At 32.7% G+C, this 117,748-nt stretch overlaps 3 protein-coding genes across 3 annotated transcripts; 2 read left to right on the top strand and 1 right to left on the bottom strand.

Annotated features, from left to right (window-relative positions):
* The first annotated feature begins 25,690 nt into the window (after positions 1-25,690).
* On the top strand, positions 25,691-76,985 carry LOC124369875 (WASH complex subunit 2-like). The gene is made up of 13 exons (XM_046828011.1): positions 25,691-25,806; positions 33,527-33,628; positions 35,377-35,565; positions 39,637-39,785; positions 42,611-42,761; positions 44,576-44,668; positions 58,654-58,723; positions 60,015-60,083; positions 65,787-65,832; positions 66,516-66,613; positions 70,710-70,801; positions 71,848-71,963; positions 76,257-76,985. The coding sequence occupies exons 1-13, from the start codon at positions 25,804-25,806 to the stop codon at positions 76,837-76,839; spliced, it is 1,761 nt and encodes a 586-aa protein (XP_046683967.1). The 5' UTR covers positions 25,691-25,803; the 3' UTR covers positions 76,840-76,985.
* Positions 76,986-77,297: 312 nt separating this feature from the next.
* LOC124369632 (WASH complex subunit 2-like) lies at positions 77,298-95,963 on the top strand. The gene is made up of 6 exons (XM_046827683.1): positions 77,298-77,321; positions 77,936-78,032; positions 80,146-80,399; positions 84,517-84,747; positions 84,807-85,971; positions 89,354-95,963. The coding sequence occupies exons 1-6, from the start codon at positions 77,298-77,300 to the stop codon at positions 89,446-89,448; spliced, it is 1,866 nt and encodes a 621-aa protein (XP_046683639.1). The 3' UTR covers positions 89,449-95,963.
* LOC124369877 lies at positions 95,958-102,609 on the bottom strand. Its single transcript, XM_046828012.1, has 4 exons — positions 102,327-102,609; positions 101,881-102,039; positions 97,725-97,892; positions 95,958-96,206 (listed from the first exon to the last, which is right to left on the bottom strand). Exons 1-4 carry the CDS (start codon positions 102,438-102,440, stop codon positions 96,045-96,047), a joined length of 603 nt encoding a protein of 200 aa, XP_046683968.1. The 5' UTR covers positions 102,441-102,609; the 3' UTR covers positions 95,958-96,044.
* Positions 102,610-117,748: the final 15,139 nt, after the last annotated feature.

Genomic DNA, 117,748 nt, shown 5'->3' with positions numbered 1-117,748 from the left:
GAAACACTTGTTTAAACTTAAATTTTATAAAATATTAACTACACAGTTATAACAACTTGGATTGTAGATATTAATATTCCAGAGTATTAATATTTAAATTATCTATGAGACATCCAAGACGATATAAAATATTTTTTGATTAGTAAGCTCCTAGTGAATATTCAGTACAATTTATTACTAAATTGGTTAACTAATTAATATTATCTGGTTTGTCTAAAATAAAAATCAAAGTTCTAAATAAAAACAATGGATTTATTTTAAACTGGCAAATTAATAAGTTCAACGTTTCAGAATTTTCATCACTCTATTTTCCACAAAGAATAATAATTGATAAACCGTTTAGTAAATTTACAAGTTCCCTTGGCAAGAAATAAAAATACTAATTAAATATATCAAACTAAAAATCAGAGCTCTCTTCTAAAATAAAATAATAAAGTTTTAAAATAAAAATCAAATACCATTTGGAAATAACTAAAATAAAAAAGTTCACTTCTAAGTACACCCACAATTCAAAAAATACAAATTTAAACTTCTCTTTACACTAGTTGAACCTTAACTTTCAAGCCTCTGAAATTCAGATTACAACTCTCTCAAACAATTATTAATGTTCAATTAATTTCCAATTAATAATTCACAATAAAACAGTTCCAGTTAAATATTAATAAATTACTAAATTTCCAACTTTTAATTAAAGTTATTAACAAAGTTCAATTTTAATTCACTTTTCTTGCAAGCATGAACCAAATATAACTTGTATGATTCTATTATGCTCTATTGTTTCCTCGAGAATAAGTTATTCAGATTGCTCTGTAGTTTCTATGAATTTAATTTTTTCCTATAAAAAAAGACAACAAAATTAATTTAATATCAGATCAGGAAGACTATTTCAATAAAACATACAATAAATTTGGTGCTTACCTCAAATCCCTCGCGGAAAAAATTTAGAGACACGGCGCACTGTAATTAACTTAACTCACGAAAATGACCAAAAGAAAGGGCGAAAATTATGAGCGGGCGCTTAAATACTTCCCTTTCCAATCAACTTTGCAGGACATCCGCGGTGTTCTGTCATTGGTCCAGCTGTATTAAACAAGGAGAACTATAGTCGCAACAAGACAAGTTCTAATCAATTTAAGGCAGTCAACCTGCCTTCCTAGCAATTTAAAACTACCAGTACTAACTTGCCAAAGGATTACATGTTCGTTTTTACCCTGACTTTTCACAGTCTAATCTAAAATTAAATCCCAATATTTCGATCCCAAAATTTTCATTTAATTCAAGTTTCAATTAAAAAACAAATCAATGTAGCTTTCAAAACGCTACAACAGTGCTTGATGAGTAGTATTATGGAGATTGGAAAGGCAAAGTTACTATCTAATTTTTATTACAGATTTCTCCTGTGATCACATATCTAATGTATAGGAAATACTATTTACACGTTATCGTAAATACTACATTAATGAGCAAAGCTGTGAATATTTGCACATACAGTACTAGCTACTGGTTAGTTCCTTTTACTTAGGATATGATATTTTTACTGTGATTTCAGGAAAAACAGGGGAATGGATACAAATATGCCTCAACGACTCAATCTTTTCTAGACTTCTCGCAAAGCTTATTATAAACGATTATTTAGAAATTCTAAATGAACATAGTGAAACAATTGTATATTATATCCCTTATACCGGAAGAAGAACACAAGCGACAAAATTAGTCTTTTGTATGCATATATTTTCTTGTTCGGGGTAAAAAACCCAAAATCAAATATACTACCAGATATATTGTAGACCGGAAATAGACACTTTTCATGTAAGTTATCTTCCGAAACCTACATGTGTACATATTTTCTTGATCGGTGCAACAACGCAAACTCAACTGTAAAACCGTAAATAAATTAGACAAGAAGTGAATTTTAACGGATGGAATAGATTCATTTAACCACAGTAACTTTTAAGTCTTACGTAGATATATTTATTTTCTTCGTCATTTAATAAAATCCAACCAAACCCAAACCCAATTAGGGCATTTGACGTTTTTTTTGACAAAAGTATTGCTTAAAAACCAACACACACACACACACACACACACACACACACACACACACACACACAGTGGCCGGAAGTATATGTTATTGACCAAAGCAGGTTTCTGACACCTTTACTTGTGTGCATTTCCTTGATTGGGATATTAGGAAAGGGACTTAACTGTGGCATCAGAAATGTAATTTAATTAAAGCAAAAATATATACTTCGACACGCGCAAACCCTGAAATACACCCGTAAAAATTTAATTAACTTTTAAATCTCTTAACCACGAGCATTAAAATAATAATTACCAAATATATGACTACATTTGAGTGAAAAATGTGTCGTAAGATTCCATCATATTGCATTATAAACGATTTCACTAAGAAGGGCGCTCTTAGATCTCGAAAATTGTGTGCAAAGCCGCGGGTAAGTGATATTAACAAATATAATAATAATTATTAAGTACTTCTGGATTATTTACATGCTGATTTAGCTGCGGCTCTGGCTGTAATGTTAATAGGGATTCGCAGCATTGTGCTCGCGTGGTTCGTTAGCTACTTGAGTGAAAAGCGGCAGGTTATTCTCATTTACAGGGAGTGTACTGATCAGTACATTATTGTGGAATCCTAGGCAGCATTTATGAAAAGTGTGTCTCATAATATTTGTATTAATATTAATAACATTACAAATATTCAAATAAATAGGACATTTTCTATTTAAAAAATAGGCAATTGTTTTTTTAGACGAAATCTGTTTAAATGACAAGTCAGGCTACTACGTTTTAATAATTTATAAAAAATAGTTGGATCAATTCCCTCTTTACATATTTTATAAACATCAGGTTTGCTTATCTATCTAAACATTAACACGAAGTGCGCTTTTAATAACTTGAACTTGAAAAAGTTCAACTTAATTAGTATATTAGCGTATTATATATTACGTATTATTGATTACATTACAATGGTCGCATCATATAACTTGTTTTGAAATAAGCAAAAACTACTCATTTAGAAGATTAGGATAAGTTTATAACAGAAATATGAAAAAGTATATATTTTACTTATAGCGCCTCCTTCATTTGGTCTTGATGATTTATCTATTGACCAGGACTATTCAGACCAGTCTTCAAACCTCTTTTTATATAGCATCATTTTAAAGGCATTTTTAAATACTACAGATCATACAAAATTTACACAACTATGAAACCTTTGTTAAAGTTAACACAGGCCTACCTTGTCTCTGCTATTATATTCCATAATGGTAGTAACGACACCACGCAACAAAGCCATTACAAAGTGGCAGATTTATCAACAGGAGTACAACTGACAAATCCTGAAAAAATATCGAAACCTGTATCTTCGGCCAGTAAGGAGGATATTGTGTTTAAGTTGTAAGCGTAAATACATGTGCATTGATTATTTTTAAACGATTCCTTAATAAATATTTAAAATTCAATGGTTCCATATTACTAAAGTATTTTTAATTCCATAATAATACTTAAAAAATTTTCAAATTGAATCACAGTTCACAGTAACTTACAATAAACTACTTTTATTTTGGATATGATAGATGGTGGTTAGCACTATAAGGTCAGACATTAGTGCACAGCAAATAAATAAATTTGTTTGTAAAAGGCTGGCCTCTGTATTCACTGTTCTTAAATCCGTGCATATATTTATGTTTTAATTGTCATATTTATAAAAAAAACACGTGGACAAAAAACAAAATAATACCGTAATTAATATACCACCATGCAATACTATAATTATTGCATATGTTATATATGTAAGCATTTCAATAATTATATTCAATGTTACACAATGCAATGTTGCGAATTGACTATACTTGCGATAGAATACTATAACATTATATCATGGTTGTGATAAAAACGTATATTTAAAATTAAATAATAACATTTTGCACATCTATTTTGTATATTACAAATGAAACCTCTTGCTGTGTACAGATAGGCATGGTGAGAATCAATATCGTCTTGTAATAATTTTAATTTATGTTCACTACAGGTAATGTTTTGTATAGAAAATCGTATTACAAAATTATACCATGTTTTGTAACTAGTTCAAAGAAAGTAATTTTATGTAGAAACGTTTAAACTAAAAAAAGTTGTATTAGATTACGTGTAACAACATAAGTAACATTGAGTTTTGACATTTACTGTTAAGTGTAAATATCTTATTATATTTTTCGTTATTTGTAAAGTACGGAATGTTTATGTTAAATTTCAAACGTGTTACTATTTGGTAAATAAAATAATGAATTAAATTCTACATCTGTTGTTTTCAGATGGATGATATACATCATTTCGATTTCACAATTAGTACGAAATGATAGACTTTATCTATTGTGTCATAATTATGTATCATTCACAATTTAATCGCGAGTGATAAGTATAAAATATAAAATACTAATTTATCCATACCAGGTAAACTTTATAATACGTTTTAAAATTTTAAAATTAATTACCTCAGATAACAGGATACGGATGATCAAGTAGCACTCCGTGTATTAAATTTTGCACTAATGCAAACAACGTTCACAGATCACAGTCAATCCAAGAATGGCCTCAAACAGCCCTTTGGTTTCGTTTTTATATTTATTTGACATATTAGAGATTTAGAAGGAAGATGGTCCTAGACTACTGTAAGGTTTTCAGCAAAGTGTGAGGTCCAACTTTCTCCGGGGTTCAAAGGGAGCCGCCTGTGTGCCGCCCTTGTGCCAGCAATTTTGAATAGAATTTCTGATTCTATTGGGCAATCCTAATATTCGCTTTGCCTAGTAGAAGCAAGGACATCGCTACCTACCTTACAAAAGCAAGGAATGCAAAAAAAGAGCTACGCAATTTCCTCTCAATGTCTTCCAGGATGTTACTTAAAGTACAAGTTTAAAAAAGATATATACTGTGATTTTAATAAAAGAACGCAATTCAAATAATTAACAAATACAACTTGTACATTAAAATTTAGGATATTGACCATCTGTGTACAAGGTTTCATTGCGGGCACTTGTTTGGTTTAGTCTCAGGAGTGACTTTTATTCGAGAACGCCCGTCTAACGGTGCATTTAATTTAGACGATAGGACCTCTGACGGCCGACACCCCCTTTTTGACGTTTGTATATTAAAATTCAGCTTACAGAGCATATGTGTACAAAGTTTCATTGCGGGCACTTGTTTGGTTTAGTCTCAGAAGTGACTTTTATTCGAGAACGCCCGTCTAACCGTGCATTTAATTTAGACGATAGGATCTCTGACGGCTGACACTACAATTTTGACGTTTGTATATTAAAATTCAGCTTACAGAGCATCTGTGTACAAAGTTTCATTGTGGGCACGTGTTTGGTTTAGTCTCAGGAGTGGCTTTTAGTAGAGGACGCCCATTTAACGATACATTTTCTACGGTTGAGTTATTATATTTGGGATTTTTACTATACATTTAACGGGAAATCTTTGTGGAAAATAATAAATACGAAAAACTGTGTAGATGTTGTGAAAGATCGCTTTTTATAATTAGTTTTATACAATATATCTCAGTTTTTGGATTTTTGTGAGCGCCTTCAGATTGAAAACTACAACATTGATGCATGGAATACAAATGGAGGATAACTTCACGGTCTGGACGATAAAGTGACTATAACTTCACGGTGGTCTTTTTTTTATATCTCCGCCCACAGATCCAGCAAAGATGAAGAAGAAGATAATATTCCTTCCTTTGATGGCGTCTCTTTGATTGCTTGGTATCAACCAAAATTTTCAATTCGTTAATTTTCATTTATAGCGTGTAAATTATCTGAGACGTAACCATTAAATTAATTTTCTCGTCGTTTTTACATTTCAGTGATTAGGTAAGTACTTATCTACCTTTGAAAATATCCTAAAGATAAGATGGTCGGAATTGTCTCGGTAGTCTCCCTTTGAAAGAGAAGGCGGGAACAATGGTCGATAAAAGTTTGCTGGACTGTGCTTTTGAAGTAATATACCATTACAGCTCCAGTTTATTTATAAGATTTTGAAGTTAACTGCCGGAGCGGTAAAATACGAGTTTCATGTTATTAAACTATTGCTATCTTCTATCGTCCTTAATTAAACTATATACGTTTCCAATGGGTAATGACAAATAACTAGTTATTTGTCCCTCGCCATTACCGTTTTATAAGGAACATGAATAGAAAAAACACAAATATTGTAGATTCACCTAACAATAACTTCCTACTATCTTGTAAGAAAAGTAGTTTAGCTTGAATGTTCTAAAATTCATTATTTGTCATTTTAAAACCATAAAATGTGATATTGGTTTATTCAGGACAATAGCAATAGGTTAATAACATGAATATAGTTTCTGGTGTGGATAAAAATAATGCAGGCTACAAAAATTGAATCAAACTTTAATAAATAGTAAAATAAATTTAATAAATCACACTCTGAAAATACACGACCTATTAACACCTTCAGTGCGGCTTTATACTAGGTAATCTTGACTAGTGTCAAGAGACTTCGCACTAGTGCGTCTGCCTCAGTCAACGTGTTAAAAATGAATAAATTAGTTACCTAATAATTTAACTGCTCATGTAATCTGGAATCAAAAACGTACAAATATTGTCTGACTAATTAACTGTATTAGGATTAAAGCTCCGCGATTGAGTAATAAAAACCATTGAAGAGACTGAACAGAATGGTAGATGGTGCATAACTAAACTCTTCAAAACCACTGAACACTCAGATAAGCTATTGGGAGCAGATAACGCTGAAAATCATAGATAACAAGAAGCACAGTCCATAAATATAACCATAAATTTACATTTGAAATGAAATGAAAAATGACTTTATTAGAGGCGAAGTTAGGACTATAAAGTCCTCTCTACCACTTAACCTCATCACATTTTTTAACATTTCAGTTATAAAAAAAATGTGGTTTTTTTATTTCCTCCTCCTAAAACCATAGTCTATATATTTTTGTTCAGGAGTATGAGCAAAATACATTAATAATGTTGAAATTTTTAATGGCTGTTGGGGCCGTTAACTCCACTGATACCGACAAAGTTATTATCTAACATTTACTATAAATTTTAAGACTGTTATAAAACCCATCTTAGTTATCCTTTACAAAAGTAGGCTTCTCTAATTTGTGATATATATTTTCTTGATTGGGAAACTAGGCAAACTTAACTATGGAACAAACAAATACCAAGACCTGATTAAATTACAATGCCTATAAATATATACTTTATAATATATATCTTCATGATTGGGGCACAACGGCAAACTCAACATTGGTGTCGGAAATATAATTAACTCAAACCAGAAGTGCTCATACAGATGCAAAACCTACAAAATTGTGTGCGAATTTGTGAGTAACTACTAGAACAATTATAATAACCTAAAATACTAAAACATGAGCTATATATAATATGGCAAACATCTAAGTTCTGCATTTCACACCACGTTGAAACAATGTTTACACAATTAAATTCTTGAAATGTTTCGGCCTTGCTATGGAGAACCATCTTCAGTCAACAGATCTTAAACAGCAATAAAATTGTGACTGAGTATAGCTTTATATGGTGAGACCGAAAAATTTAATGAATTTAATTGTGTAAGCATTATTTCGATGCGTTGTAAATTGGCAAAGTTAGATGTTGGTTATGACACTGGCCATGCAAGGCGAATAACTAATTGGCCAAATGAACACTGAATAAAATTATGTTAACTCGTTGACTGCAGCTCCATGTTATTATGGCTGACACTTGTCACTAGTATATAACTACAGTGAAGATGTTAAAACCTTTACTTTAAATTAAAACTATTAGTAATGATAACGAGGTTTGTGAACTTGGAAGGAAGCTGATAAGGTTCTTTGAGTCAACAACCTGTTTAGGTTATGTTTTGTTGTATTAAATAAATCAGTCTAATTAGGCTACTGATTGTTGACCCAATGACCCTCTTATTTAAAAACTAAACTAATGTTTGGGATGTTGTACAACGTTAAGTGGAGTAATCAAACCAGACCTCGAAAAGTGAAAAGTTTGGCAGTAGTCAGCAGTCATCTTGACACATCTCTTTCAAAAGCAACCATTTTTTAGTTTTTGTTGAATCAAACGATGCAATTAGTCAAAATTAGTTGTTTGGTGCGGGTGTTGATGATTTAATAAAATAGTATTATGTTTGCTTTCTTCTATTATGGACTCGTAATTTGCTGTGTAAAATAATATTGATCAATATATACATTTTAGTTTAATGTGATGTAAACTATAGTTTGTTTTTTAAGTCGTGGTATATATATATATATATATATATATATATATATATATATATATATCTATCTGTATATACAGACAACATATACAAACATTTGTGTATAAAAATGTTTTTCCATAATTAATCAAGGACTTAAGCTCTACAATGACCAGTGACGTACTAATTTACTTGTTACTGTAATTCCAACAGATTTTAGAATAAGTAAGTTAATTATGACATTCTTGATAACTTGTGAAATGTTGATCAATTTTCCAATTTCATATTTTGTAGTACTTTGTAGTATTTTATAATACTTTACTTATATTTTTATAACCATACAAAAAAAAAACTTCTACAAAATGATAGCCAATTCCTAATGGTATTTCTGCATGTACTGATAATGTCAAAACTACATGCATTTATCAGAAAGTTATAGTTGGTTTGCTTCTAAGTAAAATAGTGTATGATTGTTAATATAATCATTGAACCAAATTTAGAGTGTAAAAAAGTCTTCTCAAGTGCGTTTTTTTAATGGTGTGTTTGTTTTGACTTTTCTTGCAACGAAACACTATTTGGTTTCCACCTTTAATTCTAGTCATCTTCTCACTACAAACAGGATACTTTGAATTTATAGGAGCAAGGTCATTATCTTGTAACCTTTGAAACATTGTTTAATGTTTAAAAATACATTTTGACACAAAAAGCGCATGTTCAATGCCCTTGTTTTCGCCGATGTCATTACTCACGACGCAAATGATTTTATTTTTTTGAATTAACTTAATTAAAAAAATATAATTTTGTAAAATTAAAAAGGCTTGCAATTATTAATTATGAATAACTACAGATAAAATGTTTTTATATTCATTAATTTGGATATTTTTAATCAATAGTTAACTCAATTGCTGTAGTGGCCGCTTATTATACTGCTGCCTATCTTAAAATTATAATGTGTTATAAAAAATTAAAATTAAAAATATGTTTAATTTGTTATATTTACTACTTTTAACACTTTTTTAGTTACAAACACAACTCATGTTTTAATCACAATTTATTCAGGTTCTCCAATTATTAATAATTCATCAATCACATTGCCTCATTGTTCTCTTTGTTTTTTATACAGGGTGTACATAAAGTCCTGGCACAGGTATAATATTTTCTGAACGATAACAGATAAATCAACAAGATTTGGTAGCATCTCTTGATACGAACGCGGCTTGAGATTCCTGGATTCAAGTTTATAACTGCATCGGTTCCAGTGCTGCGGTAACGAAGGTGAACTCAACATTCACATAGAATCAACTTTTTCTACAAGCAGGCTTCGTGTGGGATGCTTCAAGAGATAAGCATCCTTCAGATCTCTCAATCAGTGGAGCTCAAGGTATCACCAATTTGTTTTTCAAAATAGTAAATCGTATTGAAGTGTTATTTTATTGTTAAATACATACATTAGTTTAAAAACTAATTTTTTAAACTATTCTTTTCAGTCTCAGTCTTTATCTTCTCTCAGAGGAAAGCCAAAAACAACATCTGATGATTCGAATTAGTTGTTAGTCTGCAAATAATGCACTGCACATCTGATGCGGAGAAACCACTAATGTCTAACTTTCACTGGCAACCGAACCGCCAAACCAAAAAATAAAATAAAAAAAAACAAAGTGTTTGCATAGAAACAAATATATTTTAAAACTTTTGTATTTTTTGAAATTGATTGGACATTTTTTACTATTATTTTATCACTAGATTTTTAAATTTTAAAAAACAGAATTTTCCCCTGCATTTAAACTTTGGGTATTAGGTATTAATAAGTAAAATAACTTTTATTTGTTGTTATTATTATTATATTATATTATATTGTTATTATTATAACACTGTAGGGTTTTAACACATTATGTGCAATACACAATTTAGTAAACCTCTGTACGACGGCAAAACTCAACCTACCACTTAGGGATGTTCTTACTGCCACTTCTAGGGCTGAATTTTAAAAATTCACAACTTTATTTATGGACATAGAAAAATATTAAAAGTTTCCTGAAATGCTTTTAACATTTCCTAAAATATTCCAAAATGATACTGGAGGGTAGAAGTTATTTTTTAAAGTTTTTCCTACATAAAGTTAGTTCGAGCAGTGCCTCATTATAAAAAGATTATTAGAGATTAACTGATCATTTTGGAAAAAAGTTTTAATTTATTTTGCTTGTATACAGAGTGGTACAAAAAGCCAAATTTGTATGGTTTCATAGGTTTTGTTCTTTTACCTCAATAAAATTCTTAGCAGATCCAAATTTTTATCCTAGGTTACCAAAGGAGTACTCTCTACTACTAAGGCGTATTAACTAGCATCTCTTGATACGATCGTGGCTCGAGATTCTTGGATTCAAGTTTATAACTGCATCGGTTCCAGTGCTGCGGTAAGGAAGTTGAACTCAACATTCACATTGAATCAACTTTTTCTACAAGCAGGCATCGTGTGGGATGCTTCAAGAGATAAGCATCCTTCAGATCTCTCAATCAGTGGAGCTCAAGGTATCACCGATTTGTTTTTCAAAATAGTAAATCGTATTGAAGTGTTATTTTATTGTTAAATACATACATTAGTTTAAAAACTATTTTTTTAAACTATTTTTATTAGTCTCAGCCTTTATCTTCTCTCAGAGGAAAGCCGAAAACAACATCTGATGTTTCAAATTAGTTGTTAGTCTGCAAGTAATGCACTGCACATCTGATGCGGAGCAACCACTAATGTCTAACTTTCACTGGCAACCGAACCGCCAAGCCAATGTCTGGCCATCTGGGTGATGTAGTGTGGTGGGGGAAGTTAGAAATTAGTCACAAGGACATGTTTATACGTGAATCGAATGAATATTAGAGTTTCATGTTGTGAGTACAATATTAATGTGCACAATTTATGATTGTAAGATTATTAGTCTACATTTTATGTTTACTTTTTAGTTTCCAAACTGGTAAGTTATTATATTTACTGTAATGTATTGAAGAAAAGGCAGTCCTATTGAGAATTATTTTACTCTAATGATTTTAATAATAAAATTGCCAAGTGCGATTAATACACATGCAAGCAGCCAAACATGAACTTCTACCACCCTTGCTTCATGTCATCCAGCTGTCGTTGGCCCAGGGTGTGTTTCCACAAAAACTAAAAACCGCCAGAGTTTTTCCTCTTCTCAAAAAAGGCAGTAAACATGAAATAGGGAATTACAGGCCCATCTCATTAATCCCCACTATCTCTAAGATCCTCGAGAGGATTGTTCTATCTAGAATCCTTGAACACCTAAATATCAACAATCTTCTCACTGATAGACAACATGGTTTTGTAAAGGGTAGGTCCACTCTCACAGCCTTGGTGGATTTGTTTGAATTTATTGTAGATGGCATAGAAAATGGAGATAGTGTTGTGGGCATTTTTGTTGACATGAGCAAGGCCTTTGATTGTTTGAGCCATGATATGATTGTGACAAAATTACACCATCTTGGTATCCGAGATACGGCACTGTGTTGGTTTCGATCTTATCTTTCTAACAGAAACCAAGTGGTTGAAATAGCTCAATCCATCAAAGGCATCAGATCCACATCCAGATCAGACTCTCGGCCCATGGTGAGGGGGGTTCCTCAGGGCTCGGTCTTGGGCCCACTCTTGTTTGTGCTGTCCACCAATGACCTGCCTGCAGTGACGGAGCCTTATTGTAGGGCCATCATGTACGCGGACGACACCGTCCTACTCACTTCTCAGAAGTCTGTTGAAAGCCTCGAAATAAACGCGTACATTGGCCTGAATTTGGCGGTGGACTACTGTGCAAGGCATGATCTTGTGTTCAATGCTTCCAAGACCAAGCAGGTTACCTTTGGCACCAAGAGGGATGAAGTCTCAAACCTTCCCGACATCGATGCTGTCACTTCAATTAAACATCTTGGATTACACTTGGATGGAGATCTTAAGTGGAATGAGCACATAGATGTTCTCTGTCAAAGGCTATCCACAGCTGTCTTCGCCATTAAAAGAACATTATCTGTCAGCACAGAGGAGGCAGCTTTAACAGCCTACCATGCCCTTTTTGAGAGCCTCATGTACTATGGAGTTTCGGTATGGGGTGGAACCTCTGCACATAACTTACAACGAGTTCTAATTTTACAGAAGAGAGCCATCCGAACCATAAAAGGAATGAAAATACAAGATAGTTGCCGGCCAGTCTTTAAACATCTGAAGTTGTTAACCGTTGTAAATATATATATCTTCCAGTCTACAACACTAGCTTGTCTCCTGGGAATAAATAAGCGACATCAGGATGTTCACACACACTGCACCAGACATGGAACTGACTTCAACCTGCCGGTCCATCGCTTGAAGCTCTTTGAATCAAAACCTTCTTACGCAGGTGCAAAATTCTACAATGCCTTACCCACATCCTTGAAGGTCTTGGAGCTGAAAGTTTTTAGGAGGAAATTAAAATCTTGGCTGGCAGATAGACCCTTCTACAGTGTCAATGAATTTTTAACCTGGAGAGAGTGACCATGGCAATTGGCAAGCAAATAGACTCTTTTCTATTTATAATGTAGCCTACATGACGCCTGTTTCTATCTTGATGATAGTAAATAAAGATTTCTGTTTCTGTTTCTGTTTCTGTTTCTGTTTCATGTCATACGTATGGCCAGACATGTCATATCGCAGTGCAGTTTTAAACTTAAGAGCTCACATTTTGAAAAATATCCTACAAATGATTTAAATTCAATTTCCAACAAAACAGTTGTACCAAAAAGTCTGCCTATTCAATCTGCAGACATTGGAAAACAGAATGTCGATCGTGGTGTTGCTTTGCAGTCAACAACTAAAAATATCTGCCTGATGCTGATAATACCAGTAAATATGGCTGGATTGACTCATCAATCAAATCATTTGTACAAAAGAAGATGAATGGAGGTAAACGGGATCCTGATCCCCTCCCTGCGGTGAATAAAACTGATCAAGAAATGGAACAACCGCTAATCACTAGTTAATGGGACACCGATCCGTAAGGGGTTTCTCCACCAATGCGAATTGTGTAACGTTTTTGTTTGTAGACATTAATGCTATTTTACTGGTTCCCATCGCTATCTGTGTTAAGTTAACATTAAATTTTAAAGAGAAATAACTCGTAATAGTAATTTAATTTTAGAATTAATAGAACGAGAGTGAGCATGAGAGGATTTTGATGTTGAGAAATATTAAGATGTGAGTGAACAGAGAATGGCGTGATAAGTTAATATATTTTATACTTTTATTTGCTTTAATCATTTTATTAAATACATTAAGGCATTGAGGCATAAATCATAGTGTAATAGCAAGGATATTTATTTTACTATCCAATAAACTCTATTTTCAATAGCACATAGCAAAAAATTAAACAATTACAGCTGTCAACATGTGAATATTTTTACATGTGTTGCAGAGTGTTAATATTTTCATGTTTCTGTTTTTTAATACAAATGTATCTATATGTCATTTACATTAATAATAAACCACAAAATAATATCTTTTCACTGATGATCATAAGAACTACTCCGTATATGTTGACAAGAGAATTCGACTGAGGTGGTGGATCCCTCTCCTTCGATCACTACGAATCAGTTGTGATGGAAATAGCATAGGTGGTCTTGCCATTAAATATGTAGTTTTTGTTATAATACGAAACATAATCAAAGATTTGTACTGATAATTTTTTATTTGTCTTTTCAGGGCATTGCGGAGTGTCCCAACCCTACACGATCTGCTTCTGCTTTAAATCAAACTTATAATCTATTGAAAGGACTGGTTAATTTTATTTAATCAAATTCTATATTTAATAATAATTACAATTAAATCCTTTAAAGTATACAGATGACTGGTTTTCATTGAATGACTATCCTTTCAAATACCCCAAATTCAAATGTATATGATTACAATTATATGTGGTGTGTCAAACAATAAATGATATTCCAAAAATTATATTGATACATAATTAATTTTTAAAACATATATGATCACAAAGTTATTACATTTAAAAGTTTTTATTTAACATGTGTGGGTTTGGACCAACACAACGGCCGCCAGCTCTGAACTAATGTGCATGATGATGAACGAAGTGGATGGTTAAGCATTGTGACCAATGAAATTATTTATTAAGTCGATGAGAAAATAAAAAAAGCCCGCCAATTCATAATTACACAAAATTGGTATGCAGTAGTTACGTTACCATAAAACTTTGTTAACAGAAACCGATAAAAATCTGCGTACGGCTGCTTCGTTGACATTTCTGGGCACTTACGAAAAAGGATGACTCGCTGCTAGATTGAATCATTGCAGTTGAGAGTAGGGTAAAACGTGTGAATGGAGGAAGGGTACACAAATTCTCCCAAAAAAAACAAGGAAATGCATGCAGACGTTGTCGGCATGGAAGGTTATAGCAACTGTTTTGTGGAACAGGAAAGGAGTTTTTCTTTTTAATTTCTATAACGACTTGGATTGTGGATATTAATATTCCAGAGTATTAATATTTAAATTATCAATGAGACATCCAAGATGATATAAAATATTTTTTGATTAGTAAGCTCCTAGTGAATATTCAGTACAATTTATTACTAAATTGGTTAACTATTAAATATTATCTGGTTTGTCTAAAATAAAAATCACAGTCCTAAATAAAATAATGGATTTATTTTAAACTGGCAAATTAATAAGTTCAACGTTTCAGAATTTTCATCACTCTATTTTCCACAAAGAATTGACAAACCTTTTAGTAAAGTTAAAAGTTCCTTTGGCAAGAAATAAAAATTATTAATCAAATATATCAAACTAAAAATCAGAGCTCTCTTCTAAAAAATAGTAATAAGGTTTTAAAATAAAAATCAAATACCACTTGGAAATAACTAAAATAAAAATGTTCACTTCTAAGTTCACTCAAAATTCAAAATAAAAATTTAAACTTCTCTTTACACTAGTTGAACCTTAACTTTCAATTCTCTGCAATTCAGATTACAACTCTCTCAAACAATTAATGTTCAATTAATTTCCAATTAATAATTCACAATTAAACAGTTCCAATTAAATATTAATAAATTACTAAATTTCCAACTTTCAATTAAAGTTATTAAAAAAGTTCAATGGTCATTGGTCCAGCTGTATCAAACCAGGAGAACAATACTCGCAACAAGACAAGTTCTAATCAATTCAAGGCAGTCAACCTGCCTTCCTAACAATTTAAAACTACCAGTACTAACTTGCCAAAGGATTACATGTTCGTTTTTACCCTGACTTTTCACAATCTAATCTAAAATTAAATCCCAGTATTTCGATCCCAAAATTTTCATTTAATCTAAGTTTTAATTTAAAAAAATAAATCAATGTAGCTTTAAAAACGCTACAATTTCTTAGAATGTGACACAGCTATAAATTCTGTGAGGTATTGTGAAACCTTGCAAAAGTTAAGAAGAGCAATACAAAAGTGCAGAGGAAAGTTTAGGTAGAAAATTTTGTTTTTGCATGACAACACCCGAACACAAGGCAAATCGGACTCGATAAGTCCTAGATCCTTTTAAGTGGGAGGTGTTTCCACATCTGCCTTACATTCCAGATGTTGTACCCAGCAACTACCACCTGTTTCCAGCAATCAAGACCTGGCTCGCTTGATGACAACGTGGAACAGAAATTAAGTGAAATTCTTTAGTAGTCTAAGAGAACATGTTACAATGTTATAAAGCTCATTGAATAGATAAGAAACCTAAATACTAATACAATTTAATTTAATCTTACAATAAAATCATACTTAGTTTTCAAAATAATTGTAAGTATGGCACATCATGGAGTCAATATGTACATTGTTTATAAGTTCCTGGTGAATCTAGTTTAAAATTATCAAATTTATATATTTCATTTTCCAGAAGAAATCTCTAATGTCTCTTTTAAGGAATTCAATGATGAAATCTGCTTCTACGCTATAGGTAGGCTAATTTATTGAAAAAATATTGGCTATTATAAGAAAATGATTTTTTTTAAGTGGGTAGTTTTGTTAGGACAGGAATAGCATTAATGTTCTGTGTAAAATATGTTGTGAAATGAGAGGTTTGGTTTGCACACTTTTGTAAATTTGAATCAGAATTTCCATAATATATACGCCCCTCACTGTCAAAATTCAAAGATCTTTAAAACGGTTCCTGCATGATTGGTTTAAGTCTAAATTGCTTAATATCCAAATTGTTTTTTTTTCTGGGCTTTGAAAACTTTTCATAAACTGTGACTTGCCCCAGCAAACAATACCATACCTCATTAAAGACTGAAAATAAACAGTCTGCCATTCTTAGATCAGTCAAACAACCGGGTTTTGCAAATATAGTTCATAGTGTCATCTTAGCTTAAGTTAATGAGTCAAGTTGGCTCGAGATAATGTTAGTTACATTCAAATTAAAATACCTTTATTCATCCTTGAATATGAAAAATCCAGATTGAATAGTATCAGTGTACTGTATTATGCTAGCACAATAAAACAAACTTATTCTAAATTCACACAGTTTAACAAATATTATTTAGTCAATAGATAAAATTATATAAAGCCTAAACCATCGCTGAATTTTTCTCTACTTCTAAAACAACTCCAAGTGAATAAAAAGTATGTTCAGTAAGGTATTTTTTAAGATTTTGTTTTAATAGATGTTTTTTTCTCTGTTTCTAATTTCAGGGGGTATGAAAAAGTTTTTAGCCCATGTAGGTTGTTTTCTTTTTATATAATTCCAAATCATGGTTCTCAAGGACTGATGTATTCCTGGTATAATAATCATGAGTTGCGGGATTTGGCTTTGTATTATATGTAGTGTACATTACTGTTTAAAATATATACTGGTCCTAAAATGTTAATATTTTTAGCTCAGAAAAGAGGTGTTTTATGGTTTCTTTCCATTTAAATTTAATATTATCCTAATTGCTTTTTTGTATTTTTGGGAATCATATCAAGATTTGTTTGAAGTTGCACCATACACACTAATTCCATAACTAATATAGGAAAGTATCATAGTTGCATATTTTTGACATTTGTTTGAGGTCATATAGTCCAGATGATATTTTGTTAATGACAGATTGTACATGTTGATTTCAACTTAACATTTTATCAATTAATAAGCCCAGAAGGTTCGATTAACGACTTCTGATAAATTTGTATTACCAATCTTAATGTCAAAATTTAAAATTGCATTTTGATTGATATGTTTTAAATTGTATGGATTTAGTTTTACTGTGATTAAGTAAAAGATTATTTTCACTTAGAAAAGAATCAATTGCATTTAGAGCATTATGACAGATTTTTCAACTATTTAAGGATCTTTTCACTAAACAACAAGGTTTGTGTCATCAGCATATAAATAAAAGTTGTTTTCAATAATTATGTTTGGTAGTTCTGTTATATAGCAAATAAATAGCAAAGGTCCTGATATTGAGCCTCGGGGAACACCGTATTTGATAATTTTTTGTTCAGTTTCATAGCCAACATGGCTGACTGTTGACAGTCTGGTGTAGTGGTTCTCAGTTTCAGTGCATTTTAAGTGTGTATCTTCTCAACACATATTTACATGCTTATTCTATATTTTACTTGGAACTACCGTAAGTCCACTTTAATATAACACTTATCAAATCCATCACTTTTAAGAAAACATCAAGTACCCATCAAAACATATAATTTCATCAAACTATTATTATTAACACTTTGACTTAAGATAAAGACCCACCAAATAAGATAAAAGACCTCAAGTAATATTTATAAATCTATCTAATGTCACATATTCAGTTAGGTTCAACCATCTATACTAATTGTGAAATGTCATAAAACTGCCAACACTCAACATGTCATTGCTACTCATTTACTGCAGTATATCATTTAGTGATGGGAGAATCAAATACAGTGAATTCTTATTCGAATACTTTTGCTCAGCTGTCTTACTTCTTTCCCGCAATCTATTGTTCCTTGGTTATTTCACTTGTTTGTCACGAATTCACCTCTGTATTCGAATACTTTTGCTTTTTGTGCCTCGTATAAACAAGTGATACCCATGATATACGAACTTCAGAAGAAATATCTTTGTTTACCTGCTACTTCAGTTCCGTCTGAAAGACTATTTTCCATAGCAGGTCTTGTCACTAATGAACCGTAGAAATAGACTGAAGCCAGAAAACCTCAATAATACTTGTATTTTGTTTGTACACAACAATATGAAATAAACATTCATATTTGTCTTTATTGCTTACAACTGTAACTCTTAAATAATATGTATTCTTTAATTTAATAATTATACATGTTTTCAAGTATTAAAATTTGTAATTATTTTTTCAAATTATGAATCTCCCCAAATTATTCTTTTCAAAGTCTCCATATATGTATTCATTTTAAACCTCATATGAATACGAATACAGCTCTTGAATATTTTATTTGAATACTATTTGTCAGAATAAACGAATACTCCAGGTTTGAATTCAATTCTTCCAGAGAAATTGTATTCATTTCAAAAGTATTCGAATTCATTTTGATGTATTCGAAATATGTGAATACTCTGGTTGTATTCGAATACTATTCGATTCTCCCATCACTAATATCGTTGCCAAGACAATCTCACAGGTGCTGCACCACATGTCCTAAGTCCGCTGACCCAACCCGGATTCGTGTCAGCAGTGCTGACCCACCACAACATATTTAAGTACTGTTCCACAATACTTTGTTGTCAAGTCATAGCTCTGTTGACAAGATATGAATATTCATACACTTTATTGACAAGGAGTTAGACTAATCCCCATAATCTAGCAAAATTGTATCTACATTACAATCAGGACTTTACATTGACAATAGAAAACAGACAAACCCATCTCAAAACACCGAATATGTCATTTGGCTAGAATGTCAAAATATCTGTTTAGAACCTGTACCATAGGAGTGAAACACAAAGGGGTCAGCACTGGGACTGCAAGCAGTGGTTCCATACTGATTGTGTTAACCTATCCAATAAAGACTTCAAAGCTTTGGCCAAAGTGAATTAACTCAACTCGAAATGAAGCACATATTGCTTTCAGTCATCTCAAAATAATCAACGTATCAGTTTACAAGGGAACCCTGAACCTATTTTGGTAGGGAAGACATCAATCCCAAAAATTAACCCCTTAAGTGAATCACTCTAGAATTCCTCACTGAATGCGATACTAAGAGTAATGAAGAAAATATGACAGTGGGCGCTAAAATAGGATCAGCATTACTCCAAGTAAATGAGATTATTAAAAAAAAAAACACAAAAAAAACTGAGTAACTACAAAGCTGTGAAAACAATCATGTATAAAAAATGGAGAGCCTTCAAGTAAAAGTATATGAGCTGGAAACTCAGTTAACCAGAGAGAAACCCTTTACTGAAGCTCAGGTAATTTTTTAAGATCATGACAAAAAGTTGACTGTGTTAATTGACGACTATGAACGTAAAATTCAAGACTTGCAGGCTGAAATTATCACACTGAAGAGGCACATACTTGAAAAAATTATATACTGTTAAATAATGCAGTAACTCAAACTGTTGACCCTGATTGTCAAACAGTTACTACCTCTCCCTCTGTCCTTCTAGAAATTGGATGTTTAAAAAACAGTCACAACGTTTTGGAAGAGGAATTTAAAAGCTAGGAAAAATAAATAATCCTAATAGTTACAACTACTACAACCTCATGTATGTGAAATTTCCCCACATGAATGTAAAAGTTATCTAAACACTGAAATAACAACATATAAGAATTTCAGAGTCTCTCTTCAAGTTCATAAATCTAAAGCCTCAAATTCCCAGGCAAAAATTAAAAACCACAACATGTCTTATTTAGAAACACTTGTAATGTCTAATAATACCATCAATGGAAACATACCACTAAAGGCTTCCTTAGACACATGGAAACAATAGACCTTCAGTAAAAAAAAACCTCCAATTTACGCAAGATCGCAAGCTAATGATGATAACCTAGAAGAGTTTTACACTACAAACATTGACTATTATATTTCACTCATGTCAAACAGACATGTGAATGCTTACTGTATTAAGTATAGCTCATTCATACTGCATTGACAACCTCCTATAAATCAGCAATCTTCATCTGAACTAGGACAGCGGAGTATGCCACAAGTGGGAGATGAACACTACGAATTGTTTTAGACAAAGCCGGCCCAAAAGACTGCAAGATAGACATCTATATCGGACCCCCATTCAATAAACAACATTTAAAAATATTACATCAAAATGTTGACAGGCTCAACAACAAAATTGACAGAGTAATTCAACGAATCGAGCCTGATATTTTAATTCTCACTGAGCATGGTCTGGACAAAGGCCAGCTCCATAATACTAACTTGACTGACTACACTTTGATTGGTGATTTCTGTGGGAAATTTCATAAAAAAGGGAGAGGGGGTATTTACTGCAAAAACTCACTAATAGCTCTAATTGATCCAACTAAAATTGAAGTGAAAAGTGTACAGATGGTTTGTGAAATCGTCCCTTATACGAGTTAATCTTCAAGATCAGTGCTTGTACATTGCAAACATTTATAGACACCAGGGAACTGAGAAGAATACCTTGAAATTACGTTACAATCTATATAAGTGGTACCAACATGGAAATGCCCAATAATTTCTATATAGGACATGGAACATAGATTCTCTAAGTGTCAATCGGGACAATTTGCTGTTAGAGGATATATTGAGAAGCTATAACATGTTTAGATTTATTCTTCCATTCACTCGCATAACACCCTTTTCACAATCATGAATAGACTGCCTGTGTACTAATGTAGAAGATAGAAATATGACAGTAAATGTTTTAAACTAGGGGTTATCTGACCATACAGCTCAGCTTTGTACGCTACACCACCAGCAAGTAAAAACAATAGCTCAAATGACTGAAAAACGACATTTCTCTGAACAACAACAACAACGTTAATGCCAAACACGAATGACATTAAAATAAAACTACAATAAGAGTCTTGGGAAGATCTGACTACTACTATAAATGTAGACACAGCTTACAACTATTTTAGTAACAATTTTGGAATGGTACTAAATTCCGCATGTTCACTAAAAAAGATTCAGAGTGAAGGAAAAGAGAAGTAATACAATAAAAGATGCAGAAGCCGACAGATTGCGTAAGGTTTTTTGGCAAGCACAGTTTATGTATAACGCAAAAGGCATGTTAACTCATAAGTAAGACACTGCCTCTAAAAAGAAAGCCTATAATTTGCGGCTTAAAGAGTTAAGACGTAAAGGAATATCTGACAAAATTCTTTATTCAGAAATAAGTCAAAGGCCTTATGGACAGTAGTAAATAAGTAAAAACAAAAATTCACATAACCTGACAGAATTAGTGGATCCAGGGTTAGGGAACCCTACTCAAATTGCTGACTATCTAAATACTGTGTTTGTCGAAACTGCTGACAAGGCTCTTGAAGCTAATCCAAAACCACCCCTCCTTGCACCTGTTCAGAATTATCTTCCGCCATTGACACTATCCTACTTCATCAGACGAAGTAAAAAACGATTTTTTTTCTTTAAAATCAAAATTTTCTTATGGAATCGATCTAGCACCTTCAAAGCTACTGAAACTCTGTGTTAATGAACTCACATAATCCCTAACTCTCCTGATCAACCGATCATTTTTAGAAGGAAAGTTCCCGACACAACTGAAATTTGCCAAAGTTATTCCCCTCTTTAAGCAGGATAGTGCTTCAATTGACTGATCAACTATTTATACTCACTCGAGTAATTTCGTACTAATTCAAACTGTGCTCTATGAGAGCCACAATTTCCGGGTTCAGTACAGTCAGAGCAATTTCTAATAAATAAATTCTTAAAGGAAGCTACTGCAAATTTCGATGAAAGATAATAATTTTGTTGTCACTTTTACATTTAATTTTACAATAATTTCTTAAAGAGAGTTCAATCTCTATGATGGAGGATTTAACTGGTGAGGGTTTAAGCTCAAAAAATGATCTTGGTTAATGGGAGGTTACAAACAACAACGGAGGGGATTGCAAAACTGTCTTTTTAGACTGGTTTTCACCCAAAACACTTTCACCAGATTGCTTTTTAAATGTATCACTATAAGGTGGCGCTCACGGGGCAACTCGAAATGAAGGAGTCTGTGGTCTGCCTCTACAATAGTGTATAGCAGATTCTACTTGCTGGGCATATTGTGAGTTTGGGGCTTGACCAGCTGCGTCATAGTGAAAAGTTTGACACAATTTAGAAGTCGTTGCCTTGATTTTGCAGGTTTTGTGACAGTAAATTGGAGTTGCTAACGGTTCCAGTTAAATTATTTAAGGATTCTTCATATGATACTCCAATCCGTAAATTGTTCCAGTGTTTACCATATGTTATAATGTTGATTGCAGCCCCGTTTCCTGTTGAAATGTACTAAGATTCACAATGATCAAGGTTTATTTTGTCTCAAACACACCCCATTGGGGAGCAAATCAAATGTTTGAAACCCTTCCCTTTGAATTATATTGAAATCTGATGAAATACAGTAATAATACTTCTTGATAGGTTTAGTACAATATCTTGGTTTTATGACCAAATTATACACCCCAGCCTCACACTATATCCAGGGGAAATGAGGTGTGAGGACACACATTCTCTGGCTGATGGTTTCCCAAACTTTCTTTCAATGACAACAACCACTCCAGCTGACATTCTTTATCTCCAAAATCTGCAGATATGCAATGAGAGAAGGCAACTGTCAAGTCATTATGAAATATTGAAATAATTTTCCCCACATATTCATCACTAATTAAAAATTGATTGTCATGACTAAAAACCGAACCTTTGGACACTGCACGAGGTCTTCTGTCTGCAGGAGAACTGTTGAGACTAGCAATTATTTTGGTGTTCTTTATGAGTTTAATTGTTTGACAAATTTCTTCTGATAAGATATTTTTTCTTAACCAGTTAATATGAATTCCAACTTTGCTTAAACATCGTTCTTCTATTACTGTCATATTAAGGAAAGATACATTTTTCATAGTTCTTGACAGTTTATAGATGTAAAAGTTTATATTCTTAATTCCTTAGTTTATTTTGTGTGTAGTTTTGTTTATGTTATAAATAGAGTAATTATACTGTATCATAACAACAAGGAACGGTCATTATTGTCACGTTTGGTTTCTCAGTAAGTTCTAACGAAGTCAACAATCTCTTTCTTTGTCTATTCCCATGTCATATTTATCACTAAAAATTACAATTAAATCGTTCTCGCTAAGGTCAGCTGTAGTATACTGGACATCGTGGATTTCATGGTGTAGTGGGACACCTGGCCTCACCATGCCCGACACACTGTACGCTCCTCCCAACTGTTGTGAAAGTATCTCCATTATCCGTCGACCATGGCTGTCAGCCAGAAGAAGTACCCTTTTTCTTAGTAGTTCGAACCTCCCTTGTAGAAATAAGAAATCTATTGGCTACTTCTTGATTATTATTAGATGACTTCTTTGATCTTTTTGACGTTTTATTAGATTGAAGGACAGGGGCTTTGTTGGATGATACAGCCAGAACAGGGCTCGAGACTGCTGAATGACGTTCATTCCTTTCTTCCTTTAAGATATCATATTTATTATGAGTCTGAATACCGAACTCAATTAGACGTGTCGGTTTTACCACTTTTTACGGAGCTGAAAATACAAGATTTTTATCTGGTTGAATAATCTGTTTAGTAGGGGCGCTAGGTACAGATGATATTTCAGAATTCACTGTCAAGGGGGAGGAGACACTGTTAATACAAGCAATTATCAATATGTTAATTCCTTCACGCAAGAAACTGTTACTTTCTTCTTTGTGAGAGCGCTCTTTAACATTAAATCATAACTGTCATTTTCTTGTGATAGTCTTTATTTTAAATTATCCTTATCTAGTTCAGATTCTAACATAGATTATTCTAGTACACATATTTTATTGTATGAATCATTTAGCTTTTCTAGATATTTGGTGGTCAATGGGAGTAAGTTATAAATAGTAGCAGTGTCATAGTTTTCAATAATTTCTTTAAAAGCATGCATAAGATGAACTACTAAAGGGTTTAACGTCAATATGTATATCATCTACGGTATTTAATGCTTCTAGGTCCTTAGAAATTTTATTATTCAAAATTTCACGTGTAAGAACCATGGCAAACTATAATTAGCGACACAAGACTTGAGGAAAGAATAATAACTGGTTGGTCACAGAGAGTACAATAAATCAGAAAAGAAAAATAAATATCAATGACAATAAAATATACACGAATTATATTAAAATTCTAAATCTTCAGTATAGCCTTGGAAGTATCATCGACAGATGTCAAGCAAACAATATGACTACCAATGTACCTAAGTGTTTCTTGTGACCTTCCACTTAACGCGAAACTCAGCATCATACAAATATTATCTCAAAGGAAAAGGAGCTTGAAAGAATTGGGGTTATGAAGGGTTTATGGATGGTTTTGAGTCTGGTTTTGGCTTTATACATCCCTTTGATTTCATGTGTAAGAAGCCAACAAATTTCTGGGATCCATCACTAGAACCGCAAGCGGAATGAAGAATCTGGCAGACCTTAAAGCATTGTATTATACCCTATTTGGGCAGTCGTTGGAGTACGGCAATCAGGTTTGGCCCCCATACACTGCCTGTGCTGTGGACAGAATTGAGGCAATGCAAATAAGATTTATCAGGCTTCTAGGTGTTCGACTAGGATTTAAATATCTCGAAGTGTTTATCCACGACTTGGAACTGTAGCTTCGATTGGTTCTTATGAGCTAAAGAAGAAGCTTAGCGAATGCCCTGTTTCTCTACAAATTAGTCAATGGCATATTCACCTGCCCAGAATTATTGGCTGAGGTGGATATCAGAGTTTCGCAACGTACAAGATCTAGTGACCTCTTCAGCCGACGCTGTTTTTCTACATCCTATGACTTCAATAGTCCCTTGGCAAAGATTCTTCGCTCTGGTAACAACCTGGCTAAGGAGGCAGACTTATCTGATAACATCATGAGCATCCGGCGTCTTGCTACTATCGTAGACTGGGCCTGCTGAACCATACTACCAAGATGAAGGAGTACTTTAGTAGAATTTTAAATTCCTAATTATGAAAATCCTGTTGACAATTAATTAATTTAATGTACATAGTTGGTAGTATATATTATTGTTCAATTTATTACTATATTTATAAACATTCTGTTTGTGAATTAAGTATTGGAATTTCCGTTAATATTAGAAATAAATAAATAATAATTCTGATAACCGCGACATAAAACAAAATCAAATTATAATATTCAGTGTATTGCGAAAGTCCTAAGTGTCCGTCACGGCTATATGAAAATTCCAAAGCCCAAGAGATAAAAGAAATCTCAATTTAAGGCCTAAGTTAGTGTTAGTAGTGTAGTGTTGAGTGTTGATTGTTGTATCTTGAACAATTAGTAGACATAATATCAAAGAAAATTTCAGTTGAATGTATTCGTTTAAGTTATCATCTAGATATGGTAAGATTCCCCATGTATTTTACTTAAGACATTTAATAAGTTTATTCTCTCTAGTTTGATATTGTTTCTTAATTCCTCTGTAGTCATTAACCTATAATAACAAAACTAGCCTAATTTCGTAGAAAAATAATTATGCTTGTAAATATTTACTTATTAGAATTAACGTGTATTTGTATTTATCTAATAACCTAGGTACTTTTATACTGAATTCGTCCTGAAATATAAAATGTATGTTTATCAAATTAGATGAAATAATCAAGCTAAATTATGTAATAGGCCATTTCATGAAATTAGGGTTAGAATAATTGGGGTTTTTATACTTTTCAGTACATTGGCTCTAAGATTTTCAAATTTTACTTTTGTTCAGGTTCTGGTAGTAGGACAATGTTGTCAAGAAAATGAATATTTTATTAGCCATCAGATTGTTACAAGAACAATATTGACATCCTCTTGTTGATGTTTTAACATCTCAAGTGTTGCCAATAAACATAGAATACTTCTACTACTCTTTAAATGTCAAATGAACTGCTTTAAATCGTTATTTTAACATCATTAACCTCATTCCATTCATTCTCCTGAACAACACTACATAGGATTAAGAAAGTGAGGATAACAAATATTACACTTATTTAATATTAAAAGTGGAACTTTTCTTTTGCTGAGGAATATTAAATTGTTCAATGTGTGTACTGTATGTATTGGGGTCCGAGTTGTTGCTGCAGGTAACCATTGCATCAGCTGTTGCCCTTGTGATGTTTTTATACACATAAAGTAACAATACTGGTAAATGCAGGGGGTTTTGTGCAAAAATAATGATGTTTATTTATTACTCAGATGTATTGAGAGTAATTAATATTGGAGTTGATTCAAATGCTCCCAGATATCAATGTGGAGTGGTAAAGGTGCTGCTTTACACCGGTGGTGACAATTGGAAAATATCTGTAGAGATAGTACCATAATCATAATTCTAGTGGGCTTGACAAAGAATGTTTCCGGTTGCGGGCTGCGATAAAATAAACTGGCGATAGTGTAAAAATATTGTTAACTAAACTAACCCAACCATAACTTTCTACAATCTTAGAACGTTAGTTCTGATGTTATGGGAAAAAATATCTTTAGATAAATTTGAAAATAGCACAAACCTGATCTTACCATTTTACTAATTTTGTATAGGCCTACAGATACAAACTACTTACAAACTGTATGGTATTTTAAAACTCTTAATATTTTGATTGGGCCTAAACCTACTGTCACATTTAAAAGTAAGAATTTTCTTGATTGAAAAACTACACACAAGGAAACGCTTATATGTTGATTCTTAAAAACGCTATGTTTTAATTGAATGGATAATGTTTACTGTAGCCACGTTTAGGGATGTAAAAAACCTAGGTATTTACGAATCAGGGTAAATACCCAATGTTAGTAAATACTGGGTATTTTGAATTTTAATTACATCTCAGGATGAGTTTAACCTTAAAAATGTATGGAAACTCATTTTTCATTGTTCTTACAACACTATAAAATTATTAATATTAACTTAATGGAAATTATAATTCATTTGGAGAGCACATAGGTTTAAAAAATTAGGAAATGGAAAAAATAGGTCTATCATGTCTAAGCTAAAAAGATAGGAAACAATGCTTTGGAAGTTAAGTAAATAATGCATTTTGATTATTTAGAGATTATATTAATTAACTTCAAGTGCTCTGTAATAAAAAAATTTAACTATTTCAATATATTTAATTGCTACAGTTATTAGGTCTATTCTTACTATAAAGTAGCAATCATCCTCTCCTCTCTTATTTTTAGCTGCTATTTTTAGCTGCTATTAAGTAAAGTGAAGCTTCTGGTAAAGTATTAAAAAGTTTTCATTATAAATGAAAGCCAACTATAGCTAGGTACTACTTGATGAAGAGTTAGCATAGCCTACCACTTGAGGGGTAGGAAAATTTATATTTCTATCTTGTTTGTCCACACGATTTCATAAAAACAAATATACCTACAGGAATTTGCACAAAGCATTCATTTCTCTGAATGCAACATCAAGATTCCTCAGGAGACTTCACTTCTGGCTGGTTTGTACCTTCCAGTTGAGCCTACACCGGATATATTTAAATCTAGGCATTCTGTGGGTGTCCAGGAGTGGCACATCATTAACCTCAAATTTTAAGATATTGGTGTGCAAGAGAAGATCAATAGGCCTAGTCTGCTGAGGGGAGTAATTGTTGGAAGGTGGTGGGATTTCCTAAGTGTTAAATGCAGTTCATAGCTTGGACATAAGGGTGTGCCCTGTCTAATTTGACTGGAGAGGCTGGTACAGAACTAGTCTCTCTTTCTTCCAAAGTAAAATTACTGAAATATATATTGCCTGGAATCCTTCCTCATGGATCTCGACAGGAGGTGACCCTTACCTCCAATCTTACCCATCCGTAAAATCCTGTCACTCTGGAAATAAGCACAAAGGTCCTTTTAGGACTGGTTATGTACTATGAGAGGTTTCTCAGTTTTTTGTCCTAATAGAATAAAAAAAGAAAGCATCAATTTGTTGTAAGTTGGTGCATGTCACTCCATAGGGTTTTGGTTGACTAAAGCGAACGTTTTATATCGATCTTATGGCTAAATAAACTAAGCTATAACATTTTAACACGTGATTTAGTAACAAATATTATGAGGTTAATTTGTTGGATTAGTCGGTAAGACTATCGGTTCTATTGGGTCATTTCTATACTCAGTTGTGTCGGTTTATTTATTAATATTTCGTGTCAAAGGCGTCTTTCCATCATTATAACACACATACAATTAAAAGATAAATATTTGTTTGAAAGTATAAACACAATGCACAGAATGAAAACATAAGACATGTGCGCAGATATGTACATGGCAAAAACAAAGGATTAGAGTCCTGACATTTTAAATTTGTCTTTGGTAATTCTAAGCAATATATGGGTCAACCTCGATTTTTCTCATATTACAATATAATGTTCCAATAGTCAATTAGAAAAGGAAATGACTAGAATTTCTTGCCGGAAAGCAGTTATAGGGAGCAGGCAACTCATATTACATTATAATGTTCCAATAGTCAATTAGAAAAGGAAATGACTAGAATTTCTTGCTGGAAAGCAGTTATAGGGAGCAGGCAACCGCGAGAATTACCTATTAGTGATCAGGGGCACTGACGTGATCTGGGCTTCAAATTTGGAACTACTCGAGTTAATTTTTTTTCTAAAAGAGCAAGCAGCGCGAAGCGCTGCGCAGCGGGCAAGCATCGTGCGTGATCTTCGTCTATACTGAATTGATTCAGGCCAAAGGAATGACACAGATTACTTTACCAGATTTTTACGGAGATTTTGTATTGGGCGGATTATATTGGTTTACTTTGCTTTCCAGCATGTAATTATGTGTTTAAAATTGTTTTACATACATTACCTACATTATATTGTAATATGTAATAACAATTTATCAAAAATTTTTAATAAAAAAAAGGATCACGCACGATGCCTGCACGCTGCGCAGCGCTTCGCGCTGCTTGCTCTTTTAGAAAAAAAATTAACTCGAGTAGTTCCAAATTTGAAGCCCAGATCACGTCAGTGCCCCTGATCACTAATAGGTAACTCTAAGCAATATACGACCGTCTGGCAGTTGCGTGCTCCCTATAACTGCTTTCCGGCAAGAAATTCTAGTCATTTCCTTCTCTAATTGACTATTGGAACAATATATTGTAATATGAGAAAAATCGAGGTTGACCCATATATTGCTTAGAATTACCTTGTCTTTTAGTCTGTTTTCCACTAGATATCTGAAAAACAAATTGAGCTATGGACTAGTGTACTCATACCTCGTAACAAATTAAGTTCTAGTTAAATTTTTATGTTATTTTGCTATGTACAAGTACAATACCATTGTAATGAAATGTTACCAATCCTTATAACCGTGTAAGAAATTAGAGTACAGTTAAATATAATTTTTATTGTATTGTATAAGTATTGACTTCAGCATGTGTTACAACAATAAAAAGGTTTTCCCAACATTTTATCATTGATAAAAGAAACATAAAATCAAACTAGAGAAATAAGAAAGACAATAGCAGTGCAAAATATTATAAATACCCAAAAAACCCTGATGTCCTTTTTTTAATATCGAAGGATAAATATTGTTGCTAATTTAAATATAAGACACCATATGATTGTGTTTTAATCCTTGTTTTGATCAACACAATTGTTTTATAAAGCTCAAAACTAACAATACCATCATTTTGGATATTGAAATTACCATTGGGTAAATACCCGATTTGTATTTACCTGCTCGTTGGGTATTTCTCAGACGCACATCACTAGTTATGTTACATAAAACGATCTAAAACCTCTTTTAAACAATTTCTTAAAATAATGTTCATTTCCAGAAAGAAATTTTAGGCACTGACAAACCATACGTTGTACTGAAATTATTAACTTGTTTTAATTCAGGTTATATCTCAGTTAGTCTATCGATCTGGGAGACTGGGGAATCAGGGTTTCTGGGAGAAGGAGGATAACAAACTTAGGAGAGGTAGGAATGGGTAACATGGTGATCAACAACATGTATACAAAAAAAGACAGGGAATTTTGGTGGGGGAATTGTGTTGGAGGGTAATTCAAAAGTTTTTTTGTACTTTTCCTGTTTTTTATAATTTTGGTAACAGTTTTTACCTCTATAGTGAAGTTTATTTATTGTTTTTCTCTGTTATTTCGATCTTTTTTGCCATTGCGCAACTTCTTTGTGCATCTTGGAGTTGATTTATTTTTTTACATTTTCTGATTGGTTAAAGTGAGTTATGTTTTGTGCATATTGGAATGACTGAACATTATAGTAGATTGCTATTATTGTGTCAGAATGGACAGAAAATACTTTTTGTTGTTTTCTTCTAATTTATAATGGTATTTTATTTATATTTATAAAGTTCTTTGTGTATCTACTTCAAGTATGGCAGGAATTTTAGATTTTACTGGATGATACTATCTCAAGAGATGTTTTTTGTTCGTCACCCTTGTGCTCCTCTGGGCTGGTGGCCGAAGGCATCAATGTCAGCCCGTTCAACTACTAGTTTCTTTTACACAATTTTCGAGCTACCCGAAATGCACTTGTTTTTTTGTTCTTTTTATAATTTACTTTTTAGGAATGTTCGTTTTGAAAAAAATTGCAAATAATATGAAGTGGCTAAAGTAAATGTTTACTCTCATTATATTTGCTATAGTTGACTGGTGTATCGTTATAAATACACAGTAAGATAATACACAAGACGCTGGTTGATGCAGCACTGACCGAGTACCACAGAATGCTCAGTTAAGCTACTGGCTGTAGATAACACTGAGGAACACAGATAACCTGAAGCACTGCACACAAATACGAGTAGAACAACAAAACGTTAATCCCACTTTCAATATTAATAAACATCCTTATTTGTGATCAGCGCCCCGTAAAACCACATAAATTTATACTATATACCTTTATTTAAGTTACAACTAGTTTGATGTGAATAAAAAGGTGTTAGTAACTGCCCCCTAGTTGTAGCTTATATTTCTTTGGACGAACTAGATACTACTTAACTTTGAAGTTGATGAAAAGTTGTTGCTAGTTGTTAAGTACAGTTTTATCTTATAATGTTTATAAGCCTTTAGTTGAGCACACTTATCTTTTCTTGGACTTGTTAGTTTGTATCAAATTGTCTATTTATAGACAAGTACATTTGTAAATTTGAAGGAGTGGATAAGAATAATCTACTTACAATTATTTGTGTAATAATTTGTCTTTAATGGTCGGCAATCTAATTGAAAGCCAATACTAAGAGCCTTTATAAGCCCGATAAACGTAAGGAAGTCTTTCAGTGACATAAGGAAGAACTAGGCTTAGAATTTCTTTATGTTATATACAAAAAAAATGCTTTTTTTATATTACATTGATGGTATGTGTGCTTGTGCATATGTGTGTGCGTGCGCGCGCACACATGTGTTTGTGTGTGAGTAAATAAAGAAATTACTGTTTAATATAGCCTAAACTCATATGTTTTTGAGATTCATGTACAATTTTTTTAAGCAATATAAAGTATTAAATATTTTTTTAGATATTACACTGAATGCTGTTTTTTTAATTTGAAGCTAGAATGAAATAAATTAGAACCAACGTAAATATAAATAGTTCAATGTGTGAATGATTTTTATTCATACTGTTCTTTTTAGTTAATATAATGTTAAAGTAATTGTTGTTTCTGATTTTTGGACTATGATCTAAAAAACTGTAATAAATTATTTTAAATGCTGAAATTTCAGTGTTGTCCAAAAATGAAAAAAATTGAAAATGAAAACAATAATGTTTAAGTTTACTTAAGAAAAAAAACTAAACCTGCAATGACGTTTATGTTTGGTGTTCTTGGAAAATGATCTTTTATAATTATATAACACTTTATAAACCAGAAAAATTACCTTATTCTTAGAGTGTGTTACAATTTCAAGGAAATAATGCAAGAATCAGAGAAAAACTTCTAAGAGAGTAATGTATGATAGGTACTTTGTTATTGTGTGTTGAATTTTAAAATGCAGAAATCGAAATTTATTGAGACTTTTCTAATTTTCTTATGACACTTTTATTAAACATCTTTGTGATCAAAGCAATATATTAGATACTAAAAACCGAGTAAAACTTGAAAAAACAACAAAACTACTCATTATTTTATTAAATCTGCTGGAGCTAAGAAAAACATTCTTTTACTGACTAGGGTGAGAATATTATTATTTTTAACTTCTAAGAAGATGTTTTGTACCCTAAAAGCAGACTGGAAAACTATTTAATACATTGTAGTATAATGAAAATGAAGGGCACAAAGGGAAAAAATAATCATTTATAGTGGCAAGCAATAAATTATTTTAGTTCTGGCTCGTTCTATCAGTACATTTGATATTTGATAAAAGCAACAGTTAGTTGTATATCAACCTTAAGATGTTATTTCCACGTGAATTCTACTCTAGTAGCAATAACTACCTAGTAGATTCTACTTTTGTTCCAAACGGGTTAAGTTACTGCTACTTAGAATTAGCTCTTGATTCACTTCACAAATAGTTGTTGCTAAATCTAGGCAGTAGATACTACTTTTTATTCACTTTGCCCTTTGTGTTAGTTAAATTTTTCTGTCATTCACGACCATTCCTTGGGAGCACATTTTTATATGAAGAAAGTTTCTTAGTTGGTTCAATTCAGGGCACTTTTGTAAGTTTCTTGAGTGATGACAAATCCATTTCACAAGCAAATGTGACCATGCGGAAAATTGTTGAGAAAGGTTAATAAGAACAACTCATGCTGTAGACTCACTGACTTGTGACATTTATACACTGAGAATTTGCCACCAGGGTACTTGTAGTTACAAAGCATCCTTCTAGCATGTCTAGTGATATGTGCGTGAAGGTATTCAAAAGTATTAATTGAAGAACGAACCTAAGTAGAAGAACGAGAATTACTTCTAAATGTTCAATACCCTACTTTTCTACTCTTCCTCCTCCAGCATCCATCACCTCTCTTCTCTCCCTTTTTTCATGGATTATCATAAACATTTATAACAATAAAGCAGTTCTCAGATGTAGCATCAAGAGTAAAATACTGCAGAGTGAGTAAAAGATCTGTTATGTGATGAGTATTCTTTTGACACAATGTTTATTCATATCTATATTGTGGGATATATATTTCTGTGATGTAGGGGGAGCAAGCATGGGACACGGGAAAGATGCGAGAATGTAGGAATGAATGGAGTTTGGCAGCTGACACCCAGCTTCTGACTTACATGCAACAGTTCTCTCAGGTATGTTACTTCAAAACCTACAGTAGTTGTTATATATCTCAATATTATCGGTAGAATGTATTATAAAAATATTTTTTGATTGGGGTGGTAGTTGAATTTTCAATGTTTACTTCAAAAAAAATTGATAGTTCATTACAAAGTAAGCATACACAACAAAGCTAAGGCATAAGATTACAAATTAGTTCATCATAATTAATATATTATATTTGTGTCTTGTAACTTAATCAGTCTCCCTTTTTTTAACTTGTTGTTAGTTCTATCAATATAACATAAAATAGTTTGAGAGCCTTGTTGTGGACATCATGATACCCCTCTTTTAGCAAATTCTTAACGATGAGCAGCATGGACGTTTGGTTGGCAGATCTACTGATACTAACCTTCTGTCTCTCCAGTGTTTTGTTGGAATTATGATACAGTGGTTTGGGAGTTAACTCTCTGACCGAAAGCTGTTTCTCGGATTTGGTTTCCAGGTATCCTCTTCCTTTATTGCGACTTCTGGTGTACCTCAGGGGTCCCACCTTGGACCCCTCCTCTTCTTAATATTTGTCAGTGACATCAAGGAGGTCATCACAGTCCCCTTTCACTGCCTTTGTCTGCTTGAGAGGATTTGATTTGATATCATCAATAGAACAAGACAACTGCGCTTGTTTGAGCCAGTGGTGAGGCCAAAGCCCAACTGGGTTTTTAGTGACCACAGGAGTCAGATCAAGTATATCCTAGTACTAAGTTGTATACACACACACACACACACACACACACACACACACACACACACACACACGCACACACACACACACACACACACACACACACACACTCACGCACGCACACACGTGCGCGTGCACACACACACACACACACACACACACACACACACACACACACACACACACACATATGAGTACTGAATCCAACAATAATTGCCAAATTAAGTTGTGTTGGAGGAGTAAATGAGGTAAAGTAAGTAACATATCAAAGGTTAAAACGTTTTATTTTCTGTAACAATTTTGCTGATATTGTTATATGTTATTAAAGCATTTTTGGGGATACAACGAGCATTAAACTTTTCTTCTCCACGGATTTAAACCATTTAATGCCTAGCCCACCACATAGCTTCAGACCTATAGATTAAAATGATACTGTTTCTTTTTGTAATTATGCAGTGCCTCAGGTGTTACACACTGTGAAGACTCTAGACTCGGAATTGTGGCTACTGGAGGCTACACACTTGATGAGAACATTGATGTAGGGTTTGCTGTAACCAAATGTTACGGCAGTTGCTGAGTGAGACACATTCCGCACTGAATACTCTGAACTCGGAATTGTGGCTACTGGAGGCTACACACTTGATGAGAAAACTAATGCCGGGTTTGCTGTAAACCAAATGTTACAGAAGTTGCTGAGTGAGACACATTCCGCACTGAATACTCTGAACTCGGAATTGTGGCTACTGGAGGCTACACACTTGATGAGAACACTGATGTAGGGTTTGCTGTAACCAAATGTTACAGCAGTTGCTGAGTGAGACACATTCTGCACTGAATACTCTGGACTCGGAATTGTGGCTACTAGAGGCTACACACTTGATGAGAACACTGATGTAGGGTTTGCTGTAACCAAATGTTACAGCAGTTGCTGAGTGAGACACATTCCGCACTGAATACTCTGAACTCGGAATTGTGGCTACTGGAGGCTGCACACTTGATGAGAAAACTAATGCAGGGTTTGCTGTAAACCAAATGTTACAGAAGTTGCTGAGTGAGACACATTCCACACTGAAGGCTCTGGACTCGTTGGAGTCAGAAGTGGCCACAACGTGTGTGGAAGTGAGCAACATTGGCAGCCGGTTCTGGGCGTTGTCAGACACCCAGTTTGTCGAGAATAGAGTATACGATGATGATGACGTCATTTCACCAACTAGTCCAATTTCTGCACAGGTAATTATTAATATAATGTGTAAAAAATAATAATAAATCTGTCATGACAGGAGTTTAACAATAAATTGTAGATAAAAATCACTTGGTGCCCTTAAAAAGCTTGCTTTTTAGTGGTATTTCCCATGAAACATAGAACACCAATTCTTCCTCTCTTTTGATCGTTATCATAACATTCATCGAAACACCATTGGGAGTTATTGTATTGCTGTATGATATCTGTTGTAAAAAAATAATCAATAAAAATACCACTAATCACAAATATAAGCAAAAAAACAATGATTAAAGTATCAACTGCAAACATCTTAATATTTGAAATATTGTGTCAGTTAATATACCGATCTTTAACGTAAGCTGTCTTAAATTGATTACAGGTCGAGTATTGTTAAAATATAATAAACATATTACCTCATTTTAATGTTTAGGCTTACATGTTTGTTATTTTAACAAAATTATATAGTTTGTGCAACTTTGTGAGAAAGATTCCTAGACTGAACTGATCCGAGAGAAGCATAGCTGCAGTTACATCAGAGGTCACTGCATGACATTTAGGCTGCAGGAAAGCAGCTATGGCTTTCTTCGTTCTGCAGTCCACCCTGAAAGATAGGGCAAGAAAATGTTGCCAACAAAACATTACTGCTGAATTTGCTGCAGAAAAGTGATTGGGTTGTTTTCAAACAGTTTTTTCTGAGGCTCAAGAAAGAGAAATTGTTTAACATGTTCTCTTTTTTGAAGAAAGATTATTTGGCTCAACCATACATGATCTCCACAAATTTTACTTTGAGTTAGCAGTAACAAACGGTATACCAAATAATTGTAACAAAGAGAAATAAATAGCAGGAAAGCTTTCTCATAAAACATGTTAAGTTTTCTATAAAGAATCCTGAGTAGACATATCTTGCACATGCTAAAGGATTCAATAGAGTTGCAGTAGGGAAGTTCTATAACTTACTGCTGTCCATTTATGAAAAGCATAACATTTCACGTAGCGATATCCTCAACATAGATGAGACAGGAATATTGACTTTTTCAAACAAACCATCAAAAGTCCTTCTTAAGCAAAATGGTAAAAACAGGTTGGATGTTTCTCTTTGGCAGAACGAGGAGTTTTAGTGACATTTGAGATGTGTATGTAAATTTGACGTAGTAATTTTGGGCCATTTTTAAATCAGGCCCAATGGAAAAAGGCTGAATTTTTATGTTAGGTATATAAAATTTGATCAGAGGGATTGCCATTATTTTTATTTTCAAATACACAAATTAATGAGATACTGAGAACTTCATAAAAGTCAGCTATCAACAATTTAAAAACGAGATACAAATATAGTCATAGTCATAGATCTTTATTCAAAGCTGTAATATTATAAATACAGTCAGAATAGTGTCACAAATACAGATAGACTAATATCATCACAGATACAGGTTAACCTATCTAAAATCTTATGTTAACTTAACATAAATATTGTTAATTTAAACAACTAAAATCAACTCAATTTTTATTTTTGTTTAATGGCCCAAGCCCTCAAAAAATTCTTCAAAAGAATAAAATGATCGTGATATGAGATAATTTTTTAATTTATTTCTAAACGGATTGATTCCTTCAATTTTTTTTATGTCAATAGGAATGTATTGAATAAATCGTGTACCGGCGTATTCAGTTTTCTTTTTAAACAGCTCTAATTTATGATTTTCAAAAATTATACCACTCCTAGTATTATATTTATGAGTGGTATAGTTAGGCATATTTTTAAATTTTGTGTAAGTTATTGTATCATATATGTATTGACTGTAAACAGTTAAAATTCTTAATTGTGCAAATAAATGTTTAACGGTTGCTTGCCATGGTAAATTTAGAATTAACCGTATTGATTTTTTTGTAGTATAAAGAATTTTTTCAAGGTTTTTATTTGAAGTAGCTCCATATACACTGATCCCGTAGCTTATATGGGAATGTATTAAAGAAAAATAAATTTGTTTTAAAGTATCCTGGTTACAAAGGTATAGACACATTTATAACCCATTGAACCAGAATCAAATGGCTTAAGCTCATTTATAATTAATATTAAACTTTTCAAAAATGTATAAATCAGTAACAATCAACATTTAAAGTATTCTTTAAAATTCTGGTCATTAATTTATTTAAAAATGCATGTTCAATAACTATATTACAAACAAGCTGTACTGAGCTTTGAAATCTTCAAACAGTTAAGTTTAAATAGATTAAATGTTTTGATTTATTATTAAAATGTTATCTTTATGCATATCAATGTAGCGAAAACACAAGTATTCTTGAAGAAATGGGTTTTAACAACTCACAACTTAACTATGGAAGTTCACGAAAGACTGATATAATTTTAACAACATCATATTAGTATTAAAACATTAAAAAACAGCAATAGGGTCCCATGTGTTCCATAGGTGCACTTAGGACGGTGTTTTCGTATGATTTCATTACTAATCGCAAGAACTCATACAAAACTGCTATATTACTTGTCATCACATTTCGTAAACATTAGATACATAGGCTTGAAATATGGATAGAAAATTTAAAATATTTGTGTACAATGATGAATGTAATGGTGTTTGATAATGATAATATTCTTAATTGAACCTACGATATTATGGGCCTGATTTAGTGGGGAGATTTTTGGTAAAAAATGGTGACTTATTCTAATACTATCACAGATTTTAGCGATGTTTGGACATAAGATGACAACTACTAAATGTTCTTGCCAATATTACGCTGCAGACAAAGCCGCAACGACATAGCAGTATTTTAATAAAACAAATATGTGTGAACAAATACTAGCATTCCAGTTTTATCTGACTTTCCCCCAAGCAAATGTTGGAGAAGAATAGCAATGAAAATGGGAATTTGAATATCTTGAAAACAAATTGAGGTAAAAATATGGTATAAATGTAAAGAATACTTATTTTTAACTATATAAAATTTCTGTAAAAGTAGTAATTTAAAAGTCTGTTTCCCCCTAAGCATTTCTAGTCAAGTTTTAGTGAAAAATTGTTATGTGTAATTGTCCACACTTTTTATGTTTATGGTGCCGTCCTTTTAGCGGCTGGTTAAATTTAATATCTCTTTATAAAAGATTTAGGTTTTTTTAGAATAAGCTTTAAATGGTGTATAATTAACCCAGCTTAATGTTTGAAACCTTTTAGAATTGAACTTCTAATCAAAACTTATTTTTAGATACCTCTGTATTTTAAAGTAGCAAAATGTTTTACACTGCATTCCTCATGTTTTGAGTTACGGTTTAAGTTTATTCAAACTCACAACCCACCTTATTCTCAACTATTTTGTTGCTACCTGATTTGAGACAGCTTATCTCAACACAATCTCTACCTCAAAGCCTATATAAGACAAGTATGATTGATTTCCTTCAGCATTGTTTGTGTGCTGTATTGAAGTAATCACAATCAAGTCTTATTAAGTATAGTGAAATTTACATACGATTTGTGTTATATTTGAGTTTGTAGGGGTTTAGCAGTGCGATCTGTAATAAAATCTTAACTGAGAGTGTAAGTTACACGGTAAGCTATAGTTATATATTTGTACTGTATCATTTTTAACTAAGTGTAGTTAACTTTGCTATATGATATGTTTGGTTTATTTTACTGGTCACATAAAAAATAACAATACACTCGATTTTTAAACAATGAGATACAGTAGAGCTTCCTCCGTTCATTCTGTAATTTTCTTTATTCAGGAGAATTTTCAGGATTATTACTTATAGTCATGGTTGAATAAGAGTTAAGAATTATAAGTATGTGTGCATACATGTACGCATTGCATGTGTGCTTGTGTGTTTATAAGCGCAATATAATATTTTACATGAATAATAGGTTAATGAATTTATTCAGATCAAGTTCTCCAATACAACCTCAATCTTGATACAGTACTATTGGTTGCATCACATCAAAGAAGCATTTAAACACAGATTTCATAAGAAACAGTGATTTTTAAAATCAAATGATTGTTGCCGATATTGTAGGATTCTCAATAAAGAAGGTTTTGCAATAATAGACATGAGCAAAGTATGAATTAAATATTTTTTTCAGGGTATTGCTAAAGAAGACACTGAGAACCTTGTGATCCAAAGGTTAAATGAAGCTATAAACAACGGGATTCAAGTACTGGATTCCAAGTTTGAGGTGGTCCAAGTAGTCTCCAGTGACTCGGATGACGACGAGGACAGTTCACCGCACAGGTATTGTTATTTCCGATTTCAACGTAACTTTTAATACTGTAAATACGAGGGTCTTCCAGAAAGTAAAGAACGTTTTGTTATAAGTCAATAAAAACAAAAGATAAAAGCATGAAAATTTATTTATAAATACTTATAAACTTACCCTATTTTTTCTACAAAATCGCCGGAACTGTCAAGGCACTTGTTGTAGCGTGGCACCAGTTTTTCTATATCGACGTTATACTGTTCTGCCGCCAAGGAATGAAGCCACGTTTTTACTCCTTCTTTGAGGTCTTCGTCACCCAAAAAGTTTTTTCCGCCTAAAAAGACTTTCAACTTTGGAAACAAGTGATAGTCACTCGGAGCCAGATCTGGACTATACGGAGGGTGTCCGAAGATTTGCCATTTGAAAGAATTGAGTTCTGCTTTGGTTCGTGCACTGCAACGAGGCCGAGCATTGTCGTGGATCAGCACCACTTTCGACGACAGCATTCCGCGTCGTTTGTTCTGAATAGCGCGGCGAAGCCGATGCAAGGTCTCGATGTAGGCCTCTGAGTTGATTGTTTCGCCTCTCGGCATGAACTCCACATGGATTAGGCCTTTTCGGTCCCAAAAAACTGTTGCCATCAATTTCCTGGTGTTCAAATTTGGTTTTTCTTTCCTGTTTTTTGTTGGTGAATTCGAGTGATGCCATTCCATTGACTGGAGCTTTGTTTCCGGGGTTCGATAGGAAACCCAAGTTTCGTCACCCGTTACGATGCGGTCAAGAAACGCATCACCTTCTTCGTCATACTGAGTCAAAAACTCAAGAGCTGCTCCCATCCGTTTAGTCTTGTGGACATCAGTAAGAATCTTAGGCACCCAACGAGCACACATTTTCTGATAACCAAGACGTTCAGTCACTATTTCGTGCAAAAGCGACCTTGAAATTTGTGGAAAAAATTCCACTAGACCACTCAAAGTGAAACGACGGTTTTGTTGAATTTTTCCATCAACTTTCGCTGCCAACTCGTCAGTAACGAGTGACGGCCTTCCACTTCGTTCCTCGTCGTGCACATTAGTTCGACCTTCCTTAAATTGAATGCACCATTTTCTCACTGATGACTCGTTCATCGCATTGTCACCGTAAACTGCCTTAATTTGCCTATAAATTTCAATAGGTCGAACATTCTGTGCATTCAGAAACCGTATCACACTACGCAGTTCACACTTGGCGGGATTTTCAATTAACGCCGCCATTTTAAACTTTCACAGGAGACGCAAACGTGACCTCACGGTACCGCTACTCAGCTCACACTGAGGCAGAAGGTGTGGCTAACGAACAAGCTATCTACCGCGGTGGTGGGGGAACTGCGCCGCCCGTGATGCGCAATCGTTCTTTACTTTCTGGAAGACCCTCGTATCATATTTAACTTTAAAACATTATATGTGTCTTGTTTGTTCATTCATAGATATATGAATGACTATCTTGTAAGTTTTCTGGTTCATGCCATGTCAGATCATCACACACAATTAAAGTCTTGAGACACTTTGGCCTTGCTCTGAAAAGATATCATCGTCAATCAAGAGATGTTAACTGAAACTGGAGTTAGTTCTTCTTCACAGCCAGGCCAAAATGATCAACCTTTGAATTGTGTTAGTAATGTTTGGTGTAAACCAGAAAACTTAAGAGACACAACACACTCACAACAATCAATGTTCAAGAACTTATAGACATGTATGTTTAGCTAAATTGTAAATTCTGATTTTATTTTTTAACCAGACTTTTATCATCATCATTTTGACAATGATAAGGATTTGTATAAGGCGTGTCTAAAACTTAAGTATTTTTATGAAATTGATTGCAAAAATAATTAAATGAAAATGGCTTCATTACAGAGGCGGAGTTAGGGCTATCAATCCTTCTTTACTACTCAACGTCATATTATATACATTAATATCACAAGAGTTAAATGCAAACTAGATAAATTATTAAAATATCATACTTATAACAGATATAATCAAATTGCTAAACTTATTTAAAATTAAATAATAATATTGAAATAAACTTAAAGTGGAATTCTATTTATTGAAATAAATCAAAGAAAAACTTAACAATGCAAGAGCGAAAGAAACAAAACCTCATTTAATCTTTATAATCCACTGCCTGATCACATGTATGATACAAATACCACTGCTCGTCACCCCCACAGGATCCTCATCCGCAAATCCCTGACCCTCGCCCCAAAGCGACCATCACTCTTAATGCCTCTAATATCATCAAAGAGGCGTTCCAAAGATGACAAACCAGAGTGGTAAATAATCTGTTAAAAATTGTTGATCGGTGAATTGGAATTGATAGTAATGAATCTCTCACTAAGAATGTAGGTCGTTCACTAATATCAGAGATATAATTTAAATGTTCAGACAGAAAAACAAGAGATTTTGTTTTGAAATTTAATATTCAGTAGGAAGAGTATGGAATTTACATAGTTCTTGAAGTTTTGTAAGTGATAACTGCTGAAAAAATACTCATAAAATCTGAGATTAAAGATAGACATAATACAGCAGTTATGAGCAGATTCCAGTCTGTCCTATTGCTCAACAGTCAAGGCACTAATACAGACTTCACAGTAGATAAAGTGTGTTAACGTAAGTCTTAACCAGCATCTTCCTCAGCACTTCTACCTGCTGTGATGTCATGTCCTCCCGCACCGTGATGCTTGTACCCTGCAGCTTCTTCTTATTGTTATAAATCATTCGATGGTCGTGGTAGCTAACAAGGGTAACGATGATGAGATGATGCCTCTTCGTGCCGTCAGACCCTAGACCTAGACAATACTAAACACAAAGTGGTGCTTTTTCAGTGGTGTGTTGCTGAAGCCTGTGAACAGGTACAAAGATCGGCCTCTGCCCCATCTGATTGGCTCCGCGGAGTTCCACTCGGACCACACTCTGGGACTGAGGGACTTACCCAGTGACGAGGAAACCGATGAATTCATGAGTGCCAGTGATAAGGTTCGTTCTTACTCCTCCTATGTTACAATTTTATTTACCCATTATACCTAGAGTAGACAGAGTCAAATGTAAATTCACAATGTCTATGGTACATGGTTCCTGTCTATTGTTTCGATTACTTCGATCAATATCTTTCCGTAAATATCAGTGGTATAAGGACCAATTACAAGAGAGAATTCTAACTGTTTGTATTTCATATAGAATGATGCTTCAATGTTCAATGTTTTGCTTCATAATAAAAACAATCTGTATCAATTATATGACATATTTTCCATGAAAATTATTGGAGCGCTGTTTTATCAAAGTTTTGGAATTAAAATTTCTGTAAATAAAACTAAACAGATTGTCGTGATAGATGACACAAAAATTGCAATAAGTGAACAGTATTACTGATAAGCGAATTCATAGTTAGAAGAATATTTTATGTATGATGTACCATGCGTATAAATGGAATCCATGATTGTATATACAACTTTTAACAGTATTCCCAACAATAATGCAAAAAACAATTCATTCTTATATGAAACCGTCTTGTCTGTATGTCTATTCCATGTCAGTGAGCTGTCCAATTTTTGTCCCAAAAATTTTACTTCCTCAACTGTTGATGCAGAAAGCCTAGATTGATTTGCTTGAATTACTATTATTTCCATAATGGTTAATTTTATGTTCCTTAGGTATACTTTGTTTTGTTTTGGATTAAAAATTAAGTGATTTTCTTGGAAAACCTTAAATACATACTATTCAAACTTGCAAGTGACATTTCAATTGAGTCCTTAAATAAATATTTGACTTGTATCAGTGACAGAATCAGCTTACAAATACAAACTTCGAATTCTGGGATATCTTTCAGCCAATGAAAGGATAACAGAAGTCCCAAACATGTATTCAATTATTTTGAGTGGTAAACACTACAAAGAGCTGGTTTAGTTCAATTCTGTATTTTTATATGTTATCAGAGATTATCAACAAATTTAGCACTCTAGTATGGAGTCCTTACAATGATGTCATTATATAACAAGATTTGATTATTAATAGTTATTTCACGTAGGTAACTGTAAAAGTTTTGTTTTTGTTTTCTAGTAGGTGCTTTTGAAACTCAACTTTTAATGTTTATTGATCAAAATAATGGTTTACCGCCAGACCTTTAACATTCAAGCCATTGTTATAAATAAGGAAATTTTAAAGTTTAAATAATCTCTTTCACTGTTTCTCACTGAGATCACTGAGCCCAAATTTACTCATTAGATGAGGCAGAATGTAGCACAGAAGATAAACAATATATTGACTGTGTAGATCTGTTGTTTCCTTGTAGGTTATATACGAGTAATTTGGTACTATATCAGTAATTGTCATAAATAACGACTCATAAATTATCTTTTTACTTGATAATCTGTATATATTTGAATTTCTATCCCTCATTTAAAATGGCAATGTCCCGTTATAACATGGCTTGATTTAAAATGAGTCAGCGAGAACTTTTATTAATTTGGCAGATTCTCCAGTAATTGGTACTTTGGACTGTTGAGACAGCTAACTGTAATGTATTTTCCATGTTCATTTTCGTCATTTAATTAATATTTTATATTTGAGCTTCTATACTTTTATCCTATTAATAATTTATCTTCTTTTTTTATAACATAATTGAGTTTTGTATTAATTTTTCTTTTAGTAATTTGCTGTTAAATTTTGATTTGATTATGCATGTAATCATTAAATACGTTTTTATTTGTTTCTAATAATAAAAGTAAGAAAACTGTTAAGATTACTTATTCACAAATAAAGATTTATTCTATTCTAATAATTTATTTTTCTAGGCTTATGATGAGAGTGAAGACTCTGACATAGAAAGCGACCAGACTAAAGCCCAAGATATCCTGGCACATAAAGAAAATACCAATTACAGACCAGTAAGTTATTTCATTCATAAAAGTGTATTTGAGTTTTCTATCTAAATTAAATATGTAGCACAATGTATATACGAGGGGGTACCCAAAAAAAACCGGAATTATTTTATAAAAATTATATATTATCAAATTTTTTACAATACGACCTTATCTCCTTCAAAACAATCTCCATTACAACTAATACACTTGTCCCAACGGTATTTCCATTGATCAAAACATTTTTTGTAGTCATCTTTAGAAATGGCTGCAAGCTCGAGCTTCGTTTTTTTCTTAACCTCTTCAACGCTGTCAAATCGTTGACCTTTCAAGCCTCTTTTCATGTGTGGAAATAAAAAAAAGTCGCATGGAGCGAGGTCAGGCGAGTAAGGTGCGTGGGGCAGCGGAACCATGCCGTTTTTGGCTAAAAACTGCCTAACTGAGATGGCTGTGTGTGCCGGTGCGTTGTCGTGGTGGAAGAACCAGTCTCCAGTCTGCCACAAATCGGGTCTTTTCTGGCGAACACTGTTGCGCAATCTTCTTAAAATCTCCAAATAAAATGTTTGGTTGACAGTCTGACCTGGAGGAACAAACTCAGAATGAACAATGCCTTTAGCATCAAAAAAGCAAATCAACATGGTTTTGATGTTTGATTTGACTTGCCGACATTTTTTTGGAGGTGAAGATGGCGACTTCCATTGGCTTGACTGTTGCTTTGTTTCTGGGTCATAACCATAGCACCATGACTCATCACCAGTAATTACCTTTTCCAGAAAATCGGGATCATTTTCGAGATGTTCTTTCAGAAGGCGGCAAGTTTCAACTCGATGTGCCTTTTGATGGTCAGTCAGAAGTCGAGGAACAAATTTGGCAGCAACCCTTTTCAGTCCTAAATCTCCTGTTAAAATTCGCTGAACCGAGCTCCAAGTTAACCCACTACTCTCTGATAGTTCCTCAATTGTCTGTCGACGGTTGGTGAGCACAAGTTCACGAATTTTCTCAACATTTTCGTCCGTTCGAGAGGTTGATGGACGTCCAGAACGAGGTTTGTCTTCAATCGACATGTCGCCATTTTTAAATCGAGCGAACCACTCGTAGACCTGAGTTTTCCCCATAGCATCATCTTTGTAAGCTGTATTCAACATTAAAATAGTTTCTGCAGCATTTTTACCAAGTAAAAAACAAAATTTCACAGCTGCACGTTGTTCACTTAAACTTGCCATGACAAAAAACGAAACAAGAACAAAACAGGGTTAGCGAAAACAGTCACTACGAACGAACAGAATGCACTAGGACAACGGAACTGGGGTCACTGAGCTCGCAATGGGTTGCGCGACACACGCCTAGCGTCAGGAATGTGTACTACACGCTGCCGGCTGCCAGCAATACAATTTCGGTTTTTTTTGGGTACCCCCTCGTATAGGATAAATAAGGGAGTTTTCTGTTAAATATTTCTCTGTCATTTATTGTTTATTTTTATATGTGCATGGAAACAATGTGTTTCCTTAACTCTTCATTGCATTTTGCCTGTTACGTGACTGACACGTATGAACTATTTTCGGATTTTATTCAACGTCATTTGAATACCAGACTATCTTAAATGATATAAATGTAATGCTTATTAGTTGAGCTATCAAAATCAGTAGTCATATATGAAATCTAGATACCAATTGATATCATAACAAAAGTCGTTATGTAAAGTGCTGAGCTAATATATTGATATAAGTGCTAATATATTGATATCATTTTAGTGATTGTTCTATATAATATTATGTTTTATAAATCAATTTTACTCTAGCGTTTTTTATCTTTAAGGTAAAAATACTAAATTTTTTTATTTGTATTTTAACAGCATATTACTATTTTGTTGCTATATCAGGTAAGATTGCAAAATTTAAAAAATACATAAAATCTACGCAGTTAGGGGCTATAGGTGCACCACAAGATTTTTTGTAGGGTTAATAAATTATATCTAATTTTTTCTCATAACTGATTTTGATATTGAAATGGATGATATTATTATTTTATTGTAAAAAAAAAAAAAAAAAAAAAAAAAAAAAAAAAAATAACAGTGTATTGTGTTAGGTCCTCTGGGTGGGCTCGCTAAGCTAGTCTCCGTGGGTATATTTTCTTTTCAAAAAGAATTTTAAATTTCAGATTTTGTAAAAATTATTGTAAGTATAAACACAACTGTATAGAAGTTCAGTTCTGAGCATAGGAGACAAAAGTTATCTCTTAACCCTCTAAGTGGCGGTATATACATTGTTGCAATGGAATGGCCAATTTTTCAGAGTCAAGCAGGTATCTTATAATCTTAAAAACTAAAATGCAAATTCTAATATGAGCAATGCTTGTTATATATCAATGTTTTCGCAATACAGAATACACATAGTATAGTTATTTTTTACTTACCTTAACCTTTTTTTATGATATCCACACAAATGTTCAAAAAAAACGTTTTTTTCTCCACCAAACTTTTCATTTTTACGTTCTGTAACTTTAAAAATGTCATTCCTAGGAGATTATGTTAAATGCAACCTTTATTCACAATTTAATTCTAAACAAAAAACCTTCAATAATATTTTTTCTATTTACAACACTGTAAAAGTTATATGGGAAAAACTGAATCTAGAAAAACACTTTTTCTAGTCAGAATCGCTAGAAGTTGCTTGCCTTTTCCTCCCTATCCCTCAGTACAAAAAACAGACCGCGAGAAAACTTAGGATTATTGGTACTTTGGGATTATACCGACCACACCAGTATGAAGAACACAAAAATATAAATTTATAGAAACAAACATGGTAGAACGAAAAAACAACTCTTTAATTACAAAATTAAAAACTTACAAGCATTTCCAGGTATTGTAATCGGTATTGTTGTCTCTGTTATCTTATCTTTCTCTAGAATGATTACGGCAGCCGCGCGCATCACTTGATTTGCACGGTACATAATTGCCTTTCCATTACAATTCAATTTATATTTTGATGCCCCTCTAGAATTTGATATTTTACTGATAGGTACTATCTCGAGGGATGTTTTTCTTTCATTGACATCAGCGCGGGGCAGCACCATTTTGGGTGGCGGAATGTGATCAAGAATAAAAACAAGTTTTTAGTGTTTTTTCAAGAGTTTAGTTTTAGTTTGGTAATGTTTGTTTTTGTTGAATTTTAGTGTTTGGAGAAATGTAGAGGTAAAACACGGAAGTACAACAAAGCGACGCGACTCTGCAATCATTATCTACTAGACCGCTCGACTTTGACCTCTGTCTGAGGATGGGGAGGGGTTTGCGATAAGACAATTCCTGTTTTATATTGACGAAATATTATTTTAGCTAAATCTAGTAATCAGTAGAAGCAATGTCAAATAACGATTCATGTCTGGGTGTGGTCGATATAATCCCAAAGTACCGGATTATTTCAGTTAGTACCATTGATTATTTCATCGTGATGTTGATGATACTATATGAAATGTATTGAAATTTAGTGATTAACGCAACTGTGCAAACTAGGCGTAAAAATAATTATCGGTTGCCTAGCAATAAGCGGCAATGTGAAGCGACTTCTAAGATGTCGCTTGAGCATGTCACGGAGACAAAAGTTAGACGTCTCTTAGAGGGTTAACAGAGTTGCATAGTGAGGTTATGTTAATAAAAATATACGCATGTGTTTTAGTTTGCGTTAGTCTCAATAAAAAAGCGTTCTTACACCATTGTAATTGATTCATATCACAGTCTTTAACCGATTGAAACTTTGCGTTCTTACCGACTATAGATAAAACGTGCTGTATCATCTTAATTCTTACTCTTCAGAGTAATCTAATCTTCTGAACATGCACTTCCTATAGTCATTAAATATCTTCGACCTTGAACTAACAAATTTTACAGACTTTATTCCAACGTAAATTAACCTCCACATGCATGATCCTTACAATGCATTATAAAATTATTAAAATTTCTCCATCCTGTATAGCTGCCATCATACATATCTTACATATCTTCTGAACCACTAATCATATTGATGAATTATAGCAACCACCAATGAGTGTGTGTTGGTTCTGGTGGCGTAGGCATAGCAAAGGAGTCTACTTGTTTCTAATTTTTTGTTTGTTTGTTGGCATCTCTGCTGCAGAAATTGCCATTATTTAATGTATTATGCTAAAGGAAAATATTAGCTTGTTAGTAAAGTTTTGTTTAAAAAATGTCTTAAAAATAAAAGTTTCTTATTATGAAATCACTTTTTTATACAGTTACTTTATACAGATGATTTATTCACGATGGTATGCAGAAACTGTGGGAGTTCATTTTACATGTAAAAATAATTAAAATAGTTTATATAAACATGGGTCCGGAAATGCTTTGTTAGCGAGTTATGACTAGAGTAGATTGATTTTAGCAGTACATTCAGGTGCTGCTGACATACTGTACGAGTTGATTTAATTTGATTTAAAAACCCAGAATGATATTTGGCAGGAAATTTTTATTTCACAAGTTGGCAATACAATAAGCAGCTATTCAACAATGATATCATTTGAAGAATACAACATTACCCTTCTCACAGAATTCCAAATGCTAGAAAAATTAGTGCTTACTTACGTTATGGGAAACAGGATCACTTTCTAGTACAAAGTTCAGCATGTCTTCGTGAATCACTCTGTATAAAACTCCCATGATAGTCTTGCATGCAGTGTCTCACCTACGTACTTAAAAAACTGAACATTTTAGTACATTGGTAATTTAATCAAATTAAAAATCTCTTCATTCATTGAATATACATTTTACGTAAATATCGAAGAGCATCATAAAATTTACTTAGACCAATATATTTATAACCTATAGGAGGTTACTGAAATAAAACACCCTAAGCCTATTAATAGTCAATGTAATTACAATTTCCCCAATAATTGCAGCTTTAGCCATATCTCAGATTAATTAATAAAAATACAGATCAAGATAACGATATTATAAATAATTAAAAAGTAACAATTGTAAAACTATGGAATTAAAACAATAACAATAATAATGCATTCAGTAATCAACAATAAGTCTGTAATAAACAGTTTAAATAAAATACACAAAACAATTAAAATAAATAAACAAAGACAAAAACACAAATTTATATGTTTCAGTTGTATAAAAATCGTTGGGATTTTTGTTTAGGGAATTTAGTTTGAGAACAACCTTCTTCAAAAAATACTAATTCCATAGGAAAAGCAAGTCCTAAAAAATATAAATGTATGTGTTTGGTTATGCATATGTTTATTTGAATTTTGTTAATAGAACTATATTACATCTCCTTACATTTTTTATATCTTTTGAAATATCAAACAGCGTATTTGTGGTATTAATAGAAGAGAGCGGTGTTATCCAAAAAGGCACTGGGTTTTCGTGTTAACACTGTCCTAGTAAATCATTAATGAATATTAAGAAAATACTTACTGACTATGCAGATCCCTGAGGAACACCGGTTAGCATTGTCATTGCTGTGTTGAGATGATCTTGAATACGAATTTTCTGTTCTCTGCCCATTAAAAATGTTTTAAACCAGTTTAAACACTCACACCCTATACCAGCCTCTTCCAATTTCGTAAGTAGAATTTCATGGTTTACCAAACGAATGCCTTTCTAAATTTAATAAATTTATTTAATACTAAAGATAATTAATATTACTTTTTTCAATTTACAATTACAATTTAATTGGATTTATAAAGAATACGCATGCCTTTTGATTAAACCCACTCTTACAAAAACTAATTTTTTTGCAGTAGAGAGGTGTAACGACCCGTACTCAATATTGACTTATGGTTCAAATAATATTGATCATAAAACTAAACTTAGATATATATTTATATCACTTATACGAAAATTATGCTTTATCTAAAAAAAAATATTTAACCATCCTTGTAAAAATTGTAAAACTTGACTAAAGACATAATAATAATAATTAAACGTAAAGCAGTATTGAAAGTAAGTGAGTAGGACAGCAGCAAGACTGCTGACAATGCAGAGTCAGCACCTGCGTTTGCTGGAAAGCAGTTAAGATCAGGCCTCAGACTCGGTAACATGTGATTCTCTGTCACTCTGTTATAATAATTTTCTAAATTCCTTAAACAATGTAGTTCAATATCGTATTTTAAATCAGAAGTGTTCTCCTATTTAAATTATTCAGAATTGTAACAGTTTTATAAACCAATCAGTAGAATTAACAGTGGTTTTTAAAGTTTAAACTTTTGTGTCAAAATGTATTTCTTTTCCGGAATCATCCGGTGATGGCAGCGGTATCTACCATATTTTAAATATTCACCTTCAGACGCAATATCCTCCTGGAAATATTCCTTGGCTGAAACTATTATTGATTATATAAGTGAAAACTGGAATTGAGATCTGCAATAGATTTAACAAGGGTCACACTAAAACTTCAAAACCGATGTTTGTTAAAGATGTCATAGTCAAAACATCAGTTCCATTGTAGGAGTTATGACAAAAATTATATGATTAATTGTTGATCGGTCTGTACATGACACCCATGGTTTATCTGTGCTGAAAGCACTTCTGTAAAGTAACAATCAACTTCCACTGCAATCACTAACTTCACTATTGATTGCACCGTCATCCACAGTTATCTTATCAACAGATTGCTTCCCTACCTCACAAATCAATTGATTTATAATTTTCCATTGTTAGTGCACATCCTCGTTTCATTTTACAAGTGTATTTGAATCACATTGGTTTTTAATGAAATAAATTTAAAAAATTTAGTTTCAAAACAAAGTTTAAAGTGCTGAAAATTGTATCATACGGGATGTTTTTGTTATATTGTACAGTTTTATTCTTTTATTTAGATTTTGAATAATCTATAATCCACAGGCTGGGTTTTTTTAAGAATCTATATTCTAATTTACAGGTATGTTTTAATACAACTATTTACTATGCTCTTCACAGATGACTAACAAGCATTCTATAGGATATTTAAAATTTTAGAAAATGTACACATTTTTTATTAGGAGTAGTTTATTCATTTTCTAGCCTGAATTTACTGTCATACTTTTTTAGCCAAAAGAGAATGGTCAGCAATTGTGCAATAGAATTCTTATAGTCTAGAAGAAATTTTTGAAAGTAATGTTAATTTTAAATAAAAATAGATTATTACTTTAAAAACTTAATACATAAAATTATATCAAGCAGAAGTTGTAAAAGTTGTGATTTAAGACATTTAAATAAGAATTTTAAAAAAGAATTTAAAATAAATTCATAAAAAGTATTAATTTTTAAGGGTTTTTGTTAAACATTTTATAAATGTCATTTCTTTTATAAATTTTGTTTGTGTACTGACTTGGTATGCCAACTGTAACCATAACTTTGTCAACAATTAAAACTCTTTACGCCAATAAAATATTTCTCTTAAGAAAATATAGCACTTTTCAAATAATTTAAATTTTTGTGTTTAAAAAGTGGTGGTCCTTAAATTTAATATTGTTTAAGGTGTTTTTCTTTACTTTATTAATGTGGTTGATTTCCATTAAAGCTCTATTCTGCCGTCCTAATGGTACAATATTGAGGTACTAAAAAAGTGCTAATGTCAATGACAGGATTTGAACCTGTGTTTTTTGTAATTCAGATCCTAAGTCAGACGTCTTAGACTATACTGCTATCAGCTCTCCAAGATCGCTTACTGATCAATGAATAAAAACCATAATTATTTATTAGATTGAAATATTTTTGTAAAATTGTGTTATTTTAAGTTAATCCGATTTTATAACTTTTTTAATGGAATTTGAATTTTAAATTGGAATAATATAATTTAATCCTTAAATATAAATAGTTTCTTTATAGTTTTATAATTTGTATGCAAAACAAAGTTAAAAAAAGAATTTAAATTTAATATTCAAACGTAATATATTTGATGGACACATATTTAGATCATTATGTGTAATATTCATCTCATTTCATATGAATAACATCTCACACTCTTTAACCCTTTTAGTGCTATAGCTTGCTATAGCATCTACGTCTTAGACGCAGCGTATTTTTTATATATATATTGGTTCAGTTTATGCAAGTTACTGGCTACAAACAATGACAGTTCATCCAAAAGCCATAGAGTAACGATATTTGTATATTTAATTGACGACGACCAGCTGTTTTACGTCATTAAAGTGAAATAAAAAGGTCAGTTGGGATGTTTACGTTGCGAGCGAACTGACGCTGTGCTTTGTTTACTCTGTTTTATCTTATTTTATCCATTAAATTGTGTTATAATTGTGAAATACTACTTCATTAGTATTCCAAATCATTGCATTACTTCATTTTTCATTTGTGTTTTCCGTGTGTATTATATATTACTAAGTTACAAACTATATCTAATAAGAACATTGCAGGTTATGATGAGTTTACTTCACCTTTTTTTATAGTTTTATTACTGAATAAAACAATTATTTAGGTAAAAAAAAGTGTTAGCTGTGCTTGAATTTCTTCTTTTATAAATAATAATAAAGTTAGTAAAGAATTTAAGCTAATAATAGTCAGTGTATTACTTTTTCTCTTGAGCTTTTCAAACATTAGGCCTATATGTAGGGCAAAATTTGGCGCGGACAACATATTATATTTTTCATCCACACTTCTTATTTTTTGTGTAATAATAAAATCAAATATATGGAATCTGTTTAGTTTTAGTTGCTCTTTCCGATGGTAGCATCAGAAAAATAATATAAAATTGTTTGCATACTAAAATTGTATGCCAAAGTGAAAATAAATTATAAAAAATTTACATTATGAAGAAAAAAATTTTTATAACAATCCAAATATGTACAAATGTATTTTTTTGTATTTATTTCTGTTTATTGGTTATTTATCTTCAATACAAAAAAAAAAAAAACAAAAAAACAATAAGATATGACCTCAAATAAGGAAATAGTAAGGAATTTACTAAAACTCTGCATTTATGCAATAAACTGCTTAGCACTCTTAGTTATGGCAATGTGCCAGACACCTTAGCACTAAAAGGGTTAATGATTACTGCAATTACCAAAAGTCGCACATTCTGGAATGTTGTATGTGCTGATTTCATCATTTCTAATCCAAACTTTTAACATAACAATAAAATTGATTGTTGTTTAATTTCATAGAACTGTAAAATAAATAAATAAAAATAACTGCCCTGATGATCGGAAAAGTCCCAAAAAAATCTGCTTATATCACATATCAATAAAAACAGTTGTTAACTCTGGCCTATCATGAATGCTATGTACTTTCTAATTGGACCAAACAATAATTGCCGTCAAACTCATTTATTTTCTTAACCTTTAGTACATTTGTGTACATTTTTTAATTTTAAATATGACTTACTTCAAACAAACTGGAGTATTTTAAACTGTTTTAATGATGTAGAACAAGCCTTTGATTATTTTATGGAGTTGTTGACGATTTCTTTTGAGAAAAATTGTAAAGTTAAAGATGTTAAGGTTAAGGATAAGCAAAAGAAGGTAAAATTAAAATGGCTCACACCTGAGCTGAAACAAATCAATGAGTACAAATTAGCCCTCTACGATAGATATAAAATTAGCAAAGGTACAGCCCAGGAACCAGACTACAAAAAAAGATTACATCAAAGCAAAAAGATTGTTTAAAATACGAATAGATCAAGCCAAAACGGTTGGAGAATGAATGTTACATAGAAAACTCTAGTAATAAGTGTAAAGCTGCTGGAGATAATTAAAAAAGAGTCTAAATTCAACAGCCCAGAGTTCAGAGTGTATTATAGATTCTAGTACCTTTAATGATTATTTTGTTAATATTGTGAGTAGTTTAAATCTTAATAAGAGTAAAAGTGTACCTGATAATAAAGCTTTAAACCTAGTTAATAAGTATATTATACATAAAAAATATTGATACAAACCTAACTTTTAATTGGCATGAGATTAAAGCAGAAGAAGTTTTAAACTGTGTCTCTAGATTAAGTAATTCAAGTAGTGTAGATATATATGGATTTCTCGAATAAAACCATAAAAAATGTTATTGAAGGAGTAGTAACACCTCTTACATGGTTATTTAATAAGATGTTGGAGCAAGGGATTTTTCCAAAGGCATTAAAGCTAACTAGAGTGTGTCCCAATATTCAAGAAAGGGGACAAATCAAATCCCTCAAGTTACCGCCCAATCTCCTTAATACCTATACTTGGTAAAAATATTTGAATTAAAACATTAAACAGCAACTTCATTTTTACTTTTGTCCAAAATAATGTATACTGTCAAGAACAATTTGAGGGTTTATTCCAGGGGGAAGTACAATCAAAGCAGTAGAGACTGTAATTGATAATATTCTAATGAGTTTTGAAGAGCGTATGACAACATCTGCTTTGTTAATTGACTTAACTAAAGCCTTTGATTGTATAGATCACAAAATTTTAGTGGATAAGTTTCACAGTTATGGAATTAGAAATAATGAGCTTAATTTACTAAGGTCATATCTGAATGACAGAAAACAGATGGTTTGTACAACGTAATGATAAATCTAGCTTTAAGAATATTACCAGAGGTGTGCCTCAAGGCTCGATCTTAGGTCCTTTTTTATTTGTAATGGGCAGTCAATGATTTCTCATTCAATGTGACATTGTAAGTCAGTGTTATATGCTGACGATACTACTCTGATTAACAGCACAAAACATTTAGATGAATTAATGGATAAAGAAAATCAAACATTAAAAAAATGGCATTAGAATGGTTATGTGAAGCAAACTCACTTGTTGTAAATAGTAATAAGACGGAGAAAATAGTTTTTTTCTTTAAACAATCTATTATTAGAAAGAGAGTACTTCAACTGCTAAGTTATTAGGTATTTGTTTGGACAGTAAGTTTGGGATTGGGCCTATCATATTGATTACCTTTGTAAAAAAACTATCTAGAATAGTTTATCTTCTAAGAAAATTAAGAAATTATGTATCTATTGAAACATTGTTTATTAGTTTATAATGCCCTTTTTTCAATCGCAATTAATATATGGTGTAACTTTATGGGGAAACAGTACTAGTGCACAAAGAGAATTCATATGGCAAAAAAAAAAAGCGATTAGGTCAATAAAAAATGTATCAGACAGAGAAACTTGTGTTCCTCTATTTAGAGAGTATAAAATTATGACACTGCCAAATCTTTATATTTACTGTTGTTTAGTAAGTGTAAAAGAAGTCCTCCCCAGCTTTTACAATTAGGGAACAAGTACATGGGTATAATACGAGGAGGAAGTATTTTTTAGATCTTCCTCAAGTAAGATTAGAAAAAACTAGAGGTAGCCATATTTTTATGAAAATTAAACTGTTTTTAACAAATTACCACCAAATGCATGGATTGTACCTTTTAAAACAATTTTTAAAGAGAGTATTAGAGAACTGGTTCAAGAATAATGTTTATTACTCAGTCTCAGATTTCTTAAGCAGCGGATATTACATGTTTATGCTTTTAAAATTAATATTCGTTTTGTGTCCCATTGATTTGTTAAATTATAAACCGTAATTGTTTGTTTGTATTGTTTTTGTATTTGTTTTATTTATTCGTGATATAGTATGTGTTTTAATTTATTAACTTATCTGCATATACATAAATGAATAATTTTTTAAATTTTGTCTCTCAATGTATTTATTTATTCAGTTATTTTATTATTTATTTAGTTTTAATATTGTTGAGTTTTAAAATTTTTATCCATGTTAAATGTGTTAATAGTTATTTATTATTGTTAATTAATATAGATCTGTTGGTTGTTTGGTTATTATTGTTATTAATTGTATAGATCTATATATTTGCTGGTAGGCTGGATTGAGTAGGTAGAATCTGAGTAGTTTGTTTTTAGTTTTAGTTTAGTGTTTTAGTTTAGAAATATTTTAGTAACTTGACGAAGTCCATTGCACTATTGAATGTGTTTAAAGACCAATAAAGATCTTGAATCTTGAATCTACATTTAAAACCATAAAAAATATTACGTTCAATAGTGTTCCAATTTCCCAGTATCCCACATTAAGTGATGTTAAAAGTATAGACTTTTGCGGCAGCGATAGCTAAAAATCTAAACGTTGGTAATATTTGGATTAGGCTTATGTAATATCTTCAAATAACTTTAAATGATTATTATACCTATCTTACCAATTACGAATATAGTACGTTTCAAGTGGCAGACACCATAAAGCATCCACACAATATGAAACAGAATAACTCAGTTTGCAGTGTTGCACAATGTGTCTAATAAACTGGTCTAGAATCGGGCAAAAGATCTTAGCCATCTGTGTACTTTTTGGAAAAGTATATAATTCATTTTGATTTTTAGCAGTATGTTACAATTTCCCTAGATAGAACACTGTTCTAAAATACAAAATATTATGTTTAGCAAATCATATAAATAATAATAAATTGGTTCTAAGTATAAATATAGTCTGGGTGCCAAAGAGTAAAACACAAGTCGGACTAGATTTGGTATATTAAGTCTCTGAAGACAAGGATAGAGCCAAATATGTGTGTCCATATTCAGGTCACCTTTCATACATAAAGATAACTAACTGATATGCACATTAACACATACAAGGAACGGCTATTGACATTTAGACACTTTTTTTGCAAAATTGAAACTGGTTAAAGTTTACGTTACCTTCTATTTATCCCCTTCAGCGTACTCTCCTCCCCTCTCAGTACACACCGCTTCATTCGTATTTTCCACTGGTTGAAGCAGTGCTGGAAGTCATCTTTTGGGAGCGCCATCAAAACTTGTGCCTCAATCTGTTTGACCTCTTCAACAGTTTGAAAATAAGTTGCCTTTAGTCAAACTTTGATCTCAGGGAACAACCATAAGTCATATGGTGCTAAATCAGGAGAATATAGAATCTGGAGTCTTGGTGCAGAATCCACAAGTTGTTTTTCCTCAGTTTCAAACGTTTTTTTCTAACTCCCTCTCCAAGCTTTGCAAGAACCTCTTGGTAGTACACTTGATTCACTGTCTGACTCTCAGGAACCCATTAAGTCTTCACTGCCATTAACATAGAAGAACATGGTTAACATTGCTTTCATTTTTGACTTGCTTTGTCACGCTTTCTTCAGTTTTGAGGTGTTTTCCAGTGCATGGACTGTCTTTACATTTGTCTACCCTACGCAATAAAGTTTGATCACTTTCAAGGCGCTCTAATATGTCCTCACAAATTTCAGCTTGTTTGTCCTTCTGATCATGTGAGGGATTCTTTCCTTATCGATGTTAACTTGATCAGTAATAGCTCACAAGAGTAAAAGACGATCTTTTCTCATGATTTGGTTAATTCTTTAGATGTTTTCATCAGTAGTTGAAGTGTACGCACAACCGGGATGCTCGTTATCTTCCACCTCTTCTCATCCTTCATAATACTGTTTGTTCTATTAAAATAACACACGTCCACGACATAGAGGAGTCACCGAATACTTCATTCAACATATTCAGATACTCTGTAGCTGATTTTTGAAGTTTAATCAGAAACTCAATTTTAACACTCTGCTCAATCTTTGCACTGATAATTTTTACAGCAAACAATTTGTACTCAATAAATGACAAACGTGACCAGTCCACTGGGCTGAGTGATGTTATTTTGATATCCACAGACTAACCAGTACCTAAGGAGATAATTGATAGCTTAATAAAGGAGATAAAGCTTAATCCTTTGGCTTATGCTGCTGGAATATGACTATCATATGTTTTCCGGTTTGCTCTGTGTCGAAAAATTGCAATACAACTATAACCTAAGATTATTCATCTTTGCTGTAGAAGCCATCTTTTGTCATCCAATTTTAGTGTTTTGAAAGTGACAAATATCAAACACACTTTTGGTTGTGGTTAAACTGATGTGATGTCTTGTAGAAGAATATTTTTATGAGTTGATTACATACTACTATAAGAGTTTCTAGGAGTTAAAGTGCTAAATTAATATTGCTCAATATTAGCTCAAAGGTATCTTTAAGCTAGAATTGAGATTGATAAGAAATTATGATGAAAGGTGACAGTAATGACTTGTTACAGCTGGGCCTGGGATTGCCTCGAGTTCAGTCGCAGTCGACAGTCAGTGCTAGTAATTCCTCTCTTCCCTCAGGTAGTTCTTTCACTACTATGCACTGTGTTATACCTGTACTCAGTGTATACAAGAACAGTTGCATTATAAATAATTCAATAAACTAATTGTGTACGTTTGTATGAATGTTTTAATAATAATTACAGCTAAACTGAAGTCATGATTAATCGATTGACTTCTTGGTATTAATATAGTGCACGACTAGTCGAAACCTGGAGTTATGAGGTCATGTATTGATCTGCATTCTACTTTTTGTAAGTACTGCTATATAGTGTACTAATACACTTTTTCTCTATTTTGGATGCCACTTCAATCATACAAGGGTCATCCGAAAAGTAAGGTCTGATTTATTATAAGAAATAAATAACATTTTTCAAAAAACTTATTTATTTCATTCGTGACATCTTTCATGTTTCAACATAGTTTCCATTTTTGTTTAAACATTTGTCATTACGTTCTACGAGATTTTGAATGCCAATGTTGTAGAAGTCTGCCGCTTAAAGATAACCAAACTTTAACTGCTTCTTCACCTCATCATCAGTGTTGTAGTGTGCAGAAACAATTTTGTGTAATTTCGTTTTACTTACAGTCAGAAATTCTAATGCTAATGATGAAATGGTAAATCGCCGATTTTCACAAATCTTTTCATCAACGAAATTGGCCAAATCTTCCGTGATCTGATCACTGATTGCTGGGCAGATCTCGGTTCATCATGGACATTTTCCCATCCATCTTTGAAAGCTCACTTCCACACTTTGCTGTCACTCATTGCATTAGTGTCACACTTCACTTATCTATGAATATCCGCTGGTGGAACGTTCCTTGCTATCAAAAACCGGATAACTGATCGTATTTTGCAGTCGGTGAGTTGATCAATTGTTTTAAATTAGCACTCTACAATAATTTCACTACAAACAGAATCAGTTTGTAAGGTCTGCTGGGCGTCCGTACGCATACGCATTGCGCTGGTCACTCGCTGCTCAAATAAGTTACTGCGAAACGGACCTTACTTTCCAGATGACCCTCGTATATCAGACTTATATATAACCATGCATTTGGATTTTTTCACAGAAGATGCTGAATTTATCAAGATATGATTACAAATCACTAGTCTATTAAGTAGGTATTAAAAGAACTATTATTGACAAGAGTATTATTATTTACTCTAAACATCTTTCTGATGTGTGTCAGTCACACTTCCTGCTCAAGACTGACCGTGGACTCCTGCTGGGTAAAAATTATTTGAGAGTAGAGTTGTGAGGTGGCTTCGTAATAAAGGAAAATTAATGGAGTTATAAAAATCTGTCTGAAGGTGGTGAGGCTGAGGATGATCAGAAGAGGATGTTTTCGAGATGGCAACCCTCGGATCTCTGGGCTCCAGGTTAGTAAAATGATGCGTGCATTTACATTAACTTAAGAGTGAATAAAGATCAGTTAATAAGGTCTATAATATTTCTGTTGAATATTTATTATTGTAATTATTTGTAAGTGGTTCAGATTTTTGTTTTGTTGTAAAACGTGTATTGTCTCTCTACATCAGGTTTTTTACAATTAAATAAACAGTATTTGTTAAAACAATTACGTAAACTAAAGGATTATATAAATGAAAACATTTGCCATCTTTATTTGTTAAAAAAATAAAAAACACTGAGTTCTGAGGATAGAATAGAATAGATTAGATTCCATATTCTCTTCCTCAGATGTCAAAAAAATCTTAAGACATAAGGTTACACTTACACAAAAAGTTAAAAACTAATCAATATGATAATCTTGTCAGAATTTAACGTGACAACAGAAACATGTATATGATGAAAACACATTTGTATACATGTAAGTCTTGAGTGGTTCGAACAAACCCAAACAATGGAGAGGCCTCCTGAAACAGAGGAATAATCCCAGTTCTCAAAACAGGTGTTCTTATTTTGTAACGTATAACGATAGCAGATGTCCGAAATCTTGTTGTAACACAGGAAGTGTTTAAATAATTTTATATTTACTAAGGAATAGTATACTACTGAGGCATTGTTCGGATTAAAGGAGACAATGTATCCATATATTGATTTAGGGAGGAAGGAAGGTGAGTGATTGATTCGTCCTCTTTGATCGTTTCTGTAAGGAATCTAACAATCTTTTTGATATCGGGGTGCTAATGAAGATTGGTTCTTATAGTGAGTAGAGCGGTACACTTTAAGGCGTTGTGTCAACACATTGCCCATCTTGTGGAATACGAGAGCTGAGAGCTAAGGGTTGTTTTGTACCACTTCATAGTTGAGAGCCTGCAAGCCCTGAGTATTTCATGAAAGAGATTGACAAAGTTCCTCATTGTTTTCAAGGATGAAGTTGAGATGTTTGAAACGTCAGTTAGCTGATTAAGGTGCAGCATAATTAGTCGATGTGGGGTATGTTTGTTATGCATCAAGTTATAGGCAACCATTTAGCTCTTGAGAAAGCGAATGACTTGATTAGGTTCACTCGAGAGAACGCTTAAAAAATATTGGAACTTCGTCACATTATTTAGTGAGGTTTTATTATAAATAATAGCGTTGAAAAATTATAAAAAGAACACCACTCTGCAAGATAGCAAGAAAATTACTGACTTCAAGATTCGGCAATTTAACAGTCGATGATGCATACAGGCATTCTGCTTCTGACGATGTAGTAGATGTGGAGATTGTTAGAGCTTCCAGCGGAATCGGAAATTCAATTATCCCAGTTACCATTGCTTAGAGATCATTAATGGCAGCTTGATACAGATGAACTAAGTAGACAACCGAAGCAGGTTGTTCTGGTTTCTTGGAGGCAATAGCTTTATACAAGGAACCACCAGAGAGTGCAGTTGGCGGCGACCAATAGAATGGACTGGCCTGCGCGACGTTGCCACACAACTGCCGCTGCCGCTGCCCCGGCACGGCTGGCGCATTGTGGCTGATAAACCGCTGCGCTGTCACAACTAACACTGATACTGAACATTTAAAACTTATCAGTATAATTGAAAAACAATATTTAAAATGCGTTGACAGTTTGCTATAATTATATTTAAATTACTTGTATAGTTTATTAGTGTTATTACAAACTAACCATCGGTTAAAACAAACAAAATCGTCCCGTCAGTTAGTCAGAGTAAAGTACTTGCTTATTTCCATACGATACAACAATCGTTTCAGTGATTTAATCGATTTTACTAAACACACACAAAATTAATATACATGTTGCTTATATTGGACACTGCATGACGTGTTGCTTGATTGGAAATAATTAAAAAAATATAACAATACAATCAATTTTAAAATTATCGAACAATTATATTTTTTAAATTATGAAAATAATCAAAATTTTCCACTAAATAACTTTTAGGGCCTACTATTTTAAAGTGAAATACGTTAAAAAGCATGATTGACTTAATAATATTCTTACCTTTGCACTTGTATATTATTTATTCGCTCTCAGGCGGCAATATCGTAGCCAAAAACCTCGGAGTCTTCTTCATTTTCACTTTCTGCCTCACTGCTACTCGTGTTAGAATTGTCTGCTAAGTTTATTAATTATTTGCTCTACAACACTTGTGCGGATACATTCCTTTTCAAAATCAGCTTGCTGCAAGGCTTCTGCGTGCTGAACTCTTGATTGCCAGCCTTCTTTAGTCACTTTGTCCAGAGCACCATGAACAAGTTTCTCAACGTCGGTTATTTTAAATGTCTCATTATTACGTGCTACCTCTCCCCTTCACTTGAGCCCATACCATTTCAATGGGATTGTACTGGCAGTGATAAGGAGGGAGCCTGACAACTGTATGTCCCATTTCATTGGCTAATACGTCGAGTTCATAAGTTTTTTGTTGGGTTTTATATGGGAGAACCCTCATTATAAGTTCTGGTTTCGTTTCTTTCATACAGTATTGTATGTTTTTTCGAGACAGCCAAATTTTGAATCTCTTCCTTTCTCCACGATGAATTTGGAATTTTCTCGGCGAGTACTGAGTGGTATGGAGCATTGTCCATAACGATGATCGAGCCTTCTTCCAAAATGCATAGCAATTTTTTTAAACCATTTTCTAAACGATTCAGCGTTCATTCCATCGTGATAGTCCCGAACTGGATGATGTCTTAGACCGAAAACCCCACTTACATTCTTTCAAAAACCCATCTTGCCGAACCGACATGACAAATTATTAATCTTCTACCTTTGCCGAGAGGAACCTTTAGTCCACCAGACTCAGTCGTATCCTGCCATATGTATTTTCGAGTATGGTTTTCATTAACCCATGTTTCATCGAGGTAATATATGGGCCTACAATCACCAGATTCTCTAAGCTCTTGCATAAATCTCAAAAATTTTAAACGAGCCGCTACAATATCATTTCGTTCCAATAAAAACTTTCTACCATCATTGGTTTTCTTATACAATAGGCACTGACTGACGGTCAGAGACCGGAAGGAGGGAGGGGGGCTGTTTCTTGGAAACAGTATGACTCATCCGTCTGGTATTGCCACCACTGCTGGCTGGTGCGGCTTTTGTTTACAGGTATTTCACCCGTTTCCTCCACATTTTCACTCGTCTAACATCATCTATTATGTACTGTGGTTCAAATTTCATTGGATGTTATAAAAAACCGTTACTTTAGAATTTTATTAAGAAAAGTACATTCATATTATATAAATACTTGTGCTGTATGATTTTTTCAACTATGGCCAGTTTAAATATTTAAATCATCCACGTGTGGAAAACAATTTTACATAACACAGATTCAAGACTATTAATAGCCAGGTAGGAAAAATGCTTTCAAATGGTTATACATTTATGAGAACCGAAGTGCGTAACAAAACCCGTTGCGGCAACAATTCCCACCCGTTATATACTGAATAAGTATATTTATGGAAAAGAACATATATTTCAGATGTATTGATAACTTTCTTACCAAATTGAAAAATCCATTTAGCATAACATGATTATACTATGCAAACATGTAATGGCCTTATTATATATCAGTGATAATGGTATTATCTAACTGTTAAATACGGGAAATTAACGTTTTTTTTTGCGGTATTTTTATGTTTTTTTTAAATTTATATTATCGGCTAAAGATTTTAATCCTACGATCTTCGTATATGAGTAATATAATTCAATAATTTATTCCAATCCATTTAACTAAACATGGAAATAAGCTACAGAGATGTACTTTTTTTTTAAATGACCGTAAAATTACATTTTGTAATACGTACTTAATTAATTCAAGACAGCTCTAACATTTCTTTCGAGCGGTACGATTAAGTATTTTAAGAACGCTGGACTGCTCGCGCGGCTTGTGGTTACAGCGGGGAACAAGTTTGGCAACGTCGCTCAGTTCTCGTTGGCCGCTCCAAGGTCACGGGCAAAATAGGCTCCTCCCTCAACTGCACTCTCTTGTGGTTTTTTGTATAGTGATCATATCTGTCAGCCACTTTCCTCTTTAGTTGAATAGAGAGCTTGGCAGGTGGGCAGGTACCTTACGGCATTGCTTGCCTCCACCAAAGATACGTTACTGTATTCCTTGCTAATTTTTTTAGTTGTTGGTTAGTTCTTTTAACTTTAAAAGTGACACATGACCAGTCTAGTAAGTCACACCTTTTTGGAAAATTTTCACTATACAAACAAAAAGTTATGTAGCACAGTTTGTTTAGCTGTATCCAATAATCCAGATATATGATTTATAATTTCATCAGATTCATTTCTGACAACATTATTGGTACCACACACAATAAATAAGGCATCTTCTTTATTGAGATTTGCCTCCTCAAGATTTCCATTATTTAGTATTTGTCTTGTTTGTTCTCTTGGTCTAACAAAACGTACTGCTTCTTACACCTTTCGGGATTTAATAAGGTGTCAAGCCAGATTTCTGCCATGACTATCAGCACAGATAAACATTTTTACATTCAGTTTAGATTTAGCACAGTTTTCTAAATTAGTTACAATGACTCCATCTTCAGGATTGCTTAGAGTTAAGTGGTTCAAATCAATCATGCAAAAACTGTAGTCCATGTTTCTATTTAATTTTGTAGATTTTAAACTATTAGTTTTCTTCTTCCAGCCTAGCAAATCATTTTTATGTTAGATAACAGTAGCTAAGTTTGTTTTTATCCTAGGCTATCTATTCATTAATAGTGGCTAGCGAGTCATTTACTGTATACGTCAGTTCACAGTGGCCAAGTGTACCAGACTGCTGACATCCTAGGTTATGTAATCACTTGTATGTCCAGTCACCAGTCAATATTGAACTCATATAAAAAAATTAGTTTGCAAAAACTAGTGGTTGCTGAGCAATCTTAGCACAGTACAACAAATATAAATTTCCTGGTCGTGTACCAAAATAATTTTGGAAAAATCCAAAATAACCAAGAGACGCAGTTTTTATGATATATGAAAAAAATATTAAGTACTGTGTAAAAATATACAACATATACATATTATAGTAACATATAAAAATTAGCAAATTTACCAAAAATGCAATGGTTTTTTGATAGGTCCGTATAAAATTTTGCTTTTCATACAAACCTAACAAAAGTTGTATCATAACTATCCCAAATGGATATATTAGGTAAATGCAAATTTATAAGTCGTGATTTAAAAAGTGCAATACATTTTAATTTCAAAAATAAATGTTGTATTTATGTTGGTATTTTTTAGAAAAAAATGGTATAGAAATTCAATAAATTTTCTAAATGTTGTAGAATCTAAGATTTGTATTGCTATACTATATACGTATAATGTTTATTCTAACTGGATTAAAGGGCATTGCAAAGTAATAGTGTTTTTACATAACAAAACACAACACAAGTTTGGTTATTTTAACGTAAATTGTAGTTATTTGAGTTATTACCTGAGGAAGAGATCAGGTTGCAGATTTTGAAATGTAGTGAACCAAACAACTTTTGGCTTTGGCTACCTTCTTACTAACAGTGACTATTGAGTCAGCTTTCTGTCAGATAACTCTGGCCGAGTCTACAAGATAACTTTTAACCTAGGCCACCTATTGATTCATTTTCAGACAATTATTTAGATACAACTCATACTCTTCAAACTTGTAATAAATTGCTTTCATTTTTAGAGGACGACATTCCGAAAGTTGTTGGTGACAACTCCAGCAATTACAGGTAAGGCCATGTACCTCTTTGTATATATCATTAACTACTCAAATTTTTTAAATTAAAGAGATAATTGTATATTTTAAAACACAATATTAACATTGTTATCTTTAACACGATGTGTACTCCGTCAGGTACATCTGGATTTTCACACTGCTGTTGTGCACCCGGTCGGGTACACATCAGGCTTTCGTAAAGCGCATAGTGTGCTTGATGGAGTACACGTTACTATGCATTTCCTTATTGGATTTTTATTGGTTGCCTTTCTTGGTGGTTTGTTAAATATGAGCCCGCACCTAAAGAAATATCTCAGACTATTGTGTAACCGTTGGACGCATGATTGCTTAATTTTTTAGGTAAACGTATATTTAGGTACCCCTTGGGGTATAGGGAGAAACATTTAAAAAACATACTGAAATTTTTTTTCTAAATTGTGAAGTCTATACTTTTCTCATTATACTTAGATGTTTAACATAAAAAAAACCGATTACAGTTTTTTACCATTACTATTGAAAAATTCAACGGTATATAAAACAGTTTAAAATTTAGCCATTTTCATGAACGTGTTGCTAAATTATACTAAGATAGTTTTAGTAAAAATGTTTGCTTTTTTAATTGTAGTGTTGTAAAGAATAAAATAAACTATTTTAAATCAAAATAACGAAAGTGAAATGTAATTTGTATTAATGTAGGCCACCTAGTGCGGACAGCAGTGTGTCTTCGGCCCCAAGTTCTAACATATCTGAGCCAGTGAAGAAGACCAGTGAAGACTTTGGAAAGAGTGGATCTGGTAAGTTGTTAAATCCAACTGCTTGGTAATGATTTAAGTAAGATTTTTTTCTGATGTTATAATTTATTGCTAGTTCATCGTATTCGTTCACAATTAAGGAAGAAAATATTGGATTGATTTAGCACTTTGTATTTCTGTGTATAATTGAATAGTAATAACAAATAGTACTTAGATCTGTTATTTATAAAAGTAAGTCTTAACACTATAATATAAATATTAATGAACCAATAAGTATTGTAATGAAAATGGTATGTCATTCAATGTAGCATTATTAAATTCGTTGGAACTGTAAAAAGAATTTTTGAAACCCGTCTTTTAAGAACTATTTTAAAACTATTTACAGACATTAGCCTTACTCTAGTAGGGTTAATTTGTCACAAACTGATGGTATGTAATATTTGAATTTCTACATATGCTTAATAATCCTACATGGTGCTCTTAAGTAGCATACATCAGCAGGTGAAAAATAAACCTACATGTAACATTAAAATACTAAGACTGATAAAACAAGGTCTACATGATTCATTTCCCCTAATTTACATAATACATCTAATTTTTTTTTATGCCATATAACAATCTGGTGAGCTCCATGTGAGCTTCCCTAAAGAATTATGCTAACAGACAACAATCAACAGAATAATAATGAGCATTCAAAACAAGTTCCCTACTGGTATATTTTTTAGTTTTCTTAGTAAAACAGAACTGTTGCCAATATTTTACACTACTGATTTCTATAATCAATAATGATTTTATTCACTATAACAGTACAGTTTATACAGTTAAGAACCTGTAAACTTAAGTTCAGTAAAATTTGAAACAATCAGTGAAAAATAATCATATAAGGTGAGTAAAAGATTTCTCAGTAAAATATGTTCACAGTTTTTTTCTTTTTAATGCAAAAGTTATATTTCCCTGCTTGATCACGTAACGAAGATATTAAATATTTTAGTATAAAGGTAGTATGGCCCCTGTTCATATATGGAACTTATGTGTTGTTAACTGTCGGTCCTGCTAATTTTTAGTGTGGTAAGACTAGTATTGGTGTATGTGGTCAACCCAATTAAGTACAGTCTAGATGTATTTATATAACTAAAAGCAATTTATTCTGTCTTATTTATTTAAATAAAAATTTATTATTTTCAAGCCACTCACAAGACTATATCAATATGTAGTAAATCTAATACAAAGTTTCATATTAGTCTTATAGTATTCGATTAAGGTTCTTTCTTACACTTAACAATGGTGTTCGAGGTGCTATCAGAAAGTTTCCGGACTAGGTCTGCTAATTTTTGTTTCTTACCTGGGCTATTATTGGCTGTTATCACCGAAATAAGCTTCATTTGTGTTGATACAACGAACCCAGCATTTTTCCACGACTGGAAAAAGTCAAAAAAACAGCTTTTTCGGCAAGAACTTCCTACTTTTTTTTTTTTCATACGTCTAGAACACTGTAAAAAACTGAAACCTTTCATATGCATTTTCATTTTTGGGAGTGAGAAAAGGAAAGGGGCTAAATCTGGCGATTAGGCAGGATGTGGAATGGTAGCCATGTTGTTTTTGGCCAAAAACTGTGTTGTTTTCATGGAAGCATAAGCTGGAGCATTCTCGTGGTGCAACAGCCAGTTTTTGTGTTTCCACAAATCAGGCCTTTTCCTCAAACGCCTCAAAATGTCACAATAAAAATCAAAGTTCACTGCAACACTAGGTGGCACAAACTCACAATGGAAATAGCCTTTAATGTAAAAATCCACGAGCATTGTTTTTGTTCATTTCTCACTCATCTAGCTTTTTCAGTCTTGGTGATTGTGGACTTTTCTACACTGATGACTGCTGTGTTATTTCTGGATCATAACCATAAAACCAACTTTCATCACCAGTTATGATCCTGAGTATGAATGTGGAGTCACTTTCAGATGTTTCTTTGAGTTCACTGCACACATCAACACGTAGCTGCACAAATTTTGCGGCAACTTGATGCATGCCTAGATTTTTATTTAAAATTTCTTGACAGCTTCCATAGCTAATACCGACTACATAAGTCATTTATTGTCTGACAACAGTTTCATGAATGAGGTCAGAATTTTTTCCAACAATTTTATCTATTTTGCTTGTGGAAGGCCGTCCTGAACGATGATCATCTTCAATTGAAGTTCTGCCAGCCTTGAAATGAGCGTACCACTTAAAAACCTGTGTTCTGCTCAGTGAATATTCTTTAAAAGCTTCTTGAAGCATTGCAAAAGTTTCTGTTGATGATTTCTTAAGTTTAAAGCAAAACTTGATGCAAGCCCGTTAGCAAAGCACAACTTGTAGACATAACCTAACCACTCATAACAACGAAACTCGGCACAATGACTCAGCGGCTATTGAGGCAGAGGCTACTGGTGAGTACAGTTTGGGAACTTCCTGGTACCACCTCATATCATTAGTATATAAAACAAATTTAAGAGATAAGAAATTTGGGAGGTTATTAATAAAAACAATTAAAATAACATCACAAGTACAAAGTCTTAGGGAAGTTTGCTTTTTACTTATAGTAGGCTTGAGCGTTGTCAATCAATTTTAACTAATTGAAATCTATCTATCAAATATGACTTAAATAAATAAACTGATTTTGTTTTGCAAAGTAACATGGGATATTTCCTTTCTTAAAAACAGTAATGGTAACGGTAAGTTTAAAACACTTTTGATAGATAACCCAAAAAAACATCCAGTTCATCAAATAAGCTAGAGAACATATGTAAGACTTTGTGTAATTGTTTTAATATACAATTTGATTAACTGTAAATATTTTCTGAAATTCAGAGTTTATTGCAATTGTTCTATATTTATAATATTATTGGCTGGATTTAAATGTAATCTAAATGTTACAAATATTTACAAAGAAGTTGTTAAACTTTTCAGTAGAGAAAAGAAAGGTATGGTTTTGTTTACTACAGCTCCTTTCCCTCCTCGTTTCTGTGTTATTGACCTACCAAGCTGCCTTACACTTATTAGAGATCATTATAAACATATTATTGATTCCCAATGTTGCAAATTCCACTTCATTTCTTTAGATCTTTTTTAACCTTGCATAATTTCCTTTTTACAGTTTGATTTATATTTGGCATAAGAAAGCAAAAATAAATTTTTTACTATACAGGTATAAAGTGACATTTGTACCAAATGTACATTATAGCCTATTTTATGTGTAACAATACGCAAGACTGTTTAAAATAACAATTCATTATAATATAAACAATTGAAATGAATCAGTTATTCATAGTGAAATAGTAATTTTATATGGTAAGGATATGTACAATTAGGAGTGACACAGTAGCTTTATAACTAAGGATTATGAATAGCATGATGTAGCCTCCTTCTTTCTATTGCGAGCTACCCTAGAAGGTAATGTTTTCCTTGTTTTATCAAGGTACAAGTTTAGATAAGTTTGTTTTTAAAGTAGTGTAATATGAAATAAATATTTTTATTCATTAGATAAGATGTAAATTGTGTTTGGTGAGCAAGTTTAAAGTATATTACCTTGTAGCTAATCAGTTTTGAGGCTTTGTGCCAGAGAAAACGGCTAGGGACGATCTTCCCACGATGTCCAAGGAGCCAGAAAAGAACATTCTGTATAGATGTGAGGCCCTATTAAGAAGGGAATTTTAAATAAGTAGGAAACATCATATAGAATCAATTTCATTTGGATATTATAAAGTTTAGGATGGGCTATCTCTCTCTCTCAAGAAATTGTTTAAGTTAATAAATTTTCATTTCTGACAAGTTACATTTCGGTGTCATTCAAATACCTGATCATAGTTTTATGTGTTGAATTAAATCTATTCAAAATTCGAGTTCTCGTACCCGTCTCGAACTAAAGATTATTAATTATTGAATTATGTAACGAGGTAAAAAAATTTTATTAGAGTATGAGAACCTATATCAAGGTGATATATTTATGGAAGGTAAGTGTCCATAAGGGTACATATTTATGTATGTAATTAGAAGTTTTAGTGCACATTTATGTAAAGCTTTCAAAAATTTTATACCTTATAAGCAATTAGTTGATAGAATAAAAAATATATAAAACTTGGTGAATAAGATGAAAATGTTTCAGGTCGACTACCGGTGTGTGTTCAAGAGGACCAGGATCTGTTTGTTGATAGAGGACCCCTTCCTGTTGCGCACCTGGTCGAGCCCAAGAAGTCTGTAAGTCTTGCCATCGTACATCGATAGCTTTGGTTTCGCGTGTTCAGTAAAAACTCAATTTCATATTCAGTTCAAAATTCATGTAGATCTACTGAGCACACGGAAAAAAGTGAATAAATTCCAAAATTTGATCATATTTTATTCACACAGCATTATCAATGCCAATTATACAAGGGGAAAGGTGCTGATAAAGACTAGTAAGTGATGACTCATCAGATAAAAATCATTCCATGATGAGCACTATAAGTGTGTAAATTTATTTTTGCCTCATGATTATAAATTTGTCGATGCCTCGTTAAAATTTCAAAGAAAATTCGTAAGCTAGCATGTAATATAATATTTAATATATATGTTGATGTAAAATCATATAGTAATGGTAGATAATTCAAATATTGAAGGGACACACATGGGTTATGCCAACTTTGACATGGGGCTATCTGTTAGTTGTAATAAATAATTTAATGGTGAACTACAGGGTGTAATAAATAATTTAATGGTGAACTACAGGGTGTATGTGACCAAACAAATGGAAATAGAACCTGTTTCAACTGTACTCCTACATATTTTTACTCCAAGGAAATTATTTACAAGTGTGTTACATATCCCAAAATAACACATTTGGAGGTATGAGAGTCAGTTTAAAAATTTTTTTAATGTAAACATAGGTTGCTTACACATCTAAATCAGTGGTTGGTTACACATGGTTGTACTGACATTTTCAAATAAAATATTATTTTTACTTAGGGAGTTCCAGAAAAAATAATTCCTCAAAAAATCAAAATTAAATATTTGTTACCATACTATGTATAAAGATAAAATAAAATTTAAGCTGTTATTCTCGCCAATAAAATTACAATTCAAAATTACGTGTTCAAGTAATTGGTGTTATTAATTATTTTTGAAATCAATAAAATACATCTTCATAATTGTCCCATACACATCCAGGTAGTTTATCAGCCACATGGTTTACTGTTTGTTAGAGAATGATAGCTTATCAATAAAAATGTATAGATAGAACGTAACACACATGTCGCTGTTGTGTGCAGATACCTGCAGGAGGTGTGAGGATATTTGGAGCAGATATCAATCCATTTCCAGGAAGAAATCAAATTAGGGACGAAGGTGTTGAAAGATCATCATCAAAATCTAATCAACACGACAGGTAACTTTTCTAGCCATAGCCAACAGAACCATAATCATGATAACCGTGTTAGTGGTTTCTCACAAACAATATACCATATTTGATTCTTTGAGTGCCACAGAGCCTACTAAGGGCTCCTAGGGTTTTGAATTCTCTTAAATAAAAAATACTTTAAAACAAAATTAAAATTGTCAATACTTATGAATCAAACACAAAAGAACTTTTTTAAACGTATCCAAAATATGTATAAGTAGAGCACTTGAGATTTTTGGTTGTCACTATACGTATGTTTTATCAGACCTTATTAGATGATCCAAACAAAATTCCTAATCGAGAAAAATTTTAAAGATTTTTCTCCTAAATCCTGAAATGTTCATTGAAAAAGCAAAAGCCAATACATTTCTCCCACATATGCCTCAAACATGATTGCCAATGTCTTCAATACCAAACAGCTTCCGAATTAAATTGAATATCTCACATCCATTCCATGACAAAAAGGAAGCTAGTTTTTAGTCTCCCATATATGCAAAAATATATACTGGTATTTTGTTGCAAAAAATCTTTCAGGTACTCAAAAGGTTCATCACATGTGAACTCCAATTTTACTATGTCTGTACATAAAATTAATTTATATATATAGTTTTTATTTATATATATAAAAAATTTGTATTTATATATATATATATAGTTTATATATATATATATAGATTTTATATATATATAGTTTATATATATATATATATATAATTATTATATTTTTTGAGGACTAGTGTGTGTCCTTTTCTTCACATGTTAAAACATAAGGTTAAGCATGTATGAAAACTAATAAATCAAGGCAATAGACCAATGGCGTTCTTGATAACAGAAAGTTGTATATGAAAAACTAAAACAAATACTTGAGAACTGGCCTCTAAAACAAGTGTGGAGAAGCACACGCAAAATACCTCAACAGAATAGAGGTGCACTATACAACACATGATGCCTCACGCTTCAATGGGTAAGTAAAGACTGGAAATTACATCTCCACACGTTCTGTGTTGTGAAAATGAACGGTGTTACACCTAGACAGACAAAATATCAAATAGTGATGGTTGTGAGAAGGGGCTAAATGGTCAGAAGTTTTAGTTCTTACTTTTTGTATCGGATCCCCGAAGCCATTGAGTGTGTCCAAATTTGATTTGCTTAGATTTCTTTGATTGTTATAATAATTTGTTGTAAAAATTAATTAACTAATTAATTTTTTTAGTAGTTAATAGCCACAGATTGATTTAACCGATTGGCTGAACTGTTGTTTGAAGCCTGTAGACCGGCACTAGCAATTATAAATGGTCAACACTACAGCACTCTATAGAAATCATTTTAGTCTTAGTTAGGAGTGTAGCTATCAAATTCAAGTTTAATTTATTCCAATTTCACACCTCAAGGTTTAATATTAATTTAAAAACAGATATTTGACAATTTTTCTCTTTGATCTTATAAATTTCTTTTAAAATCTTGTGTAAACCATAGCGGATATTTTGGGATATTTTGGTATATTTTGGTATATTTTTTGAGTTTTTGGTACATGCAAATCCAATGCTGTATATAACTTGCAGCGATATGCTGCATATAACTTGCAGCGATATGCTTCAACTGTTAAATTTAAATCGTCTCTCAAAAAAATTTCGTCCCATATGATATTTTTTGTTTATTATAAAGTAAATAAAAATTACGTCTGAAAAAATTGTAATTGTAATAATTATAACTATTAGTTTGACATGAACGTTCTTTCTTTTAAGAGCATCCAAAATCAATTCTGGGTGCTACTTGTCAATGGTAACAAAGGGATATAATTCTTCAAAATCGTTTAAAATCAGAAATATCAGACAAAACCAAATGCAAAGTACAACAGAGAAAATTTTACATATTATTCTTTAAGGATAATATGTACGGTTCACTAAAAACAGTAATTGTTTGCATGTTTAATTGCCCTTTTACAAATCATAATTGGTTTGTTAAAATGTAAATGGAAATCGCCTTCAATCAATATATTTTTCACCTTTAAATTAAAACATATCTGATTGATAAATAAGGTATGATATACATGCAACGTAGAATTTTGAGTATAATAGGTGACACAAAATATGCAGGATAATCCGTTGTAAAATATTAACTTCAACCAAATATTTTCATTATCTGTCTCCATTTTAACTAACTGAACAGCCTTGAATTTGTCTTTAACAGCAATTAAAACCCCTCCTCCCCTCCCTATACCTGTAAGCTGATAATTTCTGTCACTACTAAATATGGTATATTCCTGTGTAAATAGTTGTGAATTATGAACTGTAGAGTTTAACCCTCCATCAGGCACTTAAAATTAGAAACACCATCAGGCGCTCACGGAGGTTTCCTCCAGGTTAGCGAATAATGGATATCATAGTCGTTTAACCTGTTTTTATTTGTTTAAATATTCATACGGATTTAATTACAATGTAATATATTCATTTTTAGAAGTTAAATAAAAATTACTCTCTTATGTAATGAATTTTCCAAATAAGAAATTCAAAATCTCCAAAAATGTTATTGTATAGTAACAACATGATTTATTTTAAGGAATAATGCAATTAATTGTAAAAACGTTTAACCTACTGTAATAATATATGGAAATTAACTTAGTTTTTAACTTCTTACAAAAACAACTTACTTCAATTCTTGAGTTATTAAACAATGTAATGTCAATTATTACTCTGAAATAAAAATTTATTCTTTACTAAAAATTTTTTTTTAATACTACACAAAGTTTTAAAACCTTTCCTTCTGGTTATTATAACGACAATGTTCACTCCATAAACAGTACTGAAATGTTCCCTATCACACGGGTACTGTACTGACAAGTCTCTCGTCTTCATTCTCCATTTCACAAAATTCAAATAAAATATATTGTAAAACTTAAAAAGAAACCATCACAGGTCACACATTTAGGCGCACACGGATTATTACTCCATAAAAACTAAACACAATAAGGCGCTCACAGAGATTTCGTCCAAGCACTACAAACACAACATCGGGCGCTCACGGAGGAATCGTCCAGTCTCGCACGGAAGTAGACCTCATACTGACAGATTTTGACAAAGATAAGAGGGAGGCTATTGTTTCGCTTCCCCGAAAGATGCTCGTGAAGTACACTGCGGGAAACGACTGCCAACATCAGAAAAGTAGTACTATTTTTAATAATAAAAAATACACGGAGGAAAACTCCGTTTAGCGCCCGATGTAGGGTTAACCATGATTCTGTTAATGCTACAATCAAGTACAGTATTAGTGTCATGAACAAACAACATTTAAGTAGACTATCTGCTGTTTGTAGTTGTCAGTTCTTCCAGAGTGTATATTGTCAATAGTCAATGACACTGCAATTTAGCAGTTAATCTTGTAACTAAGTCACATAAAACATACTTAGAGGACCTTTTGTTTCATAAACAAGATATTGACAAACAGAACAGTGTGTTATGTTTAGGCTCATGGGTTAGTGGTTACTATGCTAATTATATGTGTGTTGCTCAATTTTCTCCACTTGCCTACCATGGTGTGTGGATCATGTGTTGTAGCAGCGTCTGAATTAAGTTTGTGCATCTCCTGACTTGTTTGTGCTGAGTCTCAGTTATAATGTTTTTTTTATATAGAATTAATTTTCTGTTAATTAATGTTGTTAATTATGATGTGTTAGTTGTGTTGTTTGATAATATGTTAATTTTATGCATGGTTATTTATGTCTTGGGTTTCGACACCTGAAGTAGAGATCAGACATAAGTTTTTTTATCATATTTATGAACACAATATGTGGTATTCATTATCAGGAAAAAATCTAATTGGTTGATAAATTTATTTTATTCATTTGATTTCATACTGGTTATTAGTTGTGTTTTACATAGAATATACAGTACCACAGTAATACCTGAAACTTTGGATTACTAATTTCCATTTTGAATCAAGTACAGTATTTGAATAGTTGCCAGTATTTGGTTTGTAATTTTGAATATTTACACAGCTTTAGTGAAAACTTTGCAAACATTAATAATAATGTAATAAATAAACTTACCTTCTCGTTGGTATTTAAGAGAGAACTGTTGTATCAAATTTAAGTTTTGCTCCTTCTGATTTGCTTACAAAGGCCCTCTAAAATCTTCACTTTTGAACAGAAATTGTAATGTCAATTTAAATTTATTTAGTAGTTAGTGTTCATAATTTTATATAAAGTATGATTTGTGCTACCTTTATTTAATATTTTCAGTTATTCATACATACATATACAAAATATATATGTTTTTGTTTTAGGTGGGAAAGTGATGATGATAGTGATATTTTTTCAAAAGCCCAAAAACCATCAGTTAAGGTTTCATCATCCAAGGATGCCCCTCCAATTGGTGTATCTAAGAAGAAGAATGTAGACTTATTTGATGATGATGAAAGTGAAGATGATTTATTTTCTAATAAAGTGAAATCAGTTAAACCCACCAGAGATATTAAAAGTAACTCAATGAAAAATGTGAAAACTCCTGTCAGTATGCCAGAAAACTCACAGCCTACACCAGCAATGAGAAAATCTACACCTTTTAGTGATGTTAACAGTCAAGTTGATGAAGAAGATGATTTGTTTTCTGGTAAAGGTCTATTCTCCAGTAACAAGTCTGGACTTTCTCACAATCTCTTTACCGATGACTTATTTTCATCTGATAGTAGTGGTATTTTTTCAAATACTACTTCTTCAATACAAAAACCAAGAAGTGAAGAAAGCTCAGGTAGTTCAAAAAATACTTCAGACTCATTATTCTCCAGCGTTGATTCCTCCAACAGCCTTTTTTCCACATCTGAAAGTAGTGCGAAATCAAACATTATCAAGTCTAAAAAAGTTTGTTGAAAAAGATTTGTTTTCTGATGAAGGAGATTTGTTTGGTAATTTAAATTCAGCTGATGATCTGTTTGGAGCATTTCCAGCACCCAAAAAGAATGAAAATCCATCCAAAGTTAAAGAGCAAAGCACCACTTCAGCTATATCAAAGCCGCTCTCCAAGAATATTTTTGGTGATGATGAAACTGATGATCTATTTGGTTATAGTATTAGCAGTTCATCTTCTGTTGAAAGAAAGGTGGTTGAAAATGATTCATTGTTCATTGACAAACAATCTAATAATCTGATATCTGGTATTGGTTCTACTAAAGCTGTGAAACAAGCTCCTGATAATGATGATGATGATCTGTTTACTTCAAATAAACAACCAGATGGCAAAAACTTTGTACAACACTCAAAAAGTCATGCTGGTTTAAAATCCAGAAAAAATTTGAATAGACAATCTTTATTTGAATCTGATTCAGATGATGACTTATTTTCTTCACCACAAGGTTCGTTAAGTTCTAGAAAATCGTTGCAGCCTTTAACTGCAGAATCTAAGAATGAAAGGGATAAAAAGCAAGGAAGCTCTTTACCTAATAAAGAACAAAGCTCATCCAAAGTATCAAAGACTGATTTTAGTAGTATATTTTCAGATAATTTTAGTGAAGGAAGTAATTATTTAACTAGTCATAAAGTCTCGGCTGTCAATAAGTCAAATGACTTTTTTGAAGAAGACAAAGATATACTCTTCAACTCAGTTGTTGATGTAAAAACTCCAGATTTGTTTAAAAATTCCTCAGCAGAGACTGCTTCCAAAGGTGATCCTCTCACTGGCCCTCAGGAAATCCATAGAAAAGGGATAAATGATGAAATTACTTCAAAAGATGAAGCTGTAAATTCAATATTAATAAAAACATCATCAAAACCAGAACGAATTGCCGAAAATGAAATCATTCCAAATAAAACTGATATATTTGACGATTCCTCATCTCATGAACAAGTCCAAGAATATCATAAACCAGAACCCCCTAAATCACTAAACATAATACCTACAATTTCTGAAAGTTTATCAAATAATACAGCATCAGTAGTTGAAAAATCTCAGAAACCTCCTCTATTAAAGAAACCAACACCAAAGGTTCCTTTTGATGAGTTACAATCTAAAGATATTCCAGGTGGAGATGTTTTAAGTCCTCCAAGCCCAACCAAAGCATTGCCAGGTAAGTAATGAGAAATCATTAGGTTTTACAAAATCTTAAACTGCATTATTTCTCTATAAATAGTCAAAGCTTCAGGAAGTACAAAAGAACCCTCAATAATCCAGGTGTGCGACATTTTGGCTTATCCTGAAACGTTTAAGTTGCTCACAGTCTCTTCCTGTACACTGAGAAAATAGTGCCTTATTATTTCTTTGCATATGAAAGTATGATGGATTACTACACTTTAATTGTCCGTTACACCATATAAGTAAAAGTTTCCTTTAATCATGTTTTTTCTTTTTACTCCTTAAAACATGTCTGCCTTGCCTGCTCCAACAGCAGTAGCCAAATGAATCTATCAATAGATATCTAGACTTACTATATTCAATCAAATAAGTTAAAATTTCATTACCGATTCTTAAGTTTTCAGCTGATTTAATAGATAAAATAACCAGGTCATTGTTGTAGATTTTATTTAATAAAATAACTATCTAAAGTAAGAAAACAATATAATAGTAAAGTTCTGTTAACCTACTAACTGTATGTGTAATAAATGGTATTTGTTTAAAGAAATAAATAAATTAAACAAAATTTAAAGAACAATCCAACATAACAGTAATGTATCAAACAAATTACATAGTATGTGTTCAAAATGAAAATAACAGGCAATTGATTTTAGTTCTTAAGTGTAATGATCCTCTGATTATTAATCAGCAGTAAAGATGGTGTAATAAATTTTTTGGTTGGGGAAATTGTTTTTCTTAAATTCATAGCATTTTAATATAACTACCCTAAAAACAAAGTATAAACTTATTTGGCTTCACGAAAAATTACTGGCATTTAAACTAAGAAATGTAGGCAGTTTTATAATCAGACCCATATAAAAATAACTGAAGATAAAAATATGAAATTTTTACAGTACGTACATAAGTTACAACTTCAGGAACGGACAATATTTTTATTTATGACTTAAGGAAAATATTATTTTTATTAAAATATAATTTTTGGAACTTACATATTTTTTGATAATTTTTTCTCAAGATAAATAAATTTTGTATAGATAAAAAACATGTCACTTCCTTCATGTTCCATATAGTTATTGTAAAAAGTTCAAATCCTAATCTTCAACAATTTTTCTTAGGGCCTGATTATAAGACGTCCCAAAATTCTGCTTCAAATTCCACCACTTGTCATGGAATAGTTTTATAAAAACTAAATTTTATGTTTCTTCAGAAATGCTATCTTAAAGGGTGTGACCAACATTTTTTTTAATAAAGAAGTGATTCCAACAGAATATCGATCGCACCATTGCAAACAAAGTTGAATAATTAATTTTAAATGAGGGATGGCATCCAGTTACACCTTCACTACTCCATTGCCATATTGAAGTAAAAATATACTAGGTACTTAAATGTGCATTTAAAAGTAACCCATATTTCACTATTCTTATAAACTTTTCATAAAGTACTCAGTTTTTGTGGTCATTACAGTTTGAACATTTTGCTATGGGCCACCATTTGAAACCTGAGATATTTTTCTGGAACTTTTTAAAAACAGACTAACCATTTTGCAAAGTTAGAATTTTTATACCTTTGTTCAATTTAAAGATACATTTTTTTTGAAACACACAGACACACATATAGACGGTAAACTAAACAAGATAGGGCTATAAAAAATACAGAGGGACATGCTTACTTATTTTGACCTGACAAATCAAAGTGTAAAGTTTGATGGAGTAATTTATGGACACGCTGTATTGCTTACTTAAGATTTTAAACCATACGATAACTTTAGTTTGAAAGATTACCTTAATATTGTTATTCATATTTAGCATTTAGACCTTTTTTAGTATAGTAAATTAAATATTGAATTAAGCTGACGTTAGGCCAGGCATGTCAGCTCTTGCCACTTTGAGAGTTACATTTCTTTCATGCAGTATTTTCTTGGGAAATTGTACTAAATTTTATTAAACTTAGTGTTCTGAGTGCAAAAACTTCATATTCTGTTAGTTTTATGATTTAGAAGTAAGCTTACACGTCAGTGTACCATCATTAAATTTATGCTGTTGTTCTGTACATGTTTAGTTTTTCTTCAAAAGGTAAATTTGTGGTAACAGTTAATGATGTTTGGCTAGGTAAACTGAAAGCATCTCAGTTGATCCAAATCAACACTGCAGCCCTATTGCCAGGCGCAAAACGGCAAGTGAACAAAGAACAATCTGATGTGGAAGCAGATTTGGCAACAGATGTAGACAACAATGACTCATCATCGGTTGTAACTGGCTTACCTTCTGTTGTGACCAATTCGCTCTCTGCCTCCGTCCATCCTGTCACGAGACAAGAAGATGACATGCTTCCCAAGAGCTCTCTATTGCAGAGTGTCAATAAAGTAAGTTTCCCCAATATATGCTCTTTAAGGTCTATAGGCAAAAAGAATTTGTCATTCTTAAAATGATGTTTACGAGGGGGTACCCAAAAAAAAAACCGGAATTGTATTGCTGGCAGCCGGCAGCGTGTAGTACACATTCCTGCCGCTAGGTGTGTGTCGCGCAACCCATTGCGAGCTCAGTGACCCCAGTTCCGTTGTCCTAGTGCATTCTGTTCGTTCGTAGTGACTGTTTTCGCTAACTCTGTTTTGTTCTTGTTTCGTTTTTTGTCATGGCAAGTTTAAGTGAACAACGTGCAGCTGTGAAATTTTGTTTTTTACTTGGTAAAAATGCTGCAGAAACTATTTTAATGTTGAATACAGCGTACAAAGATTATGCTATGGGGAAAACTCAGGTCTACGAGTGGTTCGCTCGATTTAAAAATCGCGACATGTCGATTGAAGACAAACCTCGTTCTGGGCGTCCATCAACCTCTCGAACGGACGAAAATGTTGAGAAAATTCGTGAACTTGTGCTCACCGACCGTCGACAGACAATTGAGGAACTATCAGAGAGTAGTGGGTTAACTTGGAGCTCGGTTTCAGCGAAAAGTTCGTCAGAAAAGACCCGATTTGTGGCAGACTGGAGACTGGTTCTTCCACCACGACAACGCACCGGCACACACAGCCATCTCAGTTAGGCAGTTTTTAGCCAAAAACGGCATGGTTCCGCTGCCCCACGCACCTTACTCGCCTGACCTCGCTCCATGCGACTTTTTTTTATTTCCACACATGAAAAGAGGCTTGAAAGGTCAACGATTTGACAGCGTTGAAGAGGTTAAGAAAAAAACGAAGCTCGAGCTTGCAGTCATTTCTAAAGATGACTACAAAAAATGTTTTGATCAATGGAAATACCGTTGGGACAAGTGTATTAGTTGTAATGGAGATTATTTTGAAGGAGATAAGGTCGTATTGTAAAAAATTTGATAATATATAATTTTTATAAAATAATTCCGGTTTTTTTTTGGGTACCTCCTCGTACATCTAATGAAATCAAAATCATGAGTTTAATGAAAATTGAACCGCAATTTCATTATTTCTTAAATATATATATGCTTACAGAGAAACAATAATAATTAAGAAAATGTTCTACTTGTCTGTCTGGAGATAAGTTGGCAGTATGGCGGAGCAATGTCTGTGTATTGTTAGAGGAGGTTCCCACACTACTACCAATTTGTATAAGCTGTCAAAAAAAAGACCATATGGCATACATTTTTCTCAATACTTTCAACGTTTTAGTCAAAATTTAACTAATGAAATAAATGAAGTAAAAAACTCTTATTATTCTAAGAAATTACAAGAATGCAAGGGAGACTCTGCAGGTCAATGGAAAATAATCAATAATTTGACAGGAGGAAATACCCAGGAGCAGTAAAGTTAACCGTGTCGAGTTAGACAATGGAGAGGTGAATAACAGACCCAAAATGTTGTTGTAGAGGTCATAAACAAACACTTTGCTAATGTACAATCAACCCAGGAATAACCGGTTCAGTGCAAATAGGTTCTCTGAACTTACATAATAGAGTTTCATCCTTTTTCATTGTACCAGTTACAGAAAATGAAGTATTGGATGTTATTAGAGGTTTAAAAAATAAGAAATCAGTTGGACCTGATAAGATGGACACGTCATTCATCAAATTAATTTCCAAACAAATATCCCCAATTTTAGCACACATTGTCAATCTCAGTTTTAGTTCTGGTGTCTTTCCTGGTAAATTAAAAGCCTGTGAAGTAGTTTCCAATTCATAAAAAAGACAGATCAAATAAATTAGACAATCTCCGCCCAATCAGCTTATTAAATATTTTTTCTAAAATCTTCGAAAAATTAATGAAGGTCAGACTCATTAAGTACTTAAATGAAATTAATTTCTTTAGCGAAAATCAGTATGGTTTTTCGGTCTGGAAAATCAACAGAAGATGCATTATAAGAGTAACTGACATGATCCATAATAGTATAAATGCAGGGAAAAAATGTACTGGACTTTTCATTGATTTTAAAAAGGCTATTGATTTGGTAGGTCACAATATATTGATTCAAAAAATGGAGGCAGCTGTGGGTAAGGGGAGTTACTCTTGACTGGTTTCGAAGCTTTCTCACAGGAAGACAACAACGAGTACGTGTTGGCCAAAGTGTCAGTACACCCCTACCAATTACTGTGGCGTTCCACAAGGCTCCGTCCTTTCCGCTGCCCTATTTCTGATATTCATTAATGACCTACTTGAATTGAATTTAAATGGGATACCTAGTGCATTCGCAGATGATGTCGCTTTCTTTTATTCAAGTAACAATATTGAGACCCTGTACAGACTGCTTAAAGAGGATATTAGGAAACTGGTGCTTAGCAAATAAAATGTTTATAAATGTAAAGAAAACAAACTATGTTAATTTTTGATTTCCAAGGTTTTGACTTTAATTTAGATGTGAAATATCATGCAGCAGAGTGTATTGTTGATGTCTGCGATTGCGAAGTAATAAAAAGAGTTACTTCTTTTAAGTATCTAGGAATAGCCTTGGATGAGAAATTAAACTGGGATGTACACGTGTCGTCATTAAAAGTCAGATTAAAATCGTCAATAAGGAAGTTCTATTTTTTGAGGAATATATGCTCTGAATCTCTGTTAAGAAGTTTATATTTTGCGTTGGTCGACGCTAGACTACAATATGGAATTGTGTGCTGGGGTGGGACCTACAAGTATCTGATAGAAAGGCTTAGAGTTATTCAAAATCATTTTTTTTGAGAATAATATTAAAAAAACAAGTACGAGAAAGCTCCTTTTCCCCCTTTTTTTAGATTTTAAAAATACTTCCTATTCAGCAATTGTACGTTTATAAGGTTCTTAGACTTTTCTATACAAGAAGCGGTAATATGGGAACAACAAATCTTTGTATATGGAACAAGGAGTATTCAGCGTAGAAATTTTTAGGGTTCCCAAAGTTAATAAATCAACCTTTAAGCATTCTTTTGTATACAATGGACCGAAGTTTTTTAATCAATTACCTTATAGCGTTAAAGAAGTAAAGAGGATAAAATTATTTGCCAGCAAAGTAAAAAATTGGTTACTTGATATCTCAGATGTCAGCTTCTTACGAAATTAAAATAACTACAGAAGTAGAAAGATGTAATATGTATAGAATTAATATGCATTTTAGAAATGTCAATAGTAATGATGTGCAGTTTGTTCTTCTTGTTCTAAAATTTTAACGGAAAAGAAAAATATAAAGATTATCAGTCTCCTTTTGTAAATAGTCTATAGCATAAGTTAGATTCTTGATATAAACAATATTTCAAAGGTCAGCTGTGTCTGACAGACGCCACCTCGGTTGTAAGCAAGTGATAACATCTGGACTCTGACACTAAACTGTAATTGTTTCTAGTTTATTCCTGGCCACAGTACTTGTAAGAGTGGCCAGTGAAATTCCAAACTTAATATTGTGCTTTATTTATACTTATGTGTAATATGGAATAAATCATTACTTTACTTTTTACTTACTTTCATTTTCCTGGTCTTGTATACCATACTACTGTTGTCTTGCTCTATTTTTTAATATGTGGATCTCATTTATTTCAATGCAGACCGAGTTGTTAGTGTGTATATGCTTAAATGAGTACAAAATACAGTAGAGTCTCGGCAATCGACATATCAAGCCTACCTCAAACTATCAAATACCTGAATTACACGGAGCAACATGATAAAAGGGGGTTGTTAATTAAAACCACTGTAGGTTAAGTAATAAACGATTAGTAAAATGAAAGTATAACTCTTTGCTCAAGATTTCAGTCATTGTGTAATAGCACAAGCACATGTAATAAAATACAAAATAGAGTGCTGTGTGGAGCACTGAGAATGAGCCTGGTGGCAGCCTCGGAAGAATCCCCTCTCCATCCCCATAACTGATCTGTGACAGTTAGTCGTATAATAATTAGCCAGCAAAGGAAGGTTGGATGCTTCTCTACCTGATCTCATATTTAGTTGTACTGACATATAAAATAGTGTTGTTCATATTTTATCTAACCCCATAACCCTTAACCATATTTTATGACTCCATCAGTAATATTTCAAATTAAAATTTTTCTTTCAGGAGCGAGCCAAAATCCAAGGAAGGAGACGTCCCTCTTCTCGACGAGCCAGACAGGAAGCTATTAGAGCTTCTAGTATTGAAGTGGATGGTGAAAACACAGTGTATGCTCCAACTGCTTCTTCAAATTTGATGAGCCCGTCCACAGACGAAGAGGACCTTTTCAGTGTCCCAGATATCAAAACTGTTTCGCCCACATCTGACATATTCGGCACTCCTACAGTTCTGTCACCTGTAATTAGACAAGAACTCCCTTCGTCGTTTGTTTCTACACACCATTTTTGCATTCTCAGCCCCCTCCATTAGACGAAGAAGATGAAGAAATACCAAACCAAGATGACATTTTTGAATCACAAAATGCACTTGGTACTGTGAACAAAGAGAAAAATGAAGTTAGTATAGATTCAGAAGTAAAACAACAAAAAGCTGAAGATCTTTTTGGAGATGTAGACGATGACAGTTTGTTTTCAGACATGAGAGAGGCACCGCCACCACTTGAAGATGATGATGACAATGACGAAGAAGATGATGATGAATTGTTTATGTCTAACAATCAAAGAAAATCATCTTACAATTCATTCAATCATTCATTATTCACTACATCAGAAAAAATTGATAAAGTTTCAAATAAAAATGATCTTTTAACAAATGTTGTTCCTTCTGTGAAAGAAAAGGGTAATGTTTCATTTGAAAAAACAAACAGTTTTATTGACAGTGATGATTCCCTGTTTCTTCCAAAAGTTAATGCGAAAGCAATTGGTAGTGACTCTTTGTTTTCCCAAACTGTTCAACAAGGGCGAACTGAAGATTTTTCATTTGATTCAGCCATTGGAACTGCTTCTAGAGGAGATCCCCTCTTTCCTACCACGTTATCAAATCAAGTGCCTGCTGGTTTGAAAAACTCTGGAAATATTTCATCCAAAGTAAAAAATGTGTCCTCCCAAGATATAAAATCTACTGAAGATGAAAATAATGATTTGTTTTTTACTAGTTCTGTTAAATCAGCTATGAGACCAGAAGAAAATTCTTTATTTATAGATTCAATTGAGGAAGAAGCCTTATTCAACTCGCACCCAAAATTTAAGAAAGACAATAATAGTACAGATCTTTTCCGTTCTAAAGAAAACAAGTCGGCTGATGCAAATGATGAATCTTTGTTCACTTCACCCAAGAGTTCAAATAATGGAACTTATTTGGAACATGAAAATACTAAATCTATGAAACCAAACATGAAAGATGAAAAGCCTTTGAAGAAGGATATGCTTTTTGAGGAGGAAGAAGAGTCTTCAGGTAACCTGTTTGGATCTGGAGTGAACAAGAAAGTAAAAACTATTACACCAATGAAAACTTCATTATTTGGGGATGAAGACGATGATGATATCTTTGGGTCTTTAACTATAAGTAAAAACACTTCATCATCAAAACCTACATCTACATTGAATACTCCTTCAAATTTAGGTAATATATTATGTATTAACTAATGTACTTCGATAAATTTACTGTAGGTATTCCTAGAACAGTTTTAGAGACGAATAAATGTTAATAAATAATAGAGATTTTTCACAGAAACACTAATTATTAAACACTAACCTAGATCAATTCTGGGGCAAACTAATATGAATTAAACTAAAATAGTTTTAAATTTAAAGAAATTTAAACAAATTTAAAAGAATTAGAAAAATGGAATATCATTATAGTAATCAGGTTTAATTCATTACATACAGTGTTGCGTTGAATTCACATTATTGTGGAGAAATTTCATAATCTTTTCAGGTTCAGAAATAAACAGCACTAATTAAAACTCAATTTTAATACTAAATAATTCATGTTTAAAAGTGTATTGCTCTTCCATGTAATGCAGAAATACACGAGACACAAGAGTAACAAATAAATAATGAAATGCCACAAATACCTGTTGTTTTATTTAAAGATACAAGTAAGGTGTAACTACAACAAGATATTAAGTTACAGGAGCAAATAAACACTGTGCCTAGTATCTTCATCATTAAAAAAGTAATAAGAAACTAAATGCTCTTCACCTCATGACATACTCGAGGAACCTAATGGTATTGTACTTGAAGCGGTCTTCTTCAGCTCCTCTGGGAGGGCATTCCACAGCTCTAGCATAGGTCGGTTTCTTCTCTGTGGCAGCTAGTCTATGCACAGGTAGTTGGACGCGTGTTTGGTGTTATAATTGTGGTTTTGTGTGCCAGTTCTTGCTGCTTCAGATGACTTAAGATGAAGGAAGGTGACAGTTTCTAGGATGTAAAGATTAACCACTGTGAATATTTTCAGTCCTATAAAGGCTTGCCTGCGTGATTCTTTTATTTGGAGATTCTTGAGAATCCGATTTGCTCTATTTTTGTGGACCAAGACTCGTTGCAGGTTGCTCACTGTACCTCCCCAAGTTGCAATTCCATACCGAAGGTGGGGAATTTGTGGAGGGCGTAGTAGGCAGTCTTGGCTGTTGCTGTGTCACATGTATATTTTATCCTGTGGATTACAAAGTACTGTACTTAGTTTGTTGAACATGGAATCTATGTGGTCAGTCCATGCAAGATGGTTGTCTATTGCAATCCCTAGGTACTTTGATGTGGTAGTTTCTTCCAAATCATGTAATCTTGCTGAGGTTTCTTTGTTTGTCCCTAAAACTAGCTGCTTTGTTTTAGTTTTATTATAAACAACAAGGTCGTTTTCTTGGCAGTATTTTATTCTCGTATTTAATGTGATATAAGCAGCTACTTGAAGGTGTTCTGGGTCTTTTTCCTCTAACTCAAGTACCGTATCATCAGCATACATAATAGACTGAAGTTTAGCATGTACGTAGGGAAGACCTTTTTGTGTAAAATAAACAACACTGGCCTCAGTGTAGATCCCTGTGGTACACCACATTTGATGGTCTGTGGCACTGACTTTACTTGACCTGTTAGACAGTTATTGGTGTGATTGATTTCTAGTATCTGGCTTCATCCTGTCAGGTAGCTTTTGAACCACGTGATTGTCCTTGTATCCCAAAAGTCATTAATTTTTCTAAGAGATGCTTGTGACTAAGGCAGTCGAATGCTTTGCTGTAGTCAAGTAGTATGGCAGTTGCAGTGATGCCTTCCTCTAATTAGTCAATTAAGAATTCCACCAGGTTAATGAGAGCTGCCGTGGTTGATCTTCCTGTTACAAATCTGTGCTGCTGAGGTGTAAGTAGTTGGTTAGAGGATAGGTGGTCCAGTAAGCTGTTCAGTACTAATTTTTCAATGACTAGAAAAGTTGGGTATTAACGAGACTGGCTGGTAGTTAGTTGCTCGGGTAGTGCTTCCTTCCGGATAAACTTTTGCTTGTTTTAAAGCAGAGAGGAATGTTCCAGCAGTGAAAGATTTGTTAATAACAAACTAGGGGGGGCAGTTCTTTTTCAAGAGTGTTGAAAAAGAAGAAAGAGTTTTGTTGACACACACTGTCATTTCCCTCTGAGGTTTTAATCTTTATTGATTGAATGAATTTGTATCTCTTGCTGGGTTGTGGATTGCATTACTAAATTTTCGATATCCGAGTTTGGACTAAACAATATCTTCTGGCCATTTAGGTGCTCTACTATGGAGTCTTCAGCTATATTTATAACAAATGTCTTAAGGTGTCTTTAATATGCTCCCCTTTTAAGTCCTGTTAAGGGCAGGTGCTTGTGATATTTTGGTTTTCTTTCTTTATCACTTGCCAAATATCTTTTGATTTGTTATCTGCTGTTTCTACCGCTGTTATATTGTCTTGATGTCTAATGCGCTTCAGTCATAGATCATATTTTTTCTTGAGCAGGGCTGCATTTCATTTGTCTATCTTGTTACTCATTAATTTGTTCAAGTCTTGAGCTTGAGCTTCAGTGAATTGTTTCCTCATCTGAGTTGCTATAGTGTCAGTATATGCTTATTCCGGTGGTTTTATTTTTTATTTTTTGTACAGGGCAAGTTAGATTGATTGCATAGAACAAAACACTACTAAATTTGCTGTAGAACTCTTCTATGTGGCTATCTTAAGTCATCTGCTCAGTGCCATTTTCAATTTCTTTCTCTTCTAAATCATTAGTGGAGATGTTGTGCCTTAACTCAGTGGTTAGCGTGTTGGACTGATAACCAAAAGGTCACTAGTCTTCGTTGAAATAGTAGAAGTTAAAATAAACAAATAATAATTAGTAATAAAGAATATTTAAATAAGATCAGATAAAGGTCTTTGTATGAATTCTCAATTGCACGAAATAGGAGCAAGTATAACTTACCAAGTTTGTAAAAAGTAAGTATCTGTAATACTGTGTTTTTATTTTTCTCATATATTGTGCAAATTGTTGAAAACCTGCACTCACATAAAAATTGTCTCTCGTATTTGACAAATAGCTTTTACCAGATGTAACAAATCAAATCAAGATAGATAATCTATTTTTATTTGATTTTATTACGTATAAAATGAGACTTAAGTAAAATGCCACATGTGAACATTTAGTAACAGAGTAATAAATATTCGAATAGCCGATCTAGTTGGCCCTTTGTACTTTCAGTAATACAGATGGGCCGATATCATCAGCTCCTGGTACTCAATGGGTTAATGTAATATTCTAGTGATGTTAAACAATTTGTCCAATTTAAAGTTAGAAAACCACTTACTGAAAATAGATTTATATATTTATTTATATTGTTGAAATAGTAAAAATGTTGTTTTCATGGTAAAGAAAGTTCTTTAAGTTAATTTATATTTATATTAAAGTCCTTTATTTAAGTCTGGATACATAGAGGTTCAATTAAAAACCAACCCATTGTAGAATTTTGTCCTGAAAAATATATAACACATATTTATATACTTCCAGGAAATGCACAAAAAGGGACAAAACCGGCAACTTCGAAACCTGTAAAACTGGAGGCAAAACAAGCATTCTCGGATCCGTTATTTTCCAACAAGTGAAGGCCAATACAGAACTGACAGTGAAGATGTGGTTTAACCGATCCCAAGTTTTTTCCTTTATTGTATAGTACATAATACATATCTTTAGAATCTTATTTTATAATCATGCCATTGTGATAATCTTAGGCTTGGTTTATTTTATATTTTTATCAATAAATAATTTTGTTTATTCCATTAGAATGTACATTTTGATATTTTATTGTTTTAATTGATGTGGTCCAAATTGTTAAAATTTGTAATTTTAAAATTTAGCGTGGATCATCTGTATAGAGTTTGATTCCAATGTTTTACTGAAGTAATGAAAGGATCATTTGGTTATGTACATTTAAAAGGTTCTCTAAATAATAATGTTCTGTTAATTATCTAAAAATAGTATAGATATTGAAAATTGGCCACAGCTCGATTTTAGCATAAGAATAAGTGCATGCGATTTTAGTTCCAGTGGTGCTTGTAAACTAATCAGCTTAGCGTTATGGTGGTTATATAAATACATAATACATCAATACATAATATTGGAGTTGAGTACAAATTTTAATCTTCGAAATAATTCATAAGTAATGGATAAGTCTAGAGTGAATAGCGAGCAATTCCTGGGTCAAGTAACATATATTAATACATAATACATCAATACATAATATTGGAGTTGAGTACAAATTTTAATCTTCAAAATAATTCACAAGTAATGGATAAGTCTAGAGTGAATAGCGAGCAATTCCTGGGTCAAGTAACAGATATTAATACATAATACATCAATACATAATATTGGAGTTGAGTACAAATTTTAATCTTCAAAATAATTCACAAGTAATGGATAAGTCTAGAGTGAATAGCGAGCAATTCCTGGGTCAAGTAACATATATTAATACATAATACATCAATACATAATATTGGAGTTGAGTACAAATTTTAATCTTCAAAATAATTCACAAGTAATGGAGAAGTCTAGAGTGAATAGCGAGCAATTCCTGGGTCAAATAACAGATATTAATACATAATACATCAATACATAATATTGGAGTTGAGTACAAATTTTAATCTTCAAAATAATTCACAAGTAATGGATAAGTCTAGAGTGAATAGCGAGCAATTCCTGGGTCAAGTAACAGATATTAATACATAATACATCAATACATAATATTGTAGTTGAGTACAAATTTTAATCTTCAAAAGAATTCACAGGCAATGAATAAGCCTAGCGATTTATTCCAGGATCAAGTGACATATATTTAAAAGTGCAATACATTAGAAACGCTGGTAATAATGTGATTCAAGAATCAATATTAGGTCATAATTATTAGTGTAATAGTTTATGGAAATATGTATTTATCATATGTTCAGAAATGTAGCTTTCAGTTGTTTTCATGGTTATATTTTTTTACTTGTATAAGGTAAAGGCTTTATGTATATTTTTAAAGGTATATTCACAAATGTTTGCTGTTAAGGATTACATTTTTTTAACACCAAGCAACTTGAGTGAAGTTAGAGTTAATTACTAAGTGAAAGTTTGAGGTTCTTGTTTGTTGTATGAAAGCTTTTTTACATTAAAAACCAAAATTATTATTACACTGTAGTAAAAATAAAATTTTCCCGTAGTTATAGGTGTTAATACTCGTATATTGGTGATGTATATTACTAGACAAATCAACAATTTATGTTTGATTGTATGGTTATTAAAACATATATTCTATAGAATATGAGCTGTAGATTATTCAATATTTACTGGATGCGTAACATATTTTATGTAATGTAATATATTTTTCATTTTCAAGAGACCATCTCAGGTTCATCTTTTATATATTTGTTGGATTATATTTTTAAACTGAATCAGTCACGATATCATATTTTATTAGCTAAATTTTTAACTTATTGCTTGAATGTTATATTTTATTTTTAGTTTTTCTTTATTTCTTACATGAATTTTCCCTCTTTTTTGTCAGCCTGAATTAAATTTAGTATTTTATTTGTTATATGAATATTTTATTCGAATTTATTACTGATTACATCCAGATGTTTTACTGAGTGTTACGCTTACTGATTACACCAAAGTGTTTTACTGAGTGTTACGCTTACTGATTACACCAAAGTGTTTTACTGTGTGTTACGCTTACTGTGTTTTACTGTGTTACTCATTTTACAAGAACAAGATGCAGAGACAAACTGTTACTGATTACAACAAAGTGTTTAACTATGTGTTACTCATTTTAAAAGAGCAAGATGTTACTGATTACAGCAAGGCATTTTACTGTGTGTTACCTACTAATTACAACCAAGTGTTGTACTGAGTGGTACTCATTTTAAAAGAGCAAGATGTTACTGATTACAGCAAGGCATTTTACTGTGTGTTACCTACTAATTACAACCAAGTGTTGTACTGAGTGTTACTCATTTTAAAAGAGCAAGATGTTACTGATTACAGCAAGGCATTTTACTGTGTGTTACCTACTAATTACAACCAAGTGTTGTACTGAGTGTTACTCATTTTAAAAGAGCAAGATGTTACTGATTACAGCAAGGCATTTTACTGTGTGTTACCTACTAATTACAACCAAGTGTTGTACTGAGTGGTACTCATTTTAAAAGAGCAAGATGTTACTGATTACAGCAAGGCATTTTACTGTGTGTTACCTACTAATTACAACCAAGTGTTGTACTGAGTGGTACTCATTTTAAAAGAGCAAGATGTTACTGATTACAGCAAGGCATTTTACTGTGTGTTACCTACTAATTACAACCAAGTGTTGTACTGAGTGTTACTCATTTTAAAAGAGCAAGATGTTACTGATTACAGCAAGGCATTTTACTGTGTGTTACCTACTAATTACAACCAAGTGTTGTACTGAGTGGTACTCATTTTAAAAGAGCAAGATGTTACTGATTACAGCAAGGCATTTTACTGTGTGTTACCTACTAATTACAACCAAGTGTTGTACTGAGTGTTACTCATTTTAAAAGAGCAAGATGTTACTGATTACAGCAAGGCATTTTACTGTGTGTTACCTACTAATTACAACCAAGTGTTGTACTGAGTGTTACTCATTTTAAAAGAGCAAGATGCAGAGATAACCTGTTACTGATTAAAGCAAGGTGTTTTACTGTGAGTTAATCCTCTGTATAAGGGTAAGATGTGATAGTTTGGGAAAGGTCATGCAGTTATTAGTTTTGTAGATTACAGACATTTTTATTTTCTTATGTTTTAATCAGAAGAAACCTAAATGATGCAATAGGTAAAGATATTATGACCACAGATCAACAGTGTAATGTTATAATCAGATGAAAAGTGCAGCTAAAATTAAAACATGATTGTTGTTGCTCACAAACATTGCGGTTACATAATGATAATGGATTTAGTTTGGTGCTCGGTTTTATAAAAGCGCCATAATCTCTCTTATTTTTCAACAGATTTTCTTAAAACTGATATTGTTGGGTTTGTAATTAAATTGTTTAATTAAAATGTAATAAATGGGATTTTTGTATTGTATGTTATTTTTAAGATATGTACGTTTAAAGATTGTAGGGAGCTGCCATTTTAAAAATAAAGCTTCTAAAAATTGATTTTTTTTCTGTACTTAGGCCTTTAGGTTATAAATGTATATACCAAATTTCAACTTATTACAACAAGCTGTTCTCAAATGAAATATTCTTAAGTGAAAAAACAAAATGGCAGTTATTCGGGTAATTATTCAGTAATAGTACCGGAAAATATTGGCAGAGAGTTCTGGGACACCCTGTATATTCAATAATATAATATTTGTATTAATTTAGTTTTGGACCCCTTACAAATGTTATGCTTAACTTTTTTAATTTATATTTATAAATTAGTTCATAGACTAAATCCCATCGCATTTTTCATGCATCTCTCATATATTTTCTGAATTATATCGTCCGTGTAAAGCAATATATTCACTTTTGTTTTTCCAAAAATACATCCTCCACCCAGTAAATCCTGCAAATCGTTAATAAATAATGAAAACAATACATAAACCCCATTTCAGCTTTAAAAACAGGTGACACCTCCCTTTTAACGCCAGACTCTGCGATGTTTCTTCTGATTCGTCACAGGCGTGAAAGATTTTTCGTACTATCAGTCATTTAGTAAATATTTGCATCATTTACAAAAGTAGCTATGGGAGTAAAATCAACGGACTGGATCGTACATTTGTCACTAACTGATAACTGCATGTTAGCCCACTGCCACTCACTGCTCACTACAGGACACTCATCGATCAGGTCGAGTCACAAGGCGAGTCAGCTCAGATTCCACTAATCAGCTGACTAATTAACTCCAAGTCTGTGTCCCCTACTTCAAACTTCAATAAAGGTATTTATGGATCAATTTCAATAAAACTGCAAAATATTGTAATTTTTTGCAGCTAAATCTCACCACGAAATCATGCCACAGCACCAGTTGTGCCAACCTATATTTTGTAGATAACCTGTTTTATATGTGCTGTAGATATCAATGTTTTAAACAAGTTTAAAAAGTTTGCTAAAAAGCAAACCATTCTAACGTTTATATTAGTACTCATACTTTAACTATTTTCGTTTATAATTGTTGTTTAGTTTCATTACAATAAAGTTTTGTTGAATCGAATCAGGAGGTCTAGTGTAAATTTAATTAAATGTAATGTCTATTGTTTCCTCCACTTTAATGTTAGAAAAGCTGATTTTCCGTAGTTGAATAGTTAGGTACTATCTATATGTTTTGTATTTCCCTTGATTTAACAAGAATTACAATAAAACTTGTTTTACATAATTTACTTGGGGTGTGCTGTTCTCAGTCAGATGACATTTCTATTTGAGTGATACCATAATATAAAAATCAGATTACTTGTAATAAGTTAGATTTATGAATCCTCCGACTAATTACATAATAACATAATAAATAGTTTTGATAATAAAATCTTTCTTTTCTAAGTTTTAGGTATTAAAAATAATTTTAACCCTAGTCTTTTTGTTTGTTCGTTCTAAAGAATGTATCATTTTTATTTTTGAAAGATATATAAATCAATTTTCATTCCATTAACAAAATTAAGCGATCTTGAGAAAATTCGAATGGTTTGACTTTTAAGTTACTCGAAGAAAAACATTTCTAAGTGAAAAAGGCTAATGGTATGTCTGATTTTAAGTGTATCAGACTTTTAAGTGTATTATGATACATAATGTTTCATAATAATTAAAGTTGGTACACTGTAGGAACATTACGGTTTTTAAAGAAGTGGTTGTAGTTTCCTCTGTGAGTTCTGAATTGAACAATTTGTTCATCTCTCCAAACTGAACAAGAATGTCCACCACATCTGTTAATTTTTGAACAACTGCAGATATAATATTAAACTTACAGGACATTACTTGATAACTAAGACATATATTTTGAGGTATTAAATAAGTAGGGAATTCTCTCAATAAAAGAGGAACCAAACTCAGAATTTATAATAAAAACAGCTTTACCCTTTTGTTACTTCATTGGGAGGAGTATATAAACTTTCATTCGTTTTTCAGAATTCAGAATGGTCATAGGTAAAATTGAACCCGTTAAATCAATTTCATAATCAAATATACGGAAAGAAATAAATTATGAATGCAAAATACTCAGTTGTACAATCACACATGATAAAAGTTTTATTTTAAATGTGGAAAGATTCTTTTACTCATGGAAAATGTTACAAAAAGTCTCTAAGATATCAAGTTTTGACACCTCAGTTGGGGTTTAGGACTTGTTCTAAAACTTGGTTTCCAGATCTGCCCTGTACCTTTCAATTACTTGCAACATTTATTATTAAAACACAGTGTACTCTTGTATAAATTGATATAGTTAAAATGTGAATATGTTTAAAATTTTGTTCTTTGAAAGATTATGACCAATAAAAATCAACACCTTTTGTTTGTGAAAAATTTGATTTTTTCATTTCCTTATAGGGGCTGTGTAATTTTAAATTTGATTTCTGCTGAGGCACTTCTTATTTAGGGGACATTGCTAAACATCTGAGAGTAGACCAATGCGTAGGTCTAGTTATTCTAGAAAATTTCCTCTGGTTTAATATTTATATCTGAAACCGTTCAAAGATAACAAATGGTGGACTTTCTGTAGTCATCTTGTAATAGACTAATGAAATACTGAGAGTGTGTATACAATTATTTTTAAAACGTCACTCGTCAAGCCTTACTGTTTTGGTGGTAATAATGTGTGTATTATATTGTATATATACAAACACTAAGAGCAATGTCATTGAATAACTATTTGTAAGTAAACATGTAAAGTTTTGTGTATATACCATAGACAGATGTGGTGTATAGTTTGTTATTGTTGTTAAAGGACCATTGATTGTTCGGTGCAGCCTTATGAGCAAGCTCTATGTGATAAAATGTCAACAACTTGTAGTAACTTTTTTGTTGTAAACTATTGCTTTAATTTCAATTATTTGAGTAATTGCTTTATCATGTAAGTTATTTCATATATTATTATATAAATATATACATCTGTTATTGGGAATAAATAATTATTATCATTATTGTTTCTATTGTGCATTATATTGTTTTCTTTATTACCAAACGCTGTTAAGATTAACCTGAACAATTAATTCTATAGTAGTGGGCAGCTGTTATTGAGGTTTTGTGTTCATAACGAATGAGATGCATCCCATACGTTTTTGAGTGGATCTCCTGAGAAACTCAAGGTCTACCTTGAATGTGCCTTGTCTTGATCTGGGAATTGTGTTCTTCTCAAACTCCTTTGTGGAGTAGTCGGTCACTGTATAATTTCCCTGAAACATAGTAACAAATGTAGATTAACTCAAAGTTTGTCATAGTCTATTCAATAAATACGCAAATTATTCCAACACATGCTGGCCGTTATTCATGAAGAACATGTTATTAATTGGCACGTTAATTAAGAATCTGAATTTAAACAACCTGGAATTTTGCTACAATTTGTTATTACAGATTATAAGTTTGTGTCATGCACATAGATAATTTTTATGAATCAAGTTTATCAGTTGTTCTTTCACTGCTGTTTGTGAAAAGACAAGAAGTCACATATGTTTTCTCTAAAAGGCAAATTGGAGGCCTCCCTGACTAAACAACATCCCTACAATCTTCTTGGTTGTCACTTCTTAAAACTTAAAAAGTTGCACTCCTTCAGTTATTTAGTTCGTCAATTTTTCTTTCTCTATCCGGTGCAACCTGTTAGGTTTGTATTTTACAATTTTTAAAGTTATATAGCCTTAATTTTATCTCTACAGATGTACAAATAATCTATGCAACATCAATCGTTATGTGTGATCAAATCAATCTTATTTTGAATTTTTCAACATGTAAAACATGGTGTGCCACCTGTTGCCAAAACAAAAATAAATCGTGTCAATCAACGTCATGGCTCAAACGTTCCGTCATTAAGCTTTATTACAAAATATTCCTAGTAAAATTTTGCCATTTATACTAATTCCGAATAAATCAAGCTCTAACAACAACCCCTATCTTTCTTGTCAGTCTCAAAAGTATAATTACTTTTACACCATCCTTCCAAAACAATTCTCTCTCCATTCAAAGGGCAGTTTTAAATTTACGTAATCTTTTCTGACAACTCTATCTCGCTATCTTATCTGCAGTATTGAAAGTTCAATAGCTTCTCCAGTAATGTTTTAACACTATTTTTAAGATGGCATTTAAAATATATTTGCTTTCTTGGCAATGTTATCTTGCCAGCCAAAAGGGTTCCAACTGGATTAGCCAAGTAACCTTATATCAGAGCCTAGAGGTTGTGCGATCCATGTCTAGGTGATTATAAGGAATTGAGTGTCTTCTGAGAGTGCTTTTCGTATCACTCAAGACAAATGGAGTAGTGCAGACTTATGATCAGGCATTTAAGCTTATTAATGGTTGCCCTGCTTTTACAAAACATTTTCATACATACTGTAATACTTACATCCTACAGACTACCGTCTGAGCATCATAGGTAAGCTAGAATATTGTTCCAGGGACCTCATCACAGTGAGGTATTTTGTATTCATTTTTAAGAAGTCAGGTATTCAGATCTTTTTAAACAAAATGGTGTAATATTGATCAAAAGTTATTCCTGGAATCTCCAGAAACCTCTCCATGATTTCAAGGAATGAACTAGCAGATTTGACTTCAATTGTAACAGGTTTTTTAAGTAAAACATGTTCAATCATACTGGTAAGTGTATTTCCTTGATTCGGAAGTAAGTTATACAAGGAAAAACCTCGCTCATTTATTAATTACCAAAACAACTAAACCCAAAAAAAAAAAATTATTTTACTCACTTTTTGGATTGGACATTTTACCGGAGGCGCAACTCCTGCTTTTTCCCAGAAACTGGTCCATCCAGAACCCAGAATCAGATGGATGTCTGCACAAAGGTTGGGTAATTTGAAGACAAACATTCTCTCCATCCAGCCTCCATTACCTTTCTCTGCAACTATGATGTTTCCCTACACAAGATAAATAGATCATTGCAAAAAGAAAGCCACAAAAACAAAATGTTCTACTTTAGAAAATGAATGTGATTTTTTAATTGAATTGTATTGTGATTGGACTTCCAAAAATGTAAATGTTTGGTCACCGAATTTTAATAATGCAAGTACTTGTATTACCACACATTTTAATAATACTAGCTGAGTGGTTTTAGTTATTCATATTAAAGTTTGAGAAGGTATTCACAAAACCGTTCTGAGTGATCAAAAACACCATCACCTCCACTACTAAATATTAAATAGTAGATAACTGAAAAAAGAAAATTGGAAGGTAGCCTCCAAATTTTTTTTATAAACCAGAAGTTAAAATCCAATGATGTATTAAGGATTTGAGTATGAGGAGCTCAAACAAATTATTTTTTATTTGTGGTGGTAGAGTTGTTCAACTTCTTGTTCAATATTATGTTAAAATTACAGTGTTTTTCAAAAATATGCATCAAAACTTGAAGAATGGCTGAATGGATTTTATTAAATGCAAATGATTCCTCTTCCATTGTACGTTACTCTTGTTATCTATAGCCATGTTTATAAATTATTTGTTTTGCTATAGTATAAGTTTCTCTTGTTCTAGGCAATTCTAGATTTCTAGAACTAGAGGCAGCAGTACTGTAACTTAAAAGTCTAGGAGCGTGGAACACTTCCCAGAAGAAGGGGATCCATGGGGCTCAATCTCCGTAAAATGAGGTCTCAAAACAATACTCTTATGCATTTGTGAGGTGCAGGAGAAAGTTTCTTGCGTAACCCGAAAGTGCTTATTTTATTTTAGGGTCAGGTGCTGGAATGCCATTCTGGTACAAATTTCCTCAAATTGAGCACACGTTTTAGGTACAAGTATATTATGTTTTTTTTTTAATTACTAGTTGAATGCTTACAGTAACATGACTATGCACAAATAAATCTGGAAATAAACCTTTATTTATTTATAGTACTTAGTAATGAAATCAAGTCCTACTTGTAGTAATGTTGATGTAAAATAAACTGACAAGCATATTTAATGTTTTCTAACTTAAAATGGGCTTAGTCTTCTCTAAAACGCTTGTATATTGTGTTCCAGCTGTATTAAAAGTGTCTTGGCTTCAAAATATGCAAGATTTAGTAGCAAGCAGACAAAGTCAAAGTCAAAGATTCTTTATTTACATATACTTAAAGTACAGCAATGGCGTCAATTCTTAATATCTAAATATCTAAAAATAGTCATGTGTTGTAAAATGTTTTAGAAAAGATTATCAAATCGGTTCAACACATAAATTGAAACAAGTTGTCAATATTTACATACAAAGCAAGTAGCATACAATGTTTTTGCCTGACGTTGTCATGAGGTTAATGAATAAAAAGGTCTATGTATTTCTAAAAGATAAAAACTGCAAGAATATTAAAAGTTACTTAAATATATAGTTAATATTTAGAGTTTAAAAAATCCAAATTTAGAAAGTTGTAATCAAAATTTGAATGAAAATCTGAATTTTGTTAAATATCTTGATTGTCTATGTATTCATTCAGGGTGTAGAAAGGTCTAGTTGTTAGCCAGTTGTTCAATGACGTTTTTAACTTCTTTCCTGAGAGAGTCTTCATGTGTGCTGGTAGTAGGTTGTAGAGCTTCTTGCCCATGTAGGAGGGTTTCTTCTCATACAGTGTGAGGTGATGTGCTGCCAAAGTGTAGTTTGCAGCATGACGAGTGTAGTAGTCATGTTGGTCAGCTACACGTGGCAGGTTCTTGCTGTCAACATATAGTATGACCTCCTGGATATAAAGAGCAATCACTGTCTTAATTTTAAGCTCCTTGAATGCTTCTCTACAGGAGTCTCTTGGGCTAAGTCCATTTATAACCCTTATGGCTTTTTTTTCTGGAGTCTTAGAATTCTTGACAAGTTCTGTTGAGCAGTTCCGCCCCAGACAGATATGCCATACCGAAGGTAGGATTCGAAAACAGCAAAGTACGTTGTTCTAGCTGTAGCTGAGTTGCTAATGGCTTTAGTCTGTTTTAGGACATGAATAATGCCAAATTTAAACTATCATCCAATTTTATTTCTACAGATTTATATGACTTTATTGTTCAATATTACTTTGATATTACATTAAACACGCTATGCCCTGCAATGAACTGATCACAACTATCTCAGGAGATGTTTTGGTCTTAGAGTTGGGCAAAAAATCAAATACAAAACTCTTACATCTACACTTTTTCCATATGGCTTTTTAAAACTGTAAATGCGTAAAATTTATAATTTCTTTTAATGCTGAAGTGATTAAGAGAAGGATATTTAAACTCTTATCAGAGTATTTTATTACATTTCATGGGTCTCATACAATCACAATAAAACAAATTTCTTGTTAAAAAATATGATAGCATTGTGTTGTTTCATTGTAGAAAAATAAAAATCTGCACGGACAGTATATTAGCAGTTGTAGGTTCAGAATGCCCACATGTAATCTCAGAGACAAATATAGGCCCAAAAAGTGGTAATTTAATTTTGAGTTTAATTTTTGTAAGAACCAAAATGAAAATCAAAATACCAGTGTGAAAATCCTGTATTTGAAATCTAATCATAGCCAACTTTCATTTCTATAAGAGATATCCAAATTTAATATTAGCTTTCTTCTCATCTTATTAATGCATCAAATAATGTACTACAGTAGAACCCCTCATATCCGGCCTCGGTTTTACCGCACCTCGGTTTTATCCGGCCACTTCCCGGAAGCCAATATCGAAATTTATTTACCACGGCTTGCAGACGCGCAGTTGCACGCACTAGTCTCCCACGACTCTTGCGTTATTTTGGTGTATCTATTTGTTTACATTTTCCTGTGTTGTCCTCAGTTGAGCTAATAGGTTTAACCTGTAAACAGTTCGTTGATTATTTCCAGTGCGGTTAGTACAGTACAGTACAATTGTTTTGTTTCGTCAAGTGCTGTGTACTGTAGGTTGGTTTATCCGGCCGAATCGTTATCCGGCCAGGGGCTCGGTCCCGTGGTGGCCGGATATGAGGGGTTCTACTGTACTCATTCTATATGTATATTTAAGAATTTTCAAAATTATTTTGCATGTTTGCTCAGACATTCTATATACTACCAAATAATATTGACAGCTATACCCCTTGATTTATATCCAGATTCACTGATAATAACTACATAATTAAACTTAAGACATTTTGGGACGAGAGGGTTCATCCCCAAACCTGTCTATGTGTATGCTGTTGAATAAAGATTTTATGTGAATGGCTAGTATCAATGTTTTTCATAAATGTAAAAAGGATTTTGAAGTAAAAATATTTCAAATTAAATTCTAAATACTTGTGCTTCTCAAATATGTGCTGTTCAACAAATCTATAGTCCTACTTTTACGAGACCAATTTGCAGCTAGCATGATGTAATATAAAACACTTTTACAATACCATCTTGCCACCAAATATTTCACTTTTTCCTCACAAGATATCAGCATTATTCAGTCTTAACTTTGCTTCTGCGTTCTATGTGAAAATGGGAATGGATTAATTTTAATTTGTAAACTAACACTGCAATGGGAAAGAGGAAAAAAAACAGATGATCGGATCCGTAACAACTGACTCAAGTAAACCAAAAGTTAGTGCATAAAATAGTAATAACACTGTGATAAACCTAAAGTACATAGAGTGCTGAGCATTTCTTTAAGGTAAACGGTTAATTTCCATGTATTTTAATATAGTAATGGATGGAATTTAGTTGGAAATTAACACAAAATTAACAATAATTGGATATTTTCCTAGAAACACTATTGAAATGTTTAAAACAATGAAACAAAAGATAAAAAATTGTAGTTTTCCTTAAACAACTTTTTTTATTATTTTTAGATAAGGTAATAGAATTTTAAGTCTTCATTTTGGACCAAATTAATCTACTGTACAGTTTAGACGCTATACTTTATAAACTAGTAGGCCAATGGATTAGGAGATAACAAGCCTAAACTTACTGATATGTTCTCGTCTAGAGGCTCACTCAGGGATATGTTGCCTTCTACTACCAGAAGATCTCTAGATACACGGTGCAGTCGAAGGTTCCAATCCATTTCTCCAGTTCCTTGATCAGGACACTTGCGATATTCATAAATATCAATTTTTGTCTTGGTACTCTGTAATATCACCACAATTATTAACCTTTTTATAAAGATTATAACAGTTTTGAATGATCTATTTAGTGTTTAAAACCCTTTTTAAAATTTCATTCATATTTTGTACAGAATAAATCAATATTGTGTTGGACTGGGCAATAACTGACAGTTCCATCAAAACGTTTTTCAGTTCAGGAGAACTTTTTAAACCTAAAAAGTAGATTCAAACTTAAGCATTGGTAAATTGAAGTTAATGTACTATTATCTGAAACTGCTACCAGTAGTGATTGATGTTCTCTGTGTCTTACCAAAAGCCAAGTAATCTGTGCGAGACAGGCAGGCACTACAGCCAAAGCCAGAAAGACTGCGCGCAGACCCATGGCACAACAGCGTATGGCAGCAGGGAACTTTACAGGCAACATCAGCTCATTGTCTGTCCATCTGATGGCTGATAGTGTCTGCTTTGTTACTGATTACCTCCTGTTTGCTAGTTTATGACAATCAGAGTGATTTTTAATCTGAAACTGGTCAATCCATTTGCCTACATCCTTGATGAGTAAAGAACAAAACATTTTGTTTTTTTTCAGTTAATTTCTTATATTCCTGTTGATTTTTGTTAAAAAAACTTGATATTAAAGTTTAATTGCGGCAAGTTACAACCCCACAAATGAAAGAAACTTTTATACATCAGAACTTAAATGAAAGCTTAATAATGTAAAGAATTAAATTCTTCATACAGGTAAACTTTGTATGAGGAAACCAATTCAACTAAAAAAAGATAGATATGTGTGTGTGTGCGCGCACGTGCCTGCTGTGCATACGTGTGTGATATCAGAACAGTTTTAATGTATATAATATTAAACCAACACTAGATATTTATTATTTGCCCCCCCCACTCAACCTTTTATGGAATGGAATCTGCCCTCTTCTTCAGGTGTGAAATCTTATAAGATTAGGCATTCATAAAAGGTGAAAAACGCAATACATGGCGATTACACTGGTCGTAAAATCATCATATGAAGTGGGATGAAGGTGATATAGTACATCTTGAAGAAATTTGTTTTCTAGAGAAGATTTTCTTTCTGCCATTGGAGCACTTATGGATGTGGTGGGGGAATGGCTGGTCTGCAACTCTATCATATCGCTTCATATGTTGCCAACACACACTATTACTAGGACGATATTTTAAGAGCTATTTCTGCAAGAAAGGAGGATTGGATTACTGCAGAAAAAGACGACATAGCCAGCATGATACAGAACGCTGCGTCCAATGTATATCTCCCTGTAGTTAAGGGTTGTATACAAATGCTGTTTTCTGTTTTTAAATGCTATACTAAATGCATTATTTCTAACAGTAAACAAACCATGCCAACTTATTTTTTAAGATTGTATTTTACAAATAGAGATTTAGGATTTAATATCAATTTTAATCGGCGGCATTACATTTTTAGAAACTGAGGAAGATTTGCTCACAGGAAAAATAGAAATACAATCTTATCGGCAAGTGACAGTTTACTGTAATTTTACTCCAAGGAGTTATTGGTCTAAACTGTCTTAATCTTTGTTTATAATGAAGTCAGTACTAAATAAATTTATCATTAGATATTAATTTTAATGGAACAATATTATATAAAACAATTAAGACACAACAAAACTGCTAAAAATATTATCATAAGGAATTTTTTTTGGCGTTTCCCTAAGAGCGAACCACCTTATGAGTGACATGAAATTTATAATTTTTTGGCAACAGTACGATATGATACTAAAGGACAAAATAATAACCCCTATCATTGCAAACCTGAGGATCTATTGTGACTTAACCCTGGAATCTGGACAATCTAGATCATCTTGAGGCTCTTGATAAACCTCAAGATGTTCTTTGGATCTAAAAACTCCTTCTCAGCAGATTTTAGTAATGCCCTGTGCAGGTGCATTAGGGTAATCGCCTGACAGTCACAAATAATGTATATGGCAGTCTCCCTAGACTTCTTGCAAAATTATATGTCTCTGGCTCAGAGATACCCATTTTAAACAGGTGGTAGTTAAGAACGCAATGCCCAGACTAGAGAACCACCTTTGGCCACGAGAAAAGACAGCCATAGGCCTCACTATGGTCTCGTACAGCCAGAAAAACATCTTAGGTCTCATACTCTAGTTCTACTACAGAACTGTCTGCTGGTATGAAAAAGACCCTTGCTCGATGCAGTAGTGACTTCAGGTGCAAGTCCCAGGTTAACCTTTTATCAAGAACCATGCCTAGATGTTGGCTTAGTCCCTCCTCTGCACACCACTTCCATACCAAATTCAAGGTTTCGTGCATGAGTTTGATAAATACAACCTCATGTTTACTCCTAACTATAATTACAAGGTCGTCTACATAACCCTGTGCTTCAAAGCCTTTATTGCTGAGTCTAGGTAGTATATCATCAACAACACCAAACACCACAAAAGAGGCAAGAATATGTCTCCCTGAGGACAAACTTTAATTGCATTCATAATAACAGACTCACCACGGAGCCTAGCCGTTACTCTACAAGATCAACATGATCCATTGAACATTGAAAAGGTCTACGCCCTTCATGAGCACTGCTTTGTACATTGAGTCACAAGAGGTGATGTCAAAGGTACTCCCTATATAACAAAATACACAAAAAGCTATTTCTTTCTCTACCAATGACCCCTTACTCTTAGAAACCTAGCTACTGAGGGCCTAAGTTGTGAGCTTTTGGAATTTGGATAGGCAATCTGTTCAGGATGTAATGAAAAGTTGACAAGAACTTTGCTACTGATGTGCCTATGAACAATCTTTTCTATACTTTTTAGTAGTAAAAGACGTTAAACTAATGGGGCGATAAGATATAGGCCCAAGGGGTGGGTAGTGGCCAGCTTTAGGAATGAAAATTGTCTCCAGCCCTCATTGTTGGGGGATAGTCCCATAGCAAAGCTTTACCTAAAGACATCCATTAAAGATGATAGAACCAAATGAAGCCCCTGTTAAAGAAGAGCTGGAAACTCCTTATTTTTTTTTTAACTATTATGTTCAAGATTTCTATAATTGTAAATTAGTTAAATCTTCATTTATACGAAAAAGTCAATTATTGAAGTGTTAACTTCGAAGTACTTCTATTTACATTTTAACATTAACCCTAGTATAAATGTGGCCAACAATGTAATACGTAAATTCACAACACAATATGTTTAATTTAATAAATTAATGTAAATAAAAAACTATAGAGCAAATGATTTTAGTTTAATAGTCAGTTAGAAACAATACATCTGAATTGCTACGAATTCCTAAATAATTGGATTAGTTTGAATTACTCATTATTGAAATTGAATACGTAAAAATAAATTTATAAACAATGAATATTGTTGGATAAATGTAGCAAAAACAGTATCAGTTGTATTAAAAAAAATACATTTCGGTTTAACTTACTGACCTGATAAAAAGTGAGTCTAAGTATTTATATGAGGCTTTCACTAATAATAGTGGCACAAAATAGGAAAGCGTGTTGAGATTTTCTATGAAAACACATTGTCGTTGAGGTCACAGATGTCATTGTGATGATGTCATGCCTCCCTTTCAGGTGAATCCCACCGGCGATGCACAACATTAAAGTATATTTAGTCATGCATCACTATACCTTTGCATTGGTTTTCTCTTCAATACACTTACCATCAGACTATAAAATTACTAATACATTAGGCTTAATACTTTGTAGATTTAACAGGTAATCATGAGCGTACAAAATATTTTATATTCCAAATTATGTTTTTGATAAAGGTTTAAAATACCATAAATCCAATGTTATTTTGTTTATTTTTATTATTTTCACATAATGTCCACCCATGGTTATATCGGCCCTTGAGGTACACCATATATTCAATTATAAACAAGCTGTAAAAATGTATGTTATTCGTAATATTGATACTATTTGTTAAAGTCTGATTAAATAGATATGACTGGAGACAGAAATATGTAGGAAGATGCCCCTAAATAAAATAATGTTCTTATAGCAATTGTTTTATAATTCGGCTTTGACGAATTCTGTGACATCAACTCCATCAATTTATAGACATCACCAAAGTGTAATTAATTTATGTATTAACAGTTAATAAAAGGCAAGACTCAATACTATTGTAACAGGTCTCATTGGTAGCGATAGCCTTAACCATTGAGATAAATACTGAACCCTTGCAATATTATATTTCAGCCCATCCCCCACCTCTCCATACTTCCATTTTTATAACCCCTTCATAGTGTTACTTTTTTGTTCTACATATTTCTTATTTGTGTAATAAATATTTGCTCCTTAACGACCACACACCTATATGATAAACAGCAGAACATAGTTTTAAAGTATTTGTTGAGTGCGAAACGAGGAGGAAGTTAGTAGTGTATGCAATTACTCAGCGGCTTATTCAGGATTTGAGTTTAGGGTGCCAAATTAATATTAACTTTTATTATTTCAATTATTATTAATTTGTACCTCATTATCATTTAATACAGTGCATGAAGATATGTCCCTCCTTTCTACTACGTAGCAATGGATAATGTGAACTAACGAACCTTCACTAATTAACAACTCTTGCGAAGTCAGCTTCAGAAATATTTCTAAATTGGGTTCTACTACAGTACAATGATATTTCTAAGCTTAACTTTTACGATGTTCACCACCTAGGTAATATATAATGCAAGATTTAAAATGTTGTCTAATTTTATTTCTACAGATTTGTATGATATTCACAATCTTGTTTATAATAAAAAAAATTGAGTCCATAGCATTACTGCCCAGATTAAGCTTCCAAGTATCACTTGTGTCTGTCGTACCAGATCCACTTCAGATCAGAGTTTTTTTCGGTCTTGGGGTAGGAAGTAAATAACTAATGTAAATTTACCACTATTAAATCATTACTACCAATATTTTATTTCTTAAAACTAAAAATTCTTAGCTCGTAATCCAGGCACTTTCTACACCCCATTAGATTGGTTATATTAATGAAATGTTATCAATTCATGTAATGTAGTCTATATAATTGTAAAGTGAAATCAATTCAAATAACATAATTTTTAGTATTTTTGATTTGGTGCCCTCCTCTAAATGACACCCCATGTGAAGGTACAGGTTATATCGGCCTAGAATTCCTGCTTATTGGACTAAATAATGAAATTGTAAGAAATTTAATATTAAAGCACAAATTTCAATAAGCTGTATTATATTTTAAAACAGTTAAATGACAATGAACAAAATCTTAAATTGAATTATCCAAAATCGTAATAGAATTTTGCTGACATCCAAGGCTTAATACAAATGGAAGTGCTAACTTTCAATATTAACTGTGTGCAGGGTGACCAGACGTCCAGCTTTAGGAGGACATGTCCTCCTCTTTAATGTTTGTCCTCTTGGCCTCTCGGCTTTCGAAAATAATGTAAAACATAAAGCTTTTGGGCAAACACTTACATGTTCTAAAATAGTAGCATCACATTAAAAAAGTCTTCTGATTTGCGAAGATAGACCATGAAAAGTTATTGCAGCGCACACATGCCATGGCATGTGAACTGCTATAGGTTTGTATGCTTATAATAGTTTTGTATATATTATCACTGACTCACTGCTCTTTCTATCTGCTCAGCTGCACTCATTTTCTACCCATTTATTTTCTATTTATGTATTATGAATGACGGGTTAATTTTGTTATAATATGTTATATATTTTTCTCTTACAGTGATAACTTCTGATATTTGTCTGTTAGTACGGCTTACTAATAATCTAATGAATAATCCAATAAATCAATTCCAATTATTTCACAAAATTTATGTTTAATATCACTCTAAAAATTTGTGTTCAAATAGTTGTAATTTTTAAAAAGGAAAATCATAATAATAATTAAATGCTACAAACAAAATAATAGCCTCAAATAATACCTTTATCCATCAATATATTCTTTAATAATATTTAATTTTTCGATTTATATGTAAAAATATCCAGTTCATGTTTTTATTGTACCCGTTTTTTAATAATTTATATGTTTTTCACAATTTATAAGAATATTTATTGCTGTCCTCCTTTATCCTTTGATGTCCTCCTTTTGGGTATTTGCATCTGGTCACCCTCACTTTGTGGTGTAGTTGCTGAGTTTTTGTGAAGTTAATGAAAACAATCATCTTGTTTCGTTTGTTTTAAGGATTATAGATAAGTGCTCATAGATAAGTGAATTTTTATCACATACTTTTATGATTTATGCTCTAAACCTAAAAATGTAATATTTTATAACATATCTAATAACATGCAACAACATGTAATAAATGTAATAAATACTGTAATCTAATAATAAAATATCTAATAAATTGTAAAAAACACTGTTTATTTGTCAGGTTCATGGATTGTATCAGAATATTTTAAAAGGCAATTAAAAAAATCATGGTAGTGTTTACACTCTATTAATTAATGGAAATCTTTACAGACAATAGTTCTTTCCCAATGTAATATAAAATCTAAATGAAATAAATTTATTTTTTGTCCTAAACTATTACACATAGTCTGTCATTAGACACTTGCAGACAGCTAATCTGACAGTTTCAAGTCAGTCAGCAGCCATACCTATCAGCTGTTTTATTTGCTCCAGTCTTAGAGTAACATTATCTCACATAATCATAACATCTATAATATGTTACTTTATGATTTTTTTTCTGCCAACTGATATCTGGTGCAGTACTTGATTGCATGCAAGCAGAGACTTCAAACTTAAAGAGGTTACTTGGTTGATTTAGAACCTTGTTGAAACTGCCATACTGATAACTTCAGTAAATATTATGAAGTATTAGGGCTTGATCAAAGGTAATAATTCTGACATATACTATTTTAATACTAATTCTTAACATTTTCCAATTTTAGACCACTATGTCTTATTCAATTTATAATAAAATTGTTTTGTCATAGTAACTCTTCTGATGGGCGTGATATAAAATTTATTCGTTATCGTGGTCAACTTTAAAAAAGTCAATAAATAAAACTCAGAATTGATTTTTAATTTATTTGATTTAACTCAAAAGATCACAATGAACAAATAACATCGCATACTTGTATTGCAATTTTAGAAGAAAGTGAGATTTAAGTTAATAATACAACTAGAATTAATGGCAAGCCTCAATTCAGCAAGTAATAATAAGACTTCAGCATTTCATAAGAATCGTGAATGCTAAACTTGAAATTAAAAGGAAGAAATATTTAAAACGTAAATCAAAGTAAATTTGAGAAAAAACTACTGTTAGAACTTGGATCAGTGTTGTGGTCCAACTATAAACGGAAAAGAACTGTAAAACGTGCAAAGTATCTGGCAGACTGGCACATTCGTTGAAGGCGTGTGAACCACCTATAAAAACTTATACAAACATACTGATTGTGTCCGTTTGTAGTAGACAATATGGTAGAACACGATCGGTAACTGTGTGACCACTGACCTTTATGCAACGAGAATCGTCTATAGTGACATTTAACAAACGTCTGTTGCATCGCTTGTCTTTACGTCAGCTGTTGTCACGCCCGCGCCAGTCGCGTCGCCAGACGCTTCGTCTACCGTCACGTCATTCGTGCACTACAAGTTCGTGAATTCGACATCCGGCTCGAATCCGTGCATTAGTCTTGTCTCCGTGCGGCAACACAAATGTCGATAATGCATCATATTGCATTATCACATGTACAGGCCTTGATGACGAATTTAAACAAGTGACTAAAGGAAGAATTGGAGAATCTCAAAAAGCAAAATGACTGTAGTGATAAATCATTCAACAGAATGGCTTCTTCAGTAGACTGATCAGACATTCGCTGTGGACCAGCCCTCATTTACCACCCTGCCGGTTCATCGTTTAAACTGTTTAAGCCATAGACATCACAACTGTTAACTCAACCATTCATATGATACGCCATCGTCGTCATTTACTCTTGGCAACTTGTCGAAGAAATCCGCTTGTAAATTATTTAATCTTACGGACTCTTTTGTATAATGTGAGCTGCTGGGATCAAAGATGGAATTTAGGGACCAGAAAGGGTAATGTACAGACAGAGATGAACTAATAAACAGCATAAGAACCAAATATGCTGGCCAATGGCGCAGCGTAGTGGGTACGGCGGTTATCGCAAGATAACCAGATCAAGCAACGCCGAGCGTGGCTGCTGCTTGGACAGGTGACCGCTGAGCGATCCTGTCCTTGCAAGCGGCCCGTCTGCCCGGCCATTGGTGGTGGTTCGGAAGTCACCTTTAAGCCGTTGGTCCCCAGGTTAAGTGTTAGAGAGGGCTTCTTAGCCCTAACTTCGCCTGGTAAAATAAGACATTCTTTACTTTACTTTACTTTTTTAAGAACCACAATCAAGGTTCCGTACGTCAAACCACGGTCGGCGTAAGCTGTTTTGCCACCACTAAAGTACTTTTCGTGAGGTGAAGTTTAGTGTCTACAGACTTTTAAAGTATGAAAAGCGAGTGCTAAAAGTGCAGTTAATCTGAAAAAAAATCAGACTGAATTCTACATAACTGATCGGTTGTTACATCCTATCAGTTTTGATAAATACTACTGTTTGTGCATGAGTAACGATAGAATGTTTATTAACTTTGGAAGGTGAACAGGATTAAAGACATTCTATTATCATGTGTTATAACAACAGAAACACGACATTTCGAAAACTGATGTCTCCTATCTTCTTCAAGTGTAACAATAGTATAACGTAAGGTTAAGCGTGCTAAAATGTTAAACATACATATTCAAGATTACACTGTTATGAAATCATCGTGATAAGTGCGATGAAACCAACATAATACATTGTAACATTAGCGCACCCAGAAATCTTCTCTGAGGGTGTCCGGAACATCGGGGAGTCAGGAGCATGGAAACCCCCGATATCAATTGGGGGGTTCGAGGGCTCTCCCGAATAATTTGTAACTGTACCATTTTAGGAGTACTCTGTTACACATGATCCTAAACAAGTACATAATTGCACGGTTACCGTCGGTCCTGGGTTTGACTAACAGTACTGGAACATGTACGTATGATTCTAAATCAGTACTAGTACATTTTGTGCTCGGTTACTGAAAGTACCAGGTACAGGTAGAAGCCACAAGAAATAGTAAGAACTAACCTCACTTTCGTAGTTGCTGCGTGACGCTAAACTTCAAATATTTAGTGTATGAACAAAATTGAATTATTATATGTGTAGTGCCGTGTAATTTACAAATTAAAATACAAATTAAGGTAATATTTATATATTTTATTATGTCTAATTTCAAAGTTCCGACATAATTGTTCGTTTTAGCTGAAAAAATACTATTAGGCAATCGATTATTTTGAAATAAAATGCTCTTGGGAGGGGGGGTGGTACCGTCGTCCCCCCGTCTTTACGCCCCTGCATTGTGAAGAGACCTTTTCCAAAAGAAAGTGTTTTGGGAGCAGTTGGGGCGTTCGGGCCTAGATTATAGATCCTTCTGAAGGATCTATATTCAAGGAAGGGCCCGGAGTAGAATAGGCCAGGCGGAACTGAACCCATACACCACTCTACCGTTATCGGCGTTATCTTCGCGTGTCGCCAACACGCAACACCATAATTTGTCCTGGACCCTCAAAAGCCCTAGAGGTATAGACGAACCTCCCGCCCCTACGCGCACACACCGTCACACGCGCAGTCCGGCCTACCTGCCGTCACTTTAACTTCGATGACCCACATACTAGGCTTTAGTCTACAAACTGCTATTTTTCACATTTTTTTAATTTTAGGTTATTATTCTTGTATTTCTTTTAATAATGAATTTTATTTTATGAAAATAGAGTCCAAACACGAAATGACTTCAACATTTCTGGCGTAACTTAGAAACAAATGGGCCAATGATCAACTCAACTTTATAATATCAGTTACTTAGACTTTATTTTAATAAGCACTTACTAATAAGGAATGTAAATACTACATTGTACACTCTTGCGTCGGAGACCTCCTCAAGACACCAGCTAATACAGATTACCAAATAAATTATTGTGCAGTGGTGTAGATACAAATTATGTCTGGGGGTCCACAGGTATGAAAATATGAAATACCTCTAGCTAAAAATGGGGTCCAGGGGTTCTCCCATGTTTAAGAAGTATTCTAAAAATAGCCATTATAGCTATTTAAAATGCTGAGTTCTATAGAAATAGCTATAATTATAATTACATTTTTAACAATCTGATAATTTGTGTATGATAAAAAAACTTATTCCCCTGTAGTAAGTTTTGTGGTTCAGTAAGCCAACTTTTTATTTAATATATTTTTTAATATATAATGGAATGTGATTTATTAAAACATTCTACACTTTAACAGTATAGATCATGCTTTTTATACGTGAATTTGAGCAAAACTATAATAAGATGAAGATTATACATTTTTATTGTTGTCAGAAGAAACACAGAAATTAAGAAACTCCCGATAGTGAATTATGCCTTTTTCCGAACCAATAAGCTTATAAAAATTCAAGCACGCCAATGGTTTCCTCGTTTATTTGCATGTTTTATATATATACACAAAACCAAATACCACTGACTGACTCATTACGAAATCTTCAAAACTACAGAACAGAGGAACTTTGAACACGTCCTGTTCATCCTACCACTTAAATGCTACTAAGAAACAGGCTTGACAATTTCGTACTCATATCGAGGAAATCCACAAAATGAGATATTTTTAACGAGAATTTAATCACATTCAGAGTTGTAAAAATGCTAAAAATAGCCATTCGGGTACTTAGTTATATTGCTCAAGACTGGTTTTCTTGCGTGTTTTCATAACCAATCGCGAGAAATCGTGAAAACCTTGAAAATATTTACGTATTAACTTATCACGCAAAATCTTCCTAAACATTGGATGCTGAAGCTTGAAATTTGAAGAGTAGAGAAATATTTCCTTACTATGAAACTATTTAAAACATTTCTCAAACCGATAGCAGGAAATTTATGAACAGCCACAATGTTGTAAACGACAACTTCTATCACATTGAGAAGTGTCAAATACGAGTATAAAATTAAATAAGAATTCCACTTGCACGCTACATTTCGAGCGTGACGATCTTTTGTCTTCATAATTACTTGCGAGAACTGTTGAAAAACCACAATACCCATTCATTACATCACCAAATCTGGGATACTACTTGGAGCTGACGCTTAAATTTGCAAACGTATTTTGAAACGAATTGGGACATAAATGATCTCTAAGGATTCGTGTTTAAAATGTCATGCTTAAATCAGAATAATGGGCGAAAAACCGGACACTTTTAGTAATAATTGTTAAACATTTAAGTGAAGTAAAGTAAAGGTGTCTAATTTTACCAGGCGAAATTAGGGCTAAGAAGCCCTCTCTAACACTTAAATTGAGGACCAACGGCTTAAAGGTGACTTCCGAACCACGAACCACCACCAATGACCGGGCAGGCGGGCTGCTTGCAAGGACAGGATCGCTCAGCGGTTAACAATCCAAGCAGCAGCCACGCTCGACGTTGCTTGATCTGGTTATCTTGCGATAACCGGTGTTCCCGCTACACAATTTGTTGGCATTTCAATGAATTTTTATATATTGAAAGCATCATTATGATAATAAATAAGTAAAATAGATAATCACTGATAGTTTATTTAAAAATTTAAATTTATTTTATTTTATATGAATTCATGACCATACAATTTTAATTATTAACGCATAATTAAGATAGAATGCAATACTTGTAACTTAGGAGAACAAAAATATCTACGATTCAAAAAATATATAGTTTACGTGTTGTAAATTAGTTTCCACTAATAAAAGTGTCAACAAATGGTCAACCTAATCTGAGGTTTTGTATTTGTGTTTACTGTGTTACAAATGAAACTCATTTTAAGTATGTTTCCATTTGAAAGGAAACGTCAGTTTTAGGTATATTACTCTAGAATCAACTGACCCGATAGCAGAAGAGAAACTCCAGGAATATTATTTACTACTAATTAATTAATTATTTAGGTAATAAGCACTTCATAAAAAGCAGTAATAAAAATCTGCAAATAAGATACAAACATAGAAACGTTTAAAAAACCAGTGTAGGAAAATCCAAATGTTTTAACCAATTTATATAATTAATATTAGACGATTCAAAACTGTTTAGCCGGTAATAACATTTAAATTTCACTTTTAAACTGTAATCTAAAAAAATAATATTTAATAATTATTAAGTCTTTTACAAAGAAACTATACTATATAGACAACATACAAGCTTGGAAACCTTGAAACAATTAATTTCAAACAGTTTAATTGTTGTTGTATGTCTTGATTAATTACAAAAATCTTAGGTTTATGCATATAGAATAGCTAATATGTTCCCTAATTTTACATTTTCTTTATAATCGACGAATGTAATTGTGCTTGGTAATATCCATATTTAGAATTCCCCAAAGATTCGGGCTTGGTACAGTGTTAGAGTGGTTGGTAGTGGAGAGTTAGTCCGAAATCGACATCTAATGAACATCACAGATTTTAGCGATGTTTGGGAACAGGTCGACACCAGACGTATACATCAACCTGTCAATCCCAGTTATAGTGAAGACATGATGTGTATGATAGTTTTACATAAGTGTCAAATTTGTATTTCCAGCGTCAACAGTTTTTGTCACAGTTGGGGTGGGAATACTTCAGATTGTTTGTTTTTACCGTGTATCAACTTCAAACTTTTATCCCTCTGAAACCCGCAATCAGATCGTATTTTAATTTTAAGTCGTGGTTAACAAGACTGCTTAGAGTAAAAACACAATCTCTCCAAGAAAAACAATTATTGTACATTTTCTATTGGACTCTTTTCTTGCCTGCGGTGCCAGACCATAAGTTTTCGAGTCATTTTTATCGTTACGGAATTTAACGCTATACATCTATAATTTTTGTTATAAAAGTTAATGGATCCAATAATGGTAAGACAGTTTGCATTTGTACTGGTTTCATGAAGCAATGCTGGGACTAGCCAAGGGCGGGAAAGACAGTGTGACGTTATGCAAAAGTATAATTTTAATAATATTGAAAATCATATACTATTCTTATATTTATAAGCTCGAGATTTTACTCATCCTATCACGTATTATTATTACCAATACTGGAACTTGCAGTTACTGTAAAACCATATTGTATCCACAACCATTATATCTACATATCAGAACAAACTCTGTAATCTTGTTGGAAAATCACACAACACATTTATAAAACAGCTAATTACTTTAGTGATTAAATCAAAACAAACCTAAAAACACGCTCGTATTTTCCAAGAATTTCTTCCGGAGCATCGTTAACTTGACGAGAGAGCAGATACGCAACACAGATACACGGCGGTTTCCAAGTATAGCCGAATTTCCGCCCAGAACTCCACGACAAGTTTCTGAAACGTCTTCTACCAAACTAGTACAATCTCACATCATCATCGACTTTCTAGTTAATAAATTAACAACAAAGCATAATAGAAAACGGAGGTTATATAAAATGTATAACCAACGGGAGTTTAATTCTTCAGGAGATTTTAAAACAAATTACATTTAAACATGTTGAACATTTCTCTAGGGTTTGGGGGAGGGGGTCCGGGCCCCCCTATATCCGACTGTAGGACTGTAGGTTCACGCCTAATTTTGATGAGGGTGGCTGACGTCACTTTTCGGTAGGGTAAGAAAGTTAGTCCACGCCAACACTCGTGGATTATCGATCCTACTTTCCCTTTTATGACGAGGAGCAATTTTTAACCTTCTTGTCCTAAGAGAACAAAAAAACTTGAACAAATGTCATAAACATCATCTCGGGTCAGCCCTTTGTCTTGCAACATTCTCAGGAATGTAATGGATCTAACATCTTCTAAAATGTTATCGCCCGTCATGGTGGCTGGACGAAATTTATCTGCTATTTTTTGTTATTATTTAGCTTGATTACGTTAGACTTTAAGAAACATTTTGAGGCAGATTGTTTTACGTGAAGAATTTGATGCATAATAGATTTGTATAGGCCTGGATCTCCAATATTCATTTTTCGTCTGATTCTATATATACATAGACTTGAGTCGTCCACCTATTGAACAGAACACATTATGGATTTTTTATCTATTATGGATGCAAGTATAGTGTGATGACGAGTGGGAGATTCAAAATATGAAGGAGAGAAAATAATAATCTCTAAGCAAAATAAGAATAGAATTACTATATTTATAACTTGTATCTACAATTTAATTAGGAATAAAAATATTTTGTATGCTCGAGATTAATCCATAAGGAATACCGCCTCATGTGACAGTAACAGTGGTGTAGATAAGGGGGGTGTAGGGGTAAACTGACGGTAAACGGACTGTAGGTCCACGTCGTAAAACTGTCGGATTAATTTCTTACCTGCTTCTGAAGGGGTGGACAGTGGGTCCCAGGCCGGGACCGTGGACCTACTGTCCGACCTACGGGTTTCTTTTGACGAGGGTTTCACAGGGGATCGCCGTACTCTACTGCCCTTGAACGGTTGTTTCGAGATCTATACTCTATATCTGCTAAATATTATTCAATAGACTACTGTCTTTTTACTAGTTATTTCTGACTTGCTACAGAAGAAGACACATACAGAAAGATTGAAACAAAAAGATAAATGCATAAATGAAAGTCGGGTTTATTTTCTTAAGTGTATTGTTAAGTAATACACCATTTGTAACTTAAGAATTGCTGTAACGATTATAATGGTCTTTGCTGTGTGGATTCGTTTTCACCCCGCTATCAAAACAACTATTAAAATATCGTAAAATGCACGGAAAAATCAGGTAATTAGAACAAGAATTTACACTTGCTAGCCTATAGAAATGCTATCCACAGTACAATGCGAGTGTCACCGGTTAGACTTATGTTTGGTGAACAGTTGCGAAGCACGCTAGATTTAATTAGACCCTTTGTATCTAAAACAATAATGAAAAATCAGAATAAACCGGTAACTTATGCATGATGGAGTAGAGTCAGAGTTTTATCATTAGGACAAACTGTAATTGTACGAGACTATAGAGGCAGAAATAATTGGATTAAGGGGACAGTATTAAAGATCATAAGTCCTGTTTCTTATTTAGTAAAAGTAGATTGTGAAATGGTGTGGGAACGCCATATTGATAATTGACATTCGAACTAGAACTGAAAGTCATAACAATGAAAGGCAAGTAAACCCAGAAGATTTATTGTTGCCTCAGTCTTTAACAGGTAGTGAGCGATCAGCTGATGGATATTTTGAGTGATCACCTGAACCGAGAGTGACACCAGTGAACGGTAACCCCCTTCCTCCACCCCGAGACCCACTGGGTTAACTCCAAGAATAGAGCGTCCTTCCCCACACTCCTTCCACCCCTGTACGCTCAACGTCATTTGTGACGTCACCGCCAGCTGACCGAGCAATAATACAGAGCCGATATCCAAGTAATTTTAGAAAACCAGTAGATCTACTGAACTTGTGATTAACTATTTTTCTGAGTAGTGTTTAATTTTAATTTGTTTATTTTAACAAATTTATTATGTGAATTTGGTTAATTTAAATTAATATGCCATTGTATAATTTATTATGTAAAACTTGTATTTATTCTGTGTACTCTGTTCTAATAATAGCCCATGTTTTGTGTTGTCACTATATTGTTTTGTATTTTCTGATAAGATACAATTCGGAATTTAAAGGGGGAGAAAATTTAATTTAACCTAACTCTTAGTATTTTGTTC

This window comes from Homalodisca vitripennis, chromosome X (assembly GCF_021130785.1).
Source record: "Homalodisca vitripennis isolate AUS2020 chromosome X, UT_GWSS_2.1, whole genome shotgun sequence".
Lineage (NCBI taxonomy): Eukaryota > Metazoa > Arthropoda > Insecta > Hemiptera > Cicadellidae > Homalodisca > Homalodisca vitripennis.
This window is presented reverse-complemented; position numbering and strand designations above follow the sequence as displayed.

What these genes read in the sequence shown, in the direction of transcription:
- LOC124369632 (XM_046827683.1), top strand. Translation starts at nt 77,298, where the DNA reads ATGACTTATTTTCTTCACCACAAG. An exon ending in CTCCTACAGTTCTGTCACCT is followed by an intron (nt 84,748 to 84,806) that starts GTAATTAGACAA and finishes TTGCATTCTCAG; the next exon opens with CCCCCTCCATTAGACGAAGA. An exon ending in GAATACTCCTTCAAATTTAG is followed by an intron (nt 85,972 to 89,353) that starts GTAATATATTAT and finishes ATATACTTCCAG; the next exon opens with GAAATGCACAAAAAGGGACA.
- LOC124369877 (XM_046828012.1), bottom strand. Translation starts at nt 102,440, where the DNA reads ATGTTGCCTGTAAAGTTCCCTGCTGCCATACGCTGTTGTGCCATGGGT. An exon ending in CACAGATTACTTGGCTTTTG is followed by an intron (nt 102,040 to 102,326) that starts GTAAGACACAGA and finishes GTGATATTACAG; the next exon opens with AGTACCAAGACAAAAATTGA. An exon ending in CTCTAGACGAGAACATATCA is followed by an intron (nt 97,893 to 101,880) that starts GTAAGTTTAGGC and finishes TATCTTGTGTAG; the next exon opens with GGAAACATCATAGTTGCAGA.
- LOC124369875 (XM_046828011.1), top strand. An exon ending in ACATGCAACAGTTCTCTCAG is followed by an intron (nt 33,629 to 35,376) that starts GTATGTTACTTC and finishes CAAATGTTACAG; the next exon opens with AAGTTGCTGAGTGAGACACA. An exon ending in AAATCTAATCAACACGACAG is followed by an intron (nt 71,964 to 76,256) that starts GTAACTTTTCTA and finishes TTTTTGTTTTAG; the next exon opens with GTGGGAAAGTGATGATGATA.